The 144,179-nt window shown below is 42.2% G+C and overlaps 2 protein-coding genes across 4 annotated transcripts; one reads left to right on the top strand and one right to left on the bottom strand.

Annotated features, from left to right (window-relative positions):
• Window positions 1-71,401: 71,401 nt before the first annotated feature.
• pcgf3 (polycomb group ring finger 3) lies at window positions 71,402-126,800 on the bottom strand. Of its 2 annotated transcripts, none has more exons than XM_086158313.1 (10): window positions 126,750-126,800; window positions 102,559-102,663; window positions 100,540-100,657; window positions 92,632-92,728; window positions 89,409-89,464; window positions 89,191-89,298; window positions 85,144-85,232; window positions 80,651-80,788; window positions 78,767-78,847; window positions 71,402-78,460 (listed from the first exon to the last, which is right to left on the bottom strand). In XM_086158313.1, the coding sequence occupies exons 2-10, from the start codon at window positions 102,571-102,573 to the stop codon at window positions 78,413-78,415; spliced, it is 750 nt and encodes a 249-aa protein (XP_086014439.1). In that variant the 5' UTR covers window positions 102,574-102,663; window positions 126,750-126,800; the 3' UTR covers window positions 71,402-78,412. The 2 variants fall into 2 exon arrangements, with proteins under 2 accessions (XP_086014439.1, XP_086014438.1); XM_086158312.1 differs by lacking the exon at window positions 126,750-126,800 and adding an exon at window positions 123,695-123,839.
• slc49a3 (solute carrier family 49 member 3) lies at window positions 126,758-143,594 on the top strand. Of its 2 annotated transcripts, XM_086158309.1 has the most exons (11): window positions 127,029-127,168; window positions 129,206-129,376; window positions 129,480-129,638; window positions 130,587-130,803; window positions 131,592-131,665; window positions 135,508-135,645; window positions 136,736-136,852; window positions 139,104-139,256; window positions 139,820-139,977; window positions 140,659-140,762; window positions 141,423-143,594. In XM_086158309.1, the coding sequence occupies exons 2-11, from the start codon at window positions 129,374-129,376 to the stop codon at window positions 141,593-141,595; spliced, it is 1,296 nt and encodes a 431-aa protein (XP_086014435.1). In that variant the 5' UTR covers window positions 127,029-127,168; window positions 129,206-129,373; the 3' UTR covers window positions 141,596-143,594. The 2 variants fall into 2 exon arrangements, with proteins under 2 accessions (XP_086014433.1, XP_086014435.1); XM_086158307.1 differs by lacking the exon at window positions 129,206-129,376 and having other exon boundaries at window positions 126,758-127,168.
• The last annotated feature ends 585 nt before the right edge of the window (window positions 143,595-144,179 follow it).

The following is a 144,179-nucleotide window of genomic DNA, read 5'->3' as shown; positions in this document are numbered from 1 at the left end:
CACACACCCCTCCCGAATTGTTTTAGTTCTTTTGACACGATACACCTGACGCAGTATCTTGGAAACTGAGACCAATTAACACTCAGAACCTCATTTTCCTGCATTAGAGACCTTGTTTGGGTTAACTGTGTTGGATTTGCCTTGTAGACCTGAAATATCAGGTCATCAGGTCATGATGCGTTGTAGCTGAACGATAAATCATGACACTATGTTGTATTAGTATCTTTACCAACATGTTGACAATAAAATGCCGCTGTGTTGATGGATTATTATGAAGTGCAAGTTTCTTCTTGTGCATGTTTGTTTTCTCAATGATTTTCTGCCTCATCATTTTTCATATCAAATCCTTAAAGGCAAGAATGTCCTTCTGCTCCACTTCTGGTTTGTGAGTCATGGTATGACTGCATTCTAGGGACAATCTTATCACTTGTCCAGTGGTTGCATAAAAAAATTAAAAAAAACAGAAAACATACAAAAGTAAAACTTTTTGTTTTAAAGAATTATTTTTTAAGAAATTATTACAAAACAAGGTTTTCTGATGTTGGCTTGTAATGCCCCAATTTCATCAAAAACCAGAAATTCCATCAAGACATCAGTGGCACAGATATTCAACTTGTTCCATCACCCTGCCAGCAAAGCCAGTTTCACGTCTTTAACATCACTTTTTTCTGATAAACTGGACATTCTTATCTCTTCTCATCTTTGGCTGGAATCAAAGCAGAAGAGATAAGAATGTTGACATGCTTTTATGTGCTATGGCTGACAAAGTAAGAGTCAGGGATACGAAGTTGTCAAGTAACTTTGACCCAGGCCATTATCTGAGACTAAACTGGGGACACTGGTCTTAGAGGTTGTTGGTGAAGCCCCACACACACACACACAACTGTTTCAATGTTGTCTCGATCACAGAGATGGTCTTGCACGAACTGATAAATGTGTTTTCTCTCTCTCTCTCTCTCTCTCTCTCTCTCTCTCTCTCTCTCTCTCTCTCTCTCTCTCTCTCTCTCTCTCTCTCTCTCTCGCTCGCTCTCTCGCTCGCTCTCTCTCTCTCTCTCTCTCTCTCGCTCTCTCTCTCTCTCTCTTAACCTCTCTCTCTCAGTTCAACAAGGGGTCTGTTCTCTGGTGGAACAGTCCATCAGAGTCAGTGTTTTGTTTTCCAGGTCTGTACAAAAGCTTGACTAGAAAAAGTAGAAAAGGCTGCAAACCGTTTATAACTTGTTGTATTACGTTTAACAGTGGTCAAGATATTTGTCAGCGGGGAACTGTCAGTTACCTGCATCCATGTTGTCTGGGTCAGAGAGATGGCAAAGAGTGAACTGACACATCGTTTTTTCTCTCTCGCTCAATTCACCATGGGGCATGTGGGTCCATTGGTGTCAGTATTTTGGTTTCCAGGTCTCTATAAAGCTTGAATAAAAAGTCGACAAGGCTGCAAGTCGTCTCTTACTTGCAACAAGTTACAGACAACTTGCAGCCTGCACAGTGGACAAGATATATGTCAGCAGGTAATTGTCTGTAACCACTGGAGTTTACCAAAAAGGGTATGATGTAGAACATGAGACTATGTAAAAAGATTTTTTTTAAAAAAAGCACAAAATTAAACAGGCACCATAATCTACCTGGACAGCATTCGGCCAATGTAAATGTCTCTCAATATGTGTATCTCTCAGGGTTAGGAAAAGGATAAGGTTAAGGATAAAAATACTTTATTGATCTCCATAGGGGAAATTTGTTAGTCAGAGCAGTGCAGCAATAAATATAAATATAAATATAAATATAAATATAAATATAAATATAAATATAAATATAAATATAAATATAAATATGCAAAAGACAATAAAAAGTACAAAGACAACAAGACTGATTAAAATAGATAACAGAATTACGACACAATTACGGCTGGAACATCTAGCAGAGTCCCCTGTCAGAAGGAGTTTCAACTCCCAACTCCGGCAGAACAACAACCACATCCCGAGGGAGGCGGAGGACATTGAGTCCGAATGGGCCATGTTCCGTGCTTCCAATGTCGAGGCAGCAGACTGGAACTGCAGCCGTAAGGCAGTCGGTGCCTGTCGGGGCAGCAACCCCTAAACCCGCGGGTGGACTCCAGCGGTGAGGGATGCCGCCAAACAAAAGACGTAGTCCTGTCGGGCCTTTCTGGCCTGTGGGGCCAAGCTGCATTGCAGCTTCGGTAATTGCCAAGGTAAAAACCCAGGTGTGGGAGGAGTTCAGGGAGACCGTGGAGAACAACTTCTGGTGGGTGTCGAGGGGATTGTGATCTACTATCTGACGGCTCAGGAGGGGGAAGCAGTGCTCCGTCAACACTGTGTACAGTGAAGAGGCTGACATCAACTCGAGTTGTTGTAGATCAGTGGCAGGAATACTTCTGAGACCTCCTCAACCCTGTTGAAATGCCTTCTAACAAGGACGCAGAACCAGGGGACTCTAGAGGGGACACGCCTATTTCCGAGGCTGAAGTAGCTGAACCAGTCTAAAAGGTCTTCAGAAGTGGGGACCTTTGGGTGGATGAGGGCTGCCCTGGGTTCCTCAAGGCTCTGGATGCTGCAGGGGTCTCCTGGTTGACACACCACTGCCGCATTGCGTGGATGTCAGGAACAGTGCCACTGAACTGGCAGACCGAGGTCGTGCTCTCCCTTTTGATCCAGGAGGAGCTGTGTGGTTTTTTGTCCTGGTCGTGGAACTGTGAAAGCTCTATACCCTTGGCAGGGTCCTCGAGGGGGCATAGGAATTTGCCCATCCAGTCTACATGTGTTGTGGACCTGGAAAAGGCATTTGACCGTGTCCTACGAGGAATCCTGTGGAGGGTGCTTCGGGAGTATACATACAGCCTCATACAGGCTGTATGAGGCTATAAATTGCTGGTTGTAAGTCGGACCCATTTCCGGTGAGAGTTAGACTCCACCAGGGCTGCCCTTTGTCACTGATTCTGATCCTAACTTTTATGGACCAAATTTCTAGACGTAGCTAGGGCATCGAGGGGATCCGGTTTGGCGGCCGCAGGATCGAGTCTCTGCTTTTTGCAGATGATGTGGTTCTCTTGGCTTCATCAAGCCATGATCTCCAGCTCTCACTGGAGCACTTCACAGCCAAGTGTGAAGAGGCCGGCATTAGGATCAGCACCTCTAAATCCGAGACCACTGTGCTCAATCTGAAACGGAAAGGAAATGCCCACTCCGGGCCAGGGAAGAGGTCCTGCCCTAAGTAGAGGAGTTCAAGTATCTCTTGTTCACAAGTGAGGGAAGGATGAAGTGGGAGATTGACCTGTGGATCCATGAAATGTCTGCAGCGATGCGGACTCTGTGCCGGTCTGTCATGGTGAAGAGGGAGCTGGGCCAAAAGCTCTCAATTTACCTGTCGATCTACGTTCCCACCCTTACATATGGTCACGAGCAGTGGGTGGTGACCGAAAGGACGAGATTGCGAATACAAGTGGCCGAAATGAGTTTGCTCCGCAGGGTGGCTGGACTCTCCCTTAGAGATAGGGCTCAGTCATCCAGAAGGAGTTCGGAATAGAGCCGCAGCTCCTCCGCACATGAAGGAGTCAGATGAGGTGGCTCGGGCATCTGGTCAGGATGCCTCCTGGACACCTCCTGGGGGAAGTATTTCGGCGTGTCCATCTGGGAGGAGACCACGGGGAAGACCCAGGACATGCTGGAGAGACTATGTCTCCAGGCTGGCCCAGGAACGCCTTGGGGTCCCCCCAGAGAAGCTGGACCATGTGGCGGGGGAGAGGAAGGTGTGGGGCTCACTGTTCCGGCTGCTGCCCCCATGACCCAACTCCGGATTAGTGGGGGAAAATGGATGGATGGATGAGAATGGAATGACAATAAGGACAACAATAGATAACAGAAGGAGGACATGACATGTGAATGAGTGGGGTAGTACAGATGCACCTCAGGGGTGTCCAGTCAGGGTTGTATGCTGTCCAGACCGCTCTTTTACAGTCTAATGGGCGTGGGCACAAAGGAGCGTCTGGGGTTCGGTTCTGCACCAAGGTGGGATAAGCCTTTGGCTAAATGAGCTGCTCATCAGCCACAGCTCATCGTGCAAGGGGTGGGAAGGATTGTCAAAGAAAGCTTCCTGTTTGTCCTTCACCCTCCCCTCTCCCATTGAGTCAAGATTGTACAAGTTTACTGAAAGAGTACCTTTGAGTTAATTAGGATTGGTGTTAATTCTCCGAGATGAAGAAGCGTCAATAACAAATGGCCCTCAATTTAAACAGTCCATACTTTGGACCTTCTTCACTCTGGCCAGATGTCCAAGCTAAGTAAGTAAACTCCAAACAGATATAGGTGACAAGTTTGTTAACTCAGACCATTTGCGGTACTTACCACTTTAGGGCCAAAAGTTACACTTTGTGGGTTAGGAAGCAACATTCACTCTGAGATAGCCCTGCTTGCAATGGCTATTATGCATAACTGGTCTGTTCCAGACAAAAAACAAAGTCTTGCCTATGAGCGTTGTGTGAAGTATATAAGGCTTTTGAAAATCGACGAATCCCAATACAGGGGCAGTGGTAAGTGCTTCAATGACCTGCCCGAAAGCCTGCTGACAAGCAGATATCCACCAATCTCCACAGGGTTCCTTTTGGATGTGATAAATAAGCCCAGCCTTTCCTTATAAGTTGGATCTCTTATGAGGAGGTTTGTACCCAGAAGTAAGGCTTCTGGGCCTCATAATGTTGGAGTATCCTTTCATAAACCTCCTGTAGTTCCAGGCAAACCCCAAAAATTAGCCGCCATTGTTTTAGTAGGGCATCACATGCTAGGTTGATGATGTATAGCCTTAGCTTTCACTCAATACGGTACATTATTACGGTAATAACCCCAAATTGTGCTGCTTTTGAGTGCAATGTCCAGTCCAAAGGAAATAAAGGGGCCAATGCTACCCAGCTGAGAAGAAAGGAGTGGGAAATTACTTGTGGATGCACACAACTTCCTATGGCTCCATGGCTGTGTCCTATACATTTCTCTCTAGATACGTTTGACTCATTTAGCCAACGTAAGCTGCTGAGTGAGCTTACAGGTTCTGCTAGTTTTAAATGGACATTAAAGCCAAAAACCTTGCCTATAGTTTTCTTTCACACGCATACAAAAGGTCCGCGAGAAACAAGCGAAGTCACTCAAAGAAACGCCACAGTCAGGAAACGCTGAATGTTCTGCAGGGATGTTAACAACCCGGTTCTGCAGAAATGGCTTCTAATGATGAACGGCAGAGGCACGTAAGTCTACAATGAACAGTCGGTGAAAAAAAAAAAGTGGAGCTACTTACAACGGAAGCGATCTTTCCTTAGCATAGCAAGGCAGTTGCAGCACACCCACCAGCAACTTTTGACAACTCTTGCCTCTTTGCATCTTTATTTGTCTTCATTTTGAAACGCATTTGGAGTTCTGTCTTCAGCGTTATCCTCCTCAGTCATGTCAGGTTCAAATGAGAGGGTTGCACAAATGACATGCTTTTGATTTTTGGCTTGAAATGAATGGAGGCCAACCTTATGGCATCACTACCCATACAGCACTTAGATGTATTAGGGGTATTATGTGATAGAAGACTATCAGCCAGAATGAAAGGAAAGGTGTACAAGACAGTGGTGAGACCAGTGATGCTGTATGGACTAGAAACAGTTACAATGACCAAAAGACAGGAGGCAGCGCAGGAGGTCCCAGAGATGAAGATGACAACTAGCCCTCGTTGCCAATGGGAGACAAGTTCCGTTCCTATCTCTGAGTGATGTAAATCAACCAGAGGTTCAGAAAGCCGTAGTTGAACAAATTGTTAGGAGGGAAGACACAACTTCCTTTTCGTCGTCTCCTGTCTGACTTTGCTCCTTTTCCGAGAAAAATCTCAGGCCTGACAATGAGGCAGATTATGACACTTTGCACTCACACATTGAACTGCTCCTGAACAATCCCAGCACTTCTCCCCTTTAAATGTCCTGATGGATCCTGGAGAGCTTACTTTCACCTGCAGCAGATATGGTTAAGGGGCTATGCCCCAATTCACTGCCATTTGCCTAGATTTGGCCTTTGGTGCAGTTGAGAATGGAGAAGAGCTCTTTGCTCATTCATTTATTCTCTCCAGGATCCAGGCTAGACACCATCTACTTACCTTCAGTGGTGACAGCTTGTGCTCAGGCTTTTAGGGGAGTGTGGTCGTACCAGGTGAAGTGGGTAAACTGTTTTTCTGAGCCACCAGTGAACCCAGAGACCAATACCATTGATAATGGTAATCTTAAGAAGCAAATGGTTAGCCTCCAGAATCCTCCAGAAAAACCACCAGAGGTTCGTTAAGGCGCAGCGTTGCTCACCCCCGGTGCTCATTCTGGGGCGTAGGAAAACAGCAGACTCGGTACTCAGTAGCAGCCATGGACGCTGGCAGACACACCAAGCTGCTGTTCATCACAGCCTCGAGGTATGGACTGAAATTTCTTGTGGACTCTGGCTCACAGAAGAGATTTCTCCCCCCAATGAGGGCAGACATTCAAGCCAGAGGCAGCAGCCCGCTACTGAGAGCTCCGAACGGGGCTTCTATAGCGACCTTCGGTTTGCGATCAGTGTCTGTTTGTTTCACCGTCCGCCATTTCCAGTGAGATTTCGTGATTGCCTCCTTCATGGCCCCCATCAATGTTTTCTGTCACGGCTACTGGGCACGGTGTGGAACACTTCATCCCCACATAGGGACCATCCATTTTAACGCAAGTACAAACGCAAGCCTTGATACAACCAAGTTGGCCACTGCCAAGGAGGAGTTCACCACCCATTCCAACAGCGGTCCAACAGCCAGTGAACCTCCCCACACCACATGGTACCCAAGGGCCACAGGTCGCAAGCGCCTCTGTGGCGACTTTCGCTGTTTGAATACCATTATGGCAAATTACCGCTATCCCATCCCCCACATCCAAGACTTTTCAATGCAGCTGTCAGGCGCCACCTTTTTTTCCAAGGTGGACCTGGTGCGTGGTTATCACCAGCAGCCCATCCATGCTAAGGATGTGCCCAAGACCTCGGTGGTCATCCCATTTGGACTTTTCCTGCACATGCTTTTCGGTTCAAAGGTTGTCACTTAGACCTTTCAGAGACTCATAGAGTCTATGCTACGTGACTTTGCTTTTGTGTTTCGTCCATCTTGACACTATACTGGTGGCCAGCTGAAGAGCACCTGGAACACTTGACACAGGTTTTCCATCTTCTGGACAAAAAGCCTTATAGTCAACCCAGCCAAGTATCTGATTGACTTCCTGGGTCATTGCATTTCAATGCATGTCACAGTTCCGTTGCCTGTGAAGGTGCAGGCAGAGACTGAATTTCCCTGCCCAGCCTTGATCAGGGCATTGCCAAAGTGCTTGGGCATGGTGAATTTCTACAACCGTTTCCTCCCTCACACTGCTCATCTCCTTCAGATGCTTTACAGGGCTTTGCAGTCCAGGCAGGGGGGCAACACAGTCAGGGCAACAGGACTCATGAACAGGTTCAGGCTTTTCACGTGGCTAAGCGTGTCCTGTCTGACGCAGCCCTTCTTGCCCATCCGGCACCCTGGGCTCCCATAGCATTGACAACCAATGTGTCTGACATTGCTTTTGGGGCCGTGGTTGAACAGCAGGTGGCAGAACCGTGGCTACCCCTTGTGTTCTTTAGCCGCAAACTCCTGGATAGCAAACACAAGTATGGCGTTTTGACAGGGAGTTGTTGACCCTGCATCTGGCAACCAGCATTTCCGTTTTCTTCTGGGAGACCACTCATTCATGCCGTACGTGGATCACAAGCTAAACTTTAAGAGCTTTGTGCTGGACCTGGGCAGGCGTAGAGAGCAGGTATTGCTCAATCGGCTGAAGCCAGCTTACAGGGTGGCTGGCAAAGTTCTGTTTCCTCCCCAGGTTGGACTCATTCGCGACTCCGAGACTCCGTCATCAATTCCTCACCGAGCACCGAGGGAAGTGATCTGCTGCATCTTCAGGCGCATTAATACGTTTGCATTGGGTGTTGCTATGTTTTTAACTGATTTTATGTTCTGAAGAGCTTAATGAGTCACCTAGTATTTATCAGCATCTTTTTCAATCTTGGTCTCTGCTAGAATGGCGCAGACCGAATAGATTTGTTTCTTTGCACTGGCTGCTGATGAAGCCATTGGTGTGCAATGTCAGGCACACAGTAGGGCTCAGTGTGACCCCACAGATGCTTTCCCTGACCCTCATATCTTCCTTATGTCTCTTCAGCCCCCACAATGCCTGAGGACAGTGTTTGAAGCCATTTCCTCACCCGCATTTGCAAAGAGGAAGGCACAACAAGAGGCAGAGAGATAATAGAGGTAGACGATGAGGACGAGGGTGAGGAAGTGTGTGAGGGGTGTGCTGTTGTCATTTGAAATGTGAGGATACACATAAAAGAGATGAATCAGGGGCGCAGGCATTCAGTATATGTCGGGGATAGAAATGAAAAATATCCCAGCAAAGAAGTGGGAGAGGAAAATGAGAAGAGGCTGGAGGTGCCCAGACTAAGACTTTGAGGTTGACAGGGACCCTACATCCATCACAGGTCTTCAGCACCTGACCCCGCTCATCTCCATCAATGAACAACCACCAACTTTTGCTCTCAAACGAGATCCAGATTTTCCTTCAAAAAATTGAAGTGTTTCTTCTCACGAGTATTATCATCATTTTGATCATAAATAGATGCTCAGTAAAAATGTTATTGCACTTGTGAGAACAACTCCTAGTTCTTTGTCGCTGTGATTAGACAACATTAACCCACTTTCAGTCGTAGATTGATACCACCAAGGAGCTCCACTGAACGCAACAGGAGGTCTTCCCTACCTGAGGCTGTTAGACTTTTTAATTCCTCTTCCCTCAGCCGCAGGGAATCTTCAAATCTTCGTACTTAAGACCTTAAAACACTTGATAGCCTTAACCTTGACAATTTATATCTTATTGTATTTCTTATTCTCCCTCCTTCCTACTATTATCTATTATTGTCGTGTTTTTGCTTGAAACTCTGGCACAACAATTTCCTTCGGGATGAATAAAGTTGTTCTCTTCTCATCTCATTATGTTACATTAAATAGGAAATGATGTTTTACTGTTGGGAGACATTAATTGGGGAGGATCATGTGACCAGATCAGAGAGTAGAATATACACAGAGAATCCCAGTGCCCTTCAAGAGCATGTTGGCTGTCTTTGTGGTCTCATTCTTCTTTTAATATTTCACCTTGGAATTCATAGAAAATACTCTGTTTAAATCAAAAGTCTTTTTTTTATTCTATCGTCAGTAGAAATGCCAGATACGTCACTTTTTTGAGACCTCAGCCCTCAAACCCCACTTCCATCTCTGAGGCAAAATATCAAAGGGAAAAAGCCTGGCCTTCCTTTTGGCTATCCAGAACCAAATAGTCTCCTCAATGATTTCAAGGGCCAATTGAGAACAAGGAGATTAAAGGGACTGGGGAGAGAAGTGTGTAGCTTTGAAGAACACTGTTGAACTTTTAACTCCCTGATTAGGGTTGAAGGCCCCCCTCTCTCCAAAAGCCTTGAATCATGAGAACTTTCCTTAATTTAATGTTAGTTAGTTAGTCCTCTTGCACGAGATGCGTAGAGCCAACCGTGGCTACCAGGTTTCTCCATTGGGGTCTGACGTTGGCAAGTTGCCGTGCCTGTGCCAGGCTCACACCGCAGGCCCTGAGGTCTTGGGCCACAACATCAAGCCAGCGGGTGCGGGGGGCACCTCTGGGTCTTCTCCATCCGGCTAGCTGGGGATTAAAGGCCAAGATGGAGCTTGTGGGGTGTTCGGCAGGCAAGCGGATGATGTGGCCATACCGACGAACTCGCCGCATTGCTGCGAGGCGAGATGCTGGGGGCTGCTGGGTTCGATCCCTTAGGGTCTTGTTGGTGACATGCTGGGTCCAGCTGATGCCTTCTAATGTCCTCAGGGCCCTGGAATCAAATCCATCAAGCCTTGCTGCCAGCGTGTTGTTCAGCGGCCAGGTTTCGGAGCCATAGAGAAGGACAGAGATGACTGAGGCATTGTAGACCCGGAGCTTTGTCACCCGGGATATGTGCCGGTGTCGCCACAATGGTCTCCACAGGGACTGCATGACTGACGCCGCAAGGGCACGGCGCCGGTCAATCTCAACTTTGAGATCTCCGGTATTTGATAGGGTTGAGCCGAGGTACTTGAAGGAAGCGACAAAGTGGACAGGGGTTCCGTCGAAGAGGAGTGGTGGTGGATCAGGTCCCTCTCCTATATGCATAAGCTTGGTTTTTGGCCAGCTTATCTTCAGGCCGAGTTTCCTGGACTCCTCATCAAAAACATGGAGGGCTTCACAAAGCTGGTCAGCGGTCTCGCTGAACAGCGTGGTGTCATCTGCGTACTCGAGATCCCTGAGGGTGTAGCTGCCTATGGGGACCCCAGGGATCCGCTCAGAGACTTTTGTCATCAGATGGTCGATGACACAATTAAAAAGTTCTGGCGCAGCGACGCAGCCCTGCCTCACCCCGCTGTTGATGGGGAACCACTCAGAGTCCCAGCCATTCACACGCACACAGCTTTCGGCTCCTTGGTAGAGCTGCTTAAACGTTAATGGCTTTGGTTGAAATACCTTCACTGAAGCAATGTCGTTGAATGTCTTTGCAGCTGAAGCATCTGACACAAGGTTCTGACAAGGTTCCTGAAAAATGACATGATCTCTGACAACATCTAGTCATGGCCATATTCCAATGACGTTTCAAAACCCTTTAGGAGCCGTGAGATTTCATGATCTTGTCACCACTTATATAGGCAAGTGACAAAGAAGATTTCAGTAGCGGCTATATGCAACCACCTGCAACATTGGAACCACAAATCCAAAAATCAATCTTGACACCTTGACATCCCATGGCCTATTTGTATCCCTTGTTGAACATTTTCAGAAAGAATTGGAGGCCCCGCCTCCAATGTTGTGTACCGATTGTGACTGTGATAGTGAAACATTCATGATTAAAACTTGGAGGAAAAGTCGGTAATAGATGGACATTTTTTGTTTTTTTGTTTTTTCTGTAAACTCATCCAAAGACTCAATTGCCAGACCTTTCAAACAAAAGTGGTTTCAGCGAATATTTTAATGTGCTAGGTGCAAACAAGAGGTTTCAAAAACAGGAACAGCATTGCCGCGTTTCAATAATGAGAATACATTACATGGGTCATTAGAGAACATTGGTAATAAAATGGAGCAATGTTCCCAATAAGTGTATGGTCCAGCAGGACGGTCTCTCTGACAGCTGCTGTACATAACTGATTGCTGCAAACAGCGTGCAAGGTTGTGTAATTCCATATTATCTTGTGAGTGCCCAGTTCTTCAAAGTGTAATTAGCTCTTTCAAGTGGCTTCCAGTGGAACGTTGGCTCCATTAGCAGGGAGCGGGGGGGACGAGCCTCATGGTGAAAAGCTCTTGTACTTTATGGACCACTGAGATTTATAGAGGACTAAGGCGCAAGCTGCTACTCACACCAGATATTTAAATCTCATCTATTTGAAATTCTTTCATCGCTACCACTTGTTTTTTATCAGATATTCTAATTCTTCAATCCATCTGCAGCCAACAGGGCAGTTAACCATTTCAGGTTCCATTAGCAAAAGTACATCTGAGAAACAGCTAAGAAATCTGAAACAGCAACAGAAGTCAATACTTTTGTTGGAGGCAACAAGGTGGTGTGTGAGTCATCGCTGTCACCTCACAGCAAATGGTTCTATGTGTAGGTTGTTAGTTGTCTTAGTTGTCCCTCAGTGTAACACATCAGTGCCCCCCCTCCCCAGCCCTCAACTAGGTTCTCCCCCAAGTTCGTTGTCTTCTTCCCAAAGTCAAAAACAGCCAGTAGGTTAACTGAAGACTAAATTCTATGAAGATGTGAAAGAGAGAGTGAATGGTTAGATATCTTTATCGGTGGCGCCTTTTATTGACATGTGACGGATCTATGTGAAACCCCACCTCTCTGCCTAATATCAGCATGGACTGTGTCCAGCCCATTGCAGCCCTGCGGGATAAGTGGTGTTGACAATGAATGAATAACACTTTAACATGTGGTTAAATGTTCCCACTGTGCTTTTATAGCCCATAGTGGCTGGTCGTCATAGCGATGCTACAAGAAACTACAGATAAACCAGCCTTAAGACTTTAGAGTTGCCTGAGTTATTGAATGTTTTGAGGAAAGAGAACAATTCAGGCTTTTTTGAAAGTCTAAGTCAAGTTTCAGAGGGAAAACATAGAATCTCACCAGGTAAAGATTCTTAGACAGTGTCAAATTTATGTAGCACAACTTTACTTGAGGAAACAAGTGATTTTACTGTAAGTGGGTCTGACGGCATGTCCGCTCACTTGCGGTAAGATCCACAAAAAGACAGGGGGTGGAGTTCAGGGCCTTGTAGTACTCCTGTGCCATTCATTCTAATGCAGAGTCCTCCATCCATCCCAATATGACTTTCAAACCTTTATTTATACTAAGACCACTGAGGTCTCCCTCATTTTCAGGGTCGACAAGTTTACAAGCAAAGCAGAGCACAGCACAACAATAAAATGAGATCAAGTTAAAAAACAGGAGGTAAACTAAAAACAGGTAAAAATGAGATTAAATTAAAGACAATACGGAAGCAGTAGATAAAACTCGAAACAAGTAAAAAATGAGATCAAATTAAAAAGTACAAGGGGGTGGATATAACTAAAAAACAAGTACAATTGGCAGTACAAATTAAAAAAACAGTAGATAAACTAAAAACAGGTGCAAATGTGATTAAATTAAAGACAGTATGGAAGCAGTAGATAAAACTCGAAACAAGTAAGAATGAGATCAAATTAAAAACTACAAGTGGGGTAGATAAAACTAAAAACAGGTACAATCGGCAGTACAAATTAAAAAAAACAGTAGATTAACTAAAAACAGGTGCAAATGTGATTAAATTAAAGACAGTACGGAAGCAGTAGATAAAACTCGAAACAAGTAAAAATGAGATCAGATTAAAAAGTACAAGGGTAGTGGATAAAACTAAAAACAAGTGCAATTGGCAGTACATAGATTTTTAACCAAGTGTTTAAAAACAGCGGCAGAGGGGAGGGCATCTAATTTTAGGGTTTGTTGCAGAGTGTTCCATGTGTTGGGGGCATCAATACAAAAGGCTGTTTTACCCAGATCCGTGCGCGCAAGCGGAGCTGTAAGAGTAAGCCAACAGCTGGATCTGGTCTCGTAAGTACCAATAGCCCAGTTGAGTAGGGAAGAGATGTAGGAGGGAAGTTTGCCACTGACGGCTTTGAAGATGAACAAGTACCAGTGATAATCACGCCTCAGTGAAAGAGAGGGCCAGCCAACCTTGTCATAAAGAATGCAGTGGTGAGTGTCGTAGCTATCACCGGTGATAAATCTAAGAGCAGAATGATAAACAGAGTCTAGCTGCATCAATGTAGATGAAGATCCATGCCTATAGATCACATCACCATAGTCTAGGACTGACATGAATACAGCCTCCACAACTCTCTTTCTACTAATCATTGGAAAGCTAGATCGGTTTCGATACAGAAAGCCGACCTTCTGCCGAAGCTTGGAGGCGAGGTTGTCAATGTGAGCTTTGAACGAGAGCTTCTCATCCAGCCAAAGCCCTAGATATTTGTATGCGATAACTCTTTCAATAACAGAGCCATCAGTAGTAGATATGAGGAGTGTTGAGGAATCAACAACTCTAGCTCTGGTGAACAACATAAATTTTGTTTTTACTGGGTTGAGGACTAGCTTAAGTTGAGAGAGGGAGTCTTGCAGTGAATTGAAAGCAAGCTGCAATTTGACGGTAGCAGCCTGGGGGGAATTAGCAATACAGTAGAGGATAGTATCATCAGCGTAAAGATAGGCGTGGCAATCGGTAAGTGAAGAGACAAGTCCATTAATATAAATGGTAAAGAGTACAGGACCCAGTACTGAGCCCTGCGGGACACCTTTATCTACTGTCATAAAATCTGAATTTCCACGCAAAGATTTAATGCACTGTCGCCTGGAGGATAGGTAATCATGGAACCATGCGCAGGCACGCACATCCAAACCAATTTCAGACAGCTTTCTCAAAAGCAAGTGGTGGTCTACAGTGTCAAACGCTTTTGAGAGGTCGATAAAGAGAGACGCGCAGTGCTTCCTCTCATCTAGCGCTGAGACGATATCATTAGTTACTAGTGTGATGGCAGTGATAGTGCTGTGGTTAGGTCTAAATCCGGATTGATGAGGGCTAAGAATGGAGTAGCTTGAAAGAAAGCACTTCAGTTGAGAATTCACTAATGTCTCGAGTACTTTGGCCAGGCATGGAAGGGTGGAAATTGGACGATAGTCATCCAAATTATCCCTATCACCCCCCTTATGACGTGGGACGACTCGTGCAGACTTCCAGGCCATTGGAAATATACCAGAGGAAAGTGAAAGATTAAAAATGTGAGTCAGTGGCACACTAATGATTGGCGCAGCCAAGTGTAAAAAAAATTAATCTAAATTATCTTCTCCGGTAGATGATTTGGGGTCTATAGATTTTAAAACTTTGAGGACCTCCGATGATGTAAGTGGTCGGAGGGAGAAAAGGGGGGCACGGTCCAGGGGAGGATCATTACCAGAGAGCATCAAGGAAGGGTGAGATGGGAATAGCCTATCGAATAGATGACCAGCTTCAGAAAAGTGCTTATCAAAAGCAAGGAGAATGTCATTAGGATCAGAGATCACACAGTCATTAACCTTAATACTAAGGGGGAGAGCACTGGAAGGCCGACTTTTTGTCAGATTAACTGCATTCCAGAACTTTGCAGGATCGGAGTAGGACGTGGTCACCAGATTCAGAAAGTATTCCGATTTGGCCTTCTTTACAGCAGAAGTGCACCTATTTCTAAGCTGTCTGAAGGATAGCCAGTGTTGGGGGTCATCTGTGCGTCTGGCGCGGTACCAAGCACTGTTTCTATCATTAAGAAGGGTAGATAGTTCATGGGTAACCCAAGGGACTACTCTATCTTTAATCCTAGTGGTTTTAAATGGGGCGTGCCGATCTACAAAGTGATTGAATGTATATATAAAGGAGTGGAGAGCGACCTCGACGTCATGAAGTGAAACTACGGAACCCCAGTCGCAGCCAGCCAGATCCTCTAGGAACCGCTCTGCAACAAACTTCTAAAATTCCTCTTGGAGATCACCTGGGAAACAGTCTTCCTCGCCCTTAAGTCCCTTATACAGGCAACAGGGCAGTGATCACTGGCACCCATGGGAAATACACCGCTAGTGAATATGTCCATTTGTTAGATAAGATTAAATCAATAAGTGTGGATTTGGCGGGGACTTTGTTTGGTCTAGTAGGATGCTCAATTAATTGTGTTAGGTTTAGGTTGGTAGCGTGATCTTTGAGTGGCGAAGAAACATCACTCAGCCAATTTAAATTAAAGTCTCGTAGAACAAGTAGTTTGTTGTGATTGTATTTTGAGAACAGATTAACCAGGGTGTCTAAAGTATTTAACTTAACTGGGGGAGGGCAGTAGACTCCGATGACAGTCAGTGGGTCCGGACCGTGATGGATTTTTAGTGCAAGAAATTCAAAACAATCGGGAACAGAAACTGCATGTGAGGTTGATACTGAGATGTGTGTTTTGACATAAATACCAACTCCACCCGCCCTCCTCGAACGATCAATTCTATATAGATTGTAATTAGCAAGAGCCACTTCAGCATCAACAATCTTCTTATTTAGCCAGGTTTCACCCAAGACAAGAATATCAGGCCTAGTCTGCACAACTGAGGCGGTAACATGGTCCAGATTCTTGCGTAGACTTCTCACATTCCAATGGGTAATACCAAGTCCCTTACACATTCTGAAATGTGAAGGGGTGAAGGGGGGGATAGATGGGATACAAGTAGCTGGGCCAAGAGTGGCAGTTGACTGAAGAGATATTGAGATTAGGTTCGCAATATTGCGACCACAGGGATTACAAAAAGGTGTTTTCTGGTCTGGGCTAGGTGTACGGGCAGGGGAAAGATTTTCAGCTTGTCAAGATTTATCTGTACGTGGACGGAGACCAAGCTTAGTGCTTGAAGGGGGGGGGGGGGGGGGGGGCATGTTTAGGTGGGGGGGGGGCGCTTAAACTTGGCGCGGCCAGGTGACGTGTCTTCAAAGGTGACCACCTTGGTGGGGGAGAACCATTTAGAGCTAGCAATGGTTTGGAGGCTATTCATGATCCGCTTGTTATGGGAGTCAGAGAAAGGGAGGAGAGTGGGGGAGAACGAGGAGAAGTTGGGAAGGTCATCTTCGGAGCTAGAGCAGCACTGCTTGTTCCGGGGAAGTTTCCCAGGAGGAGAGGAGGGGATTGCTGAGTTTACTCTGACTTTACTCTTGACTGCTGCAGGGATAGGGAGAGAAGAGGCCTGCTTGGGGGCTAGAGGGGCCGTCTGGGGAGAGCTATCTTGAGAGAGGGTGCACTGAGGGAGCGAGGAGGCATGTTTGGGGGAGAGAGGGGCCGACGGGGGAGGACTATCCTTAGGGAGGGTGTTCTGAGGGGTTTGGGGCTGGACAAGGGCAGGGGCAGAAGGAGTATCTTGAGGGGGGGTATTTTGAGCGGATGGGGGTTGGGAGACAGACGGGCATGAGGGTTGGGAAGCAGTGGCTGGGGGGGAGAGGAGGGAGCCAGGTGAACATGGAGTGAGAGCAGGGGGTTGGGAGGGGAGAGCGATATGGTAGGGGGTTTGGGGGAGTGTGGGCGAGATCCGTCTCGTGGCAGCCTGCATAGAGGCTTGCGAGTTTGGGGGTTGGGGGATACCTGGGGGGGATTTGGGAGCTAGGAGTGGGGGTTCGGTGACAGAAGGGTACGGGGGGGGGCACATGTGGAGGTTGGGGGGCTGGGAGAGATGGAGTGGGCTGGAGGGTCGAGTTTGGGGTTTGGGGGATAGCCGGGGGGACTGGGGGTGGGGGTGTCCAGGTGACCAGGCAGGAGTTTTGGAGGGCTGGGGGTTTCCAGGTGGGGAGGCGGGGAGGCAGAGGGTAAGAGCTCCAAGGCGGCCAGGCTGCTGGCGAGGAGAGCGTCTTCAATGATCTGGAGCTGTCGCTGGTCCTCGTGTGTTTCATCATCCTGGTCGCTGTCAGCTGTGGGCGGGGTGACCTGGTTGCAAGCTGTGGTGCAGGACAACTGGGTGGTTTGATCACTGGGTGTGAGGTCCGGCAGCGAAGTGATCTGGATGTTGCTTGTCTCACCCAGTGGCAATGTGGTTTGGGTGCTGGGAGTCTGGGTCTTGTTCTTGTACCCATACCCCTGCTGGATTGTAGCAGCTAAATTGTTTATCAGCAGTTCCTGGCCGAATTTGTTCAGCGTGCCAGTGCTGCCGTAGACACCAGGTCGAAGCCAAAACAGGTTGAAGTTGTCAACAAAGCTCAGCTTATGAATTCTACACTCGCTATCAAGCCATGAGTTGAGTCCGAGCAGTATGGTGAACCATTCAGTCTTCGGTCGGGTGGGAGGCAGAGGGACGCTAATGTAAGCAGGCACTTTTAGGGTGTTTAGTGACTGGAGAAGGTTGGAAAGGTCACTCTTCAATAACTCCGACTCCCTCCATCTATTAGAGTCACCTGCTCCAATGTGTACAATAATCTTGTTAACACTTTTGTAGTTAGCCAAAATCTTTGGTATCTCCGCTGATATGTTTGAGACTGGGTCAAATGGGATACAGCATGTCTCAGCGTTTTTGCCGAGCTCCAACTGCTTCATAGTCGGATTGCAGATGAAGAGTGTTTTTATTTGACGTAGATGGGGCTCAGGCCTGCCGCTGGCTTTGATGACGTAGTCAGGTCGCGTCTTCACTGCTCATCCAGAGATGGCACAGCGTCCGACGGACCCTGAGTGCAGGGTTACCATGCCCATCTCTGCTGTTTGATGGCCGGAGGAAGTAGTGACTGGGATCCTGGAGTGACGGGGGTGGGAGCCCCAGCCCACGGCGGCGCAGGAACCCGCAGGCTAGCTGAGATTTACGGGGCGACTAAAGTAGACGACACAGTGGTAAAGTGTAGGCTAAGTTAGCGGGCTAAGCTAGCTTAGCGGACTAGCGACAGGACAAGGAGCGCGGAGCACGGAGGTCCCGGAGAAAAAGATCTGCGATCTTCTTTAACTGCTCCTTAGTTCACCACCATATCAAGAAAGATTCTAAACTGTGAGGAATATCACTGTAATAAGAGCATGTAGTTGCAAGTTTCTTTCAGGTAATAAAATATGAGTTGACTTACTGCTGCGTTGACTTACTGCTGCGAATTGCCAGTATGACTTCATTATACTGGCTAATTTACTCACCCTGAGATCCAGACCCTTTGCCACCCTCATCGTCGATATTAAGAATCAAGAATAGAGATTTTTAATCGTCATTGAGCAGGCACGTTGAAATTTTGGTATGAGACCCGTGGCTGAACAGGTAGGGGTTCAGGTGTAAGTGTGAGGGGATGGGGTGTGGCCCAGGGGGAGGGATCTGCTGCAATGTTCTTGGCCTTCTTCTGCATCAGGGCATCATAGATAGAGCCCAGATATGGGAAAAGACAGCCCACAATGCGCTATGCTCTTTTCAACACCTGGGCCAGCCCCTTTCTGTATCGTGCCATGCAGCCATCAAACCATACTGCAGCGTTAAGACAGAGGATGCTTTCTATTGTCGATCTGTAGAAGTTGATAAGCAGCTAAGAGGAGAGCCCAGCTCGTTTCAGCTTCCTGAGGAAGAAAATTTGTTGCTTGGCTTTACCATGTGTGAGGTGTTAGAGGCCCAAGTCAAGCCGGATGAGATGTGGATGCCCAGGATGAGGCTGTGAATGCGCTCCACTGTATCCCCATTTATGTAGAGGGGAGTGTGTGCCATTCTCCTGGACCTCCGGTAATCCACAATCATCTTGCTAGTCTTGCTTGTGTTTAGGTTGAGGTTATCTGTAGTGGGTGTCATCGTTATGATATGAGACAAACCGCAGTGGTGTCATCTGAAAACTTAATGATGCTGTTGTAGGGTTGTAGGGTGAATGGCAAGACAGTCATGTGTACTAATATGCAGCCCTGTGCCAGTGTTTAGGATCCGAAGGAAAGATATGGAGTTCCCCTACCTCGCCCCCTGAGGCTGGTTGGTGAGGAAATCATAGATCCAAAAACACAGGGAGACAGGCAGACCTAGGTTGCAGAGTTTTAGGGCCAACTTGTCCATGAGGAGAGTGTTGAAGGCCGAGCTGAAGTCCACAAATAGCATCCCGATGTAGGTGTTGGGGCGTTGAAGGTGGGACAGGGCTGTGTGAAGTGCTAGCAAGATAGCGTCTTCCATGGACCGGTTCTCCCTGTGGGCAAATTGTAGGCTGTCCAGCCCAGCAGGGAAAGCGTCCTTGATGTGTCTGAGGAGGATCCTCTCAAAGAGCTTCATGACTACTGGTGTTAGGATGGTGGAACAGTACTCATTGAGGCAGGTGACAGTTGATCGGCTGATCACAGGCACCATGGACAGTTATAGGGACAGATTGAAGATATCCAGAAGACCCCTGCCAATTGTTCTGTGCATGGGTCTGGACTGACACTCTATCTGGTCCTGCGGCCCTGTTGGTGTTTATCGTCCTCAGGGTAGACCTCACTTGGTGCAGATTCGAACAAGAGGCTAGTGCTGCACTTCTTGCTAAGGAAGATGTGTAGCCTCCCTGCAGCTTGACGAGTTGAAGCAAGCAAAGAAGCTGCTCAGGCAGGGTGGGATCTTGGCTGACCTGCACTGTCTTTGTAGTCAGTGGCCCTGATGCCTCTCCACATGTGGCGTGGGACATTGTTGTTGAAGTGGTCCCCAATGCGTTGTCTGTGTCTGTTTTTTGCCAGCTGTATGCCCTCTCTCAGATCCCTGTGGGCCATGCTTTAGGCCAGCCTGTTGCCTGCTCTGTAGGCGGCATCCCAAGCTTTGAGCAAGGGCCTCACTGTGCTATCCATCCACAGATTTTGGTTGGGAAATACACTGATTTTCCTTGTGTGTAGGACAGCATCAGGGCAGAAATGAACAAAGGACAAGACAGCCTATGTGCATTCCTCAAGTTCAGCGCCCTCTTTAAATACCCCCCAGTCTGTGTGTTCAAAGCAGTGTTGTAGGGCGAGGAGGCTTCCTCAGTCCAGACCTGGATTGTTCCGATGATGACTCTAGACCTGCAGATGACAGGTTTATTGGCATGGATCAATTCTACGAGAATATGATCTGACATTCCAAGGTGGGGGGCTTGTATGCACCTGGAATGTTGCAGTATACCTGGTCCTAGTATATTATTATCCCTTGTTGGAAACTTTATGTATTTATGAAATTTGGGGAGCACAGCCTTTAACTCCGCTCAATTGAAGTCACTCACTACAATCACTGCAGCCTCTGGATTCACATCCATCTGGCCGCTGATCAGACAGTAGAGCTCCTCCAGTGCTAACTCTGCGTTACCTCACGGCAGTATACAGGTTGCTACAATATTAATGGAGCTGAGGTCTCCGACCATTTTAAAAGATCTGTATTTCACTGCAAGGTACTTCAATTCAGGGGAGCAGGATGTTCCAATAATTTTTTGTAGCTTTGCACCACAAGTTGTGAATGTGCAGTGCCAAACCTCCTCCCTTGGACTTTGAGCTGCAGTCCTGTTGACACGGAACAGACGGTGCCCCGCTAGTTCCATCATGGTATCGGGGGTGTTGTTGTCCAGCCAGGTCTTGGTGAAGATCACCACAGACCACCACTGCAGTCAAATATCATCCATTTTGTTGGTGAGCGACCTGGCGTTCACGAGGAGGAGACTGGGCTAAGTCGGTCTCTGTGGGTTAGCATGTAGCCTTGCCTGCAGCCTGCTCCGCTTGCCCCATTTTTGTTTACAGTGTCTCCTTTGTCTCCAACGCCACAGTGGGGGGATGGTGGGGGCTTCAGTTGTACTGCAGCTCTGGTAGGATGACATCCGGTTTTGGAAATGAGTGGAGTCTAGGGTTAGTTCCTAACTCCAACAGTTTGGTTCTCCCGTACTGGATTTATGCATCCACGACAGAAATTGAACTGAGAGGACGCAAATGGCCTAATAAACAGGGTTATAAATATTGGTAGCCTAGAGCCTCAAGCTCTAGGGTGTCCCCGCCACCATCTTGGATGTACAAAGGGATGGATGGATGTACAAAATGTAACAATAAGAATAATAAACATCAGGAAACCGATTTTCCATTGAAACCAATGTGAAATTTTTTTAACAGCCAAAGACTCCGTTGTTTTAATTTGATACAAAATAAAATTATCATAGCTGTCATTGTAACATAAAGAGTGATCAATAATTGATCAAGAAATAATAATAATACCTAAATAATTATAAAAGAGACACTCCGAAATGTGGTGATGAAATGTGTCTCCAATTCCATTATTAGACATGATGATGAAGACCCAGTCATATGTCAATCACCCATTTCTCTAACTCAATCAAAAACATCTGTAAATCCTTTGTTTTGGTCGCAACGTGTGATCTTTACTGTCTCAGGCAGGGCCCCACTGCAGCATATGTAGCGGGTATCGAAGATCCTCTCACAAAAAATGTCATTTGTTGTGCTGCAGAAAGGCAGATGGCCTTTTACACACAGACAGAGGCACTGTAAACCATCAAGACCAGAAAAAATTGATAAAAGTCATTGTTTGCAGAGCGATAGAACATTTAAATCAAGTTAATTTTTATCATTTGAACCATATCACCCCAGAGTCTCTGTTTCTGATCACCATTTCCATCCAATAGCAGGCGAGGGAGGCGGGGGGGTTGTTGACCATTATGAAATAGTGACTCTAATCACTGGGTTGAACTTAACTTAAAGCCTCAGGGGTGTCATAATACAGTCAGAATCAAAAAAGGCAAAACAGAAAATGAAAAAAAGACCAGGCTTGAAAATTGCACTTTCAAATTGTTTTTTTTTTTTAAAGCTTTATGTTGAACTGAACTCATTCATCATACTTTATCATTCACCCTAAAGACGTTAACAAGGAGCTGAAGGAAAATTAAAAAGCATGTGGAAACAAGGGTCTGCGACAGCATCCTGGACAATGCTGTCAAGGTTGACCAACTAACATGCTACCGCTCGGACAGAGCTCCCGTCAAAGGAGGAAAGACCCATAGTAACAGGCTTGGTATTTACATCAGTGTCGCCTGGTGCTGTGATGTATACAATGTGATCTGCAAACAATGCTCACTGCTGTTGGAGTTTATAGCTATAAAGTGCCAGCCATTCTATCTGGGGATTCACTGCCATACATGTGTGGCTGTTTACATTCCCACAAGTCCCAGCAACAACATCAGGGTTGAGGCACTGAATAAACTGCACTAGCACATCAGTGAGCAGCAGAGAGTCCATCCAGATGCTTTTCTCATTTTGGCTGAGGCCTTAAACCATTCAGATCCAAAGAATGTGTTCCCCAACATATTCCAGCATATCAAAGAACACTGGACCACATCTTCTCCACCCAGAGAGGGTGGTCTCCCTCTCTTCTCCATCTGGGTCATCTACAACACCCGCCTCACCCACAGAGGTGGCAATCCCTTCTGCCCATCTCACAGCCTCTTCAGTCTACTGCCATTAGGTAGGAGACTGCTGAGTCTCCAGGCCAGGGCTAGCAGACTCATGGAAAGCTTCATCAACAATGCTGTCAGGATAATCTGGCCATTATTTGTACAATATTTGAAACAAAAGTACATCAGTTAATTTTTCTTCCACTCAAAATGAAAAGTAAATCAGAGCGGCCGTTGGGACAAGGTTCTGGATTTTACCTGTGACAAGTCACATATCAATCACAGGGCCACTTGTCAACCATTGGCCACATGTAGAAAAATCCAACTATTCACTCTCTCATTCACATCGGTGGAAAATATAACACCTTCACTGAACCTGCTGACTGCTTTTGGGCAGTGGGAGGAAGAATCTGGAGAGGTCTCAGGTAGGAGAACATGGAGAATATGAGGACTCCACAGAGAGGAATCCCAGTGGACTGCTGAGTCAGAACCACGACCTTCTCCTGATAGTTCCGACAGCTGCTCCAACATTCTGGCCTCAGAGAGGGTCCATAGTCTCCCTCTATCAGATAAATTTAAAAGATGTGCATTTAATGACCCAACAATGATGAAGCTGCTTTGTAATCCACTCCAACTCCCTACATCCCACTCCAACATTCACCTTCCCCTCCACATGGGTCAGTTTATTTACAGACTGCATGTGGGTTACTTGTAGCAGCTGTGGGGCTGATATCAAAAACTATACTTTAAACTGTGTTTTTTGAGTCCTGTTTTTTTAAGTTTAATGAAAGCACAAATGATTTTTCAGCTTCTAGACTACTTTCAGAGAAAAAAAAATAAAATTAGCTTTACTTCACTCATGGCAGCTGTTGCCTGCATCTGCAAGCCTCTTTCAAAACAACAGATTAGTCCTTATTATATTTAAGTAGAACAGGCAAAGTGCCAATTTTCTTTTCCGCTTTCTTTTGCCAGATAATCTCACAAAGAGTCGGAGAGTGAGGCACCCCTCATCCCTCCCCCACTTGCTGCAGCAGAAGACCACATTAGCTCACACACAGAGTATCCATGGGTTGTTTCATTAATTTTTATAAGCTTTTTTGTTGTTTTTTTTTTATTTTTTATTTTTTGCACGTTCTCCTGCATTGTTGAAATCACATGGAGAGTGGACTTTGATAAACCTCTGGGCTTGAGTCCCAGTGTATTCGAGGCCATCAGGCTGCAGACCAAAATCATTGTATTTTGTATTCTACAAATTATCTGACAAATGAACACACATGGGCTATCTGGTGCAGATTGATTTGAGGCTGATATTGACTCTGAAAAGCAAACGCACACTCACATTCTCACACACCCATCAGATACTACAGTTATTTTCTGGCCTATTTAGAATGAGAAACATTAATTTCAGTTAGTCAAGCAACTTGGTCTTTTCGCTTAGTGACTGAGAACAAAATGCAGTAAATAAGTTAAGGTCCTTGAGGTGGAGTCTCCATGTTCTCCCTGTTCCCGTCTGGGTTCTCTTGAGCTTCTCCATCTTTCCCTCGCTGTCCAAAGCAGTCAGTAGGTTCAATGAATGCTCTACATTGTCCAAAGGTGTGAATGGCAGGTGACTTGTCTGGATGAAACTCCACCCCTCTATCCGCAATATCAGCTGGGATTGGCTTACCCCTACTTAACACTCACTCAAACATATGTGCAGGATAAAAGGTACAAAGGATGAATGAATAAATGATTCTTTTTAGGTCTTGCTTTTAGATGAGGACAGTTTTATCACTGCCTCACTGACCACTGCCTCACTAAAAATCCTTTTAGGTTGTTTTCACATACAAATTTGAATCTTCTCATTTCAGCTTTTCTCCTCAGGGGTCGCCACAGCGAATCAACTTTCTCCATCTTACCCTATTCCCTGTATCCTCCTCTATCATACCAACTACCTTCATACCCTCTCTCATGACATCCATAAATGTTCTCTTTGGTCTTCCTGGCCTCCTCTGTACATCTCTGTTAGCATTCTCAAAGCGAATACTGTATCTGTAGTACTCTTTCTAGGCATGAAGCCATACTGCTGTTTACAAATGTTGACTTCTGCTCTCAGTCCAGTTTCCACTACTCTTTCCCATGACTTCATCGAATGGCTCATCAACTTTATCCCTGTACTGTTGCCGCAATTCTTCACATCCCCTTTATTCTTAAAAATGGGCACCATCACACTTTTTCATTCTTCAGGCATCTTCTCACTCTATGATCCTGTTGAATGATCTAGTCAGAAACTCTACCACTGCCTCTCCTGGACACTTCCCTACCTCCATACCTACCTCCTTGGTGACATTTTTGTAGGGTATTTTTGTTTCACCTCAATGTTAAAATAACTTCATTTTCATACTGATGACTGGAAAGATATCAGCCCATACCAACACAAAGGGAAAAATGACATGTGAAGCTCATGATTGAAATTTTATGCCTTAATTTTAGCATTGTAGTTAATTAACATTTGAAATTGTATCCTGCTGGACATTTCCTGCCACTAAGCGACACCCACCACGAGTATTTTCTGTCTGTGCACACCTGCCAAGTCCATTGTTGCCACTGTTGCCAGCTTTCGTCAGGGCCAAGTGGCTTCAAATGAACAGTTGTCCAAATGGGTACTTAACTGTCTTTTACTTGGCAACCGCCTCTGTCCTCTTCCCGCCTCCTGCTGCTTGGAAAAAAGAAAGCATCTGAGCGGGAAGACAGAGCAGCAAGAGTCACGACAGCAGATTGATTTATGTCGAGCAACATGCACTAATAGTAAGAACAATGGCTGAGGCAGGACAGCAAGTGAGGCATTTGATGGGCTACATCCTGCCAAAAATGTTTAAAGCAGAATAAGGAAGACAATAAGTAGAGCCTGAAATGAATTTGAGTTGCTGGATAATTATAGCAAATAAACAGTATTATAGTGAAATGTTTTTTCCTGACTCACACCGCGACTAAATCTCTGCCCCAGATTCCAAAGCAGGGGTGAGCAAACTGCGGCCCGCTGGCCACATCTGGCCCGTTGGTCTTTTTAGACCGGCTGACCAAAGATTGGTACAGAATTCATACTTAATGGGAACGATTGAATGATTGCATTAATTTGACTTTGACTTGTAATGACAGGCATTTCACAACCAGGTGAAATTTTAAGTCAATTTGGCCCCTGAGCCAAAAAGTTTGGCCACCCCTGTTCTAAAGTCTGACACTACCGTTATTAGGATGATAAGAACTCAGAGTACTCTCTTTTCACCTGTTTTTTAAAGGGGTTACCTTAAGGCCAATGACACACTATAACTTTTTTTTGACTGATTTTCCCCTGGATTCATAGTCACACACAGTCAAACACAAGTTGCCAACAGCCAATGAAACAAGGAAGTAGGACATAGGAAATAGGGTCAGATTATGAAGACAACTTGAATCAGTATGTATATCAAAACAGCAAAGGTGAACAGCAAAGGAGATTGCCGACATAGCCAAACTGGACTATACAAATGAAAGAAAGACCAAATCAGAATCAGAATCAGTATACTTTACTGAGTGCCCGAGGGGAAATTGCTTTTCATAGAAAGCAGCACCTGCTACAAAGTCAAAAGAATCAAAATAGAACTCTATATAAAAAAAGAATCAACATAGCTAATGATAAAGATAAAATAAAAAGAACAGTAGAAATCAAAATAAATAAATACAAATAATTAAAGTTATGTGAAAATATATGTAATTATATAGTGTGTATTTTCACAAGTACATTTATATGATAAAATGTGGTAATTTTTGTGTATAAGTAGGGGTTGTTGTACAGTAAAACAATTATTGCACAGAAGACAATGGATCTTTTGCACATATGGAGAATTTTTGCAAATGATGACTCCACTGAAAGCAAACTGATGCCGAGTATCTGACACTCAGAGTGAGGAGTTATACAGCCTAGTGGCTGCCAGCAGGAATGATGGCGCTCAGTGATGCATGATGGTGGGATAAAGCTGGAGCTGAAAGAACTCCTGTACCTGACCGGCATGTTGTAAAGTAGGCTGTTCACAGTGTCCAGGCTGGCCCTTACCTTGTGAAGCATTCTCCAATCTGACTCCGGCGTCAGAGAGTCCGGCTTCACTCCCACAGCATCACTGGCCTTGTGTACCAGCCTGTTCAGTCTAATGGCATCCTCGATTCTCAGCCTAATGCCCCAGCACACCACAGCATAGAAGATAGCACTGGCTGCCACAGACTCATAGAACATTTTAAGCATGGTCCTGCAGTTGTTAAAGGTCCTCAGTCGCCTCAGCAGATAAAGGCGGCTCTGGCCCTTCTTGCACAGGGCGTCAGTGTTCTTTCCCCAGTCCAGTTTGTTATTAGGGACTACCCCCAGATACTTGTAGTCAGTTACAATGTCCACACTGACCCTCTTGATTAAGACAGGGGTCACTGGCTCCTTGGTCCTCCTGGGGTCCACCACAAGTTCCTTTGTCTTTGCCACATTGAGCTGTAGATGGTTCAGCTCACACCATGTGACGAAGTCGTCCACAGCAGTTCTGTACTCAACCTCATCACCCTGGCTGATACACTCGACCACTGCCGAGTCATCAGAAAAACCTATGGAGATGACAAGACTCTTTGCAGTATCTGCCGTCTGTGGGGTAGAAGGTGAAGAGAAGGGAGAGAGAATGGTCCCCTGTGGGACCCCAGTGTTGCTGACAACTCTGTCTGACACACAGTGCAGCAAGCACACATTCTGCTGTCTGCCAGTCAGGTAGCCAGTAATCCAGGACTCAAGAGGGGAGTCCACCTTCATCGTTGTCGTGTTCTCACACAGTAGAACCAGACATCCGGTGTTGAAAGCACAAGAGAAGTCAAAAAACAGGACTCTCACAGTGCACCTCGTCTTGTCCATATAGGTGTAGACACATTTCAGCAGGTAGATGATGGCATCCTCAACTCCAAGTCGGGGCTGGTAGGCGAAGTGAAGTGGGTACAAGTGAGGTTGAACCAAGGGCTGGAGCTGCTCCAGGATGAGTCTCTACAGGGTCTTCATAATGTGAAGTAATCCCAAGAGACGCCGGGACGCAGTCTCTGGCACAGGAACGAGGCTGGATGTCTTCCACATTACAGGGACCCTCTGTTGACCCATGTTGAAGCTGTACTGAAGAGCACCACAGAGCTGGTTGGGGGGGTGTTAGTCACCGTCAGAGGAAGATGGGAGGCTGGAGGGTGGAGTATGTGATGGCTGTTGGAAGGGAGCAGAGGTGATGGTGGGGATATCTTCAGAGGGTGTGGGGGCCGTGAAATCAAATCTATTAAAGAAAAAAATTTGTTGGCCCATTCCTTGCTGTTTTCAATTCTTCTTTTTACCCCCAACCTAAGAATTTATGGTCCTCTTGATGGTCCTCATGCAACCCCAGACCTCTGGTATTATTCTGCCGGAGTTTCCACTCCAGTTTCCTCCTGTATTCCTCCTTGGCCTCTCTTATCTTCAGCTTTAGATGTTGCTAGATGGTTCTCACTTCCTCTCTGTTTCCAGCCCTGTAAGCTCTCTTCTTGTTGTTCAGGACGGCTTTAATGTCCTTTGTTACCCAAGGCTTATAGAACTCCGGTGACAAATAATAAGGATGGAGACCAATAGCTAGCGGTCAATATCCGGGCCACAGATACGCTTTGATCATTATATGAGCAGGATACCACCATCTGTTGTTCAACAGAAGCAAGCTCCCCACCTTTCTACATACCGCTCCCAGTGCTGTCTCTGTCGGCCCAGACTGTCTGGAAGCAATCGATGGAAACATTGTCATCGGAAATGTCCTGGTGCAGCCATATCTCCGTGAAGCACATTAAACTGCACCTCTGGTACTTAGTCTGACTCCTGGCTAATGCTGTTAGCTCATCCATCTTATTTACCAGTGATCTCAAGTTGCCCATGGTGACAGAGGGGAGACATGCCCCCCCATCAGCCTCGCTTTCCATCTCCTAGTTTCCCTCCTCTGCTGGTTTTGCTTTCGCCTGCAACCTTATGTGTTCTTCTCCAGATCTCATCAGGGAATGTCAGACGATCTGGTCATTATGCCGGCCAGCTTCAGAGTGATCAGCTGATCCCTTGCGTAAACAAGGCGGCCATGTGGTTGCAGAGCCCGGCAGAGTAAGAAAAAGTAAATTCCCGACAAATGCATGGACCAGAACTCTCCCCACCAGCATTGTTGGAGAGGTAAACAGCTTTAAAAAGTTACTGAACAAAATAAATTAAAAGAAAGTTAAGTTAGTAGATAAAAATAGGTAAATGTAAGTAAACAAGGAGGAGCGACGGCAACAGACTGCATGAGCCACCATGCATTTGCAAATAGCTGCGAAAACAACAGTGACAGCCAGCTGTTTATCCCCCGTGTTTGTTTACTCTCCAAACTGTGGCTCCCATAGACATGGTCACCCTGGCCAGTTCAATTCATTCAGTTGGATTTGGTTGATTTGACCAATCATGTGATCTGTAATCCCTCATCAGATGCAGTCGTTAAACATCCCCAAAGACACCAAAGACCCCAAAGAAAATAAAGGTGGGAGTAAGGGAGAAATGAGGGAAAATATAGGAAACTAAAAGGGAGAGAATGACAGAAAATCACAAAGAAATAAATCAGCAAGAACTTGGTGAAAGATACAAGAAATTACTAATAATGTCAATATTAAATTTATCTTTGAAAATATGTGAAGCACTTATTATGCTGAAGAGATATTTATTTGTTTTTTTGCATCTGCAATTATTTCAAAGCAGCTTTACCTGCAAGCCACATCTGAGCCGGTTATATCAATATCCTATCAATATGAATCTCAGTTTTTCCCAAATCCCAAATTTGGGATCAATAAGTCTTGCAGACTGCTTTCTAAATGAATTGATCCCCTACTTCATACAAGAGTGTCACACATTTGTTGTGAAAGTAGTGAATCTATCGGCTCAACACATTACAATACACTGTGACCTTGTGGATCGGATATTTTTACCAATAATGACAATAATAAAGGTATGGCCTTAGATATACAAGGTTTCCACCCAACAGCAAATTACTTTCTGACCCAAGGATTATGCATTGCACACAAACAAAGAGGTGACAGCGGAATCGATTTTCATTACTCCACCTAAACACTCTAACTTTGGCAATTGTAATCCGACTGCCAAAGTGCAATGAAAATACACATTTCCAAAATATGAGCAGTATTTATTTTTAAATCAGACATCATACAATTTATGATCCTGCAGCGAGTGCTAGGGATATATGAGATGACTATGCCTTGTCGTTATTTGGAAGGGGACAAGACCTTGAGAGTTCTGGTCTCTGGGATCTGCTTGAGGAAAAAAAATGAGATACAATTGCTCTATCTGTGCATATACCTCCTGTATAGGGTTTATAGATGAAGACAGAACAATCAAATGTATGTACATTCATCCATCCATCTTCCCCTGCTTATCTGGAGTCAGATCTGTGACGGGTGAGAGCATCTCACCCATCACATGGTCCAGCTCCTCTGGAGGGACCCCAAGGCATTCCCAGGCCAGCCTGGACACATAGTCACTCCAGTGTGTCCTTGGTCTTCCCCCATTATCTCCTCCCAGATACCTCCCCCCAGGATCCTGACCAGATGCCTGAGCCACTTCATCTGACTCCTCTCTAATGCCAAGGAGCAGTGGCTCGACTCCGAGCTCCTCCCAGATGACCAAACTTCTCACCCTACCTCTTAGGGAGACTCCAGCCACCCTGCAGAGGCTATCGAGCTGCTCCACTCTTCCACAGCCATGATGAAAACCACACTGCTCCACCTGGATCCAAGGTTCAACAACCCGGTTTTACCCTCTTCTCCAGCACCACCGAATAGAGGGTTGCTTAGGAGTGTGATCGCTCTGTTGTTTGAGTAAACCCTCCGCTCCCCCTTTTTAAAAAGGGTGATCACCACCCCGGTCTGTCAGTCCAGCGGTACTGTCCCCAACATCCATGCAATGCGTCAGCCAGGAAAACCCTCCAGCATCCAGAGCCTTGAGGAACCCAGGGGGGACCTCATCCACCCCTGGGCCCCCTCCCCCATCTCTGCTTCCATTTTTTGAAGGCATTTCAACGGTATTTAAGACGTCTCAGGAGTATTCCTGCCACCGATCTACAATGTCTCGAGTTGAGGTCAGCAGCACCCTGCTCCCATTGTACAGTGTTGACGGAGCACTGCTTCCCCCTCCTTAGCAGCTGGATGGTTGACCAGAATCTCCTCGACACCCACCGGAAGTTTTTCTCCACGGTCTCTCCAAACTCCCCCCACGGCCAAGGTTTTGCCGCAGCAGCCACTGAGGTCGCATGCCACTTGGCCTGCCGGTACCTGTCAGCTGCCTCCGGAGCCCCGCGAGCCAAATAGGCCAAATAGGACTCTTTCAGTTTGACAGCATCCCTCATCCATCAGCAGGTTTTAGAGTTTCCGCCCCATCAGGGGCTGATCACCTTCGGCCACAGGTCCAGTCTGCCAGTCCAGGCATGGCTGAGCAAAGATAGGCTGCACCTGCATTGTTTTTGGTTTTAATTTACAGATAGCACACACAATTAGCAGAAATGTGACCACCATTACTGTATGGACTAGAAACAGTTACAATTATGAAAAGACAGGAGGCAGAGCTAGAGGTCACAAAGATGAAGATGCTGAGGTTCTCTTTGGGAGTGACCAGGATGGATAGGATCAGAAATGAGTCTATCAGAGGAACAGAACATGTTTTGGAGAGAAGGTCAGAGAAGCCAGACTGAGATGGTTCGGTCATGTACAGAAGAGGGATAGTGAATATATTGGCAAGCGGGTGCTGGAATTAGAGCTGCCAGGCAGGAGGTCTGGAGGAAGACCAAGGAGAACATTTATGGACATAGTGAGAGAAGATATGAAGGTAGTTGCGGTGAGAGAGGAGGATACAGAGAATAGGGTTAAATGGAGAAAGTTGATTTGCTGTGGCAATCCCTGAAGGGGAAAGCCGAAAGAAGAAGGAGAAAAATTGTTTCAAACAGATGGATAATGAGGTTAAGTTTGGTGTTATTACAGTCATTCACACAAATGCAATTCCAATTGAATGGTCTCTTGATTGTATTAATCAGTGAAAAAAACGCACGCATTTATTTAAAAAATGCTATGTTCCTGTAAGAATTTACTTAAAATATAAACATCCTACAATGAACAATGGTAAATGTTAATAATATACAATATATGCATATCACACACTCACATGCATACACATGCAAATGTAACTACCCCACATGCAGATCGAATGGTTGAACAGACGTTAATGTCTGGAATATTCTTCGAGCCCCGGGGGACAGTTTTCTCTATTAAAGCAAGTTATGATTAATGTCCCCGCATGCAGATGAGTTTCCTTCTTTTACCTGATGAACGATCTGCCAGAACTGAAACACACAGACATAAACACACAATGTCTGTGGATCCCAGGATTGGCGCTCTGAATTGTTGCTGTATAGGATTATAGCCGCTGATTATTCTCTGCACGTGACATACACATATAACCAACAGCCTCATGCTCCCCGGAGAAGGCAGACTAACCAGTGCTAACATGTCTAGCTTACATGCACAGGCGCTGCTTCATATGTACATAGAACCAAACCAGTAACATAAATATCTTCAGAAAAAAAAGTTCTGCTTTGCTTTGTTTGTACATAGTATATTGTATGAAATATGATTATATTCTTTCAGTTCCATTGTTATCTTATCATATTTATTATTACTTGTTGTAACAAAAAACGTGAAAAATGGTCCAGAAAACCAGCAAAAGAATTACGGTCGTGTCATGATTTATTGGACAGTGTGCCTGACCAAAACCGCAAGGACACTCAGGAGGAAAGGCGTCCTAAGGGGTTAATTTGACAAGGGAGATAGGTGGAGAGCTGTCCTAGGTCCAGGTTGTTTCTGGGATTGCATCACAGAGGTTTCAAGAACAAGGAGCTTGCAAGGAGAGATGCCAAGCCTCAGGAACTAGGGACTGGTGAGGAGAGACATAGAACACGGGGATAAGGAACTGGCAAGGAACAACCAACAATCTAGCACTGAAGGGCTGGCAGCAGGTTCCTCTCATCCTCCGCCTGATGAAACCGGAAGGGGAATCTAGGGGCCAATATTCAGGAAGTGGATTTAAAGGGGATGTCGTGAGATGAAAGCCAGACCCTCTGCCCAGGCGAATAGACAGGAGCAGGAGTCCACCTCCGGTCAGCAAAGTGGCAGCTTTGCTCAGAGGTGTGCTGCAGCATGGCGAGATGCACCTGCAGCAACAGATGTGATGAACAGAAGAGACGGCAATCTCTCTCATCTGCGGGCAAGAGTGGTGGCTGGTAGTCCAGGGAGACCTTAAAAGGGAACAGACCAGTGGCAGCAGAGATATGCGAATTGTGAACATACTCAACCCAGCGGAGGAACTGGCTCCATTCAGAAGGGTTAGCGGACGTGAGGCATCTGAGGGTAGCCTCAAGTTCTTGATTCATCTGCTCCATGAGCTGCTCTAAAACCAGAGGTGAAAGAGACCCTGGTGTCAAATGTGAGGCAGAACTGGCTGACTGAATTTTCTAAGGGACGCCATGGAGATGGAAAACATTTTGACCGGCAGTTGAACTGCTTGAAAAGCGGAGGGGAGCTTTCTAGGGGGAACGAGGTGACATTCCTTGGAGAACCCGTCTACAGTAGTGAGGATGATGGTTAATGCTGGTTTATGCTCTCTTGTTGTAGACTGAGGGATCTAAGAACAGTGTCATGATAGCGGACAAGATAACTTGGTTCAGAAAGGGCCCTCTGAAGAGCATCCGCTGGGTCAGAACGCCCAGATTTTTCTGTCATGATTTTTAGAGGGTGTGCCTTATCCAGATGCAAGGTCACTCAGGAGGTAAGGCATCCTAATGGGTGTATTTGACAAGGGAGACGGGTGGAGAGACATCGACCCTCAGGAACTAGGGAGGGTGGACTTCTGAGACTAGGAACCGGTGAGGAATGGCCAAACACAGACCTCTGGGATCAGGGACTAGCAAGGAACAACCAACAATCTAGCACCAATGGGCTGGCAGCAGGCTCCTTTTATCCTCCGCCTGACAAGGCCTGATGAGCCGCAAGTGTGTACTGTCCCCAGCTGACATCCAAATCAGTTTCACTGGAGAAGCACAGCATTAAAGGGAAATGCACATAGCACCCTAGCCCCAGATCCAGACATGAAATTGATATTCACTCCATTTGTCCATGTTGTGTCTCAACTCTGATCATCCAAACCTGATTGAAGGTTTTGATATGGATCAACACACCATAAGAGGTTCTGATTGGCTACATTATTCAATATTTTCAGATTCCCTGGAATACTGTACACTGAAATACTTTGCATTAATATTTAAGATATATAAAGCAAAAAAACGCTAAATTTCATAAAGATTTGATTATATCACATGAAACTGACCTAGAAGTTAACTGCAAACTAATTTATCATTCGATAATAATCAAGAAAGAAATAACTGGTTGATTGATGAAAAAAGAAAATGTTTTCATTTGCCACACAATAATTCTGAAAATGTTATTATAATAAAGTAAGGACCATATTGACAGTGAGAGGCAAATATTATGTTTTGTCCTCGAAATTCATCCCTGGAAATGCGTGGAATATCAGATGGCGATGCCACATACAATCATTTGCATTCTGACAGATGCCAGATTCACAAACACCTGGGCTTATTTACATGGATGCCAAATGCAGATGATCTCCGTCCACATCCACAGATGCCTCACCCAATGAAATGCCAGAGAAATGCTGAGCAGAGACTACACCCTGCATTCAAGTGGTTGGCAGTTTTTTTTACTTCTTCCGCTGTCGCAGTGTGTGCATGTGCGTGTGTGTGTGTGTGTGTGTGTGTGTGTGTGTGTGTGTGTGTGTGTGTGTGTGTGTGTGTGTGTGTGTGTGTGTGTGTGTGTGTGTGTGTGTGTGTGTGTGTGTGTGTGTGTGTGTGTGCATGCACACGCATGCATGTGCGGGAGTGTGTGTGTTTCTGTTTGTTTTTGTGAGTGAATGTGAATGTGACAGTGAATAAGCATGTGTGTCTATGTGTGAGTGCATGCGTGCATGCTCACTTGACAGCAGGGATGTGCAATCAGCTGCCTGTCTTCAGTCTTAAGATGCAGAAAAGAATCAGATCAGGAAAAAACTATTTGTCCCCGAGGGGCAATTGAGGGGCTCATGGAGTAGTCGCATCAAATTGTAAACACCCGTAATATATGGTTGACTATATATATCTTATATGAAAATATATGGGTGAATATATATATGTGTGTATATATATATATATATGTGTGTGTATATATATATATATAAATATATATATATATATATATATGCATTAGTTACGTTGGCCGTGTTAGCTCGGGCGTCTGACGCAGTCTTTATTTTGGTTAGCCTATTGGGGGTTATTGGGGTTAGCCCATCGCAGAAGAATATGCACTGCAGCAAGAGGTGAGGTGAAAGGGGAGATGCCGAGATGGGAAGAAGATGAGGAAAGTGTAAAGGTGTAAAGGAAAGTATATTTCAAGAAAAAACAAGAATAATTAAGATAAAACATACAAAACAAAAAAGAATTTGAAAATGCTACTCTATGCGTTGGCCAGTCACCAGAAGAGCGGTGACCCAAATTTCCAGAAAAAAATGTGAAAAGGCCTGAGGTCTGAGGTCTGAAACTTTAATAGCAACTACTTAAAAGTGTCTAATAAACTTGCAGGAGATTGATAGAGTGTCTAATAAACATGCAGGAGATTGATAGAGTGTCTAATAAACATGCAGGAGGTTGATAGAAAGAATATTTTGGAATCACCTTCTAGTTTGCCTGAGGTTATTTGAAGACTATTCTGAAATTATCTTTTAGACAAATTTGTTTAAAAAAACACTTCAAATGTACCTTTAAATGAGTGAAAAATTGTGTGAAAAACAAAAATAATGCCTTAAAATAAATAGAAAATGTCCTGAATACTTTGAAAAAAATCCTCAATATTTGCAAGAAATTTGATCTAGATTATCTTAATATAAATAGGATTACATACAAAAACCAATAGTACTTAGTTATCATGAACATGAACACAGCATCAAGAAATAATTGAAGATCAATGCAAGACTTAACTGAAATGTTTGGAGAAAAAAAAAGTTAAAGTTGAACCTAAAAATTAAACTTTGAAGTTTTAAAATCACTGAAATATGCATATATCTCACAGGAAATTAGTGGGATAATAGATGAAAACAAATCATTAATATAAGTAAAAAACTAAGATAAGGCACATGTATTTTAGAGTATCCAGCTCTATGTTTCAGAGAATAAATCCACTTGTCTCGCTTAATTTTTTTCAGTATTGTAGGTTTTTCTTTGATTTTCCCCTAATGTTGGTAAACAGTGCAGGGCAAGTTGTTTTAGAATATCAGAAGTTTCAAGGTCATTATGTTATGACTGATTACTTTGATTCATTACAAACAATTTACCCAAAGGCCCGCAGGCTTGATGAGACAGCCCTTCACCTCAACTGTCACCATGTAAACATATGACTGCTGGGTTGTGAGCTCAGCCCTCAAAGATTTCACCTTCGGTCAGAAAAGCAGCAGTTGTGCTCGGAGGGGCACTGCAGCATGACCGAAGTGATGGCGATCTCTCTCTCATCCATGTGGAAGAGTGGCGGCTGGTAGCCCAGGGAGTCCTAGAAAGGGGACAGACCAGCGGTAGTGGAGATGTGCGAATTGTGAGCATACTCAACCCAGGGGAGGAACTGGCTCCATTCAGAGTGGTTGGCAGACATGAGGCATCTGAGGGTGGCCTCAAGGTCTTGATTCATCTGCTCCATTTGACCATTGGACTGGGGTTGAAAACCAGAGTTGAGGGAGAGCCTGCTGTTGAGTGCGAGGCAAAACTGCCTCCACAACTGGATGATGAACTGAGGTCCTCAGTTGGACAGAATTTCTTGGGGGATGCCGTGGATACAGAAAACAATTTTAACCAGCCTTTGAGCTGCACGAAGAACGGAAGGGAGCTTTCTGAAGGGAATGAGGTGACACGCTTTGGAAAACCAGATTTCGTGATCTGTCCAGACTAGCACCGGATGCTCAGCACCCTCCAAAAAATGTTGCCAATCGTAGTTTCTCTCGGCTGGGAACAACCTGCAGGGTGCACAAAGGTGACTTTTTCATCAGAGTCTGAGCGTTGTGAAAGGACCGCATCAACCCCTGTTTCAGAGGCATCAACTTCAAGAACAAATTGCTTGTGGGGATTGGGCTGGACAGGTGTTTGGGAGAACCTCCTCTTCAAGTCCAGGACGCTTCAGAAGACCATGAGAAGTTAGTCCAGGTGGATGTGAGGGCGATCAGTGGGGAAGCTGTTTACTGTTATTCCATAAGAAGCAGCAGTAGAAGTCAGCAAAACCTAGGAGCCCTACGTGGTGCTGGAGCCATTTGAGGCAAAGGATGATAGGTGAGTGCAACATGGGAAAGTCATAGAAGGATATTTGTTCACAGGTGAATTTATCAACTGTAACAGCTTGGTTTTGTGGATGATCTGGGCTAAGGCTCTAACATTCAGTGGTGTGGCCATAAGTATGGTTTCTAGCCTTGACTTCAGGGCCAGAGCGGTCAGTCAGGCTCTGATCACAACCAAAGTCGACGATAACGGTGAGGTAGAGAAAGTCAGCATTTAAAGACAGAGTCGCAGGGAGCGTTAGTTGATGGTCAGTATCCGTTCTGGGATGGGCCACCAGACCCCTTCATCCTCTCTCCTTGGCCGAATGCGACAGGAGGCTACGAAGTGGCCGGCGGATACGCATTAGAGGCACTGGTTGGATTGGAAATGCTCCTGACATTCCTCCGGAGACAGGTGGGCTCGACCGACCTGCAATGATTTGGGACCCTGAGTGGCAAACCTGATTCTTGGATGGGGGAAAGAGCTAGGAGAAGGTGAATGGTTAGTTTTGTGCCTGACCTGCTGTTTACCTCTTTCCTTGTTCCTCTCCCTCAGACGATTATGGAGGCAGGTAGCCAAGGATTTCAGTCAATCCAGTCCTAATTCATCTTTCAGGGTCTCATTGAGGGCGTGAAAAGGGCGCTCTTCAGCGCAGGAGAATTCCACCCAGACTCAGCAGCAAATGTTCTAAATTCAATGGCAAAGTCCGAAACAGTTCTGACCTTGTTTAAGCATCCTTAGATCCTGGGATTGGGCGGTGTGGTTGGGATCCTAGCAAAAGGTCAGCTTGAATTTCCAAAGAAAGAAAAAAAACAAGTGAATAGTTCATGTGATCGTTTGAGTTTTAATTTATTGAAATTAAAATACTATAATAATATAAAGTAAGGATAAATTAGTAACAATATAGCAATAACAATAATTGTTCAATATGCATTTGTCAACTTTAAAAGTATCACTGGTTAGTAAGATGTTATTGACCTGTCAATATTTGTACCAGCCACATTAAAAACGATAATAAAATCTCTCATATCTTATCTTAGTTTGTACAGAACTGTAAAAAAATTATTTCACTTGTAGGTCGCCATTGTTTTTTACATCGCAATGCTGTCTGGGTAGTGATGTCACAAGTTTTTTCTGGACCCAGTCCTGCTCAGTTTACCATAAAGTGCAAAAATATTTTCATCTGTGCAACCCTTCCCATTTGAACCCGAGAAAGACATTGGCAAGAAGGATAACACTGACGACAAAAGTCAAAATTAGCTTCAAAATGAGGACGAAAAAAGACACAAAGAGGCAAGAGTCAGCAAACATCTTTGGTGTGTGTGCGGCAGTTACATTGCTATGCCAACAGAGAAAGAGTGTCTGTTGTAAGTATTTTCACTTTTTGTCATCGGCTGTTCACTGTAGACTTACAGACCACTGTGCTGACTGACCGGGTGACTTGTCATCAGCTTCTTCCATGATCATGCTGGTGCCTGGTCTTTTGTCGTCAGATGCTACTTCTCCCATCGCAGGTTATTGACATCGTCACAGGAGAACATCCAGTGAGTCCTGCCTCTGCCATTTCTTCAAGCGGGCTTCATTCATTTCCCAAGGACCTTTTGTATGCTTGTAAAAGAAAACTAGTGGCACGGCATTCGGCTTTAGTTTCCATTTAAAAGTAACAGCACCTATTAGCTCTTTCAGCAGCTTAGCTCAGCTAAATGAATCAAAAGCGCCCGGAGAGAAGCAGCGGGAACACTGTTGCAGATCCTTGGGAAGTTTTGTAAGTCCACAAGCGCTTTTCCACTCTTTTCTTCTTTTACCTATGAAGGCTGTGTCGACTTGCATTTGTCCCTTTGTTTCACTTGGACTAGTACTTGCATCCAAAAGCAGCAAAATGTGGCAATATTGCCACATACACCATATCAAGCAAAAGTTAAGTTTTAAAGAAAAAAACAAGCCTTCATGCTTTTTTTTAACAACACATTCTAGTAGACAGCATTAAAGCAAATTAATGCCTTTCACTCCTCCCATGGGAGTAAATATTTAAACTGGTCTTATTCATAATATCAATCTAGATTCATCCTCAACTCAACCTGCCTAACAGTGTTACAGTAGTTTTATTTAGAATAAGTTACGTCACAATGATAATCCTGTCGTCTAGTTTTGGGCACGACCACTAAGGGAAGCAGTGTGCAGAGTGATTCTCCTCATCTCAAAGCTGATGACATACATGAGATTTTTCAAAAAAGGATTTTAGCATTCTCCCAGGATGAATGATGAATGAAAGAGTGGGGTTTGGCTTCAGTCCCACAATAAAGCAATAAAATAAGAATAATAATTATTTTGAAATCAAAAGGAGCATAACATGTTTATTCCATTGAACTTCAAGGTCCAACCCGAACAATTTGGATTGATTCGTAGTCATGCTTCCCAGGAGGAATATGAGAGACTGGAGGAGTAGGAAGAGGAAGAGGGTGATAAAAAAGGGCAAAATATGTAAGTATTTACTGTGTATAGTTGTGCATTTAACTTTCATTTTGTGTAATTTATTCAAAATCAAATGTGTGCAGCTGACAGAAACCCCCTTTCTCATGCTAAAGCAAATGTTTTTAAATGAATGACAGCAAAACTGTTGCAACCAATAAGCTACAAAAACTTAATAAATCAAAAGTCTGAAATAAAACAACTTGACAGGAAATTAACTTAAATATTAAAATTATAAAGTTAAAATTAGTAAATTCAGTAAAAAGGTAGAAAAGAATACCATGAAAACCTCTGAAACTGTTGAGCTGTTTTGATTTAAAATTAATTTGATTAATTCATTCATCAATTTTCGAAAATTTTTGGAAAATGAAATCAATCAGAAAAGGCAAAGGGTAGAAAGAAATTGTCAATATGTGAGTTCTTCACATTCAATCTAATAATTCTATATTTTGAGAAAAACACCATCAGCATAGTTATCACGTTAATGGGTAAATGTGCTGGCAAGAAATAAGAGTCTGTTACCATTTAATGAGTTTGAGTAAGTTTAATTCACATAAACTACAGATCAAACACACATACACACACACACACACACACACACACACACACACACACACACACACACACACACATATACACACACACATATACACACACACACATATACACACACACACACACACACACACACGAGCACACGTTCAAAGATCTAATTGTTATATCTCAAAATCGGAGTCAGTCACGACTCATTTATAAATAATCTAGTTCCTTCTCAACAAATCCGGTCGACTCTGTCTTGTGAGCGTAGCCATGGTTACAAAACAGCAGGCGTGCAATTCCTTTCAGATTTGGGGGGTTTCATTTTCCAGGCAAGATAAACCATTTTCTACCTGAGAAACATCACATTGTGGAAACGGCAAAAACTATCCAGATTCACTTTTATTTTTGTTTTAATTGTGAAGCAGAGAAGCCTGTAACAGATGTCCCAGTGTATGATGTGGATTTTAAACACAAAGAATTCTGAAATATTATATCATATTTAATTCTGTTTATTAGCATTTATTTCAAATCAATCCCAGAATGTTAATATATTACCTGCTTATCTATTTCTATCCATTTTGTTCACCGGCAATAAATCTCAGACATTTTCTTGCCTATTTTGATGGGAAACGTCCTTCGAATTTCCACATCTTTTTTTAAATCTTAAAAATTAAAGGGAATTTTCTGCTGATTGTTTCAGTTGTTTATTTTCATATATTCAAGAATTTGTTGCTCACTTTCAGGCAATACTTCAACACGTCTGTCATGTGTCTAAACAATAGGACTACATGCACTGTGATTCATTCGTCAAGCTGCTGCTTTTTTAGTGTATTCCTCTCTATAAACATTCCTAACAAAACTTATAAAAAATGTGTGTGTGTGTGTGTGTGTGTGTGTGCGTGTACACATTTGCATTAGTTCATGTATGCAGATGAGTGTGAGTTCATACCTGTGAGTCCACATGTTTTCCTGCTTCCTGTAAATTTAGCCCTGCAGAGTAATCTGTTTCTCCTGGAGAACATTCTCCAAGGTTCTCCACCCCTGTTGCAGCTGCAGAACCAAGAGGGTGAACGAACATTAGTGAGTGTCACAGCCAATTACCCCTAGCATTGCCGCCTCTAATTAGAAATCTGCCCAGCAACAAAATGTATCTGCCACATGTCAGGCTGATGTCGTGATAAACACTCCTCCGCTGCAAGCGGATATCTGCAATTATGGCTGGTTATAATAGGATGGATGATCGCAGGCTGGCCGTAACAATGAAATGTTTTGAGACTCTTAAAGAATCCAAATTCATGCAGGGAATTTGAGTTTTCAAAATACAATCTGATAATTTGCCAAGGAAAAGAGTTCGGCTAAATTGTTTTTTTTTTCCTTTTTTGGAGATTTTCAGGTAAGTTATTTGTTCCTTCCAGTGCCCCCTTCAGTGGCTGCCTAAGCAAATCAAGAGCCTCCTATCCTCCTCAACCTCTCCTCTCATACCAACTAAATTCATGTCCGCTGTCACTCCATCCATGAATCTCCTCTTCAGTCTTCCTATCGGCCTCCTGCCTGGTAGCTCCACTTTTAGTGTCCTACTACCAATATGTTTACTATTTCTCCTATGTATATATCAATACCAACTAACATGTGTTTTCAATCTGATGGACTCGTTCCTAATCCTATCCATACTTGTCACTCCCAAAGAGAACCTCAACATCTTCATTGCTGCTAACTCCAGCTCTACCTCCTGTCTTGTTCTCAGTGTCTCTAAACCAGACAGCATCACTTTTCACACCACTGTATCTACACATTTCCTTTCATTCTGGCTTATACTCTTATCATGCATTACCCTTCGACCACACGTCAACCCATTCTTGACGTATTCAAACCTGCTTGAATGCGCACATGTCTCCACTTCTTTTCAAGACTCTCCATCACCCTGGACTGTTGACCCTTAGAATTTAAAATCCTCCATATTCAATATCTCCACTCCCTGTAGCCTCACAGTTCCACTTGTGTCCTTCCCATTCAAACATATATATTCTGTCTAACCTTCATCCTTCTCCTTTACAGGGCAGACCTCCACCTGTCTAGATTGCCCTACACCTGTACCTTGCTCTGACTACAGATCACATTGTCATCTTCAAACATCTTGCATCATCTTGCAAACATCTTACTTGCCATTCATGAGTAAATGCTTGATGTTGTCAGAATCAGCTTTAATGGCCAAGTACATTCACATACATGTTCAGTGTTTGAGTTACACTTTGCACTGAGATGGAATGACGACGACAACTGAGCCAGAGAATGTTAACACAAAAATAGATAATTACTACAATACAATGTACAAATACAGCCAACATTTATATAAATGAAGTGGTCAGTGGAGTAGAGCAATGAAGTAAATAAAGAATTTAGATTCACACACACACACACACACACACACACATGCTCAAAATCATACATACGTATATATATTCAGAAAAGGAATTTGTCTAACACGCTGTTCAACCTGGTGACATGAACGTATTTAATTGTAATAAGTCTGTGTTTTGATTACAATGTTATCAGTAAAGAGGAAGTGTATACCTCTTTATAGAGGGGTCTCCAGCGAGGCATTGACAGAAAAGCCAATTTGCTGCCAATGGCACAAGTCCATGATCTCTTGGAGAAGTCGATAAGCATTTGCCGCAATTGGGGCTTGGTGACTTCACAGAAAGGGTACCATTGTCACTTTGCACATGGACACAAAAGATGAAAGTCATGGCCGCAGAGAACGAAGCATATGATCTGCCTGAGAAAACACAGTCACCAACACACATCATACATGTGGTTCTCACATGTATGATGTGTGTCTACTTCGCTGTAAACAAAGGAAACACAGCACAGCATACAAATCCGTCTCATAATGCGACATGACACATGCAAATGCCATCCACTAGCTAACTTGAGTTGCGTTAACAGGTCTGAAGGGGGATGTCCACCAGAGTACAGTGGCTAGCTTTGTGAGAAAAAAAAACAAGAGAAACAGCAGATCATGGATTTGTTTGTTAACTTCTTGGTTAAAGACATGAGACCTTTAGCTCTGGTGAAGGCCGAAGGCTTTGATGAAATTAAGGGCAGTGTGGCGCAGGGGGTAGGGCAAATGTCCTTGGAACTGAACATTCCTGATTCCCGCCTCCTGATTCTGATTCCCGCCTCCCCCTAGCGTGTCAAAGTGTTGTTGAGGAAGACACGGAACCCCTAACTGCTCCATTGGTGCAGCTAGACGGCATACCTACTGCTCAGGGTTGCTCAATGCAGAGAATTAATTTCCCGCAAGGGATTCATAAAGTATTATATATTTAAAAAAAATGCTTTTTCAATTTTCCATTCTGCAGCCAAAATGGGCTTTTTTTTTGTCAACCATATTGTGGTGTGGACCTGCTTGTTATGTGTCTTGGCTGATTGTCAGTTAAGATTTATTTACTGTATATAGTGCCAAATCACAACGAAGTTGACTCATGCCACTTTATACCAATTAATCAATTTAAAGTAGGTCTGAACCACACTCTTTAAACTGGTGATATGTTGGGATGAACAGGCACAAACAATCTCATAACGGTAACAACAGCAGTGCTAACAGCTACAGGGTTCTGTTAACAAAATGGAGTAATGGTTTCTATACTGGTGATTAAATAATGAAATAATGATGGGCATAAGGCAGGAGTGCTGCAGTAGAATAAGATTTTGCTAAATTAGAGTGCCCAGGAACTTGAGAAAAGACATGAGGTTACAACCATGCATTGAGGAAGTGATATCAGTGCAGGCAGGACTGCATACTTTATTTTAAGAACCAAACTTCATATGAACTCTGAGTATTAAAACAGGAATTCAGATTATGGGCCAGGAGCATGGTAAATTAGGACGAGTAGGATCAACTGTTGTTCTTACCAGGCTGGATGTGTGAGACTGAGGAAGAGGGGTTTCAAATCAGCCATACTGAAGTTGAGTTTTGGTCTTGGACTGATCAATAAACCTGAATGGAGGACAGCAACACCACTTTCTCAAACAGAATTTCAGGGAAATGTGTGTATTGTTATTGGGGATTGGACTCATTTTTGTTCATGTCTTTGCATAGCTAGATTTAGGTGTGGCATACACAATGTATGATATAATGTGTGTGTCTCTCTCTCTGTATATATAAATAAATATATATATATATATATATATATATATATATATATATATATATATATACTGTATCTCTCTGTCTCTCTTTCTCTCTCTATCTATCTCTCACTCTCTCTCTCTCTCTGTCTGTCTCTCTCTCTCTCTCCCTCTCTCTCTCTCTCTCTCTCTCTCTCTCTCTCTCTCTCTATATATATATATATATATATATATATATATATATATATATATAATTCAGATAGTTTGATATTGAATCATTTACTATTTCAGCTTTACATCATAGCAATGATCTTTTGAAAGCCACAATAAATTTTTGTTACTTCTGTTTCAAAATGCTGCAGCAGAGGTGTTCATTTTTATCTAGCACACAGTCTTATTAGCTGGGTGGCTGCTCTGGAATCACAGAGGAGCTTGCAGGGCTGCAGCTCTGTGTCCTGGTCCAGTTTGTGGATTGTCAGGGTTTTGGTTCCTAGACAAAACTGGTCAGATTTCTAGATATGACAGCTTATCCACCTAAAGTAGGATGAATGTCATCTCTCCTGACCAGCCCAGATCTGCCCGAAAAGTATGCCAATTGTTTACAAACTCAACTTATTAGCGAGGCACCACCTCAACATCCACTGCTTTAAGACTCCATCTGACAAGACTTCACAATCATGGACTACCCTCTGAGCAATCAGCTGTACTTGACTGTTTACATTGAAACTTTCAATATTTTGAATTTACACACTCAGTACTGTACTTGACTGGTTTTCTTTAAATTTGTATGTCTGATTTGCACACTCATTGCTGCCATTGGACAATAGCCTTCAAACTAGACCAAAAACCATGGACTACCTGTACTGGAATATTCAGATATTGCCTGCACACTCAGGGATAATACCCAGTACCCACTTTTTTTTGGTACCTGTCCAAGCAAACTGAGCCCTTAGTAAATCATCATATCAGCAGGAAACCTGTGATTTGCAAGAGAATGTCATAACTGATCATGTAAAACGACATCATGGTAGTTTGGCATTGCCATGCTATAATGACCAAATCCACATTGAGGTGGTACTATGAAGTATCAGACAACCACCTAAAAATCCTGTTCTGGAAGATTCCTTGCAAGTCAGATGCAGAAGCTCTTTTCTTTGCTTTTTTCTCTGACTTTGGGACAGTGATGATGGTTCTGTTATACGCATAATTGCTCCAGGGATCCCAGTAATTCATAGGAATTCTGCTAATCACAGACTTGAGATGGGAAAGGGTGAAATAATACATTTTAATGGGGAGAAATCTTAATGACTTCAATAAGTCCTTGTGTGTTATGGTGATAAGCTGTGGCTTCTGAGTTTGTTACTGCTCCATCACAAAATGCAAAGCAGGGGTCAAGTATGAGAGGTTCAAATAATTTTGATTCACCTCCGTCAATTCTGGAAATGTCAGAGATCATAGGTACAAAATCTAGACCCTAAAAAAGTGGGAGTTCTTTTTTCAAGCATGCATATTAGTAGTGAGACATTATTTTTATAATTATCTATCTAATTAGAGACTTTAAAATTTATCAATCTTGGTTAATCTGTTATATATATATACATATATATATATATATAAATGTATATATATAATATATATATATGTATGTTGAATGTCCATCACCAAGCAATTCAAGATTGTAAAACAAGGTAACAATGCTTTGAAATACTTTTTCAAATTTTCTAATTCCCAAAATGAGCCAGCAATTGTTTGATGAAATAAATAAAAACAATCATAATCATACAATAACAGCAAGAACGACATTTAACGTCCCAAAAATGTGCAAAATGCAGTACAACCCAAGTTTGTAACTCCTGCAACTACCCACCTAGTTTATTTATACTCATACTTCTTTATGATCTAACAGCACAGCTTCTTGTTAGCATTCGTTTTCAATAAAGAGGCTGATGGGTAGAGATGTAGAGCAACACACATGCATTGGATTTTGGATTTTGGCCTGTAGAAAATTAAAGAAAATTGGTCTTTGACAGTGTCTCTCTTCTGCAAAGCACGGGTAAGTCGTGAAATGGTGAGCCATGAAACAGAGCCAGAGACTGTTTTGTGTGTGTGTTGGGGGGGCGGCTTCAATGGCAGGAGCTGGCAGGTTCTTGGTGCTCCCAGGATGGAAACAAAGACTTCAGGTCCCATCCATCTGTCTCTGAATGGGGTCGCCCTCAAAAGAAAGGGAAAATCAGAGATACAGGAGGTAGGCAAGTAAATGGGAGAAGAAATGGGAGGGAATTGGCTTGGTGAGTTTCACCAAGCTCCAACCATCACAGGGGTGGATCACATTGTTTCTATGTGCAGGTTGAATGATGAGGATAATCCGGGCAATCACATCTGTACAGGCCAAAACATGGGAGGGGGAGAACTAATGTTGGATGTTCACGTGGCATCAGGAGTCACATCAGCATATCAAATATAGATTCAATAAAAATTGCATGAGCACTGCTTTTCCAAGGGTTCCATTGATGAACCCACACGGCCCACACAAGCACATACTCCTGATGAACACTGAGTTGAACATGGCAGAAGGGGATTGAGTTGTTGATGGCAGGAGGACCTTTGGTAAATCCCACAGCAACTATTTTGGTGATGCTGCGTTGCTGAGGATTTTCAGCCCTGCCTGACAGCAAATTACTGAGGGATACGAGAGGAGATTGACAGAACACTGGTGAAGAGGCACAGCTTGCATCAGAAATTCTTGCTCAGATGTTGTGGAAGTTTTTGAGATATATGGTGATGACTTAAAATGAGCTGGTGAAGCTCTGGTAGTTTTTAATTTCATTCAGGCAACCAGGCATTAATTAGGGGTGTGTATCATCAACACCCTCACAATTCAATTAATTATGGTTCACCACTCAAAGATTTGATTGGATTTGATTATGCAGTACATCTCGATGCATCTTGAGCATCACTTTTCACCAACAAAAAATATCAGCGATAACATCTATAAGATAAGGTAAGATAAGATAAGATAATACTTTATTGATCTCCATAAGGGAAATTCATTTGTTACAGCAGCACAACAATAACAATAACAATAATTATGAATATAAATATAAATAATGCAGCCTCAGGGCGGCACTGGCCCGTGTCTCTCCAAGCCTGCCTTGGGGGGGCACAGAGCAGCGTAGTGAGAGCAGACAACAGGTAGAGGAAAATCTCGAGAGGTGGAGGTATACTCTGGAAAGGAGGAATGAAAGTTAGTCGCAGCAAGACAGAGAATATGTGTGTAAATGAGAGGAACACGGGTGGAGCGGTGAGGCTACAGGGAGTGGAGATCAAGAAGCTGGAGGATTTCAGGTACTTAGGGTCAACAGTCCAGAGCAACGGAGAGTATGGAAAAGAGGTGAAGAGACTGGTCCAAGCAGGTTGGAATGGGTGGAGAAAAGGGTCAGGGGTACTATATGATAGGAGACTTTCAGCCAGAATTAAAGGAAAGGTACACAGGACAGTGGTGAGACCAGCGATGATGTATGGACTAGAAACTGCTACAATGACCAATAGACAGCAGGCAGAACTAGAGGTTGCAGAGATGAAGATGTTGAGGTTTTCTTTGGGAGTGACCAGGATGGATAGGATCAGGAATGAGTCTATCAGAGGAACAGAACATGTTTTGGAGAGAAGGTCAGAGAAGCCAGACTGAGATGGTTCGGTCATGTACAGGGATAGAGAATATATTGGTAGATGGATGCTGGAATTGGAGCTGCCAGGCAAGAGGTCTAGAGGAAGACCAAAGAGAAGATTTATGGACATAGTGAGAGAGGATATGAAGGTAGTTGGTGAGAGAGAGGAGGATAGAGAGAATAGTGTTAGATGGAGAAAGTTGACTCGCTGTGGCGACCCCTGAAGGGAAAAGCCGAAAGAAGAAGAAGAAGATGAATATAAATATAAATAGAAGAGACAATTAAAAGGACAAAGACAACTGTTACGTCCACTAGGAATGTTTGGGAACGAACGAACTCAGTTCGTTCCCAAGTCCTCCAGTGGGCCCAATCGTCTAGGATGACATGTCATCCTGGCACCTCCCGGACACTAGAGGTACTCACAAAGAAGTTTTGGTGGCCAACTATTGAAAAAGCTACTCGTGAGTTTGTTGCTGCTTGTACTGTTTGTTCTGCTAATAAAACTTCTACTCAGCCCAGCACGGGTCTCCTACACCCTTTACCAGTGCCTTGTCGACCTTGGTCACATATTGCAGTCGGCTTTGTCACTGGGTTGCCTACCTCTCAAGGAAATACGACCAAATTGACCATTGTTGATCGTTTCTCTAAGTCTGCCCATTTTGTTGCCCTGCCTAAGCTCCCCTCCTCTAAAGAAACGGCTGACCTTTTGGTTTTACATGTGTTTCGCCTCCATGGGATTCCCGTGGACATAGTTTCGGACCGGGGTCCCCAGTTTACCTCGCAGGTGTGGAGAGCCTTTTGTTTGGCCTTGGGAGCAACGGCCAGTCTGACGTCTGGGTTTCATCCCCAGTCCAACGGTCAGACTGAACGAACTAAACAGTCCTTAGAGACATTTCTTAGATGCATGACTTCAGAGAACCCCTCTGCATGGAGTTCTCTACTTCCCTGGATTGAATATGCACATAACTCTTCCTCTGGACTTTCACCCTTCCAATGTTCTTTAGAATACCAGCCCCCTATGTTTCCTTCTCAGGAGCAAGAGATCAACGTTCCTTCCGTCCAGGGATATATTAGGAAGTGCGAAAGGACCTGGAGACGGGCCAGAGCTTCCTTATTGAAGGCCTCACAAAGGATGCAGAAGCAGGCAAATCGACATCGTACTCCAGCTCCTAAATACTCGGTTGGTCAGAGGGTTTGGCTCCGGGCAAAGGACCTTCCACTCCGTGTGGAATCCCAGAAGCTGGCTCCCAGGTTTGTGGGGCCTTTTCCCATTGACCGCATTTTTAACCATAGTGCGGTTTAAAATTGCCTGCAACTATGCGGATCCACCCCACGTTTCACGTCTCCCAGGTAAAGCCGGTTATGGAGAGCCCACTGGCCCCTCCCGTCCGTACCCCTCCTCCACCCAGGATCATTGACAATGCTCCTGCTTATACTGTTCGACGACTGCTGGACGTTCGGAAACGGGGACGTGGATTACAGTATCTGGTGGATTGGGAGGGTTATGGACCTGAAGAGAGGAGCTGGATTCCTCGTCGCCTTATCCTCGACCATATGCTCATTAGGGACTTCCATAAGAGGAGGCCTGATCGAGCAGTTCACGCACCTCCAGGTGCACGTGGGGGGGGGGGGGTACTGTTACGTCCACTAGGAATGTTTGCTAGAAGCAAAGTCTTGTGTTTTCCCTGTTCCTCTCTCCCTCCCTTCTCTGATTCCAGGTGGGCGTGTGACGTTGTGTGGCGGTGAGGCAGACAGGTGGAAGCAACTGACAATCAGCAAACAAGGCGCAGCTGATTGGCCACACCCTTCTTGGGCAGCTTAAAAGCCGCACACACCGGATGTCTAAATGCCAGAATGTTATGGTCCACAGCTATGACCACTGGGTCACACATGCAACCACCTGGACTGCTCACCTACTAGATTTGTTAGTTCCCCCTCGCCAGCTCAGCTTTTGTCCGTCAGAACCCCTGGATCATTCCACCGGTCTGCTACACTGTCATCCAACTCCACCGCCACACACCGTGCTCTGCCTGCCTGGAACCCCCTGCTTGACTCACTGCTTTCCCACCAGCTGAGTACCGTAGGTTCTGTTAGATTAGGAATCCTTGCCTTACTGAATTTGCTAGTTTGTTCGTTCGCCTGTTTGTTCGTAGCCCGTTCGATAATTGATAACGTTTGTTTGTATCGCCACTTAGGTCTGTTCACTAGCATTAAAGCTAGTTGCCTTCAGTTTGTTAGTGTGTTCACTAGATTTTCTAGTCTCCTTTAGTTGACCTGTTCACTAGTGTTGCTAGTTGTCCTTTGTCCCTTATTCAGTTCTTGTTTGGCTCAGTTTCTGTTTGTATTTTGGCTATCATTAAATATTTATTACTAAATTCTGAATCCTGCTTGTGTCTTGTTGCTCCGCACCTGAGTCTTTGAATCACCCCTAACAACAGCAATGGTAAAAATAGATAACAGAATGTCCAGGTTCAGTCCCACCACTGAGCAGGCTTTCATCACCAGCTTGTAACGTCTATTGACCTCGCCAGGCTTGGCACCAGCACACCATAGCAAAAAAGAGCACACTGGCTACCATAGACTGGTGGAAGGTTTTGAGAAGCCTGTGACAGACACAAAACAATCTGCAGCCTGCTCTAACCCTTCCTGTAGGGTTGCATCACAACCCGTCAGTGTTGTGTGACCAGTCAAGTTTATTAATGTGGACCCCAAGGTACTTGTGGGAGTCCACTATCTCCTCACCTTGGATAGTGATTGGTATGTATCTCCTCTGATTCTTCCTCCTTGGTTTTGGAGATGTTGAGTAGAAGGTGGTTCTGGTTGCTCCACTCAACAAAACTCAGTATCAGACCTCTGTGCTCCTCATTGTTAATACATCCAACGATGATGACTCTCACAGTGCTTACTTTCAAGATGGCGGTGCATGCATATGCTGTAGCTTCTCTCTAGACTGGGATATGTTTAAGTGGGCTACTACTTCCAACAGACCTCCAGGATTATGAGTGTCACAGCATACATCACAAAGTTTATTGAGGATTGCCCACTGCCTAGCAGCAACAGAGACACTTGCAGCCTATGGAGAGGGTTACAGAACCTCATGGACTACAAGCCCACACCATGGACCTGCAACAGCCACACCTCTCTGCTTAATGAGCTGAAGGAGTTGTTCAACTGCCTTGAGGCACAAAACAGCACACCTGCACAGAAGACAACGCCCCCTCCCAGCAACCAAGTACTGACGCTGTCCCTGGACAGCGTGTGGAGATCCCCTTGCAGGATTGATACATGCAAAGCCCCACGTCTTAACAACATACCTGACACTGTATGGAGGAACTCGCATATGTCCCCACGGACATATTCAACACATAGCTGAGCCAGGCTTTTGTTTCCTTGTACCTCAAAGCTACAACCATTGTCCCAGTCCCAAAGAAGTCTTCTCATCGTGGAGCACATCAAGTCGTCCCCTTCCTCCGTGGATCCCTACCAATCCTCATATCGGTCAAACCGCTCAACCGATGACGCCATCTCCATTGCCCTCCATTCAGCCCTCACACACCAGGATACTAAGAGTGTGTACATTAGAATGTGGTTGTTGTGACTCAAATACAGACTGCAACGGAAACTTATTTCTGTTAACACAACTTATCTTGTTGAGCAAGACACTGAACCCCTAACTGCTCCCCTAGCACTGTTCCTCAAATAATAATTGATCCTTTATTAATCCCCATGGGGAAATTCATTCTCTGCAATTAACCCATCATGGATGAACCATGAGCAGTTGGCATGCTGTCCACCAGCACCAGGGGAGCAGTATGGGATTCAGTGTCTTGCTCAACATCTCAACAAACTAGGAGGAGCTGGGAATCTAATCAGGGATGGCAGGTTCCAAAGATGGTTGCTCTAGCTCCTAATCCACACTGTGGATCAGAAATGCCTTCTGTTCATGGTTAATCCATGCAGTGATGCAGATGCAGTGGTCAAAATTTCACTGATGTGCTCTACGTATAGCTATATTTGACAAAAACGGCATTTCTTTCTTTCTTCTTCTTAGACATTATTAACCTAAAGTGCCCCTCTTCCCTCGCCTCACCTGCAAGGCTCCCTGTCTTAGCACTTCTTCAGTCTGCTGCCATCAGGAAGGAGACCGTGGAGTCTCCAGGCCAGGAACAGCAGACTAAAGGATAGTTTCATCCACCCCCCCACACACACGCATTCCAAGCTGGACCGTCATCATCAGACTGTCATTAAGAACCAACCGTAACAACTTTTTCATGGACTTGCTTACACATTCACTTAAATGCAAAAAATACACTGTAAAAAACTATTGATGCAACTGCACTTTCATACTGCTATCACTTTTCTTTTTTTCTTTGTAACAACAAGTTAGTACTACTGTCACTTTAAAAACAAATCAAAAGAAAATTGCCTTAACCACAACTACCTCAGCATAACTCAGTTGTTTTCTGTGATGTTCTTTAGAATTTTTTGTACTTTTGCACTGTGGGTTTTTTCATTGCTCTCTATGTGTGAACTTTGACTTGTCTTGACTATGACTTCCTGCACCCTAAAGATGAGATAGGGCCCTGTGTGTGAGGAATATACCGGTAATTGCATCCTTCACACCAATGTGCTGCCTGTATGCAAACTGCAGAGTGCCCAAAAAAGCAGGTAACCATTCCTACAGGTGCAGAACTACAAGCCTCATGATCTAGAAGCAAAAAAGTTGTAATCACTAAAATAATAGAAAAGTAGAATTGTAGGGGGAAAAAATGATAAAATATAAGGGTAAATGTACTTTTAATCACAAAAAAAGAATCAGACCAATATACTGTATACAGGACAAAATAGCATTTGAAAAATGTATCTTGTAAAATGAAAGAGACAAAATATTGATGATGACAAAATATTCTTCCTTGACAACTAGGCTAGAGAATTTTTCTCTGCCAGCGAGGATTTAACAGATCACAGTGCCACTTGCACCATAAAAGGATTGCTCCATGAAACTTTTATGGTATTGAAATGTTCTTTTTTTTTTTCTTCTGGTGTTTATTATGCTCCCAGTCAGAGTATGAATATTAAGAGGATTTAAGGATCATGTTTCCTGTGTTCAGTGGCAGCAGTCATGATATGTTCCCCCATGACAAGTCAGGGAGCGGTAGTCAGGGATATACATCTTTTTTCTGGTTTATAATTGCCTGGTAAAGAAGGATATGCAGCATGTGCCAACCTCTGTCTCAGTAAAAACACCATTAATTGAGCAACTTGCTCCCGGAGGACTTTGTGGTAGGAGGTAGACAAATGAGCTGATCACCATGTTCCTGTCAGTTACGTCCCTACGATGTAGAGTTGTGGGGCTGCAATTTATATTTCCGTTCATTTTAATAGCTTTCAATTATACTTTTTGCCATTTGCGTTGTCATAAATTCTAACCAGGACCCACTTTGTGAAGCATAATGTATGACTAGAGAATTTATTCATATAAATAAATGTGTGTGTGTGTGTGTGAGAGACCCCCTGCACCAGGCATACCCCGGGTCTGCCCTGCCTCTCTCCCCAATGAACAGATGCAAATATATTCGGGAAGAGACTACTAGTGAATAGGGATGACCGACTGAAAGACTGATACCAGCTTAAGTTGATATTTATATGGCTAATTGTAGTCTACAGCTGCTGGGTGATGGCTAATACCGGTAAAATATCATCAACAGGTTGAAACCAACGGCGAAAAAGTGCTGAAATTCACTATATATGATCAGATTGTAATAGACCGCAAACAACGAACAATAAAACCTGGATAAATTGGCTAATACATGCCTACAAATAAGCATAAAAAATGATTTAGGTTTGGTTGATGGCCGTAGATCTCATGAACAACATGCTATTGCTGCTAGGATCGGACAAAGGGAGTTCCCTTTCCCACGTGTTTTGCTGCATTAGCTCCTGCCTCCAGCAGATGTGACTTTGGCTAACTCCTGTTGTCTGGCAGCCTGTGACTGCAAAGGTCTGGCAGAGGAGGCCGATCAGGTCCTGCTGGCTACCAACCAGTTTGGCCTCCGGGGTGTGGAGTTGGAGCCCCTGCAGACAGTGCCGGGAGACACGGATCTGGCCATGGTGGCTGGAGTGGCTCTAGCCAAAGTGGAGATAATGCAGGACGTGCCTCTTCTTTTTCTACCAGCGGCTCGGCAGGAAGACTTGATGCGGTGCCCCCCCGGTGCTCGTTTGAAGCGCCAGGAAGCTCCAAGACCAGTGTTCAAGTAGCAGCTTTGGACGCCTGCGGACACAGCAAGCTACTCTTCATCAAGGACTTAAGGTCAGGAAGGCTTGCAAAAGAGCCTGCGCCCTCTGACTAGAGCGGACATATGGGCTGAATGCGGCGGCTTGCAACTGAGCACAGCTCACCGTTCATTGTGACATTTGGCACAAAGTTGTTGTCCGATTGTTTCCTTGACCGCCATTTCAAGTCTGACAAGCTCCCATCACTTTTCCTGTTATCAGCGTGGACTGTCCCTGCATTTCTGGTTCCTGCTGGAAGGTCGCTCTTTCACAGGACCACAAACCTCTGACTTCTGCCATGTCCAAGGTAACTGAGCCATGGTCTGCACAACAGCAGTGCCACCTGAAGCCCATCTCTGACATTCAGCATGTGGCAACCCCGTTGCTGACTGTCTGTGTGGTGCACCTCGGGTTGGATTCACCTGGCTATGGCCACCGACAAGCCCAGCTACCCAGATATCCCCACTCTTAGATCAATGTGCATTGACCTCAAGCTAGAGGATGCTGTGGTGCAGGAAAGTAGTCCAGCTCTCTTCTGTGACATCTCCACTGGTTGTCCTTGTCTTGTGGGTCCAGTGGCCTGATGCTGTTGAGTCTTTAACTCAGCTCATTCCCTTTCGCACCCTAGAGATTCGGGCATCAGTGAAGCTGGTTGGTTTCAAGTTGGTCTGGTATGGCCTTTTTCAAGAACTTCAAGGGGTAGGTGGCTGCATGTGTGGTGTGCCAGTGTGCAAAGGTTCACCAACACACTAGGTGGCCGCTTGAACCGTTTCTAATTATGGCCAGGTGTTTTGACCATGTCTATATCGACCTGGTGGGCCCTCAACCTCCTTTGCAGGGTTTTAAGCACCTGCGCACAATAATGGATCGGACCAACAGGTTGCCAGAGGTTGTCCCGCTGTCCTCCCCGACATCCTCCACGACATCCTCAGACATTGCACGGGCATGTCTTTCCTCCTGAGTCGGACATTTTAGCACCCCGTTTTTCATCTAATGGGGTAATTGTCATCCAACTGGGTGGACCTTAGGTTATGATTATGTTGAATTTGGCTCATAAGGAGCCCTTGATACATCACCCACTGGGCTGGTTCTTGGTCAGCCGCTAAATATTCCGGGGCCTGAGAGCTCTGCTCTCCCTATCCAATCCGGTTGTTGCTCAACAGCGCTTGGGTTCCCTGCCCCATTCAAGACTGTTTTCTGTGGTCTTTCATGCCTGCAGAGCTCATGTTGGCTCATGATGCTCACTTCTCCAACCCCCATATGATGGCCCATTTCAAATTCTTGAGACAGACCCTAAGGGATTTGTGCTGTATATGGTTGGGCGTGGGGAGCATATCATGCTGGATAGACTTAAACCAGTGCATAGGGTGATGTAGGAGCAGCGCCCCTCACCCTACAGGACAGGTAGCTGGGGGCATGGTTCACATCACGCGGGGTTGTTGTACAGGGAGTTTCTTTAACAATTTGGTCAGGGAGTTGAGGAATAAGTTTGAATTTGGCTTTGTCTCTGTTGTCTTTCCTCATCCTGCCACAATATCAACATAATATATAATATATAATATATATATTACATATATTATAAGAAATATAATATATATTTTAACAAATATGACAACATTTTTTTAGCTGCCAGAAAATTTTTGTTATGGCTGATTATGGCCGTCCATCCCATCTATCTATCCATCCGTATATAGTGGAGCCTATGTTGGCCAGCATCTAATCCTTAGGATCACAGCCAACCCCCTTAGACTAAACTTGGTATTATGCTCTCCATTACTGAAGTCTGTTTGAAGAGAGCTCACAGTCCCATGGGAGGGCTTAACAGAAGAGGCATACGAGGGCAAGAAACTGCGCTCCGCAGAACTTGCACCAGACACTCAACAATGGGAATGGATTGCAAAAATCTGTCTGTTTAAGTGGAATGCAGAGGTTTTGTAGCTTCTCTCACCATCAGGCTGCTATAAGACCTTAGCGTCCATGGACAGGCTCTGCAACAGACAATTGTATCAGTCTCTGAAGCAGCCGAGAGAAGCAGCCAGTGGATATTGATCAAGTGGAAGGACCATTGCGAAGCTAAAGGAGCCTCAACATGACCCGCTCACCGATCCCCCCTACCCAATTCCCCATATGTGGTTCACCCCAAGGGTGAACCGTAAATGTAGTCAGCTCAGGCTTGACTCAAGGAAGAGGATGTCCCCTGTCTTGCATAGTCCTGTGGGCTGCACCATTTAAACAACCAGACAATTCTCATGATAGGGCATGGGATACAAGTTCAGGTTTGTTCACCCAGTAGCTGCCCGCCTTTGATGAGCGTATCTAGTGTTGAAAGGCCAAAATGCCCCCATGATTCAATGGTACAATTCTACGATGTTACTGATGATTTGACCCAAACTGACATCTTTCCTACACCTGAGATACAACTCACAGCCCACTCTCAACATCAATGCAAACCTCATACACATACCATCTACTGGTACAATGGACAGTTTACCATCACATCCCATGTTAATGATTTTTGATATTTGATGGAGTCAACAAATCAACATGCCAGAGTTCAAATCCAAGCACTTTGCACATCCTGTTTCTTCTGTCCCACTGTCTCTCCCAACAAAGTTCAGTTCGTTTATTTTCCATTTGCCACAGTCAGTCAGTGGCCTGTGTGTGTGTGTATTTTTACATAGGCTTATATAAGGGAGTGTGTGGGAGTGCACAGGCTGAGGATTGTTTAGCAGCATGGAGGTGAGCTGACCTTCTGCAGGATAGTCTTTGGGAGATAATGAGCTATGGGAAACGCATGAGAAGCTCACAGCTGCCGAGTACCAACAAGGAGGTGCGAAAGTCCAAACAATAAATGGAGCGAAGGTCATTGTGGGGTCCAGGCGTAACTGATATCCCCCTGTGGGAGTTCGGCTTCTCAGATTCCAGCAACTTTATTCAACTATGCATGTGCGTATGTTGGTGGGAGGGTCCTCCTGAATGTCAAACAAGGGGGCAGGCAACTCTAGTGTTAATGACAATAACAATCATAATTATTATCATTATTATTGTGATAAATGATTGTTAATAAAACACAGAAATGCAAAGGTTGCTCAGATACACATGTACACGCACAAGGGGACCTGGTGATATAGCCAGTGAGGATCCTTGTATCAGCAGCTCTATTTATAAACCTGCTATCAGCTGCCACCAGGGGCCCCCGACACCGCCTGGTTATTTACAAGCGGCTAATCAGCCCGAAGCACAACACAGGAAGAAAAAAACCCACATGTTCACAGGTGGGTCACATGACCCTAGCCTTCAATAGAGAGGGAGCAGGGTAAGTGTTCCCCTTGATCGGGCCGTCCTGGTAATGTTGACCACAATCAAAGGCAGACAATAGGAAAACAAAGGGAGGTGGTGAGGAGCTGGATGGGGCCACCATCTGTCCTTTTCGCCACTCCTCTGTGGGGAAGAGATCCTTGAAACACTGCTGATCCTGCAGGATTCAAAGACCCCAGGAAGTGATTCTTTATGGGTTTTTTTTTTCAGATAGTCTCAATCTTCGAGTCTTCAGAAGGCCGCCACCATTCCAAACCTCTCCAATTGGGCAGGAGCACCCAGAATAGAGTGACCATCAGCTGGACATCATTCCTGGCACCAGAAACGGGGCTTCATTAGAAACCTGTGCAGAGAGACAAACATTTGTGGGCTGTGCCATTCAAACAAAGTTCAAGGCTTAAAACACATTGGTAAAAACTAGGCAATCTACATCATCTCAAGTTGAGGTCAGCAGCTCCCTGCTCCCACTGTACACAGTGTTGACAGAGCATTGCTTCCCCCTCCACCAAATGGCGGTCCAGAATCTCCTCGACAAAACATCTCCTCGATATTTAATTACAAGATGTGTTCTCTGTTTCCCCAGCTGAGTATAACGCATGCATGCACGTACACACAAGCACGCTCTCACCACTGAGAAGACGATACAGGCCAGAGCCAAGCACATGTTTATCTTTGTGGCCTAGGTCAGCTTCTTGGTTTCCCCAACAATAACTCCCAGAATCGCAGCACCAACAAATCCTGCGAGGATGAGTGTGATGCCACAGGTGAAGTCCTGGAGACACAACAAGTTTACAGTTTACCAGTGAAACACATTACTGGGTCATTGGACCTTTACTGTAGTAATACTACTAATATTTCATCACTTTGCCAGTAAACATAGAGATTCTGTGTGATATGACAAGGAAGAGGCCTTGAGGTTACAAAAACCATCACAGTACTTCTTCTCCTTTCGGCTTTTCCCTTCAGGGTTCGCCACAGCGAATCAACCATCTAATCCAGGTGTGCCCTATACGTTGATCGTGATCTAGCGGTCAATCGCGAAGGTAGTGTGTGTAGATCGCATGGCATTAAAACGTAGATGTCTGCTTATCCTCCTCGCTATGAAATTTGTCACTTGACTGACAGTCGGTCTGTCCAATCTGACCTTTGCTGATACAGGCGACTTGGCGCATGTGCACATATAGGCGCGTTCTAGCAAGCTAGCAAGTGAGCATCCCATTTATGTCTTCTAAACTTATGGGCATAAAAATGAGAGAGGGAGCTGGACAAAGTAAAGAGACTAAAACGTATCACTTCCATACAGAAGGAGGTGAACTTTTTTTTTTACTATGTCATTTTCAAAGTGCATTTGCCTCATCTGCCAGTCTGCAATTGCTATACCGAAAAAAGGGAAATGTGGAGCGGCATTTTCAGACCGTTCATAGAAGCTACAGCACTGACTTCCCTCCGCAAAGTGAGCTGAGAAAGAGAAAGGTGAAGGAACTGAAATCCCAGCTGTAGGGACAGCGGTCATTTTTCTCACAGCTAACTTGAACTATGCTGCTGACTCCATTCAAGTCATCAGAATAAGGTATTTACCAAAAAAGTACTCTTGTAGTGTGCCATAAGGGTTCATGCAGTTATGCAAGATCCACAAACATTTATTGTGTTAAGTATACTCAGTAGATATATAAATGAATATATATTCAGCATTTTTAGTGGAGGTAGATCATTTTCACATGGTCATTTGAAAAGTAGCTCACATGGCAAAAAAGTGTGGGCACCCCTGATCTAATACTATTCTCTGTACCCTCCTCTCTCACACCAACTACCTTCATATCCTCTCTCACTACATCCATAAATCTTCTCTTTTGTCTTCCTCGAGACCTCCTGCCTGGCAGCTCCAATTATAGCATCCCTCTACCAGTACATTCACTATCCCTCCTCTGTACATGACCGAACCATCTCAGTCTGGCTTCTCTGACCTTCTCTCCAAAACACCTAACATCTGCTGTTTCTCTGATAGACTCATTCCTGATCATATCCATCCTGGTCACTCCAAAACAGAACCATAGCATCTTCATCTCTGCGACTTCTAGCTCTGCCTCCTGTGTTTTCATCATTGACAGTTTCTAGTCCATACATCATCACTGGTCTCACCACTGTCTTGTACACCTTTCCTTTCATTCTGGCTGATAATCTTCTATCGCACAGTACCCCTGACACTTTTCTCCACCCATTCCAACCTGCTTGAACCCATCTCTTCACTTCTTTTCCATACTCTCCGCTGCTCTGGACTGTTGACCTCAAATGCCTGAAATCCTCCGACTTCTTAATCTCCACTCCCTTTAGCCTCACTGTTACAACCGGGTTCCTCTCATTCATACACATACTCTGTCTTGCTGCAACCAACCTTCATTCCTCTTCATTTACAGAGCATACCTCCTCCTCTCTGGATTTTCCTCAAACCGTTCTCTGCTCTCACCACAGATCACAATGTCATCCGCAAACATCATGGTCCATGGAGATTTCTGTCTAACCTCCTCTGTCAGCCTGTCCATCACCACTGCAAACAAGAAGGGGCTCAGAGCAGACCCCTGATGAAGTCCCACCTCCACCTTGAACTTCTCTGTTACCCGTACAGCACACCTCGCTACTGTCTCACAGCTAGCATACATGACCTGCACCAGTCTAACGTGCTTCTATACTACTCCAGATTTCCTCATACAATACCAGAGCTCCTTTCTTGGCACCCTATTATGTGCTTTTTCTCAGCCTACAAAAACGCCCTCTCTGTACTTCTCTATTAGCATTTCCAAAGCAAATACTGCATCTGTAGTACTCTTTCTGGGCACAAAACCATACTGCTGTTCACAAATGCTGACTTCTGCTGTCAGTCTAGTTTCCACGATGCTTTCCCATACCTCATTGTATGGCTCATCAACTTTATCCCTCCATAGCTGCCGCCATTCTGCACATCCTCCTTATTCTTAAAAATGGGCACCATCACACTTCTCCCCCATTCTTCAGGCATCTTCTCACACTCTAAGATCCTGTTGAATAATCAAGCAAGAAACTCTACCGCTGCCTCTCCTAGACTTCTCCACAGGTATATCATCAGGAGCAACTGCCTTTCCACCCTTTATCTTCTTCAATGTCTTCCTCCCTCCTTCCTCACTACACTTTCACTAATCTCTGCTACTTTGTGGTCAATAATAGTCACCTCTTCTACCCTTGGCTCTCTTTCATCATTCATCAGCTCTTTAAAGTACTCTTTCCATCTTCCCATCACTCTTCTAGTATCTGTCAATACATTTCCCTCTCATTCCTTAATCACCTGGACCTGCTGTACATCCGTTCCACTTTTATCTCTCTGTTTCGGCCACCTGTATAGATTATCCTCTCCCTCCTTACTGTCCAACCGAGCATACAGGTCATCATACGCCCTTTGTTTTGCCTTTGCTACCTCTATCTTTACCTTACGCTCTATCTCCCTGTACTCCTGTCTGTTCTCTTCAGTCTCCTCAGTGTGCCACTTCTTCTTTGCGAACCGTTTTCTCTGTATAAACTCCTGCACTTTCTCATTCCACCACCACGTCTCGCTCATCTACTTTCCTTCCAGATGATACACAAAGTACTCTCCTACCTGTCTCCCTGATCACATTAGCTGTAGTGTCCAATCATCTGGAAGTTCTCCCAGACCACCCAGAGCCTTTCTCAACTCCTCCCTGAACAATCCTCCTCTTTCAGCTTCCACCACTTTATCTGCTGTGCTGCCTTTGTCCTCTTAGTCTTACTTGTCACCAGAGTTTTCCTACAAACCACCATCCTATGTTGTCTGGCTTCACTCTTACCACAATTATGAATCTGTTTCAGGTTACCTCTTTTATACAAGATGTACATGCTCCTACCCCTGCTCTTATAGATTACTCTATGTTCCTGTCTTTTCTGGAAAAAGTGTCCACCACAGCCATTTCCATCCTTTTTGCAAAGTCTCCCACCATCTCTTCCTCTGCGTTCCTATCCTATATACCATATCTGTCCATCACTTGATCATCCCCTCCATTGCCTGCACCAATATGCCCATTGAAGTCTGTACTAATTATCATTTTCTCATGAGGATATTCTGTATCACTTCATCTAACTAATTCAAGAACTTCTCCTTCTCCTCTAACTCACATCCCACCTGCGGGGCATAGCCACTAATGACATTGAGCATCACACATTCAGTTTCTAGTTTGAGACCCATAAGTCCATCTGACATTCTTTTCTTCTACTTTTTTTTCCCTCTTCAGTCACCGCTTTGAATGTGAGTTAATGAGCTCCCTGCTCTTGAATTGAAAAAAAGATAGAGTACACTTTAAAAATGATTGTTTTCCATCTAGTTTGTCTTTTAAGTTACCTTTATACCTGAAACACAGGTTGATGAAAGAAAGCAAGACTGTGACGTTGAGTTTTATCATATTGAGAACTCCTGTGAGTTGAGCACTTTTTTGAAATCAGCCCTTGCTAGCCATGCTGGGAGATTAATATTTAGCTTACTTACTATTGTGTGATGTATGTAATATATTTTCTTTACACTGGGGAGTAAGTTTTGTAAGTAATGCAAATGCTTTTATCATAACATTATGGATTAATGAGTCCATGAGTTGATGAGTCCATCTTGTTGTTAAAAAAAATGTGTTTCTTAGTTACTGGTTATGCAAATGTATGAAAATATAATCAGAATGGAATCACTCATGAGTCTGCACTTTGTGTAGATTGGTTTTATGGGTCTCACACCTGGGTTCAATTCGTAATCGGCGCCGGCTGCAGCAGCGGCCGCTAATCAAGATCCCTATGAAGGGCAGTGGCACGCTCTGCCTCGCGCCAGAGGATTGTGGTTGTCCAACAACCCTGACCACTATGGACCCCCCCATGACCGGACCCCTATCCTGTGAGAGCCCCCTCTGGACCTTTGGACCCCGACCCCGTGAGACCCCCTGGTGGACCACTGGATCCTGAGTGTAGACCGGGACCCCCTGGTGGACCACCGGACCCCGACCCTGTGGGAGCCCCCTTTGGACCCTGACCTCATGGGACCCCCTGGTGGACAACCAGGCCCCGAGTGTAGACCGGGACCCCCTGGTGGACCACCAGACCCCGACCCTGCGAGAGCCCCCTCTGGACCACCTGACCCTGTCCGAGATCCTGCCTTCACCCTGCCTGGGGCACGTCCTGGTGAGACCCAGCCTTGTGCGACTCTGTCTCGGGGCCAGCGACACCCTACCTGCCTGTTTACCTAAATAAAGCGCTTCAACCCTGATTTCAGCCTCGAAGGTGTGGTTCCCTGCCCGAGCCCGCGCCCCATGACAAACTGTCAAGAAAATGGTGTGGCCAACCTTGTGACTTCCTCAGGGGAACCTGATATTGGATCACTTCGTGACCAGATAAGACATAAAATAGAGTACTCCCGCTGACTCAACTTGGTCATTGGATAAAACTCACATTTTTGGGGTAATGTTTGTAATTTATTTTTGGACCAAGGACTAAATTAATTTTGTTATTGCTTTGAACTTTTTTTGTTTTTCCCCTCCTGATTCATTTAATAAATTGTCAACTGTTCAACTAATTTTTACCAGTCTCTTGCTTTTGTCAGACACCTAAGCCATACCTCTCTCCCCAGCCTAAGCAGATGCTTAGTGGTTGCAGGTCCAAATCTATGAGTGCTACATGTACGAAGTGGATTTTCAGTTGGCATAACCCATGAATCTATCAGTTGGAATTTTGAAAGAATGTTGTGTCAGAACGTTCTAATAAATGTTTACGTTAAGCATTTTGTGTTCTGCTAAGGCTTTTACCTGGTTAGTTGTGTCAAAGTGAAAATAGCAGCTAATTGTCATTGTCAAATACATTGTCATCTTGGTTGCTGGCTGAGTCAGCCACAATACGCGTGCAGACGTCCCATTAGTTGAAATGCACACTCCACCTGAAAGTAAGCCTGGTCCACCTTTTCTGCACATGGCATCGTTCATTCGTGTAGCAGATTTTACAGATCCATGGCCGATCTAGTTCCTACAGACAAATCCATTTCCTCAATGCTGCACAGAGACCCATCAGCTACCAAATTTATGCAGTGCTTCCTCTGCATTAGTCATGGCATCTGAAGGTGCCAACTGGCCAGACAACACCTGGTTGGCATAACAAAGAAAAACAAAAACCCTGAAAATAAACCCAACGCTTTGAAAAAATATCACTAACCAGGAACAATACTACATCATATGACACAGTGAGACAAAAGATAGAACATTTTTCACACGATATTTACCCAAGATGAGGTTCATTCCCTCTTCCACTCTCAGATGAAGAAGTAGATGAGAAGATGAAGAATGAAAGCATCAAAAATGACAAAATGGATTTATTTATTTTTACAATCTGACATGCATGTTAAGAGCACTCTGGTTTCCGTGGGAACAGAGTGAACGTTCCACCATCGCCGACTTGGAAGAACAACCTTCGGGACATTGGATGTAAATGTGAATGTGAAATATTCAGCACTTTCTGGGTCTATTTTATCTCTAGGCTTCGACAGAAACATCAAAAAACACGCCATGTGTGAGGAGGCAGAGGTTTACTGGGCACGCGCAAGCGTGCGTGTGTGTGTGTGTGTGTGCATGTGGGCGCATGTGGGGGGCAACTTCAAAGGCTTAGCATGGATCTCTGCTCTGCAATCCTATATCTTATGCAAATCAACATGCAGGTTTTTTTTTTGAGAGAGAAAACAGATGAGAGGAGGGGGAGAGACATGACAGACAGAATCATAAGACAAAAAAAACCTCCAAATCATGTAAGGGAGGATGGGGAGGGATGAAGGTGACCTAAATAAATTCTGGCAGCAACAGTTTCCATTCAATGACTTCATCTGGAAAATGAAGGTTTGTCTAAAATCTGCCATAAAGATCCAGGAAAAAAACCTTTGTAAAAATATAAAGAAAATTCTCTTTTTGAAGAAATTCAAAGGTTCTTTAAAAAAATGCTTAAAATTTAACAAGGGGTGGGGCGAGAGGTGGGGTACAGCCTGGACCGGTCGCCCCTGTGATTACAGGTCTGTGATTACAGGGCTATATATAGAGACAAACAACCATTCACTCTCGTAGTCACACATTTTTCCGATTTTGGGGCAATTTTATGATTTTATTTTTCAGATACACCTTCTGTATTTCTTTGGGACTGTGGGAAGAAACCTGGAGGAAACATTTAAACAGCTCTTAAATGGAATGGAAACACATCAGAGGCCGTTCGTGCCGTGAGGTGGAAGCTCTAACCACTGTGTCTTGTGCCACCTTACTAAGAAATATATAAAACAAAAAAAATGAAATAAATCAAAACAAAAAAAAAGATGAAAACCGCTCCTTAGTTGCCGCCTTACTGCGGTGGCGGGGTTTGCATGTCAGAGTAATCCTGGGAACTATGTTGTCGGGAGATTTATGCCCTTGGAAGGGTCACCCAAGGCAAACAGGTTCCAGGTGAGGGACCCGACGAACCGTTGCTCAGAAGACCCTCGTGAAGAATACAAATTATGGATCCAGTTTTTCCTTGTCTGGAAGCGGGGCTGGGCAGTGTGGCAGTATGAGCTGAGCAGTAGCCGGAGCGGGACACCTTGGCCGTCCGATTCTCAGCTGCAGAAGCTGGCTCTTGGGACATGGAATGTCACCTCTCTGGAGGGGAAGGAGCCCAAGCTGGTGCACGAGGCTGAGAGAGTCGCAGAGTGAGGAAATAGATGATGGGGCGGATATGGTGAGGATGGAGGACGAGCGCTACAAGGTCATGGCTGTGTCACAAGGGCAAAAGGGAGCTGGACAACTGAGGAGGGAGTTGTTAATTGGAGCATCAGTTGGTCAGACTTATGAAAGATGCCATAGACCATGCTTAGCGTCCTCATTCATGCAACCTATGACACACTTCCCTGCCCCCGTAACCTCCAACAGTGGTTCGTGAGCAAGGAATGCTGTTACCTCTAAAACACCCGAAACACAAGCATCCGGCACATCCTGTCAGGCTGTAAGATTGCGCTTTCTCAGGGGTGCTACGGACACCAGGCGCCAGGTCCTGACCAGGTCCTGAGAAGCTAGCCTTATATGCAAAACAACAAAAACTCACAACTGGCAAGCAACATCAAATTTGTCACAGAAGGCAGGGAGTTAAGATACACCAGGCTAAGAGAAATGGCTCAACACCTTTCCCCTAACCAGGAGTGGGAAATGAGCGTTGACCTCAACAGAAAACTTTAGTTCCCCACAGAGGAAGAGATTGAGGCTGCTTTTGGGGACAAGAAAACCAAATACATTGAGCTGGTTGCCAAGTGTCAGAAGGCTGGTTGGAAGTCCATCGCTTACCTGCTGGGGAGGGATACCCAGGATTTGTGGGTCTGTCAACCATGCGCCTCTATAGGGATGTAGGCGTGACCAGAGGGAAGCTGAAGAAGGCGGCTGATGAGCTGGCAGAGGAGGCAGAGAAAGGTAGCTTTTGGCTCTGGCTTGTGAGGAAGAACAGGTGCTGGGGAAAGAACACCAAATCCAAACAGCGGCTGCAGGGGGCAACACCCATCAGCTGAAGGGAGGGAAAGGGACAGCTTCCTGTCACTGCCCCTCCAGCAGGAAATGCTTCAGGATTAAAGGGGTGAAGCACTGATGAAGAGTGGTCTCAGACTGATGACCCTGCAGCTGTACACCTTGCAGCTGACCCATAGGTACTGGAGAATATTTAGGCTATTGAAAACAAAACAAAAAAATATGCTAAAAATCCTGGAAAATTTTAGAGATAAAATAATATATCATATAAATCTTTCAATCAATAGCCTACAAAAAGACTGAAAAACTTAATTCAAATTCCACATTAAGTAGTCTGAAAACACAGGGAGAAATAATATGAAATGAATATGCAGGAAATGGACAATAGAATTATTTCACAGTTCAGGAAATCTTCTTCGCCTCTTCCCTTCAGGGGTCGCTTGGCGAATCGACCTTCTCAATGCAACCCTGTTCTCGGTATCCTCCTCTCTCACACCAACTACCTTCATATCCCCTCACTACGTCCATTAATCCATAAACATTCTCTTTGGTTTTCCTCTAGACCAGGCAGCTCAAATTACAGCATCCATCTATCAATATATTCACTATCCCTCCTCTGTACATGACCAAACCATCTCAGTCTGGCTTCATTAACCTTCCCTCCAAAACATCTAACATGTGCTGTCCCTCTGATGGACTCATTCCTGATCCTATCCATCCTTGTCGCTCCCAAAGAGAACCTCAACATCTTCATCTCTGTGACCTCCAGCTCTGCCTCCTGTCTTCTCATCAATATCAGTTCACGAAATCAACACATTAAATCAATATTCTCAAGATATTACATAAAAAATAAAATCTTTCATTTAATCAGCCTTAAAAATCTGCATGAAATTATCTTTAGACAAATTCTCAAGTTAATATATGAATATATAAAGAAAATTTTCCCAGCTGTCATTGTGCGGGCAGTGAAGTTCACTGACTGTATGTTTTTTATTGTGGGAGGACACTGAAGAAGTTATGCATGTTGGATGCAAGCGCTCTCAACCCCACACCGACTTCATCCCTCTCAATGCTGAACTTTCAACCCCTACCAAGTGAAGTTGCTCTAATGTACCCCCGTTTGGTGCAGAGTTTTATATTTGTGCATGGGTCCTACAACAGAAAGTAACACATAACACTTAAGACAATACACTGTAACAACCCACCAAGAAGAGGAAAAAATATAAATAGACAAACAACAGCAGCAACATGAAGAATAGTAGCACGGCAAAAGACTTAAATCCCTGGTCACATTCTATGAAAGTGCACAGTGCAGGTCTGTATGTGTCTGTAGGGGGTAAGAGGTTCTGCTACAGGCAGATTGATTTCAAAGCTCTGGGGAAGAAGCTGTCTGAGTCTGGTGGTCCTTGACTTAATGTTTCTGTGCATCCAGAACGGAGGAGGTGCAAACAACCCTTTTCCCGGGTGGGTGGATTCATCAGCAAAACACCGAGCCTTCTTTTGGACACAGTCAGTGAATAGTGTGAATAGAGGGCTTCCAACAATACTCAGAACTGTCCTCATCAACCCGGCCAAATTCTTCCAGTCCAGTGTTGTGCAGCTCTCATATCTCATTGCGTACTGAAATAGAGGATGCTCTCTGTTGTGGCTCTACTTCAGTACGCAATGAGCATAGTGAGAGGAGAGTCCAACCCGTTTGAGCTTGGTGAGGAGAAGCCTCTGTTTGTCCTTCTTCACCGGGTGGGATGTGTTCAGAGATCAGGTTCAGGTCTGATGTGGGCTGGATGCCCAGTTTTATGTTGTTTACTTACTCCACTGCCTCCCCCTTTATGAGTAGAGGTGCATCTGTCCTCCTGGACCTCCTATAATCCACAATGAGGTAAAGGTAGAACATTTGAGCTGTTCCTTCCACCACAATTCTGTGAGATTTCCAGACATCATAGGGGGAAAAAAACAAGCCTCTAGGGAGGACCCAACTTTAAATTGGCTCTTGGTAGGGAGGAGGAGAAGGGGATCACATAGAAGAAGTAGACGATGTGGGGTGAATAGGAGAAACAGGGAGCAGTACAAGGGGTCAGGATTTAGAGGACTTAGCTGAGGAAATTGCTGTTTTTTTTCCGGCAAAGGGAAATAAAAAGTGTCTGTTCTCCCAAGAAACTAGAGGAAGAAGGTTCCAGGTTCCACTGCTTTCTCTCTCTTTTGAATCTACATATGTTCTCCTGCCTGGATTATAATGGGGCAAAAAAGTATTTAGTTAGCCACCAAGTGTGCAAGTTCTCCCAAAAGATGAGAAAGGCCTGTAATTTTCATCATGGCTATGCTACCAACTATGAGAGAGAGAATTAGAAAAAAAAATCCAGAAAATCCCATTTTCTGATTTTTAAAGTATTTATTTGCAAATTATGGTGGAAAATAAGTATTTTGTCAATAACAAAAGTTCATCTCATTTCTTTGTTATAAACCCTTTTTGGCAATGACAGAGATCAAATGTTTTCTGTAAGTCTTCACAAGGTTTTCACACATTGTTACTGGTATTTTGGCCCACTCCTCAATGCAGATCTCCTCCAGAGCGGTGATGTTTTGAGGCTGTCACCAGCACATGGAATTTCAACTCCCTTCAAATTTTTTTTTTTTGTAGGGTTGAGATCTGGAGACTGGCAAGGCCACTCCAGGACCTTGAAATGCTTCTTACAAAGCCACTCTTTGGGAGTGTTTGGGATCATTGTCATGCTGAAAGACCCAGCCACATTTCATCCTAAGTTCCCTTGCTGATGGAAGGAGGTTTTCACTCAAAATCTCACAATACACGGCCCCATTCATTCTTTCCTTTACACGGATCAGTCTTCCTGGTCCCTTTGCAGGAAAATAGCCCCAAAGTATGATGTTTCCACCCCCATGCTTCACAGTACGTATAGTGTTATTGGGATGCAACTCGGCATTCTCTCTCCTCCAAACACAAGTCGAGTTTTTAAAAAGTTCTATTTTGGTTTCATCTGACCATAGGACATTCTCCCTGTCCTTCTCGGGACCATCCAAATGCTCTCTAGCAAATTTTAGATGGGCCTGGACACCTGGCACTGCAGGATTTGAGTCCCTGGCAGCGAAGTGTGTTACTGATGGTAGCCTTTGTTACTTATGTCCCAGCTCTCTGCAGGTCATTCATTACGTCCCTCCGTGTGGCTCTGGGGTTTTTGCTCACCGTTCTTGTGATAATTTTGACCCTACGGGGTGAGCTCTCACAGTTGATTTCTTCACACCAAGCTGCTTAGCTATTGCAGATTCAGTCTTCCAAGCCTGGTGCAGGTCTACAATTTTGTTTCTGGTGTGCTTTGACAGCTCTTTGGTCTTAGCTATAGTGGAGTTTGGAGTGTGACTGAGGTTGTGGACAGGTGTCTTATATACTAATAACCATTTCAAACAGGTGCCATTAATACAGGCAGTGTGTGGAGGACTAAGGCGCCTCTTAAAGAAGTTACAAGTCTATGAGACCTTGCTTGTTTGTAAGTGACCAAATACATAATTTCCACCATAATTTGCAAATAAATTCTTTAAAAAACAGGCAATGTGATTTTCTGGATTTTTTTTCATTCCGTCTCATAGTTGAAGTGTACCTAGGATGAAAAATTACAGACCTCTCTCATCTTTTTCAGTGGGAGAATTTGCACAATTGGTGGCTGACTAAATACTTTTTTGCCCCACTGTAGCTCCTGGTTCTCCATCTTCCTCCCATGGTCGGAAAACAATCAGCAGGTTAACTGAGGACTGTAAATTGTCCATAGGTGTGAATGAGAGTGACTGATTGGATGTCTCTACATGTGGCCCTGTGATTAACGGTCAGTATTAGACTGACGGGTGAATTGTCCAGGTTAAACCCACCCCTCATCCAAACAGCATCCGGGATTTGAGGCCTGCAATCCTACTTCATTCTGATGACCTGTGACTCCCCCAGGAAGTACTGAAAGTATTGAAGTTTCAGACATAGTAATACTATCCTCAGGTTGCTTTTATGTTCCTAATTAGCTGTTTGGGTTTGAGATAAGACAATGAGGGCTCATTCAAACGAAGAACAAAGCCTAATAGAACAGTAACAGTAGAAAAGAACAGGATAATGTAAAATTAATCAAAAGTGCAACAGCCTGACTTCCGTGCTGTGACCTTCACATGCACATGTGGGAATGTGTGACAGTGTGTGTGAGCGTCACAGCGTGGAGGGGGTCAGCCAGTGTCGCTATAGGGACGGTTCTGCACCACGGCTCTGGGAGATACTCCTTTGAGACTCATTACTCCAAGTTCAAGAGCAATGACACCATCTGTAGACACACACACACAAACTAAGCACACAATCGCACGCATGCGCGCAATTATGTTTCCATTAAAAATCTCCCACAGTTTGTCTTCCTGTAGTTTGCCCTTGTCTCGGGAGAAACAGCCTAACAATGAAAACACATCGGTGATGATTGGTTTGGTTCCGAAATCCAAAAGGCTGATAGAAACTGGGAGGGAAAAGAAATGTCCTTAGATGAGGAAACTGGGATTATTATTCTGTTGCTGGTTGTCTTCAATTAAATTTCAATTTCAATTAACTTTAGCTAAAAAAAAAAAAAAATTAATTTAGATATTTATATAATTTGGAATTATTTATTTTTAAAAAGAGGTAGCAATTGGTTTCATTTACTTCCTCATGTTTTTTTTTCTCCTATTGAATTTCAGAGGTTTTCCCAGGGCAGCCAAGAGACAGAGCATTTCATGGGTCTTCCCCGAGAACTCCTCCAAGTGGGACAGGCCCGGAAGACCTCACTACGGAGGCGTCCAGGAGGCATCCTAACCAGATGCCAAGCCATCCCATCTGGATCATTTCAATGCAGAGCAGAGGCTCTACTCTTAACCTCCTGCCAGATGACCAAGGTTCTCAGCCTATCTGTAAGGGAGATCCCAGACACCCTGTGACGAAAACAAATTTCTTTTGCTTGTATCCATGATGTTGTTTCTTTGGTCACTGCCCATAGCTCATGACTGTAGGAGAGGCTGAGGACGTAGATCAGCCTAAAAATTGAGAGTTTTGCCTTTCGGGTCAACTTCCGTACCATGACAAACTGATGCAGAATCAGCACTACTGCTGACACTTCACCGCTCCAATTTTACCTTCACCTGTGAATAATACGCTAAGTTACTTGAACTCCTCTTGGGGTAAGCTCTTGAGATGAGCTTTATTGATCCCAGAATTGGGAAATTGTGTAATTATGTCCAACCCGGAGAGAGCACTCCATCTTTTTCGAGCTGAGGCCTTGGATATGGTGTTGAATGCATATCGAAACTGAAAAATTTTAAAGTACGTTCATTTATTTTTCAGATTTGCCCTCAGTGTTTTGGGGGTAAATTTGCTGAACTAGTTTTTTGGACTGTGATGTCATTTTGTGGTATTAAAAAACAAAAATCAATTGGGAAAAATATAGAAATAAGAATGGAAGCCCACATCTTCTCTTTTAAAGGCATTTATTGATGAAATACACAGTCGGGTTTTTTTCGTTTTTTGTTTTTATGACAAAAAGCTTCGGTAGTTTTTGTAAGAAATTCAAGCCCCGTCTTTCCATCGCAAACTCTGGGAATCAAAAGGTTGGTTACATGTGCAATAAATAACAACAGTTACAAAATAAAAGCAGGCCAGGGAAAAACACCTGATTCAACCAAATAAAAAAAGAAGGGGGATGAAAACAGGAAAAAAAAACAGAAAAATAAAAGTCCAGTCTTTTTGTTTTCTTTTGTACTTCTGGTGCATCATTTAGTCTGAATTCTGAGATTCTCTGGTCATCAGGGACCAGGAAGCATTGAGTGACCTGAGGATCTGACTGGAGGAAATAACACTTCAAAATAAAGAAAAATTCAGTTTATTTCTGTCTTTTTTTAATGCTAAAACCTGGAGCCGTCTGAGAAGCGTATATTGCACATCATCCTTGCAAATACAACACACACATTGCCAGATTCACACTATCTACCTATTTTTCCCCCGCTTTTCCATAAGCTTGACCTTAGTATAAAAACAGGTGTGCAGTGATGCCCACAAAAATCACTAAATTGATCATCTCAGCTATTTTATGCATCAATCTGGTTTTTGCACATTATAAAAAATAGAGCAGAAAAAAAGAAAGACGGATACAAAGCTTGGAGTCAGTAAAATAAATAACAAAAGAAAATGGACAGATTTATGGCTATAGTTGCCAAGAAGCTTTTTTTTGTCCAATTGCTTTTTTTGAGCGGCTGAAAAGTTTCTATTGAACTTATAAGTAGGTACTCATTTGCAGCAAAAAAAAATAAAAATACAAGTCTGGCCTGTTTTACAATCTCTGAGAGCACCGATTCTGAAAATGTTAGGGATTCAAACCATCCTTCGCCTCAAACTAGTGTGTGACCCACGGCGGTTGAACGCAACACTTTAACACACAGAACACACACCTCCAACCGCCCAGGTTTTGTTTTAGAGCGAAGTGAAATGCTGAGGAGAGAAAGAAAGAGAGAGAGAGAGAGAGAGAGAGAGAGAGAGATGCTGCTGTTCATCACTGCTGCTTCCTTCAGAGCCAGGGATTGCTAAAGTAAGAGCATTGCTTGGCTGTCTTTGAAGATAAGAACATTTTCTTCTTGATCTTAGGAAACAACTTATTTTTGTCAGTGATTGTAAATTTAATAAAATTCTGGGTAATGTTTTTCCAAATCTCCAAATATCTGGGCTAGTTTTATAGAAATAAATTTCAATCTTTTTCATTTTGTTTTGGGACATTTCTTATAGGCACTTGAATTTAAGTAATCCGCAAACGTACTTTGTCTGAAAATTTTTAGGAAAGTCCAAACAACTTTTGTTCAATCTTAAATCTTGGGTCATGCACAACGATCTCTGATCGGATTTTCAAGTAATCTCACAGCCCTAATTTTGGAGCCGAGCTCTGACTGTCTCCACAATACAGAATGACTGACAGGAGATAAAGGTCAATCCAGACCTTCCTCACAACTACAGATATCACACACATACAAGCATAATCCCCCTTCTTTCATTCTGCCAGCACAGCAGCCGTGATGTTGCATCGTCAGTAAAAAGCAAGAAAATCTACAGCTGCGCAAAAGAAGTATGTGTGTGTGTGGGCATGATACACTTGAGGCATTAAGGTCAGTTCTCTAAAATGCTCAGGGCAAATTTGGGACAACTAGACAGGACCTACAGGATGCAGCTTGCACACATGCACATTCACACGTACATCTCCAAGTAGCACCTGCTGTGTCACATTCTGAATCTTTGTGTTTTTCAGGGCGAGAGATTCGATGAGGAACTGAGTTGGCTGCCGCCATTAAGTCTTAGTTTCAATTGCAGTTTGTTTAGCACCAGAAGGGGGCGACAGCACCAAGTAGACAACCACGATAGCTAACACCACTCAATTAAGACCCCCTGCACCCACTGATCCCCTTTCCTGTCATTCAGAATGCACTCTGCCAATTTGAGATCTGAGGGTCTTTGCTGGACAAAAACCTAACTCACTGAAATCATTATTCTTGTAGTTGATTCTTTCCCTATTCATTTCTTGTTTTTTTTTCATCTATACTTTTCCCCTTTTCTAACGCATTTGTCTCATCATCATCTGCAATTTTTAAGTTTCCTTTTCTTCAATGACACAAGTTTTCTAAAATGTTTCTTTTTTGTGCAAGTGTCTCTCTCGTCAATATATGCCAATCTCTGCACACACACCCATTAGCGGTCACTAGGAGGTGGAAGAGAGCGTCAAGTTCAACCCTTGAGCCTGTGTAAACTGCCCCTGTGACTGGAAATAAATGCGGCGGAGCGAAAGAAAGCCTTTTGTTTTTGAAATGTATTCTAAATAATGATTTAAACTGATATCAGCTGATGAAGAAAAGACATTATTAAAAAAGCACTTGATTTTTGGGGGGAGACGTGGTCAGATTAGCAGCAATAATTTGATATTGATGCAGTTTCTTGCTGCAGGAACTAAGATTTCTCGATACAGAAGCACCTGGCTGGATGACTCCAAGGTCTGCATTTCAAAACAAATAAAGAAATAAAATAACTGAAAAAAATCAGGAAGTATAAAGTCTTCCAGGTGATGCTCAGTTTTTGGTTTTCATTGGGTTTGAAGGATACTTTTATTTCAGAGATTGAAATTTTTTTTCCAACGATTTATCAGGAAAAACAGAACAAATACAATGCCGAGGACGAGCTGGAAATATCATATTTAAGAAGTGTCTTTGTGTATTAGTCTAAATCAGATTTTATCTGCTGCAGGAGTGCATGTAGAAATATCAACACCTTTAGATTTACTGTCAAATTATACAAAACCTGTAAAAAAAATTTCAAATGAGGCAATTAAAATTTCAAAAGTTCAAGGTAATGTTGTTCAATGTAGTCTCATTTTTCCTACAATCTAACTTAATGGCTTGAAATAACAAAATAAAAATAGGACCTGAAAGTTGCCATGAAATACATGATGCTGCCTGAAAAAGATATCACTTGAAAATCGAGAAGCAAAAATACACAATAAATATGTAGAAAATCACACAGAATTGACTTGACTACTTGCGAGGAAAAAACCCAACCTGGAAATTAATGGGAAATTATTTGAGAATTTGGATGGCAAAAAGGGGGGAAAGTGGCTTGAATAACAGAGAAATTCTTTAAAAATGCCCTGCAGAATAACAATAAATAAACATCAAAAAGGCATAAGAATTAGTCACTATTTTATAAACTGTGTTGTTTGAAGTAATTATGTAGTAACAATCATGGCGGCAGGTTAGCACATTAGCTGGAATACACTGTTAGAGGACTTTTTCAGGTTAAAAACCAAAAGCAGCAAAGCTCCTCATTGAAAGGACAGAGGGGTAAGAACAGCAATGGCAAATCCAAACTGGGAGCACTGCACTGTTCTGAACACAACAGCTGTTGTCTGCTAATGAATTCAAAAACTGCCAACGATCTCAAAGCAGGGAGGCTCAGACAGGTCCATCTAAACTATATAGGATTTTAATATTTCGATTCCTCAAATCGGAAAGAATATCCAGTTTTCGGGTAACCTTTTTCTGAGCTGAAGGTCAAGGGTGTGACATCACCATCTTGTGAGGGCATAGTAGAAGTGCAAGTTTGTTTATCTATGTTGTGATACTGGAAAAGGTCCCTATGGTACCTTAGTGCTCCATTGCTTACAAGAGAGAAAAACAAAAAAGAGCTAACAGCTAACACAGCGTCACGTAGGATCACCACTGAATCCTCACAATATGGCTGCCGGGCTGTAATGGGATACCTCATGCCCTCAATGGCTCAGACTGAATTGTTATTTTTTGAAGAGAGTGACAAACAGCAGTTAAATATTTTATATAGCATTAGTAAAAAAAAAAAAAAAATGTTTTAAACAGATGTTGGGGGTGGCCACGTGTGTTTGGTACCGGATTACTGGAACCTTCTCTAACACATAGAAAATGGTGAAAACTGAGGTGCTCAGGATCAATCAGCTGCAGACAGACAAGTGGATGAGGTATAATAAAAACTAATGGAGATCCTGTTAGAGGGACGCAATTTTTTTGTGTAACATCAGCATATGCTCATGGAAATGACCTTCCCCAGAATCAAATGTTTTAAAAAAAAAATGCGCCAAAACAAAATGGCCTTTACAGTCATTTCACTTCACAATTTCAATATCAAAACTCTTTCAAGATAACTGAGGAGAAAAACTCCTGAATCTGTGAGATATTTCTCAGAGGGGTTTGATCAACATTAAGAACTGATCCGTTCAGAAAAGGAGGCTTGTACTTTCTTTTATTATATTTTACTTGAATTCCTACCCGTGACATAATTTCCTGTCGCAGGGTAGTCTTATTTGGACAAAGAAGGCTAGAGTGTGGGCTCACTGAAGTGTCGCTTATTCAATAATGCAGTTGGAATGAACGGGAAATTAACAGAATAAATAAGAGATAGAAATTAGAAATTAATACTAGCTCTTCAAAACCCACTGATAATAAATGGTAAACCAGCTATTACCGGTTGATTAACTGTGTAATGATGAAACAATTGACTAATTATTGGTAATGCCATCAATTCTATTAGTTATTTTTAATTGTAAAATATTTATTTTGCATGTGTAAAATATTTTTTATTTAAATGTATCTAAAAATATATAAATTTCAGAGCTTTAAAGAGAAAATTGTTTTTATCATAGCTGATAAGAGAATATTTAAATTCTTATTCTGTAAAGGTTCACCAAGCCTATAAAATTGTAAAAAAAAAAAAAAAAGGTGTTGACTTTCTTCTACTGTAAAGAAGTAGGTTGTAAACCGTTTATAAAGACTGTTTATATAGCATGATAAGGTAAAATTGACAACAGGAGCTTATCAAACTGCTACTACTTTATAAAACATTTATAAACACTGAACTTAATACTAGTGTCGATGGCTGATAATTTCTACATCTTTTCAGCTATGACTCATTATGATTTATTTATAATTTAAGACTAAATAATCTCATATTGTAATTCACTATTAAACAAAAATATATTGATGTATTTATTTATTCTGATGATAAATATGTAAACAAACTTTGTTAACAGGTTACCTTTTATTTGTGTGTGAAGCACCTTTGTTGTTAGTTCCTTTCAAAAGCACTTTATAAATATTTATACTTCTAATCTTTACAATCAATATGCTGACTGATAATAAGGTCACCCATAAGTAGCCAATGAAATTAGCATTACATTTTTTTCTCTGGTAGAAATAACAAATCTGCTGAACTGAATTGTACTGTGATGACTCAAGATGAGTGAGTCACGGCTTTGGAAATTTGGGACTTCAAGTCTTTAGCGAGTCTTTAGTGCTATCAGTGTCTCGGTTTTTGTGTCTCTTTTGCTTTCTCCTCTGAAGCTTTCTTTCAAAAGGTGAACAAGTGTTTTAAAAGGTCCAGCCTGTCTGCTCGCACCCGAAGCTGTGCATGGTTGACCATTGGATTCAACGCGTCTGCTTTTTTTTCCCAAAGCAACTGATTTACCATTTATTAACAAGCTGATACAAGGTTTCAGTTTCAAGGTAAATGCCAGGGTGAGGGCAAACAAAGAAAATTAACAAGGTTTAAAGATGGAGGACGGATATTAAGGCCAGGATGGATAATTTTAAAATACAAATCATAAACAAAAATACCTTCTCTGCCCAAATAACACTTGAGAACACGACAAATATGTTTGTTTATGCTGACATGAAATTTAAAAAAAAAAGGGGGGGGGGGTGAGGAGGAGGAAAAAGGAAAAATGATTCAGTCAAATTTTTGAAGCTAATTTGCCCAAATCCTATGTGACACTGGTTGTCGATATAGTCTCCGGTTTCATCAATGTAAAAATGTATCATATATTTCTCAATCATATATTTCATTATGATAGAGAGTCTTTTCAAAACAAAAAGGAAAAAGGAAAAAAAGGTAATTTATCACCAAGTGGCCCAGCATGTAGATACTGAAGCCCTTCCTGGTTCCTTTCTTAACAGTCTAAAGTCTCTCTTCAATCACTCTCTGTTGACATTTTATGTACAATATCGGTATATAGAACATAAATTACTACACAAAAAAAAACAAATGAAACAAAATTCCTTTAAGCCTATTCACAATTGACAATCATCGAGAATGGAATAGTAAATCAGACAAAGCCGACGAAATGCAAAAAAAAAAAAAAAAAGGAAAGACATTAAACATCTCAATTGCTGCCTTATAGAGAGGAGAAAAGAATTCCTCTGCCTGCTTCCTGCGCTTCAGAGATGTGTAAAGTAAACTGTGGGGGAAACACACACACCCGACAAAAAGCACCTTTTATGTTTTTTTCATTTGTTTTTTTCTTTTTATATATCTATATATAAAAACCTCCCCAATGCTTGTTGGCGATGTTGTTGCAGGAGGGAGGGGGCAGGGGGTGGAGGGGGTGGGTGGCCGAGGTTTTAAAAAAAGAGACGGTCGTGCGATTTCCCGACATCTTGTTTGCATGTAAACAGAGCACCAGTAGTGTCTTGATTCCACGTGTCTCTTGAACTGTACAAAAGTATAAATATATGCTTTCTCTCTGTAAGGTATATTTTTTTCTCCTTTTTCTGTTTTTGTTGTTTTTGTTGTTTTTTTTTATTATTATTATTTGTTCACATATCTAGGATGTAGCGGACAACAACGACCAAAGAGAAAAAAAAAGGTTGATTTAGTTCTTTAAAAAGGAAAAGAATACAAAACACCAGTGTTGCAGTACCTGTGCTGGAATGGCCAGTCTGTTCCCCTCCCCCGCTGTCCTGATATTTATTTATTTTTCTTCAAGTTAAATCCCAACTTGCTGGCTTGGTGTGACATGTTGCCGGGGTGTTTTGCTTGGTGTTGGTTTTTGATCGTCTTTGCATAAATAAAAAAAAATCGGCAGTCTGCAAAAATAAAAAAAAAATAATAAAATGAAATAAAACTAAACAACCATTGTGTCCGTTTTAGCTACAGAAGATCCATCTTCGGTCTGTAATGGAGCAGGAGGGGGGATTTCTGAAAGGAGAGAAAGTTGGAAAACACAGGGTGACAAGAAGGCCTCAAACTGGAAACAAAGTTAAAAAAATAAAGAAGCAAATAAATTAACCAGACTTTGGTTCTATCTGGAATCCTGCAGGGGAAAAATGGTCAGAAGATCAAAGATTAAAATGCAAGGAATGCTGGAAAAATGGGAATTAGAAGCTTTACGTGGCAAAGTATCCATGGACATTATGGTCCAGTCGAACAGTGATGAAACATGTGTAACACTGACATTACACACTTATTTTACGATGGCTGAGTAACAAAACACACATCAGTTACCTTAAATCTCCATCTTGTCACAACGACAAATTTCAAAGTGTGGTCTTTGCCCAGGATTTCCTCGTTGCATAAAATGTCCAGCTGTTGGGTGGGATCGGGTGGGAGATGCAGAGAGGCAGAGATACGAATTAATGAAGAAACTTCAATAGAGGATAATCAATGAAGGACTTGAAAACTAAAGATTTTCCAAGACTTTTCCTGGGATATTCTGGGCATGGTGAGTTCCTCTGCAATCGACAATTTTAGGATGAGTTCTTATCTGATTTGCCCCCCAATCAATCATCAGATAATCAGCAAGTTCCTGGTGGATTTCAGGCAACATTGGAATTTATTTCCTTGAAATTTCTCATTTTGTCCAGTTTTTCCATTCAAACCATTTTCCAGGGCAACACTGTTTTTAAGCACTTCAGCGTTTGCTTTCCCTCTACCCTTTCTTCACTCTGTGACAGAAACCTTGGGAAAGGCTCCAGCACAGTGTGAATGAGCTGCCAAAAGAAAAATGAAATAAGAAAAAAAAAAATGTTATTCCTACAGCTTCAGTCGAGGCTTCTCATGGCTCTGTTAGAACAGTCCTTTCAGAAGGAGAGTGTGTGTGTATGTGTCTATGTGTGGTCCCCCCATCCTCCCCTAGCAGCAGCAGAGTTTAAAGAGGAGGCACTGAAAAGACCCTTCTCTAGGAACCGGCACTGATACTATGTCCAGCAGTGTCAATTAGAGCTGATGTGGCCGCAGCGCCTCTCACTGGCCCTCAGTGGAATGACTGACTGTTACGTGCACGCACGCACACACACACACACACGCACGCACGAACGCGCGCGCGCACACACACACACACACACACACAATGATACCGCATAGGAATGGAATAATGGAATACTTCCTCGACAAATTGGTTTATAAACAAAATCTGAATGAAAAATGTCTTATTAAACAAACCAAATTTTGGTTGGGAAACAAGTTAGCTGCTAACTGTCTAGCTGAGAAAGATCAGTCACTCTGCTGCATCCATAGTGTAAAAACTCAAGCTCCTCATTGCTTCTCAGTGCTTTGTTTTTCATTCTACTTGTTTTTTAAATTAAAGAGCATCAACAGAGTTAGAGAAAGAAGATGTAGCTAAGCATTATCGAGTCCTTGTGTTTTAGACCTTGCTCTGCAGGATGGTTCAGCAGGACCATTGTCTGAAGAACAATGAGATAAAGGGAGCTGACGTTTTGCTTGGCAAGGAAATGATGACACGGACTTGGAGTCACTGACGAGTTCAACTTTTATCAATGAGCCTCAACAACAACTGGAAACAGTAGACTTCTGGGTGCGAATATCTCCCCGGCTTAAACCAAGCTCCCCAGCCCCTAGTCCAATGGGGTGAGAGACCACGCCCTTTAGTGTCTGCCAAAACGTTCATGAATACAAAGATCCTTGATTTAAATAAAATAATAATAAAAATATGGTAACATCCGGATTAAAAACTCAAATCTTATTTGTCCCAAGAGAAAAAAACAATTGCAGTAAAATTTTACAATATGTGTGTAACCAAAAATAGAAAAAACAAAATGGATAATGTAAATAAAAGTCCACAGCAGGCCTCTGTGAATCATCACTAGTCGCATATATTTAAAGGTTTAAAGTTTAAGAAAGAAGTTAAAAAAAACTGCTACTGTTAATCCTGATAATAGCCAAGTGAGTTAATTTAGTTGTCTTTGGGGATTGCGTGCAGACTTTAAAGGACCCCATTTTTGTTCATTAATGTTGTAACTTCTCATGCAAGAGACCAGAAAGGAATAGATGTAGAAAAACCTTTATGATGCCATTTGACAAAAATGACGGTAATAGCTCGACTGTATTTGCAGTGGGATAAAACTCACAGCAGCGGTGATGGAAGTTTACCTCGTTAAAAGATGTCAGGTTGAGCTTCTTGGCAATGAACTTCTTGAGGTGTAGGACAGTGGCCTGCGCAGAGCATCGGATCCACTTCCGCTTCAGGCCGCGGAGTTTGCTGCTGTTACACTCCAGGCAGATGCTGACCTAGGAGGGACATACACATATTCAAAATAAATACTTTTTCAACAATTTACACTAAAATCAATTAAAAATCAAAATAATTGTATTTTCTGTATTAAGATTAGTAAAAAGCTCAAATGCAAGATAATGCATTTAAAACTCACAAAGACAATTAACAACAAAAAAAGAAATACTAAATTAAAGTAACAGAGATAATTTCTACATGAAATTATTGCACTCAGTAAGAAAACTAGAGAATTATCACCAAAAGCACATCTGAAATAACACTAATCCCCCAATATCCCAGAATCTGAATTAAATGAAATATGTGGCAGTTGAAATTTGAAACCAGTCTCAGCAAAACAATGAGTCTTAGGAGTCTGGTGCGCGGTAGCTGAGGTTCAGGGGAGTCAGGATAGCTGAGCGTCCATTTTGGAGCTGAGCTGCCCCTCCCAACCCCCATCCCGATCTAGAAGCAGTAGCAGAAGCGTAATGGATCTGCTCTTTGGCGCCAGAAGCTGATGATGGGAAATAAAAGCCTCTAAATTCATCTGGACTGCTCGCCGTCCGGAAGCCGCCTCTCTAGTTAGGACAACGAAACTGGAGTTTCTGTCAAAGTTGCCTGCCTGTAGGAAAGACATCTGGGCTGCCAAAGACTTCTATATATCTACTAAAATAATATTAAAGTCATAGATATACCATGCTGCAAATTCTGCATTAAATTACCTTCCAAGCACACAAAAAACAGAATAAAAACTTCTGATTGTAAGTAAAAAAAACTTTAAAGAAAATAATTTAAAAAAAAAAGAACCTGCTAAGAAAGTATCTCAAAATAATCTGGAAATTGGCAAACAAGCTGCAGAAACCCCATGACAAAAATGACGGTAATGCCACGGGCATTAATTACCCAAAATGTCTTAACCAAAGATTTCGAAGCTGCTGAAAAATAAAACACCTTTCATTGAAGTCTGCCAAGAATATTCGCCAAAAATGACCACAAATTAAAAAAAAAAAAAAAAACTTTTGATAAAGTACTTAAACACTTAAATATTAGAAATCACCCCAGCACAAATTGCATCATCTACAAAGCAACACAAACAAGCGAAAAAATCTGTGCTGAGGACTAACATCATTTGTACTTTTTGCACAAAGAAAAAGTGCAGGTTTAAATTTGGGCTGCTAATAAATCAAGGCTTGATCAATAATTGATTACGCAGCTCCTATTTCTCTCTCTTTAAGACCAAAATAGCACTGGCTCATTAAATTTACACCCCCTCCTTTTCTTCCTCCTCCTCCATCTCTTGTCTTCCTCGTCTGCAGGGCTCCTGTCAATCTGGGGAGGCCAGCTTGTTTGATAATAGTGTGTTTCACACCTCCGGAAACTAAATTATGTCTGCCAGGTCAGTTCTACTGCTGTGTTCTCTCTTAGCACCATTAGTTTGATCCCAGCCCGGGGTGGGGCTGTGAGGCATCGTCAAGACGATGGCAGAGTGGAGCTTAGGGAGAGAGCTCTAACTCAAAGGAGTTATAATGATACCTCATTGAATGATAAGTCCATATGAGTCTAACAAGTATTCCTGTTACATTTCATTCTTTGAAGTAGTTAGACAGGTTACCCTGCCCGAGACTCTGTCAGGTTTTAAGAATACTGTTATTCAATGAGAACACTGTGGTTCTGTGAGATTGTTGTGGTTTTGTGAAAACGCTGTGGTTTTCATAACACACCATTGTTCTCAGAACAGCTCAGCAGCTGACAGACTTCTGATTTCTTAATCCAAACAGAGCCAGGAGGTGGAACCCTGAGGGGGGTATTTTAACCATTCATCCCAAGTCACCCCCCTTTGCCTCCCAGTGACATCTAGCGACGATTCAAACGGCCACATTAGCTATTCCAAACACATCTACCTGCGCCAACTAATATCATAGATGGCCAAGAGCCTCACCTCCATGGGCAGGGCTGCTCGCCCCATGGGGGCAGTGAAGAGCAGTTTGGCTGCAAGTGGCTGACTTTATTTATGAAAATAAAATCTGTCTATTGTTGTCCTCTGCCTGGGTTTCAGGATTATAAATGCCACTGCTTCAAAGTGAGCAACAACACCAAAGAACCTGGCATTTTTTCCTCTGTGAGTTTTGTTCCTTACCACCTAATTCTTCTGTCTTGGCAAGAAGACAAACCTAACCATAAAGTGACTCTTAGTGTAGCAAATAATTAACCATTAAAAAAAAAACTAACTAACCCTTTGCTGTTGTAATACCTATTTTGGCCAAGAGATGTTTAATTTATTTTTCGCCTTTGCATGCAAAACAGAAAATCTCACATGCGTCTGGTGTTTTTTCAATTAATTATTATTGTTATGTCTTTGGTTTAATTTATATTTAACACGTTTTTTCTGTTACAATGACACTTGTTAAAAATCAGCTCTGAAAAGGAAAATGTAACTCTGAGCCTTCTCTTTTCAGCTGCCCATCAGACATTTCCACTGCATCAGAAGAGCACTCCAGTGGGTTTACCAAAAATGCTAAACTAAACAACATGTCAGCTAAGGAAAAAAAAAACTTTGACTTTCTTTGTGGGTTTTTTATTCTGAAGGTATCGATGGAACACCTGGTTTAATTCTCCTTCATCAAATTATCAAACAACTAAATAAATGTTACAACATTAAGATCCTAATCTGTAACTGGTTGCAATGATTTTTGTACATTACTCTCTAATTAAATTTAAAAATTATAGTGCATTTAAACAAAAAGCTGTCTTCTTTTGCTTTAGAAATAAATGAAACATTTACTGTTTTATTAACACAAATTTCATGAACTATCAACTTTCAAGAAAGATACCCAATTCAGATAATTTTCTAATTTTTATTCATGACGATGCCCTGCTTTGGACCTGAAAGATCAGAGCGACTTCCATACCTTGTATTGCATTTTTTATTATATTAGGGGCATGAAGATGAGAAACAGGAGAAATTGAGAAAATCAACTGGTTAATTTCCTTAAAATAATGACTGTCTTTCATTTCCTGGAAATTCACAACTATTTTTCTTGTCTCGTCTTTGAGTTCTGTGGCTGGCACATCTTCAATCTCCCTCAACATCCACATCAACAGCCTCCTCCTCATCCTCAGCTTCACTGCCACTATCGTAGCCTAAGTGCCACAAGCATCATCCTTGCTCCACCTGGGCAGTGATTTCGCCGCTATCCTGCATGCCTGTCAAACTGAGCCTAGGCTGTGCAAGATGTACAGACAGGATCTGTTACTCGCAAAAAAGGCCAGGTAAAAATCAGGCCATCTGATTTTTCCTGGTTTCATAACCAATAACGTCCCAATGACGCTCATGGGGGGTATGACATATTTAGCTGACAGATGATAAACAGTAATTTTCTCCTTAAATTTAGTAAGTTTCAGAGATTCTACTGCTTCTGTGGAACTTCTTATTTACAGCATATTTCAATTGAGTACATTTTAACCCCCAAAGGTAACAACAGGGAGACAAGATATTCATGAGCGGCTTGGAGTTTGGGGATAAACATTTTAGTACTTTCAGCTGTTAGCCAGTGGCTGCATGTGGGATAATATAAGGACTCAGTGGATTCATTATTAGGTTGCTTCTGGTGATCATGTGTAGCAAAAGACTACTAGGACAGGATATTTAGACAACACATGTACAGCAAAAGAACTGCTTGGCTTATTATTGAAGATAAACCTACCTGGCTAGGTGTTAGAACTACTTGGGTAGGTGCTACAACTACTTCACTAGGCACTAGAACTACTTGACTAGGCCCTATAGTGACTTGGTTGGGCATTAGAGCTATTGGCTAGGTGTTGAAAACAAACATTGTTTAATATTTGTGTCCAAGAACTGTAAGAATAATCCACTTCAGCAGCACAACCACAAATTTTTTTGCAAGCAGCTCCTGAATGTGAACCAGGAGATGTTAACGGGCAGGTCTCACCCCTTCATCTAGAAGCGAGAACACAAGGATACGCTTGACAGCCGCCAGACTTCGTAACAAAAAGGAGCGCACCTCCCAAGACCATATATTTGAGGTGCCCTGAATTCAAAGACAGCAAAATCTAGTTGACAGGATGACCATAAAATGGATTTCTGTTGCCAAAACACTGAAGTCATGAGATGTTTGTCCCGGGACTGCCGTCCATAAACAGTTTCCACCTGCCAGTAACTGCCATAGCCCTTTTCAAACTATACCATCAAATTCCTGAAGGAAATAGCTTTTCAATAAAATATAAATTATCAGGTTTTGTCCAATCACAGTTGATAGTCACGAACAGATGAATGGAGAGCAGTTGGAGAATATAAACTTCAGAAAGCTAAACAAAAGAACAGGCTATAGAGTGACAGAATGAGGCAGCGGTTTACCTGCTCGTCGCTACGGTGATAGTCATTGTCCTCCTCTGGCTTGTCTTCTCCTTGCTCCTTATTAGCCGTATCCTCTGATTTTGCATCACCTGTTAAAGGAGTACAGCAAGAAGGGGCATTAGTGATGAGTTGGCAAAATGTCTTCTTTTGAAAATATTCAGCTCATTTGAACATTTAAGACCCTGCTGGGCTGCCCCGCCTATCGTCTAACCACCAACAGGGTTTCTCTTATCAACCTCATGTCAAGTAACTATAACTCTACTATCGTCCACTGAAGTCTTTTGGAAAGCCAGACTTCAGATTTTGGGACATGTAGCATATTAATTACATTTCACAAAAGTTAAGGTAGCAAAACAACACAGGTGGGTTTCGGGACACCCAAAAGAACAAACAAACTGCGTTTTGGTTTCTATTACTGTTACGTTTTTACTTGAAACTCTGGCACAACAATTTCCTTCGGGATAAATAAAGTTGTTCTCATCTCATCTCATCATCTCATACCAGAATTTCTTTCTTTCTTGCCCTGTATTTCGAGGAAGGGGGACAGCTAATGTGTGAAATGCATATATGCATTTATCATTTTTGAGAATGATTGGAATCTTTTTCTTACTGTCAATGTGAAACTGTAAAATACAAAATGTGGTGTTTAGATGCAATTGCAGAACAAAAGGGTATGGTTTTTCAACAAAAATCTCACAACAAAGACGCTTTGTATGTTTGCTCTACATTCAGAGGGTGCAATATCATACTGTGGGTGTGTGTGTGTGTGTGTGTGTGTGTGTGTGTGTGTGTGTGTGTGTGTGTGTGTGTGTGTGTGTGTGTGTGTGGACAGTTCTCCTCTCTCAGACCGAAGATAGGATTGCATTCCTGGCCGCAAAGACAATTTTCTGTTTGGGCGAACTGTCACCAATGTATTACCAGAAGAGGCACAGGCGTGCTCAGACATCTCCACAGCGACCGCCTCCAGAGCCCAGCTCCCTGATTGCTTATCGCGACGCGCTCACTGTTATTGTAGAGCATCACCTTCAAACAACCCCTGAGTGTCTCAGTGGCTCTAAACAGACAAGCAAGCGCAGTTTGTGTTTGAGGTTCCACAGTTGGGTAATAGGGTGATTGCCCATGCCTGTCTTGTGAAGGGTTTGTTTTTTCTTCCCATTTTTTTCCTCTTTACCCCAGTTTAACAATCAGGAAGATTCATTATGTCTCATAGCACACAATCAAATTGCAGCGGCCCGCAACATGACACTATCAAGTGATAACACGCTGGGAATAAGATGGAGGAAGGAATGAGCTTGGTTTGTGTAAAGCCTGAGAGTTTATAGTTATGAAACAGAGCAGTACACTCAGCAGACTCATCCTGCCTCGGGTCCTTCCACTTTCTTGCATCAAGAGCTCTGGAAAACAGCCAGTGAGAATTTAAGTGTCTGCTGGTGGAAACAAATGACTTTATTTAAGCAATGTCATTTTGCATCTTGCGGGGAGCCAGTTCAGTTTACATTTCAGACCCACCGCCCAGCCCTGCAACAGTTTAGTTGGCATATGCAAGGTCTCCTTCTGACTGTTAGCCCAAATCAGACATTTCCTTTATCAGCACAGATTCATTTACAAATGTCTGGACAACATAAAAACATAGGTTAAATGAGATTTTTTCATTTTTGTGCTATTCTTATCATCTCAACCACATTAAAAGGGATTTTTGTAATTAAATTGTGATGTAGGAACATATCTCAGGGCACAATGTCCGCAGTTTGCAAAAGGACTCCTGTGTGTTTTTTGTGATGTTAGCTATGAGATGATGCATGAGGGTGCAGCTAAGCTAAGTAAGCAAGGCAACAGAGTGCCGCCAAGGGTATTAGAGGCAATCAGGACACCTTGCAGTTGCACAGCTGCGTCATTCTCAATGTTAGTCAACAGGGGGGAAAACCCCTCTGTGTGCCCACTGTGGTCATTGCACTCTTTGAACGCATAGAAATTTTGGTACAATGACCAGCACTTCTTGTTTTCAGATTTCCACGAATCATACATAGAGCACATCAGTGAAATTTGACCACTGTATTTAACCCATCATGGATGAACCATGAGCAGAAGGCAGCTAAGGAACAGCACCAGGTAGTGTGTGTTAGGGGTAGTAGTTAGTTAGGGGTTCAGTCTCTTGCTCAACAACGCTTCAACTGAGATTAACCAGGAATCGAACCAGGAATGTTCGCTATCAAGGACAACTGTTGTAGCCCCCTGCCCCTAAACTTCTTAAGAAGAAACTCATTCTTATCACCTATTCGTCTAGCCTGGTAGGCCTTCATTACTGCTTTTACTGTGTTTCCAGTGATTCTGTTTCCCTTTTAAAGTTACTTTTGTTAAATGTGTACAATGTTCACAAAGAGCTTTTCTCCTGAAACCTGAACTGAGATCCATCAATTGATGATCAATATCAATCGCTTTGAGACGTATCCTCTTTTGTTTGCAGAATCAAACAGAAACCCGAGAAAGGCTGCTATTTCTACTAAATTCTGGATAATGGGCAACTGATTAAGTGGAACATGATTCTGTCAGGTTAGCAGGAGCCGCACTAAACGACATCCTGCTGTCACTGGTGGTTAGCATGGTGTCTTCTCTGCTTTGCCAAGTGTTAAGTTTTTGCTGCTCTCCTCAAATAAGAGTTAATGAGAGGCTTGAATTGACTCTGCAGGAAAGGGAAATAAAAAAAAAGGGCTGGAAGTAAAAACCAAAATGTGGGGAACAAGAAAAACTTGCCCAGGGTTACCTAGCAGGACAAACTAGAGGACTTTATCTATTATCAATCACCGGTGAAATTGGAGGCCAGATCCGTGTTTTGGACAACCACAGCGGAAATGTACGCAGGAGCCCCGAGCTGCTCATCACGCAGTAGGAGTCCAGGCTCTAGTTAAACTGCAAACACTTAAACCAGGACCAGGGAGACAGGGATGCAGGGATGCAGTTTCTTCTACCTGAGCCTTAATTACCAAAATCAGAGAGGGAGGCGGCGTTGTTGGAGTGATGAGGCTTGGAAGCATGACATCCCTCAAGGCTAATGTTCAGACCAGCCCTCAGAGAGCCAGTAGGGGCCCAGGTCTGGCTCTGTTTGTCTGTTAACTGTCACTCATCAGACTGCCATGGTGCCACAATAGTCCTCCCACAATAAGCATTCAAATGCGGCGTCTGATTGACAAAGTGTGGATCCTTCGGGGTACAGTACCTTCATCTAACCACAAAAAATCTCATCTTTAGTGTTAACATCTTTTTGCTGTTTATCTCCCTCTGACTGCTTAACAACTGCTTGATCACCTGTAATGCCTGAAATTCATTAAAAAAAACATTAATATGAATCAAAAAATTAATCTAATTACTAGAAATTACCTTAAAAAAAATCAAAGGGAATCAGGAAACAAAACATTTTTTAAGACTAGAAACAAAACTATGAATTTTGAATGTTGAAATGATGAATTTTTAAATAGTAAAACAGTGATGCAGACACAATATATTTGATTGTTTGAAGTTTTCAAGTAACATAATTAGATGCTACACATCAGCTCATACATTTTTTTAAATCTCAAAGCTAAATTTACCAGGGTGCAGGAAATCTCCTGCTTTTCCGAGAAACAAAGAAAATTATCCTAAAAAATGCACTGGACAGAGAAGCATTCGGGCACGGGGTCAGTTTATGTTCCCACACACGGTGCAGATAACTTACAGAAGTACTGAAACGGACCACTGTGACTGTTGCCTCTTAGGTAACCAAGTGTATCAAAGGATGAATTGGTGCAGTTCGGGCAGGGCTGGAAACTCAAATAGCACCTTAAATCCATTCCATGTTCATTGGAGCCTGCGACTACAGCCGGATGTGTTTTGCAGTTTAAACTGTTTAGGATTGATAAAAGTTTCATCAAGTTTTAATCACCCTGTGCTGCCAACCTTAGCACTCCCGCTGGGCGAAGGCAGCGGAGACACTGCCGGGGGACCAACCATGTGACCCCACACTCCCTCCAACCAAAGCCTTTCTATTGATCAGTCTTGCGAGGCAGATCCTACCATTGCGATGATCTAGGTGTGTCTTCATGTTGCAGAGTTCTCCTTTAATGTCCCCAGGAACCTCCATGCCAAGTTTCTGGTAGAACTCCCGCTGCTTTTTTATCTCCGCTGCGTCAGGAAGACAGGAAACCTTAACTCAGTTTTCGCAAGGGTTCCAGCACAGCGCCCTTGAGCACAGACGCTGTGCCTTTGAAGCCAACTGATGCAGCAGCTCTCACCCTCTTGAAGTCCGGGTACCAGCTTGTAGACGATGTCTTGCATTGTTCTGTCATGACTGCAGACAAACGGGCATAAACTAGTTAGTCACTGAATCCCAGAGTGACTGACAAGATTTTCTTTTTTAATATTTTTCACTAAGTTCTAGCTTGGATTTCGTGCAGTTTTATGTAAATAGCACCACCATGGCTGGGTTTGGCAAGATACATATATGTATTTTCAGTGCTGTATTCAGGGTTTGGATCATTAAGCTGATAGATGTTAAAATGATTTTACAACACTCCACTGGACGGGGTTTGTAAAACCGAGTGACAACGACGTGAAGTTTTAACTGCTTGCAGATTTTCCCAACAGTATAAGGCATTGCTTTAAGATTCTGAGATTCTGAAAAGAAATAAACTCCAAACCAGTGAGATATTTATGAATAAATCAAAAAAATGAGCAAGAGAGGACCTGGAAACCAGAATGAGTGACTGACCAAAGTAACTAGATTAAAATTCCATTATTGCAAAATATTATTTACATTCCCTCTCTCTTCTTGTAGTAAACTGTTGGAGAGGGTTTGTTCTGAATTAACTTTTTGCTGTGGGTAAATGAAAAATTGTGCATGACATAAAGTCGCAGAACCTCGAGATGTTGTTTACGGATGGAATGCCAAATGCATTCTTATGGATAGAGAAACGGGGGTGGGGAGGATGCAGAGCATGTGTGTCGGATGTCAACAGCCTTCTTTCCATTAAGCGAGCACAGGTGATGCCAGCGCACAGCAGGCACTCAAGCCAGTCATCAGTGTGACAGTGCATTGTGACACTGAGCCATAACAGCCAGTTAATGGAGGCAGGGCAAATGGAGGTGAATCTCATGGATTCATGGCTTAAGGGTCGGCTTTGGTTTCCCTGCAGCCACAGGAAGTTAACACTTAAGGGGGCTGGATTCTGGGGGTGCCTGGTGAAAGACGGATTGTGTCCCCTGGTGGACAGATGTGAAACCATCACATTTCCTGTCCCTCTCCTTCCATCACTTGCTTCAAATTTGTTGTCTTTCTGATTCTCTTTTTAACTTCTTGATTATCTGAAATTCTTTTAAAAAAATCATGCAATTCCTTCAATTATTACCAGATAACACATCTCTCATTTGTGTGCCTTTCCTTTTCTCAAAGGGAACCCCAACTGAAAGGACTAACTGGCATAAATATGCTTTAATGTTTGTCTTATACTATGTTATTGAAAAAAGCATGAAGAATTGTTATTTCTTTAAAAATCACAATTTATAGAACATATGAGAGCAGCTCATAGGTATACTAGCGCAGTGCGTGCTGGGGGGATGAAGTAAATTGCTTGCATTGTATTAACTTTGTGTAATATGCCAGATTGTCCAAGGGAAACAAAGGAAGTGTGGAGAAGTGTGGAAGTGTGAAGCTGACGACAAGTCACCCGGTCAGTCAACCAACCGTCCATAAGTCTACAGTGAACAGCTGATGATAAAAAGTGGAGTTCCTGACAAAAGACACCCTTTCTCTGTTGGCATAGCAACACAGTAGCTGCATGCACACTAGCGATTTTGGCCAACTCTTACCTCTAGCATCTTTGTTCATCTTCATTTTGAAGCTCATTTTGACTTTTGTCTTCAGTGTTATCCTCCTTGCTCATGTCTCTCTTGGGTTCAAAATTTTAAGGGTTGTACAGATGACATGGTTGTGCACTGTAAACTAAAATTAATGGGACTGAGCCCAGTGCAACCATATAGCGTCACTACCCAGACAGCATCGCGATGTAAACAACGATGGTCGGGTGAAAAGTTTTTTCCCCGATTTTATACCAACTAAGTTTGCATAAAAACTAACTTTTTTATGTAGCTGGTACAAAAATTATCAAATAGGACAATAACGTCTTGGTGACCTGGGATCCTTTTGATGATCATATATTATGAAGCTAATTTCAGCAAATTCCTCAATAACATTTTTTGGAATTGTTTTGCTAACTTTTGGGGTTTTTTTTTAATATCAGTGTTTGCAAGTTTTTCTTGGATTCTATTCATATTTCAAGTAATTCAAATTTAATCTGTAAAATACTTTTGATAATCTCCTCTTCCCTGGCACATAGAATCTTAATAGGCTATTGGTAGTTTTTATATATAGTCTCTTATCACTTCTTCAAATTTGTTTTCAAATAATTGCCTGGCCATTTAGAGCAAATCTGCTGAATTTTGTAGGTGATTTATTATCCAGGTAAGCTGTCCAGACTTCCTGCAATGTTTCCAATTAAATACCATTCGGGAATTTTAGTAGACGCCGATCAACTTGGTACCACAGTACGCTTTCAGCGCCATGATGCAAAATCTCAAGTGTCTGTATTTTGTAAATATTAAGGAGATAAAATCTCTGGTTATCACATGTGAATTATTTCCTGAATATTCCAAGCCCACCCACCCCCACCTCCACACAGAGGGTCTGTTCTGTGAACAAGACTTTGCGATGAATTTATTGTCATAAACACAGTAATTCAAGTTTGTCTGCCATACAAAGGATTAACCTCATCCTTTAAATCCACACTTGACAGAATAAGTCGCAGGATTATTTCCACCAAGCTAATTCGCCACAGGGAAAATGCAGTGGCACGATTTTCATTGCCTAATCTTCACACATCAACTCCGATACATCGTCTTGACGAACAGATGCTCTTTATCTGACGCCTGTTCCCTGGCTGCCTCCGAATCACTCGCAATGTTTCCCATCAAATCCAATTTCCCCCGAACAATGAGGCAAGGAACAGCTGCGTGAGTGGCTAATGTGTCTGAAATGGAGCATTTCCTGCAAAACAATGAGTGTGGAAAGCCGACACAGGTCGAACGGTGGTGCCTGCATGGCTGGGACACATTGGGTTTGGCCATCCCATTAATGAGGCATTAATGCAAGGGATGGTGTGTTTCTTTATCAAACTAAAAATTGGATTTGTTAAATTAAACTTTAATCATAAATTCATTTGACAGAAGTCGTTCTGATCTTTTTCCTTTTGATTTCATGTTGTTGCATGAAAATCTGATTTTCATTTAGTATTTACAAAGTCAAACATGCTTGCAATGCCATCCTTATTGAAGAAAGTCACAGAAGTTGTTGTTCAATAATCGTTCAACCGTTGTATTTTACAAAGTATTCAATACCCTAATGATGTGTAGGAATCTAGAGGTCCACTTTAGGTAACTGTGTGTATGTATTCACTCACTCACCCGATGTACTGCAATGGATGGCTCTGATGAATAACAATCCTACACGTAGGACACGTGTTGTTTTCCTCCAGATACTTCACGAGGCAGCTTCTACAGACTGGGGACAACACACACACACACACACACACACACACACACACACACACACACACACACACACACACACACACACACACACACACACACACACACACACACACACACACACACACACACACACACACACACACACACACACACACACACAAAATAGTTAAGTGCTGCTATTAGAATACACATATTTGTGCAGGATATTGGATAGATAAACTGGAAGGTCTTGAAAGGTGATATACAGCATGAAGTCAGTGCAGCTTAGCCATGGTATTGATCTGCCAATAACAACTGTTTCCCACAGAAAATCTGTCCAAGAGCCATATAAATAATTAAAATGTAGATATTATAGGACATTATTCCTCTTCCCACAGATTTGTAATTTTTCTCTGATCAAGTTCAGGTGCTAGTATACCAGAAAATTATTCTTTACTGACTCCACCACTCTACCAAAATTATTTACGTTATTAGACTGCAAGAAATCTATCAAATACAAATATATTATTAGTGACAATTGATCCCACCCTTAAAATAGAAATATATATAAAAAGGCTGCCATTTTTTCTCAATATATTTCCAACTTGTATTGACATTCTAACTGTAAGGTCCGGGTGCTAATGCCTGTTTTAAAAAATTAATACACACACACACCTGTCTGTGGTCACTATCAGTTTTATATCTATTCCAAGAAAAACATTATACATACACACATTATATATGAACAGTATATGTATACATATATACATTTATGTATACATACTCACATAGATATATATACAAACACACACAGTAGGGCAAAAAAATATTTAGTCAGCCACCACTTGTGCAAGTTCTCCCACTTAAAAAGATGAGGGAGGCCTATAATTTTCAACATAGGTACACTTCAACTACATGAGACAGAATGCGAAAAAGAATCCAGAAAGTCACATTGTCTGATTTTTCAAGAATTTATTTGCAAATTATGGTGGAAAATCAGAAATGCTTCTTACGAAGCTAATCCTTTGTTGCCATGGCAAAGTTAATTTATAAACACACACACGCACACACATGTATATATATATATATATATATATATATATATATATATATATATATATATATATACATATATATATATACATACAAATATATACATACATACTCATATAATTATAAACACACACAAACACACACATATACATATATATATATATATAAACACGTATAAATATACACACACACACATATATACACATATATATGTAAACACACAAATATATATATATACACATGCATGTATACATATTTGTATTCATATCATATATATATATATTAATGTATGTGTGTATATGCATTCTAATTGACCTCTGGCAACAAGAAGTAACCATGGTAACAGAACTCTCAAGTCAAAACCTTTTCAAAATGTGACACTGTGGGCTGCTTGGCGTTCATCTGTACATTAAGTTAAATTAAAATAAAGCAGCCGATGTGCCTCTTGTTCAGGAATTTGGATGGATACACAAAGGTAGCCTATTTAAACAAACCCCATAATCTAAATTAAAAAAAAAAATACTAAGAGTAAATGGGGAAAACAGTCATCAAACCCAGGATTTTTGCTGTTTTTTATCCTTCCCATCTTGCTGTGCCAACAAGATACCTGCTTCCCTTATCAATAAAGTTCACTGAATTGGCCTTGACTGACTGACTCCTCCATGAGTACACGTGTGTGTGTGTGTGTGTGTGTGTGTGTGTGTGTGTGTGTGTGTGTGTGTGTGTGTGCGCCCACGCAAGAGAAGGAATGACATACGACAGACAACAGGTATGAATAACAAATCTTGACATCACACACGCATCAATGTGGCAAACTCAATTAACGGACCTCTGACTCCTGAAGCAATTCTGGCCATTCATGTGTTTCGCCTACCAGCACCCTCATTTTTTCAGGGTTCTGTATCCGTCTTTTTCAGGCCTTTGTCTCATTGCAGTGGAAGTAGGAGTGAGAAGCTGCAATGGCGACGTGATACGAATGTCTTTGTCTCACATTGCTGATGCTGGGGCGGGGGAATACTCTCCTGACTGATGCGCTAAGCTGCCATTTGTGGTGTGATGGCTTCCTCTACTGGACAATCCTAGTATTACAAGCTTTTGATGCCAACAAAATGATGACTCTCCTGTTGCACACTAATTACCACTGACAGTGTTTATAGATTAATGTTTCTCAATGTCAGGTCCTTAGAACCCCAGGGCTCTTTCAGGGCCAACCTGGTGTTCTCTAATTGCCACAGTTGCACCCTGACCCTGATTAAATCAATACATGGAGATGCTTGCGTTCATGAAATAATTTGTTGTAAAACTGAAATTGAATTTAGTTTCTTGGACATGTCTTACTATCATTTTTGAAATTTAGATTAAGAAACATTTCAGCATAACCAAAGTGACCTGTTGTTCATTTATTGTTTATCATGCAGTGATATTGCAGTCCATGGGAAACAAATGTCAAAACTTGATATTTTTGACCATTATATTGATCTTTAGCATTCCTTGTCATTATTTATTTGGTTTAATCACTTTTTTGATTTATTTAGTTTAGTTTAAAAAAAGGATGCAATCACCCTCAAAAAAAAAAAAAAAAAAAAAAAAAAAAAAAATCACACTGGATTGACCTGCAGACATTCACTTGTCCCCATTCACTTGAGTTAAAGGTTGCTTAAAGGTCCAAGAGGACCAGCCACTAATCAAGGTCAGGTTGCCTCCTTTTCTGCATTAGGATTTGGTCATGTGACACTTCAGGAGCACTGAGGTGGCAGGATGTGACATCACACAGGAAGTATCCTCTAAAATCATGACAATCAAGAGATTGAAAAAGGTGAAGACTGTCTTGTTTCAATAGTGATTAGTTATAAGAAAAGTCAGCCCAACCAAAGCCAAATCCTCCGACTATTACTGTCTTACCACTATTACGACTACTACTACTACTACTACCACAACAGCAACAACTCCACCATGTTCTATCAACATTAGGACTCCAGCTACTATGCCTACCCGAAGAAATCGTCATCCCCCAGATTACTCCTAAAACCATATTTTCACCACCTACTTTCATACCTAGTCTTCCTACTTTATTATGCTAACTTCAGCTACTACTCACACTTATTAATCACCTGTCTTAAAAAATACTAATCCCATTACCTTCTATTACTATTCCTATAAATCCTTTTCCACCTTTTAGGACAAGTTTTTACAACACTTATAGGACAATATGTACTTATACCACAACCACAGCTATTTATTACTAATACCACGACAGCTACTTCCCTTTTACTACTATTATAGTTCATCCAGTAAACACCCCAAAACTGCTTCTTCTTTACCCAAAACTACAACTACTACAAGGAAATCAAGTCAAGTTGTTTCAAGAGTTTGTAAAGAATTAACGATGGCCCAGATGACTTAAAACCGCTGCAGACAACTGCGAAAACAATAATCACCACTCCAACTGCTAATACAGCAGCTTAACTTTAACTGAACTAAAATTACTGTTGGTTGCATTCCCTCTGCAACCAACGCCATTCCTATGACCAATACTAGTACCCTTGGTACTACCTAAACGATACTCTGACTACACCTATTACTACTGCCCTATCCTGCTCTACTGCACATTGCTTCTCCTCCCCATTCTCAAGGTTGGATGGTAAGTAGGGAGATGTATTGACACGATCCAGATGAAAGATGAAGAGTACTTTGAAGATCTGATGAATGAGGAAAATTAAAGGGAAAGAAAGGTAGAATACATGATTTTTAGGGCTATTAAGGCGAAGAGGTTAATAAAAGTGAAGTAAGGAGGGCACTGAAGAAAATGAAGAGTTGAGACACAGTTGGTCCTGATGATATATCTATAAGCAATTGCAATCTGTAGGAGAAGCAGCAGAAGGATTCCTAGTTAGATTATTCAACTGGGTCTTAGAAAGTGAGAAGATGCCTGAGGAATGGAGAAGAACTGCCATGGTGCCAATGTTCAAGAGTAAGGCAGATTTGGTATACAAGGTAGGAATGCAGAGGTACAGATGGTGGTAGATTTTGTAAAAAGGATGGAAATGGCTGTGGTGAACACTTTTTTTTCTGAGAAAAGACAGGAACGTAGGGTGACTAATAAGAGCGGAGGTAGGAGCATGCAGGTACACTACATCTTGTATAGAAGAGGTAACCTGAAAGAGATCAGTGACTGCAAAGTAGTTGTAGGTGAGAGCATAGCCAGACAGCATAAGAAGGTGGTTTGTAGAATGACTCTGGTAACAAGGAAGCGCATAGGACAAAGTGGTAGAAGCTGAAAAGGGAGGAGTGTTGTATAGTTCTCAGGGAGGAGTTGAGAAAGGCTCTGAGTGGTCAGGAAGGAAAGTAGATAAGAGACTTGGTGGTGGAATGAGGAAGTGCAGGAGTATATACCAAGAAAGCAGTGAGCAAAGAAGAAGTGGGGCACTGAGTGGAATGAAGAGAATAGACAGGAGTACAGGGAGATACAACGTAAGGTAAAGATAGAGGTAGCAAAGGCAAAACAAAGGGCGTACAATGACTTGCATGTTCGGTCGGAGAGTAAAGAGGGAGCGAATGATCTATACAGGTTGGCGAAAGTTGATGAGCCATACAATGAAGTTATGGGAAAGAGTAGTGGAAACTAGACTGAGAGCCGAAGTCAGCGTTTGTGAACAGCAGTTTGGCTTCACGCCTGGAAAGAGTACTACAGCTGCAGTATTTGCTTTGAGAATGCTAATAAAGAAGTACAGAGGGAGCTGCATTGTGTTTTTGTAGACCTAGAAAAAGCATATGACAGGTTGCCAAGAGAGGAACTATGGTATAGTGTGAGGAAATCTGGAGTGGCAGAAGAGTATGTTAGACTGGTGCAGGACATGTATGCTAGCTGTGAGACAGTGGTGCTGCGTGCTGTAGGGGTAACAGACAAGTTCAAGGTGGAGGTGGGACTCCATCAGGGATCAGCTTTGAGCCCCTTTTTGTTTGCAGTGGTGATGGACACGCTGACAGAGGAGGTTAGACAGGAATCTCCAAAGACCATGATGGCATTGTGATCTGTAGTGAGAGCAGGGAACAGATTGAGGAAAATCTAGAGAGGCAGAGGTATGCGCTGGAAACGAGAGGAATGAAAGCTAGTCTTAGCAATACAGAATATATGTGTGAATGAGAGGCACCCGGGTGGAACTGTGAGGCTACAGGGAGTTGAGATCAAGAAGATGGAGGATTTCAGGTACTTTGGGTCAACAGTCCAAAGCAACAGAGAGTGTTTTCCACACTCCCTGAGATGACAAGACTGGTTCAAGCAGGTTGGAATGGGTGGAGAAAAGTGTCAGGGGTACCATGCAATAGAAGACCATCAGCCAGAATGAAAGGGATGCAGATGACATTGTGATCTGTAGTGAAACCGAGGAAAAAGGGGGAGGAAAATCTAGAGAGGTGGAGGTATACTCAAGAAAGAAGATGAATCTTAGCCACAGGAAGATAGAATATACTGTATATGTGAATGAAAGGGGTCAAAGTGGAACAATGAAGCTACAGGGATGGGAGATAAAGATGGTGGGGGATTTTAAGTACTCAGGTCAACAGTCCAGAGAAATGAACAGTTAGGAAAAGAAGTGAAGAAATGGGTTCAAGCAGGTTGGGATTGGCGGAGAAAAGTGTCAGGGAGTACTAGGCAAAAGGTGTACAAGACAACAGGAAGAAGAGCTTCAGTTTGCAGAGTTGAAGATGTTGAGGCTCTCTTTGGGACTGACAAGGATGGATAGGATCACAACTGTTTGAGATAAAGTAAGAGAAGCCAGACTGAGATGGTTCAGGTCATGTACAGGGGAGGGATTGTGAATATATTGGTAGAAGAAAGAAGAAGGAAGAAGAAGGAAGAAGAGCCAATCCCAGCTGACATTAGCACAAGTGGTGGGGTCTAACTGGCAGTGATCACCTGTCACTGGTGCCCTCTCATTCACACCAACTGACAATCTTCACTGAGCCTACTGACATTTTTTGGATTGTGGGAGGAAGACCAGAAACTTGTAGAGAATCCAGCCGGTTGATCGTGGAGGATCTAAATAGAACCCAGGCGGGAGAACAATGAGAACCCACATAGGTGTCAGAATCTTCAGCATTCTTAGTGTGAATTGTAAACTCTAACTACTGAACAACCATGATGCTTCATCAGGCACAATAGATCAAAAAGAATCCAGACATATCATGTGCGTGTTTGAGTGTGTGTGTGTGTGTGTGTGTGTGTGTGTGTGTGTGTGTGTGTGCGCGCGCAGGTGTTTGTTTATCGTCTTGACAAACAACAAACACGGTGATGGATAAACGATGTTCAGTAGCCAGACTTTCCTGAAGTGAAATGTTGAATATAAACCTGAAGATGAATCTATATCCTGTCAGGATATATTACATCCTTTAAAAAAATGTTTTGAATAAACTCTTTTCATCTTTAAGCCTCTGCTCCATTATTTTACCATTACCATTATTATTACACAATACTTGATTTCATTATACTCTATTTGCTTTTATCATCTGTATTAATACAATTATTACTACAATTAGTAGTATCACATTAGATAATATGAAGGGTAGTTCACTTACGATATAATAACAATAAGTTGGGTTTTTATTTTTGGAAGATTATCCAGGTTGAATTGGCACGTAAGCATAAAAAGATAAATTACACTCAACAAATCACAAAGCAGCTTTCTTTTGGACAGGAAAGGAGCTTGAAAAAGCATGTAAGTCCCACCAAGGATGTTTTCGCAGAAATCATATTCTATTAATCTAATCGGGAGTCGAGACACGAAGCACGCGGCGGGAAATGTAAACAGCGCCTCAGTGATGTGGACAAATCAGGGGATTCATGTGATTCAAGATGGCAGAAAACATCCAGCATCTCTCTCATGGGTCTTCCAGCCGGACGGCAAATATTGACTTGGTTGAGTAACATCCCACTGCTAACGTAGAAGGCATCTCTTGCCACACTCACAGGGATGACAAAATAATAAAATCCTAATTTTCTCCCCTCCTGTGTGTGTGTGTGTGTGTGTGTGTGTGTGTGTGTGTGTGTGGGTGTGTTCGTGTGTGTGTCTGTCGGGTTGTTGGGGTTTAAATAGTGAAACAGAAATGAACACAAAATATTGAAAGATAGGGGAGCTTTGAGTTTTTAAATGGTAAATCACAATAGCTTGAAGAAACTGCTTTTCACCAAATATGTCATCTCCCCCCCCCAAAAAAAAAACAACACAGGTGGATCTTTGCCCTTTTTGTTTGTATTTTATTGCTTGTTGTTTTTCTTAATATAATTTAGAGGGTTTTTTCCTCTCTCCTCTAAATCTCTAATCTTTTCTCAAAATCTGTCCATCTGCTGGTAGTTGTAAGGTTTATCTGCTAGCTGAACCAGCTGATAAACCTTGACTTATTTAAGGGCTGAGAGTAAAAATCAATAAATCCTGTTAGTGACCCATTGAAGGAGCTAGCTGAGACGCCTTTGGGGAATTAATCCTGGATGGTTGTCCTTCTGAGACCCAGAGACCACAAACAGCCTGGGGGTTTGACATCTGGAGGAGTGAAGACATGAGGATTGGACACAAGGGAGGAAACGAGGACACAAGCACTGGAGGACAGAAGGGGACAAGGGCAGAAGAAAGGGGGAGCAGGAGGACACAAGGATGGGAGGACAGAAATAGGGAGACAGCTGAGGAGCAGAGATGCAGGGACATGCAGCAGGAGGAGTGTGTGTGTGTGTGTGTGTGTGTGTGTGTGTGTGTGACACTGTATGAGCCTGTGTTGGTGTGTGCGTGCGTAACCTACAGGTGTGTAAGCACTCGGTGACGGTGGTGGCGTCGATCAGGTAGCCCTCACACAGGCGACATGTGATGTGGGCGTTGATGTGACACAGCTTGATCTTCCTCGTCAGCATGTCGGGGTTCTGGGTGATAAGAGGAGACAATTCAAATTTTATTCACACTGAACTGGGAAAACACTCCACGAGGCCAAATTTATTTGGCACAGAGAGCCTAATCATGTGATAGTATGCTATCAAAGGCAGAGGTTCCTCTCAAGTATTATTTGGCATGACTGCCTCCCCTCATATGATATCATAGCTTCACGCTATTGACATAATGCCTTCTATATGGCATCATGCCTATTATTCTGTGACATCACAGCTCCACCTAATAATCAGCACTTCCACTGACAGTGCATAAGTGGTCATAGCTGTTGATTATAACAGCCCCCTTTTCCCCCACCCTGCTAATGTGCAGGGATGACAGTGTAGACCACTGCCACACACACACACACACACACACACACACACAATAAAATGCAACTTTCCTATTAGATATATCAGTTGATAAATTTATTGTATATATGTCTTTTTTAAAATACCTTTAAGTTTTTTTTTAAATACCTACTGCAAACTACATTACTTGTAATCATACACTACTTATAATCATTATTTGTAAAAATAAATGATTAAATCATGTTGCAGTTATTTCAAAAAGTGAATATCGATGTAATATAAGCCCAGTCTTCTCATAGCAAAAGCACCTCCGGTCCAGGCTGATCCCTTGTCTAGGATGGAACATTCTATCCTGATTTACGCCGCTGAGAATCACAAACTTCACCTGCAGCATCAGGAGACTGGAACCTCCAAGCATCTTGAAAATGCCCTCTCAAAAGATTCACAGCAAAACAAGCTGAACCTGTGGTCTAGTCTGCAACAGCCTATCATTTCCATGGCGACAACATTTCCATCTGATAGGTTTATATTGTTGCTGGTGGCAACAAAACAAGCTTCGGTGGGGGCATCCCCCACTCTCACCACCTGTGTGGTATTTACTTTCTGATCATGTGCTATAAATAAATCAAATCAACCTCTCTACGTTGATTCAAATTAGAACTTGTAAATTTGCTTTTAATTATACTTATTTTTTGATCCATATCGCTTAGATAATACAATGCATGTGTGTGAGCGTGTTCATCATTTGAGGCTATGGAGTGTTTGTGTTGCAAATATTTCAAAACAAAAAATACAATCTGTACTTGTCAGGCAAACATGTGAGAGGGCTGATTTCTGGTATTGTGCTTCTTGAAATTAGATAAATTGGAGGGAAACAGGTGCAACAGATTAAAAACACGGCTATGGTTCAATAGAACAAGTACATGTATTTTTATTTTATTCAACTTAACTGGAACCCTGGAGGCACAGTCTTTTTCAAGCAATCAAGATCGAAATTACTTTTTTCCCTCTTACAATCATCTGAAAATAAAATTGATTCCAGGCTTAAAATCTTTTGGAAAGAAAAGTTTTTTCCTCAATCAATCAAAGTGTTGAAATTGGGTCAAAGTGACCAATCAGATTCAGGCCTGAAGAAAAGCAGGGGTGTCACTTACTGTACCCTCCTCTGGGGGAATCCTGTCTATCTCTGCAGAGCCCAAGTGCCACAACCTCCTTCTGCTTATCTTCTGCTTTCCTGCCTCCCCCCTGCCAAAATCTCACAAATCTTGGAAAAAATTATCGAAAACCAGAGGCGCCGCTCCTAACCAGGACTTGACTGTACTCATAACTGACAGGATGGTTTGTCACTCTAGGGTCAAGATTGGCGGGAAGCATTTGCCTTGTTGCAGACACACATGTAAGTGGTGGCCATTGTATTTGGCCTGATTTTCATTCCATCAACAGCATTCCAACATCCCCATATATTTCGACTGCTTCAGATCAGAAGCCCCAGGGATTGGTGTTATAGCTGCTGTTCAGTATCAGCCACTCCAACATCTTCCTCCTTCCTTATAAGGTTTCATTTCATATATGTGGTGGTCTGTTCTCACCCCTAAAACCGCCATGCGTCGACTGTAGATGGTGCAGCAGCCACGTCTCTTCCTGCTGTTGTACAGCCAGTTAACTCCTCATCATGGAGAGCCACTCATTGGGGCCTGGAGGAGAGAGAAGGACAGGCGTCAGAGGAATTCTGTTGGTTTCTTTTTCTTTCTCTTCTTATAAAACCTGTAGCTTAGCAGCAGAGGTTTGACAATCGATCGATCAATTTACTGTAATAATGAGTCTTAGAGGCATGGGGTGACTCAGCCAAAGGTCTTGCATCAGAGACAGATATATCAATTTTTCTCCACCTGGGATATTGAGCAAAATGAGCCCGAATATCAGCAAGACCTGACCTATTAGTGACAATAAACAAATAAATAAATAAATAAATAAATAAACTTACAAACACTCATTTGCATATGACAGCTAGATAATGCTAAAAATCTGAGACACATGTTCAACAAATGGCATAAGAAATGACTTGCCAATACCTAAAAAACAAATAAATTAAAAACTAGTAACAAGCAAATTACCTAAATAATTTGGAAACAAAAGCTGAACAATTTTGAGATATTATCCAACATGATAAAAACCTTGATTTTACAAAAAAACAAGTGTTGATGCTTTTTAAAATTCGGACTTGCATGAGGTTTAGAGTTAAACAGATGATGGATTACATTTTCTTCCCAAGCAGCTTCTGAAAAATTGCCTTTTGGGTATATAGGTTCATATTCCCTTAGTCTTCTCCTTTAATCAAAGCAGGTTTTTAAGGTTTGACACTCTGGAAAAGAAAATACACACAGAACCAGGATGCATGATAACGTCATGATAAGGGCTAGGCATCTGATTGGCCCGGCAAACTCTGGTTCTCTTGGCGAAAACTGAAGGACTGCAAAAAAAAAAAAAAAAAAAAAAACGGTCTTGAAACACACAAACTTCCAGAGAGAATATCTCAAACACACACTTTGAAAAGAGGAGTGTGTTTTGACGGTCTGGAGCCGGCTGGACCGCCTCTGCCTGCTCGGAACACCGTGAAATTAGCCGAGTTTAGTCAGCAGAGATGAAATGTGATGGGGGGGGGGGGGGCTTCTGAGGACACACACTGTCTAATATAGGGCCGACATGCACCGGCGAGCTTTGTTGTGGTCACATGACAGCAAATGGTCCCCATGATGTAATATTTTCTTTGTGTCTTGGGCGGAGGGACTGAAGGTGTAGAAAAATGAAAAGGGGGCCTCATTTGTGAGAGGCACTTTAATGGCAGAGAGCACCAGTGGCGGAATACACATGCAGAATTATGATAATGTTCGCAGTTTCATAATCAAGAACAAGGTCATATTCTGTGTGATTTGAATCTGTTTCATTTTTCCCCCGTATAACTATGGTGATTCACTTTTTTTTTGTTATTGCGCCCCCCCCCCCACCCCCACCCCCACCCCCCCCCACACACACACACAACTCCCATGTCATTCTCTAAATGATTTGTGTAAACATTCATCCACCTTATTCCAGATAATAGCCTCCACCCTGTCTGTGCTGCAACAGAGCCGCAGTCTGACAGAGCAGGGGACGAGTTTTAATTCCTGTTCTTAACAGCAGCTGAGAAGGGGGCTGGCAGCAGGCTGGGGGGCTGTCCTCGAAGCCATTGGGGAAGACTCAAAAGAATAAACCCAGAGGCTTTACAGGACAGGTTAATCAGCAGAATTCAGGCGAGTTTGGTGCTGAAGCGTGGCGACTACAGGCAGGTCATCTCAGGCGAGTTGACGCCCCCACCACTTCGTCAACAACATCACACCGACAGAGCTGTTGTGTCTGGCGTCGGCTGGGAAGCAGCACAGTAGCAGAGCAGGTCATCAGGCAATGTGACACGTTCCAAATCTGGTTCCTGACTCCTCCTGAGGAGGCAGACGACACCTTTAGTGTATAAATGTGGAATAGGCTGTTTAAAGTTAAATAAATCACAGTTAATTAATGCATCAAATTCAGTCAATCGAGTGATTTATCTATGAATCATCATCAAATTTAATATTTAACTTCAAATATCATTAACAAATGGTTTTAAGGTAATTTTCCTACAAAATGGACCAAGGGCCTCCTATGGGGAGTTCCATGGGGGATGAGGGGTGTGTTGGACTGAACAAGGAAGAGAAATCCCTTCTGCCATCTTATTCAAGGGGGGAACATACAGTTTTTTAACCTTAAGGCAATGCTGTTAGACTGTGCCATCAAAAGCCAATGTTGTCATTCTCCAGCTAAATATTGTGAATCACTTTCTTTCCCGATTCCCATGATGCACTGCATTTTGCTCCACTTCCACTCTTTGAGTCCATTTGATCGCCCACATCCCCCCAACTGTACAAGACTATTCGAGAAACTACGAGGGTTAGTTTCATGCCCACCAAGCAGCACTCGTGTGAAAATAAATGAACTCGAAGTGATGAAAATACAGCAAAGATGGCGAGAAGCAGTGTGAAAGTATTTCTTTAAAAACTCAAAGGATGGCCTACAAATCACTGAAAGGTGAAACAAAAGATGATAGAATGACATAGTGAAGAATAAAAAAAATCTGCATGAACGAAATAGCTAAATGACCGAGAATTGAAAAAAGGGAAAATCCCAACACACATGCCAACATGAGGACGTGGGTTCATCAAGTCCCACATTTCTTACAGCTCAGATCTATTAACACACAAGCAAGTACACACAAATACCACCCCAAAAAATAAGAATTGACCAAAACGAAATCCATAAATACTTCATAAAAACTGCTGAACAAAGGGGCACACAAAATCAGGGCACATTTTTCCTCAAAATTAATTAAAGAAGTTAGCAGACAACTTGCAAAAAAAAAAAACAGAGAAAGAAAAATTGTTATAATTCTAGAAAAAAATTACCAAAAGAACCCAGTGTCTAATTAAAAACCCACTACTGGCGCTGATGATATTGATATTTTAGCTCAGAGAGGAGACAGAGAAAGAGAATTTGTGGAGGTGGAGTCTGCTTCCATGATTCACCTTCTCTTTCTCCCTGTTGAAACCAGCCCAGGTGTCCACAGGGTCCCAATCAACAACTAGTTCAAACAGGATTTCACCAAGAGTGGAATTGTGATGGCAATGACAGCACCAGTCTCCAAGCTGGATGCAAAGGCTAAGGAGCCTAAGTGTTATTTAATTAGTGTACACACACACACACACACACACACACACACACACACACACACACAAACAAACAAACAGGAAACATCCAAGAAGAGCAGAAAGGAGTATATAAAAAAGGATGAAACTCCCTAAAATGAAAAGTGAAATAACAGACAAAAAAAACAGAATGAACCAAATTTCTTGTATAATAATCAAACTTGATTTGATATGAAATTCTCTAAAAATCATTATAAGATGAGATGAGAACAACTTTATTTATCCCGAAGGAAATTGTTGTGCCAGAGTTTCAAGTAAAAACATAACAGTAATAGATAATAGTAGAAAGGAGGAAGAATAAGAAATACAATGCACATTAACATGAAAATTAGGACATTTGTTGAAATTTAGGAGAAAATGATCACCAAGTATAAACAAGGATGAAATCAAATTCAAAGAAAAAGTATTCAGGAGGCTTCTATGCTAATTGTTGGTGAGCTAATCAATGGGATACTTTTTTAAGGACACCAAACTAATCAAGTGCTGGACAGCATGATCACAGGAGGTGAAAAATAGCCAAAACCACACATACAATCACTCATACACACACATATATAAGCACACACTCCAGAGAAAACACACACTCTGGAATCACAAAGAGCCCCTGTTGGTGTGCCGCTGGGCATTGGAGTGTTTTGGCCTCGGTAAAAATTGGCTGCCAGCTGGAGTGACGGACACTGAAGGCCTGCGTCGCTCTCTGGAGCCAGGAGGAGGAAGAGGAAGAACAAGAGAAGGAGGGGGAGAGGGTTCTTCTTTGGCTTTGCTTCAGAAAGTTCACTTGCACTACTCAGGCAGCACGCGTGCACACACAATACACAAAACTACGAGTTTTACCTTTCAGACAGCACCTTTCACACTGTGTGTATGCTTCTGTGTGTGTGTCCATACACAGTAAATCCAGCATGTCACACACACAACTATTGTCTGGTCTTAATTCTGTTTGATGGTTCTCTGTTCTGCAGCTAAAACTTGATGGCCAGGATAAGGGTCCGTTGTGTGTGTGTGTGTGTGCGTGTGTGTGTGTGTGTGTGTGTGTGTGTGTGTGTGTGATTGGTGATTGTGGATGGGGTGGATGCCAGCATACATCCACATGAGAATAACTGAGCTAGGCGAGGTGTGTGTGTGTGTGTGTGTGTGTGTGTGTGTGTGTGTGTGTGTGTGTGTGTGTGTGTGTGTGTGTCAGTCAGGATAAGGGTGGGACAAAAGCCTTCACTGTTTACTTCACTGACTGAGGCATATTGACGAGAGAACCTGAAGACCAGCAACAAGAACATGAATTTCAACAGAAAGATGTCAAGAGGTTTGATAGATACTTCCCATATAGTTCCAAGCATTTACATGAAACTTTTTAATAATTTCCCTAAAAAAATGATAGTTAGCTAAAACTGAAAAACTATCCAAAAAAAGAAAGAAATCAACCAAAAATGTTGCTCAGAAATTATACAAAAAAAAGATAAAAAAGACATCAAGTACTGATTTTCAGCAAGATAAAAACAAAGCCAGAAAATTGCAGGTTAGTTGTATTATATCATCACCTCACAGCAACAATTGGGAGATAATCCTTTCCTAACATGGACTTCATTCTTCAATCACATCTGGGACTCCTGCTTCACCTGATATTAAGCTTCAAGGCTAAGTCATCGCGGGAAGCACCCATCCCACTGTTATTGATCAGGAGGCCCGACGTCCCTGAATGAGGACATAATCACTGCATCGAATGAAGAGGTGCTGCTTCAGGGGTGTTGGTTCATGGTGCGAGCGATTCAGCCACAGACAGAAAGAAAATTGAGATTGGATTTAAAAATGCAACAGAAACTTTTCAATGCATTCCCAAATAGTCCTTGGTTCTGAATCTTTCAAGGAGATCATGTTCCAGGACTTTTAAAGAAATAATTCCGTGGTAGAGGTGGTCTTCTCTTCATCCTATTATGTTCCCTTTTTCACTTTTAAAGAAAGTCGTGGCTTAATTCGATGTAAATTCTTCTTCAATTTTTCTTTTAACTGATTTTTTTCAACCTGTGAGGAATACTTTTCTCCTGAATTCCCCCTGAATTTAAAGATACCGTATTTTCCGAATTACACCTAAAAGCCTTTAATTTTCTCAAAACCGACAGTGCGCCTTATAATCCAATGCGCCTTATATACGGATCAATATTGGTTAATTATGGCTACTGTAGTCAGGGGGCATCGCCAAAGTAGCAACAGTCAAAACAGTCCCACACCACTTGTGTCTGTGAAAAGACCCCAAAATGGCACCTTTCAAAAGACACGCTTACAACACAGAGTTCAAACTCAAGACAGTCAATCACGCAGTACAACATGGGAATAGAGCAGCAGCGAGAGAATTCGAAAATGAATCAATGGTACAATTTTGGAAGAGGCAACAAGATGACCTGCGCCAAGTAAAGAAGACTAAACAGAGTTTCCGAGGAAACAAAGCAAGATGGCCACAGTTGGAGGACAAACTAGAACAGTGGGTTGTTGAACAGACAGAAGCAAGTAGAAGCGTCTCTACAGTCACTTGTCGAATGAAGGCAACAGCACTAGCTAACGACATGAACATCAATAAATTTAGAGGCGCACATTCTTGGCACTTTTGTTTTATGAAAACCTTTGAACTGTGACAAATGGAGTTGGAAAGACATTGTTCACAAGGAGGGCAGCGCAAATACCGACAAAGGCTACCGGTACGTATGGTACCGTATTGCGAATGCAATAACTTGTTTTGGGAGTGAACGGAGTTGTCAGAACGTTGATTGTATTCTATTAATGTAGTTTGACTGACTGACTTATCTGACTGTTTGTTGACTTTTCCTTTAGCGCAGCTTCATCTAGTGGATGCATAACGCAACCCCGGACACTACAGCAGTTTCTATTCTATGCGCCATATAATGCAATGCGCCATATATATGACAACAGTTTTTAAAACTGGCCATTCATTGAAGGTGCGCCTTATAACCCGATACGCCTTATAGTGCGGAAAATACGGTATATTACGGCAATGAGAGAACAATGTCTTCCAGATTTTAACCACCATTATCTCATCTCTTAGAATTTCCAAATTGTTTTGTTTGCTTTTAGTTAATTGTTCACTCTTGAAAGTAATGTCTTCATGATTTTTTCAATTTAATTTTTTTTCAACACACTACAAACATAATTGCAGATTAATACTTGTTTATTGTCAAGTAAATTACTTTCCTTTTTACAATATCTAATATTTGTGATATCTTGCAAACAATAATATTTCTTCAAATTATTGGAATTTTTGGCAGGTTCCCCTGCTCTTGTCTAGTTTTGGGGTCAATTATTAGTTTAAAATAACACATTTAGATAGCATACCCTCCCAAAAAAATGGAGGAAACCCTGTTTGTTAAGATTTCTGTTGATTTTTTTTTATTTATTTGAAACAACTTCAATTTGGGGAGAGAAAACCAGGACCACTCAGGTGTATTAAGGTGTGTGTATAAGGAGTGACTAAGCTGATGTAAACTCATCTAAAGACATGCAAGAGTACATGTTTCTGTCCATACTGTGCTACTGTGCCAACCACCCGTGAGACCAGTACCACTGTCTACTCAAACGACAACGGAGGGAAAAATACATTTTCAGTCATCCTCAGGCCAACAAGATAAGATAAATTGATCCTGGGAGGCAAAATGTGGGTTAGTAGTTCCTGTGGGGGTGTACAGGGGAGGGAGGGTATTCTGGCAGAGGCTCTCGGCATAGACAGAGCCCAACGGCATTGGAGCATTTGGATAAATGTTTCCGGAGAAACTAGCGCTGCCTGATGGCCCTGTGATTCAGCTCTGCCAGCTGATTAGCGCAGAGGTCCGACTGTCAGGGGTTGACAAAGACACAACTTACAGGAATCAGAGGAGGTCAGGGAGTCCTATTGCCCCCTACACACATGGCCACAGCCAAAACAGCAGTGAGGCTGGTGAGATGAGCCTCAAATGAGGACAGACAAGCTTTTAAATAGGAAGAAAATAGCTCTTGACGTGCAATACAGCTACAGTCATAGGGAGTTCAACCTAACCTGTATAGTACCCCATATCATCAATACACAACACCATTTCATATCATATAACACTGTGACTGTGTACAAAGCCTAAGGACGCAATGATTTTATGATGAAATAGAAATCAAAATTGCCTTTGAGGACAAAAGAGACAAAACATACTCAAACAGGACGATGAGAAGCTTACAGTGAGACTACAAACCAAGTAAAAATAAAGAGCTATTACAAGTCCGGCTGAAAAGTGAAATGTACCGAAGAGGGAAAGCTGACCAGCGTGGCTTTCCATTAAGTCTGTGTAGCCTTTGTCTTCTTCTAGCAATAAAGCTTCATGCATTTATACATAAATTACTAACAAAAAAGAAAAAAATTCAGATGAACCTGCTATTGCCTTCATTTTATTACATCACCATGGCAACACATTGTTTCGGGGGCTGTTTGCTTGGGGTTTTCTTCCCCACGTTGTCCAGATGGTGATGTCTGCATACTCGGGGCGCCTTGACACACTGATCCAATTCAATATATCAATTATACGGTAAACTGCAACATTTTGAAAATGCCAAACGTTAACCTTTATCACCAAATTTGCGTTTATTTCAAAATAGAGTTGTACTTTCACATGGGAGCTTTTCTAGGAGTATGCTGTACTGACTCCCGCAATACGGGCAGTACGTTTCCTGTAAAACACGGGCGAGAGCCTGCATCATTTTACAGGCATTAAGTCAGATTTGTTTCCGGTGAGACTTGGACTCCGCCAGGGCTGATGTTTACCACAGATCCTTGTCATTACCTTTATGGACAAAATTTCTAGGCATAGCCAGGGTGTTGTGGGGATCAGGTTTGGTGAACTCAAGACTGAATCTGTGCTATTTAGAGACAATGTGGTCTTTTTGACTTCATCAGACAATGATCCTAAGCTCTCAGCACAGTAGTTTGCAGCCTAATGTGAAGCAGCTGGGATGAAAATCAGCACCTCCTATCTGAGGCCAAGGTCGTCAGCAGGAAAAGTGCCCCCCCCAGGTCAGTGATGTAGCCTACCCCAGTTGGAGGAGTTCAAGTATCTTGGGGGTCTTGTTCATGAGTTAGGGACGAATGGAGTGGAAAATCGACATGCTGATTGTTGCAGTGTCAGAAGTCATGCAGACTCTCGGTCCATCGTGGGGAAGGAGCTGAGCCAGAAGGCAAAGCTCTCGATTTACTGGTTGATCTACGTTCCTACCCTCACTTGCGGTCAGGAGCTATGAGTATTGACCGAAAGAACCAGATAACAGATACAAGCAGCAGATTTGAGTTTTCCTTCGCAGGGTATCTGGGCTCTCTCTTTGAGCTAGGTTGAGGTGCTGAGTTAGGAGGGGCTCAGAATGAGTTGCTGCTCCTCCGCAGTGACAGAAGCCAGATGAGGTGGCTCAGGCATCTGGTCAGGATGCCACTGAGGTGAGGTGTTTCAGGCCAGTAGGAGGCCCCAGGGAAGATACAGGACACAATGGGGGGACTATGTCTCCCTGCTGGCCTGGGAATGTCTCAGGATTACCCCTGATGAGCTGAACAGTGTGGACAGGGAAACCGAAGTCTGGACCTCTCTGGCTTCAATTGCTGCCCCTGCGACCCAACTCCAGATAAGCAGTGGTAAATGGATAGATTAATGTTTGAACACAAGAAGAGGACTATGCGATTTTGTATAATTTTTCCAATAAAATCATGTATAATACATTAACCAAAACACGTACTTTAGTAGAGTTTACTTAATTGCAATACCTGTAACCACCCTTTCTCTGAAAGCCGGGCGTTTGCGCAATCGCACACTGCTCCAGTGTTCTCCACGCACAACAGAGCTGAACTAGAAATAAATTAAACACATTTATTTTATTTACAGTTCAACTCAGATTTTATTTTGTGGACAGAGAACGCTGGAGCATTGCGCGATAGCACAAACGCGCAGCTTAGAGGGAACAGTGCCTGTAACTGAACAACATGACAATCTACATAACATTTATCATGCTCACAAGATCTTGGAGTGGCTCAAGACAATCTCAGCAGACAATAAAAGAGGCTGGACCTGAACCGGTCAATCATCAGGCCACATATAAGGATGCACATTAACTCTCATTCACACCACTGACGATTATAATTTAACAATAACAGCGTCTTTAGTTGATCTACTATCTGGTCTAAGAGGTGGGGGGAGGGCGCAGGTGACAGGCGTGGCCACAAGCAGAGTGGAAAACACAGCATCAATCAGTTGTAATGAGAGGCTGCTAGTGGAACTCCAGTAGATGGCGCTGCTGCTGTCACCTCACAAATCGGCAAGGCAATCAACTGCTTGTTCACAGGTCCGGCTGCCATGGAGCCTCATTATCGTATGTTTGAAGTTGTGTTTTCTGTCCTGTATTGACTGTGTTTAATCGCTACTCTCCATCTCCTCTCCTCAGGGAAATATCCTTCCTCTAAATGTTGCATGTATTCAGTCTGGTGTTGGACAGGGCTTCACCCTTGTTTTATCGTTACAATTTGAACCCCTTGGTTTGACCCTGAGGGAAAATCCGCCAAGATGTTACAGCAGGTTTCAAAATGGCACAGCTATTGAAAAAATGTCCAAATAAAGCATATGGCAAATACATTGTTATTATGTTCGTGTTAAGATAATCACTGAGGGACCTGTAGGGGTCTACCAGATGAATGATTTTGAAGCAGAGTTCAAGAATCCTGGATTATATCGATGAAGTCAAACGCGTGGTTGACCTTCAGACAGCAGCAGATCCTTTAAAAGCCCATCAGGAGACAGAATGTGCCAGTTTCCACCAAGCAGGACAGGACAAAAAGTCAAACACTGCTTCCTTTTCAGACACAAAGGTGACCAACACAATGTGTTGCAGCACTTGTTCAGCTCAGAAATTCATCCCCAGGCCTGCCAGCTGACCACCAAAAGATGTCTGGTTTAAGCTGTGGCCAATGCAGAAGGTGACCTGGTTTTGCCTTGAGGGGCCAACAGGAAAAAAAGGAACATTGACGAGCCAGAGATTTCAGGGTTCCACCACCTTTTCATGGTAACCAATACTTTTGACACTCAACCTAGTTCAGTCAATAAAGGGATTGAGCTGATAAAAACAAATTACTCAGTCTAATTGATGACTCAGACTTTGCATTTTAGATTGATATTGCTGTCAAATTTCTACCTTAATACTATTTTTGCAGCATGAGCAAACAGGAAGTCGCTCCCCAACGCCAAACCCATATGTGACACATCCATGAAATCTGACTGAACTCTAAATTTCAGGTACGACTCGGTCACCAGTTACCATTGATCAGACCTCAGTGTTTATCTTTGTCTTTATTTTCATGTTTTAAAATGGCTTTCGTTGCCATCGGTGCCAGTGCCCCAAGGCACAATGATCCAGCGCCCACTCAAACCTAACCCCACAATTGTGCTCTAAATAATCTGTGTAAAAGCATGATTAGGACAGAATTGAGCATTCTGTTTGATGGAGGGGAGAGAAAACGGGATTAGTTTGGATCGGATGTAGGTGTGTCTAGATCCTGGACAAATAACTCAAGGCTTCAGGTTTCATAAGCCCACTAGAACTTCAAGCATATAGAGTTCTGGAGCCTCTGATTACAGAGTGAAATTACAAAACTGATTTGAATGTATCCATCTGCAAGTTATTTTTTAAACTGTCAAGTCTACCTCAACTTGCTGATTAATGCTGAGTTTATACCATATACCGATCATTAAAAACTGAAAGTTAGAAGGAAATTTTAGGAGTTTTACTGGAGTTGCTGCATGTTCCTGTCATATAGATTGTTTGGTATAAGGTGGTATCTGAGCTGTCTTAAATTAGTCTACTCTGGGCATATGACAATATTGGTGCTTGATATTATCGCAAGTCTTTCAGTCTTTACAGTGATGTAACACAATCAAAAACCAATAGATGAGCTCTAACAAAACACAAAACAGGGTCAACAAACAGTCACCAGAGCGATACTGACAGCAGAGACTGTATTTGTTGGCAGTATGGACAAACAGGAATGGCGAAGGATGTCCCGATCAATATGGACCGTCCAGAAAGAGGAGCGGATAGTGGAGCAGTGGGCATAACAGCCCAGCTTGTGCGAAGTCAGCTCCCCAAAATATCACGACCAAGTAGAGAGGAAAAGCAATGGATTGAAATATCAGACGCTCTGAAAATACCAGATTAAAACGCTGCACGGGAGGGAAAAAATGGAGAAAGAATGTAGTTCTTTTGTTAGTGGTTTTGTAAATTGTGACCCTGTTAGATTCAGTCTTTGTAAAATCTCAGTCTGCGACTAAACACTCATAAAACTTGTATTGTTAGTGGGTGTGAGATTATAATTTTTCCACAAGTCTTCCAAATCTTTTCAAAGTCTTATGATGTATGGGTAGCGCAAGTTGGCAAATTCCCTCAGCTGATGCATGAGCTGAATCCCACGTATCATGGAAACGATTTAAACATTCCAAAAAAGGTTGTCGGAGCCACGGAACCACAGGAGCTTCGCTACATCCAACACGCTGACTAAGCTAACAAAAATCTACAATCCGGTGCAACCGGCACCTTTAAGTGTTGTTTATACTTATGGGCTGAATGATGAGGAAGGTGTGCTCTGGAATAATGTGGCAAAACATGCAACACAAACAGACCTAAGCTAAAGGATAAAGTCAGTTAAGTTTCTTTCCTTATGGAAAATTGTTTTGATTTTTTTTTAATCATTTCTTACTAATTTCTACATTTTTAAAGCCATTGCATTTTTCATTTTATGTCAATTTCTTGATTATTTCCAGGTATTTCTCAATCAGTTTTTTAAAAAAATAATTTCATACTCATTTTAAGGTGATTTCTTTGTGGATCTTGACGGTTTTCTGACTATTCATTTTTTTTTAATTATAAAAATTGAAGGTAATTTGGTAAACTAATTACTTAATGAGCATGAGTTCTCAGACTTGACAGTTGGTAATCTGTCTGGAGTGTGTGTGGAACGTACGTTGCTTGTTGCACTGAGGATGTTGCTGTCTTTTTGTTCTGCATGTGTTGCAGTGTTGACTCACCACAGTGAGGCTCGGTAGTGATGGAACCCAGAGATAAGTAGGTAAGCCAGGCCACACTCAGACCAGCAGTGGGAGATCAGCCCTGGGGTGTTGGGTTGTGTTAGGAGGTCGGGGTGACCGAGGGCCAAATGGACAATTTGAGGAATGGTTGCCCCCCTTTATCCAGGACTATCTACCCACACAACTGCAGACCGATCAGAGGGCACGTGCAAATACAGAGAAATTAGCAGGCTGAAACTTTCAATTTGAATTCAGAGGATACTCATGCTTTGTTCAAAGAAGATTATGATGTCACCTGACATCATGATCGAAAAGCAACCGCTCTGTTTCAAACGGATGCTGTTGACGTTGTGCTTGATGTACAGTACAGTAGACGAATCAGGGCCAAACAGCTCTGAGGGGTCCAGGTCTGAGGCCAACACCTTCGTACAACAAGCATTCGAATATCTGGTTTTGTTTGTATTTTGTCATCAAGCTGGTTTAATGAAACGCCTGGGATTTAGGTTGGGGAGTCCTAACCTAGGGTGCAGCTGTTTGGTGCCAACTCAAGGTAGAGAGTTCCACTGCAACAACATTTACTTGCCATGAGTGGCTGAAATTATTGTTAGTGCTTTTGAGTGGATTTCTTGCAAGTGTTTCACATAGCACAGCTTGTAAAGAATGTTATGGTGCAACTCTTTGTACGACTGGATCAATAGGAGAAGAAAAAAAATAACAATCAATAAGGATTTATCATAGAAGAAAGAGCTGCACTGGCCTCTCAAACATGTGCAGCTTCATTTTCAGATCAGGAAAATTACAACCACAAGATAGTCTGTGTGTGTGTTTTTAAAGGCTTTCTAGAATCATTAAGTCAGAGCGTTGAACAACAGCAGCAGGTCGTCTTTCCTCAAACTCTAATCGGAAGTCAAACTCCCAGCTGGTGTTTGGTGTCTTTGATACCAGGAGGACACCCCCACCTGGCACATGCCACCATATTTCTCCACTCCCCTGTTTGTGGTTGTGAAGAGTCCCCTGGTGCCAGAGAGTGGGTACAACTCTAGCTCAGTGAATACATATGCAGACATGCACATACACACTAAGGCTGGGAGGAACTGGGAGTTGGGCAGAGGTAGGTCTCCAGAGGGGCTTTGAAACGCGGCACTAACGGCCAATGGGAGCTGGAAGCTAATTTACGGCAGCTTCATTTTAACCCTTCCGAAAAGTGAATCACTACAAGGTTAGAATTTCTACTCATTAGGTATTGCATTTTCACCACAACATTGGTTGGTGTTACATTAAAATACATAGTCTGCTACAATGATGAAGTCTGATACGTTTAATATAAATCTTTCATTTTACCTGTTTTATCCCAAGTCATAATATCTCATTCAAAGATTTTTCATTTAGAAGTATCTCTTCAGTCCCTTTTCAATTATTAAGCCAAACTTTTTTTAAAGACGGAATCCTGCTGTTACTTTCTAAAATGAGTGCACGTCTACTGTAACCTGCTTGAAAAAATCTCTAATCCCTCTAATCATATAGATCAAAACACTTCTTCACTAAATTCATAGTGAAACTGAATATTGGTTGAGCTGCAGTACTGTCGGAGCTGGAGGGTCCATTCTGAAGGGTTTGGCTTAGGTGCTCTGCATTTTGTCTGCCTGCGGATAATGTGGTTTGTGTGGTTTTCAGTTGTTTTTGGTGTTTGGGTTTGCATTCCAGCAGAATATCTCCCCTTTTTTTCAAGGCAAACACAAGGGTTGTGAAAGGATCCTCACCGACTCTCATCGAGCCCAGCCAAGTTTGCCGTCTGGAAGAGCAAACACGTCTTAAATTATAAACAAATATGAAGATATAGTTTCCCTGGAATCACTGAATCTTCATTAAACTATTCTTCATCAATGGAGGTCATTGCATGACTTTGAACTGTTTGTGATTTATGGAATCTTGCTTAGGACAAATACCAATATGTGCCCTACTGACAGAGTGAATCCTGTAAATCAAAACACCCTTTTCAACCTGTGCTGCTGGTTCAGAATGAGACACAACCATAAGTGGGCAATGGATCAGAAAATTAAGCAATAACCAAGCATCACATGCGAGGATGGTACTAAGGCAATAAGAACCCAGTCACAATCAAACCAGTAACATTGCGAAGAGCCTCACACCTTTTGTTTTTTGGTTTGTGCTTGGGTTTCCTACGGAGTCTCCGGTTTCCTCCCACTGTCCAAAACCACACAGCAAGTTAACTGGAGAAAAATGGGAAAAATTGCCCGAGTGAGTGAATGGTTTGTCTGTCTACATATGTCGCCCTGCAATTGACTGGTAACCAGGTATACCGTGCCTCTCGCTTGATGACAGCTGGGATAGCGACCCTGAGTGCAAGATAAGCAGCAGAAGATGGGTGGATGTTTGATTCAGATAGTTTACAAGGGTGTCCAACAAGACATTGAAAAAAATCACTTCCGTGATTACTCATCAATTGGAAAGCTTCGGAACCGGAAAGAGGGAAAGTTGGCTCAATGAAACTGACTGATGTTTTAATAGAGATTAACTTTCAGAGGCTGGTTCTTACACCTGTCATTGATCTTGCTAACCTCCAAGGTAATGATACCAGGTTAATGAGGACCCAGGTTGGTCAACTGCACATGGTGCAGGAAGCTCGCCCCGGCAGGGTCATCGGGGGTTATTATACTTAAATTGCTCACAGGAGGGGAACGGGTCAACACTGATGGCCAGAACCAATCTGTGGCCGACAAACAATACGAATCTCATTCATCACTGAGTAATCTGATTATAATAGTTGAAATTTTTTCTATGAATGGTTTCAAACAAATAAAAAAGTGAAAATGTACAACACAAGTCCGTGTCATGAAACAGCATCTACTGGTCAAGCATGTGAGTAGAAAGGTGACCAAAAGCTGATACTTCCAGAATAACCTCCGCTAACTTCACTTTTACTTCAGATTCCTGAACAAAACGAAAAGTTGCATTTTCAACCACATAACTCTCAAGTTGGCAACGAGTTCAATCTGTATCTAGTAATGATTCTCTCTCCATTCCACTTCGAAGGCTGCTTCAAATGCCCAATTGTGTCTGCAGTAGTAGTAAACCAAAATCTTTCCTTTGAAAAAAAAAAAAAAAAAAACACTCCCCCACCATATACACATACATTTACACTCACTGAACAAACAATAATAGGGCTCCCATTTCAATTTCTCTCAGCAAAAAATAAAATATTTGGATGCCCCATTTAGTCTGTGGTGAGGCAAAGGTCCGCTACTACGAGGAGGCAATGAGCCATTACGTGGCTTTGTTGGTTAACAAGCTCACAGCAGCATGTTCCTTTCTTGCTTTTCCAGTTTCAACCGCAGTTTGTGGGCTCAGGGCCACAGGCGGCAACAGCAAAAGGCGCACACAGACCCCAGGATGACAGTTATTACCCCTTTACTGTCATCTGCTGTACCAGCCAGCCCATGGAACAAGCAAAGCAAGTAATTTGGTCTGTTTAGCTCGCTTATGTTAATTTACCAAGGCTTCTTCGGCCTCCAAAGAAGCCGTAGGTACTATATATTCCGCTGCAATTTCAGGAGACGAAGATAGACTCTTGATGACCTGTGACTGCGGCACATCAGCCTGCTGACGGGTCAGTAAAATAAACACTGACCTGTTATTTTGCCCTATTCTTTAAAGAGGAGAATTTGCCCAGAGCACTGCAGTTTGCGGCCTCACAAAATCTGCTCATATTTTGGCTATTTACATCCACTGGTCACATGGTATTTTTAGGGAGTAAACAAAAACAAAAAGGACAAATGGTTGTTCACTTTGTTTCAGTTTCATGGTGATGTCCCCTGGTTTCTTCTACTTTCCTCATCCAGGGAAAAAACACAACAAGCTGAGCTAACCCACGAGAACTGCCATAAACGAAAGCAAACATCTCTGAATAGATCATAGAGGCTGATAACCACTTTGTGATCAAGTTCAAGGTCAGGTTGATGGGGTCTTTAGGTTTTCTATTTATTTTATTTTCTGGCAGAGGGACTTAAAGGGACAACTGGTTTAGACAATGATCGGGAAAATAAATCGCCAGTGGTAATGAGCAAACTTTAAATTATTGCAGAATTTCATTACTGTGATATGCCTCAGAGTCCCCACATCTTTGGGTCTTTAAATAGGAGGTCAAAATAATTAGTTCACACAAAAATTCAGTGACAGATTATTTCTTCTTGTCTGTGTAGCTATTTTTCCGTCTCGCTAGTCGTCGTATTTGTTTGTAATATTTCCACAAGTAACTGGTTATGGTGACTAGGCAGTGTCCTTCTGCATAGTCACACAACTCCTGAAAATATGGCAGAATGCCTTCCTACATCGCTCTTGGACCAACGAGGCAATATTTTGATTTCTACTTCTTCCATCGTCACAGTCCTGGATCCTGGAGGCAGCAATTATTGCCAATTCCTGGCTACGCAAGAGTTGCCGGAGATGTGACAGTTGGAACATTTTATGGAAACATGAATAGTGGAATTTCAGTTTATAGACGGGTGCAAAAAAAATCTATGTATGTGAAAAATAATACAATTTTCCCTTCCACACATAATCTGGTGACTGATTATCAGACACCATATCAGACTTGAGTGAGGGTGTAATTTCTCATGGCCGAGCCACATCCCCAACTAAAAGGAACTATTTGTGTAGGACTGCAAATTACATCGATAATGCATTATATTGCAGTTCTTTTTGACAATATTGTAGATTTTCATTCTCCCTTGTGAGGTATTGTATTGTGTTTCTGGGTAGCAACTTTGTATTTCAAAGTTTTAAAGTATTGGTAATAACAAAAAGACTAAGTGATGATTTAGATAAAGCAGACACAACGTTTGCAATCTACATAATTTCACTCATCAATATTTTCGGAAAATGGGACCGGCTTATAGAGATGAAGAATGGGAACTTTTTAAATAAATCACAAGCAGTATTTCAATTTATCATGAGAAGTACTGCTCTGCAACAGTTCACTATGTCCTGACCCAGATATCAAGTGTTTCATGAGATCCTGGTCAATAAACTAGGCCTAGGACACAATTCTCTCTGTGTTTTAATTTGAAGTCAATTTTAATTTCACTTCCCGCCAGCCCTGATGTAATGGCATGGTTAAGAGACAGAGGGTTCAGTTAGTAACATATATCTTTTGACCGCAGTTTGAAATTTGCATTTTCAAGATATTACTATGTCAACCTATGATGGCTTGACAAGAAGCTCCAAGATATCTACCAATTTCTCTAATCACTAAAATTGTTATGTATTTCTTGAAATGTGGCAAAACAATAACACACTGGGTGTACTGTTAATACTGTTTAACACAATATGACTTTACAAACTATCAAATTAGATAGAGTTCGATTTACATGAGAAGATTTTATGATCTTCATCCACAAAGTAAAATGTAATAATGAATCTCCACTTTAAATGATGTATCTGGCACTGGCAGACAAACTGATTTTTTATCTGCAGCTGATAGACACTGCTGGGGGGGAGGGCTGTCTCCTCCCACACTACAACTTGATTCGCCGGCCGGAGATTGTCGACAGCAGCTTTAGGAAGCTGCCAAAGATCATTTCCTGTCCCAGAAAAAAGGGAAATGCATCTCCTGGCCGATTAAGACTCTATCGAGTGTTTTCATTATCAAATGAGGCATCGACCCTTAAAGATGCCGGCTCCTGCTTAACCGTCATGACACCACTGCCTTGGCACATCCCCCCCATGGGACCATTAACACTGTTAGAGCGGAGAGGTGCGGGTTTCCTCAGGTAAATGGGTGAAAATGACACGTTTTGATCACTCTGCCTCATTATCAGCTAATAAACATGCCAGAATTTTCCCGCCACACTACCCAATAATGAGTTCAAGAGGTTAGAATGCTCAGGGAAGAAAAAAAAAGGTGCAGCAATTTGGGTTCTCCCCAAGACATCAACGCAACATGCTCGATGGCAGACAATGCCAGGCAGGTAAGTGTTGTCTTATGAAACAAGGTAATTTGTGTGTGGGTGTGGGTGTGGGTGTGTATGCGTGCTTTTACAGGACAAGGAGGGGGTTCCACTCAGGCCAGTTGCTTGTTTAGAGGCAACTAATCGCCCTGCATCATAGGGTACTAAAAGTGCTTTACTATGACCAAGAGGAGGTGAGCATCATCCTCTTTCCTCTCAAGTTCAGATTTATTGATGTAAATTTGGGTCACAGTCTGTGGTTTCTAAAGGGAGAGGAGAGGGAAAAAAAAAGAAAAAAAAAATCGAAGTTGATAGTGTGTGAAAAACCAAATGCAGACACATAAACCCTGATCTTTTTGCCTTTTTTCCATGATCACAGAACAACAGCGCTGTGAAACGCACAGCATGCTGGGTACATTTTATCAGCTATGTCTTGGTTTTAAAACAAAAGCTGTGGAAAACTTACGGATTAGGGTTTTTAAAAGTCCTTCCATTCTTTCTCATCTTGGACAAATGAGTTCAAACACATTACCTGTCAATTGATCAATTCATCAAATGATATGAAGCCAACTAAACCACAAAAACAGATCTGCAGAATGAGGTTCAGTTTGAGGACACGGAAGGGAAAGACATCAAAGAAGCTCTACAAGTCAGGTGACAAACCAATGTGACCTGAAGGTTGTGGAAAAAGAGTCAACACACAGCCGTCAATGTTGAATCAAGACAAACTCAGCTGTCAGTCTAATTTGCCACCAAAAATGTAGTCACATAAATATTTCATCCAATGTGGCTATATATCGGGGGTTGGGCCAACTTTGGTACAGACAAAGGATTAACGTTAAATTTACAGGCACACCACCATCTTGGTTCTGAATTAACATCAACGAGTGGAGTGGTCTCTCCAATGATTGGTAAGCCAGGAAATAAGGCTGTAGTTCTCTTTGTGTTTGTATGTAAGAACTGTGTTCTTGTCAGCACTTACAAAATCAAGTCATTAGGGTTTTAATTTGTTGCTAGGTAACACGGTTCACTGCATGTTAATTGAAATGATTGAGGCAGGTGTAACTTGCTATGGTATCAAGTGCCTTTTTTGACATTGACATGAACAGGAGTTTAGGGTGGGGGCATTACAGTTATCAGCGCCCTGTTGGAGCTCCTGGAAGACAACAAGCATTTCAACCAAGCAACTGCGGCCTCAGTGGCACAACAGAATTTCATGACTTGAGTGAGCAGTCAACTCGGCCCAGCGTTGGATCAAACGACGCCTGAAAGTTGGCACTGAGATTAATCAGCTGGGAATAGCGTCCCCCTTGTTTTGTTGCAAGGCAGATTTTCAGAAATGAATCGCTTTGGCCGGTGAGTCCATGAACAACGGATCATGAGGTGCAACTTTCCATTTGTGGTGGTACTGTTCATGTTTTTCCCAGGAGACATTATTGTGTCTCTCAGAGGGGGGTTCTTGGGCGAGAGCGCGGGCAATCAGAACACTGAACAAAGACACAGAAAGCCAATTAGTGGCAGTTGAAGTTAGATAGATTGCAGTAATGAAGTAAAAAATTGCCAAACTGACTAATTACAGTTTCCAAATATGAAGGCCCTTCTTGTGGTTTATGTCATATGTATTTGTATTTCAGTAAAAAAAATACAAGCTTGAGCACAACAGTGTATGTCATCAATAGAGACAACACTTTTTCTGTTTACTTATTGGTCATTTAACCTGGAAGTCCTATGGAGATTAAAAACAGTAGGAGGAAGAAGGGGGCCAAAACCAACTGAAAGGCTCAATAAACCTACAGACAACCAATCAGCAGCAGTTCAAGACACAGAAATCAATGGCAATAATGGAGCAAAAAAGACCAAACTGACTGATTCCAGCTTCACGTGGCTGAAGAGGACTTCAACTTAAGAGAGAGAGGAAGCATGGCGTCAGACTAATCCAAGGAACAAACAAGCGGGAAAGTTCTACTGGTTGATTTCTTTATTTCTCTCCCTCAGTTAAGAAATGCAACAACCAATCAGACAAGCAGCAGAGCAGAAAATTGTTGGCAGGGTGAGAAGAGGAGAATGAGAAAAGTTGAGAGAACCCTTGGAAAGCCAAGATGATCCAGAAGAGCTATTGGGATGTAGAACCCTTGTTTGTATTTTAAAAAAAAACTGCACGAACTTGTTGGCTGTTCCACCACCAACACCACCATGTCACCCAGAGCTCTCTGCAGTAGCAGTCAGCCTTGGGGGGCGGGGGCATCCACCCTGCTGGAAAAGAAAAATGCAACTTTCCGGCTTGATTTTTAATCCGAACCTCATGTAGATACGCTCCCTCGCATCACACACACACGGACGCGCACACACATACGTCGAACTTTGGACGGTGAGCATGGTTTGGGGGCACGAGACGCCCTCCAACCCAACAACAACATGAATGTTCGAAGCCGGCGACGGGAGGAGGAAAAGGAGAAGAGTGAGAGGAAGAAGAATCGGTTTGTCTGACCACGACGGAACAACAGCCTGTGAAAACATGACGGGGACAGGCGGCTGCCCTCCGCTGCCGCCTGGCCGCGTTGCATCCCGGCCGGCTTTTAAAATAACCCCTGCCTTCACCTCCCCCGCCCCCATCCCGCGGCCACTCCACCCATACCCCAAGCTGCCCCCCCCCCCATCCCCGGTGCGCCGCCGTACACCAACACACGGACTACAACACGTACAGCCTCGTAGCACCAGGCAGGAAAGAGACATGCGAAAAAATGAGGGAGGGGGGGGGGGGGGCAAACGCACGCACACACACACACACACAAACACACACTCGCGCGCACACACACACACAAACGAGAACCGGGACCGTGAAACCGGCGACAGATAACGCGGTCGGGGATGGATCCACGCGGAAAGCGAGTCCACCCCGGAGGAACTGACCTGTCGTGGAGCGGCGTGGTCCGCGGGATGTGGGCTCGAGTCCGAGTTAAAATCCACTATCAGTAAAACAAAGAGGCGAAAATGACCGAGCGGCCGCGGAACAGGCCGAAAACAGCAACTCCTGGAGCAGCGCGGCGCATGCGCAGGCCGGAGCCGGAGGTAGGAGCCGAGGTGAGGGGAAGAGGGGGCGGGGAAGAGGAGAGGAAAAGAGGAGGGATGAGAGAGGGCGACTCGTTTTCAACAATCGATCCTAGTGTCTTTCATTATTAATTCGGAGGAAATTCAAAAGACGAAGTCTGAATGGTAGCAGTTGTTCGGTGTAAAGTAAACTTACTAAAGATGGGAACATAAGTTGATTTAAATACCCATCGACTGAGGAAAAAAAAACTAATACCGATACAATAATAGAAAAAAACCTCCAGAGAAGTCATTCAACAAAGGTATCGCAAAAGTAATTATAGCTATTTCGAATAATGTTCTTTTAATGTATTTTAAATCCTTAATGTGTCATGACATATATTTGTTATTTTTTTCCTATTTCATTCATCCATAACTTTATTTCATCTTGCTCCTGTATTGGGTGGAATGGATCGAAAGTCAAATCTCGCTACCATTGGAGAAGGCGGCGTTTACCATGGACAGTCATGGGGTAAGCTGTCAGTCACAAGGCCGCAGACCATTCAGGCTATAATTCACAGAACTAGACAATTTAGTCCTCAAAGAACCTGCTGGCCCTGCTTACAGTTTTTGGACTGTGGTAGGAAGACGGAGAACATGAAGGGAACCCTGACAGGAAAACCTGAAAACTTCACTCAGAGAAAACCCAGTCGATTACTTTGCTAAGAACCAGCCCAAAATCAGTCAGTAGGTTCACTGGAGACTCCCTATTTCATTGTCCGTAGGTCAAAATGACTGGTTGGAGGTTTGTATAGGTGGCCCTGTGATTTTCAGCTGACCTGTCCAGGTTAAACCCTGCCTCCTGGCAGATGCAGCCCTCCACAAATAAGCAGGAGAGGAGCAGTGAGCACATTAACTCGCAAAAGAATATCCACAGGACTGTACTGCGGTTTAATTCTCATGTTCCTGTTCCATCAAGTCCCATTGTGTCTCCCAACTTCATATCTACAAAAAAAAAAAAAAGGTAATTTCTGAGCAGTTTTTACAGTAAATACAGCAATTGTATAGAGATTTCTTGCTAATCGAGGAGGAATGTCTTGATTATTCCTAATTTTATACAGATTCGTAGTTAAATTCATATATTTTTGCAGTAATATCTTGCTGATTTTAAGAATTACTGAAAATATAATATTGATTCACAAAAAAAATCTAAGCACAACAGTGGATCCAAAAAAGGACTTCTATTGTGGTTTATCAGATTCAGGTAATTTCTTGCTAATTTTAAAGACAGTTTTCTTTTAGTGCCTTATGAGGCAATTGCTTGCAGATTCAGTACATGAACAGCAGAGAAAATAACAGAGTATTGATCCAGTTTTAATAAAAGGAAATCCAATTGCAACAGCAGGTCCCAGAAGGATTGCCAAAACACCAACAACCTGATTTAGGTCAATTCCTGGCAATTTTAAAGGCAATTTATTTCTTATTCTGTTGGTTAGAATCTCAAAATCACAAAGAAAATTATAGAAAATCATTTTTTTGGCAAGTAGAAATAACAAAGCATTCTCAAAACAAGATGTACAATGTAAAAATAACAATATAATATCACAACTCTTGACTTTCGGTTCCTCCTGAAGTGAAACCAAATGTGCCTGGCAGCAAGAGACTGAGACTGGCGGCAGGAGGAGCATGTCCTCCAAGAGGTTGAAGAGAAGAGGAGCTCTCTCTCCTCCAAAGTGTGTTACAATGAATTTAAGAAAAGAAAAGAAAAAAGAAGGAGAGCTGGAACAATTACAACAATCTGTACTTCCAAAGACTTTTTTTTCTCAGTCGTTTCCACAGTGAGCAAACTGGCAACAGTGAACAAGAAAGTAAAACAAGGGAGCCAACAGATGGAGGCAAAGCACATCAGGAAGATGAGGGACAACACACACACACACACACACACACACACACACACACACACACACACACACACACACAGTGCACACTAAAGCTATTATCTCCTTGAACTCAGATCTAATACACTGAGGATGTGTCCAGGTGCATTAGTAGATGTATTTACACAGTAATACAAATATCCATTACAAGTAAACTCAGCAGAGAGTTTGATGCACCAGAACTGAAAAGCCAGATGTCACAAGGTGGACTAATTGTTGGAGGAATATGTGCAAAAAATTCTTGTTGTTTTTCTAGTTGTCTCACAGTGGAATAAGTCCAATGAAGGTGAAGAATACGAATGATCCAAAAAGTCATTTTATAATACGATTTAATACGATGTATTTACTGAATTACATTTCTGATATGACAACGAATGATTGTCCTTGGTATGATATTTTGATTTATTCATATTTTTCACGCCTGATTATATTTTAAAAAATGAGATATGATCATATTTCAAGAGAATTAAGGGTTCCCTTGTCTCCATTATTCTATTTTACGGGGAAATGTGCAGTAATTTAATTAAATCAAATATATATAAGATCCCCTTAAAATTGCTAAAAATGAATAATCATTCTAACTGCAATAAATAAAATGACAAAAAAATGGAGAAAAACACGTTTACTACTTACAATAAAAGCTGACCTAATATTTTGTGTTTTTCTTTCAAAACATCCCCTAACTCTCCCACTATTTTCTCATTTTAAATTAAATATTTAATCACTTTTTGGACGGCCCCCTTCTGTAGTTACCTCTATTGATGGTACCAGGATTGTTACAACTTTCCTTAAAATATTTATTTTCTTTAATCATCAAGGCTCGCCTTCGCTTCCTGTAAGCTACATTTCAAGATGAAGCTGAATGAAAACAAAATAAAAAGAAATCACAGTCAAAGGCGTACTTTTATCAGTCAGCGAGCGGTGCTTCTTGCTGTTAGAAGATCTCTGATAAAGGCCAGCGAATGGCGGATACCCCGGAAGCGTGGCAAACTCGACAGTACCTGAGTCAGCGGGCGATGTTCGATTTTTGTCCTGCCTGTGTTCCACGTATTTATTTCCTGCCTGGGATAAACGTCAAGTCAATATTTGGTCCCTGACCACAACGATATTAACCCACAGGAGTGTTCTTTAACGGGAAGTCGCTATATGGACACGGGAACGCACTTAAAGAAGACGGGACGTTAACTATGTCGGACTATCGTTAGCTAGCGTTACCTCCGTTGGCGAGGAGTTGTTAGTTCGAGATATGGAGGACCAAGAACCGTCAAGCGAAGAGCAGGATGACGTTTCCCCCGCCGAGCAACCCGAGGCGCCGGCAGAACCGAACTTGGAGCTGAAGAAACTGCTTAATTTTAAAACTTACCGTCGTAGGTGGTTCGTCTTGTCAGTGCTATGTTGTCTGAACTTCTCCAACGGAGGGGTGAGTTCGACGGTTCAAGGCGGTTTTACCTGAATAGAGCGTCTTCGCGTTTTTCCTCACTGATTTTCAGGTCACTCTGTCTGAGGCATTGGGAAAAATATGAGTAAACATCGTCGAAATATATCAAACTATTAGTTGTGCAAAAAACATAGCTAGTTTTTTTTTTTAACGTAATCATACATAATCATTACAGCCCAATTACATTTATATCATTATTATTATTATTATCATCATCATCAGCACAGTACTTTTAAGTGATTCTCAATTTACTTTGTGATTTTCAAAAATGTCTTTCTTATTTCAGGATCATTAGTTATTGCTGTTTTTGCTGTTGTTGTTAGACAGCAAATTAACTTTATGACTTGACACTAATTTCAATGTCGTTTCTAGACTGTTTGGTGATTTTGTGCTGATGGAAAGGGGACTTCTCTACGTAGTTGTTGTCAGTGCTATTGTGATCTTTATTATTGCAATCGATTTCAATGTTGTTTATTGGTTTGATTTTCAGCTTATGCAAAAGGGATTTCTTGGCTACAGATTTGTTTTCAATTGCAATTTTTAAAGATAATTTCAAAATTATTTCAAATTGGTTTTGGGTTCTACAGCTGATGTAGAGGGAATGTCTCATATTTTACTATTAGCATCATTATTACTATTGTCATCATCATTATCATGATCATCATCTTCATTTATAGTACTTATGATTTGAAATACGGAAGTATTATCATTAACATTATCACTAACTTCACATGCTTTATTATTCAACATTTTATTTATTTCACTTACCGGAATGAATGTTAAACTGTAATTTAAACTTAAAATGAAAATCAAGAAAGACACATTTTTCAAAGGCTTCTTCTTCTTCTTTCGGCTTTTCCCATCAGGGTTCGCCACAGCGAGTCAACTTTCTCCATCTAACCCTATTCTCTGTATCTTCCTCTCACACCAACTACCTTCATATGCGAGTTTCAAAGGCTAATTGTTTTTATTTCTTCAACCTTTATTTGAAAGTGATAGATAGATTAAAATGCGAGCCAAAGGTGAGGAAATAAAAGCAGCTGCTAAAATTTTTTAAATAAGGTTCTCATGTACAAGGACAAACTGACCAGAGCTTTGTGCACCTCAGAAACAGTCAAAATGGAAAAATTAAAGTTCAAAATGATCAGAGGCGACCAGTAGGCGATGCATTAGCAGAACCTATTTGAAATATATTGGTTGAATTAAATATAAGCAGCCAGAGGCAATTAAGCCGTCATATTTCTCCCTAAAAGAAGACCCAAATGAGGAAAAAGTTTCTCTAAAAATGCATAAAAAGTTTCTCAGTTGGAAAGAAATCTTAAAAGTAAACCCTTAGCACATAAATGAAAGAACATGTTATTAGAACATTGTCTGACTGACAGTTTCTCCACAGCCTTTGCCCCAGATGAACGTCTTCAATATCTGTATCTGTTGCAGCTGATGAGTGTGTCAGTGTCCTGTTATTCTCTCTCTCTCTCTCTCTCTCTCTCCCTCTCTCTCTCTCTCTCTCATGCGCGTGTGTGTGTGTGTTTGGGGGGGGCTTTGGGAAGGCCTGGATGAGTCACCCAAATAATTTTTGGTTCATGTGAGCTGAGCACGTCTTTCTTGTTTCCTCCTTTGTGATCCAGTGGTGACTGTGGGTCACATGACTACTAGATGCCTGAGGGCACTCAGACAAGAGGAAACACTTTTACCTTGGCAGTGGAACCAAAAACCAATGATCCTAAAAACGAATATAATCTTAACGGTCCTCCATTTAAAATCAAAAGGTGTTTACATTAAATGAATATTACATGTTTATATTTCAAAAGGGCTATTTTTTGTTTATTACATTCCTCAGGATAAGTCAGGCCTTGACAGGTTGTCTCTAACAACTATTTCAATAGATGCAGTAATTATTTGAGCTGTTGTTTTACACTTCTCAAATATGATGTAGCTCTAATGAGACATTTTAAAGCCTCGCCTTTGATTTAGAGAAATTAATTCCCCACCGTTTCACTCTCCCTTGACATTTTGTAGAGAAAGGAAGTGAACTAATTGCAATGAAAATAATGGTAAAGAGGACAGAGGAGGACATTTGATTTTTCTCCAGCGACTTGACATTTGAGAGAGTCTGTTTGAGGTTCAACTCCCATCACAACGTTCGTGATATATAAAGGTCACCAAGACTTTAATGGCATCGGCAGCATGGTACTCTTCATTGTCACTTGACTTATTTAAATAAAGTTTTGCGACATGGAATTGGCAGCCAAGTTTCTAACCCAAACCCGGCATTTTCTTCTTCCCCCCCCAGCTGTGGCTGACCTTTGCCCCAGTGGCCGATCAGTCTGCCCAGTACCTGTCGGCGTCTTTACAGCAAATCAACTGGCTATCCATAGTCTTCATGGTGGTGGCCATTCCTCTCACCTTCGGCACCACCTGGATGCTGGACACTCTTGGCCTGCGTATAACGGTACCAACCATCTGAAACACTGTGTGTGTGTGTGTGGGGGGGGGGGGGGGGGGGTATGAGCACAGCACATCTATTAAAAAAAAAAGTTAAATTATATTTTAAACAGTGTGGTCCAGACCTACTCTGCCTGTAAGTCATGACACTGATTTGGCATTGTATAAATGAATAAACTTTACTTCATATATATATATATATACACACACACACACAAACATACGTGTGTAATAGTCATATCTGTTGATCTGAGAATGTTGAGATCTGTCAGAAAAAAGTATGAGCAGCATCTCAAAAGTACCGCACAAGTGATTGTGGAGAGTAATGTCCAGGTTAAAGGCTTTTCAACGATCAGTTTTACGTATTACATTGTTGATATTTGAACATTTCCCAACAGTATCAGAAGGTATTCACTTCAGGCCTGCTAATGTTTGCATTTTGGAATAATGTCGTTTAACGTCAGGAAAACATCAGCTGAAAGTACATTCACATCAGAAACACATCAGACTATTGTCCAAAAACGGAACTTCAATCAATAATAAGTCATTATCGGAAAAAATAAAGAATCAGTATCAGGAAAATCTTGGTCTGACCTGAAACAAACAAAAGCACAAGACCGACACTAAATGTTGCACTGTGGTGAAAAACCTGTCTGATGTTAAAATACAATATTCAGGTTGAAATCAGCCAAATATTAATGTTGTGTTTTTTTTTCTTTGCCTTTGTCAGACATTGTGTTTTGGTTGACTGACAACTGACCCAGTGTCAGCCTCAGGTGTTGTTAGGATTCGGCCCACAGGGTTAATGTAAAACAGCACAACTGACTTCCAAGACGTATGAATCACGTCTCTAAAACGTAGATGCAAAGAAACAATTATCAAATATCAATACACTTCTAAAAAAAAAAGTACCCGGAGGCTAAGTTGTCTGTCTCCATGTGTCCAAACTCTGCAGCTGATTCTGGGTTCCTGGCTGAACATGATGGGAGCTGTCATCCGGTTTGTCGGATGCATTGATAGGTTGGACGAAACATCCAGATACCCGGTGGTGATGTTCGGCCAGATATTGGCGGCCCTGGCTCAGCCCCTCATCATCTTCGCCCCCACCAAACTGGCAGCCCTATGGTTCCCCGACCACCAGAGGGCGAAAGCCAACACAATGGCCTCCATGGGTCAGCTATTTATTTTTCAAGTCTTATTTTGATAATTTTATGAAAAGGTTCCTAGAAATCCCAACATTTTATGAATCCAACTGCTTTTTTTCAGCTGTTTTATAATGCCTTTATTTTAAATACCATTTAATAGTCCCTTCCTTGATTTATTTTCTAATACTGTTACTTGACTTTTGTTTTTTTATTTCTAAGTATCTCTTGAGATATTTTTTGCCGATACATTATGTTTTCCCCTGATTTTAACTTGGCTTTCAAATTATTTCCTGGTTGGACGCTTCTTTTGCAGACTTCTATTTTTTCAAATTTTGATACAATTTGGCAGATTTTTGAAGAGCTTTTTTCCCCTACCTCCAGGGCATTTTTTTATAGACATAATAGAAGATGTCTATTTACTGGTATTTTATACATCAAATTTCATGTTATTTCAAAGATTTTAAGAATGTCTTTTTTCAAAATGCCTTTTTTTTTTCTCTGAGATAAAGGATATTTTTGCAGGTTTTCAGATTTCAGCGACTTAAAAAAACAAGAAATGGGGAAACAAGTTAATGGAATAAAACTTATTGATAAAGGTTTAATGAAGCAAAATAATAAAAACTAGATAAACAGATATTATTTAAAACATCAAAACTCCAAACAAACATGAACTGCCTCTTGGAGGTGAAAGGGATAGAAGTGGAGTAAAGTCCTCAAAAAGACTAAACAACTAAAAGAGGGAACACAAAGGGAAGTGAAACTTAATTTAATCCCATCGAGCCGCACTGACATCAGACTTTTTCCTCCCTCTTCAGCCAATCCTTTGGGCATCCTGTTTGCCAATGTCCTCTCACCTGGAGTTGTCACTGCAAACCAAATCCCACAACTGGTGAGTTGGAAACACTACTCATCACAACAATAATCCAGCATCACATCAGGCTAATAATCCATGTGATATAATTATCCGTGTGTGTGTGTGCTCGTGCATGGGTGCGTGTTTGCGGTACTTGCCATATTGGGCAAGAAACAGCTAGATTTGACAGTTGCTGGATATGGAAAGTCTGTTCATTTTTATTGTTAAAATGCAGGAGTCATGAAAATTGAGGACAAATTCAGAAATTTAGGTTTAAGAAATAATTCAGGTGGTGTTTTTAATAAAAAAAAAACTTGTCATTTTCCAAAACTCCGAAAACCAGAAGAAGAATCACTAAGAATCACTCAAAAAAATGGAAAAATTTAGATTTTCTTTTATATTTTTGATTTGCGAATAGCAATTATTTCCGTGAAATAAGTCATTAAATGTTAGATTTTTCTCCTTAAAATAAAGAAAACTCTAAAAAAAATCTTCAGTAAAGATTATGCACCGGGTTTATTATATCCAATGTTAATATTTATCACATGTCAATAAAAGTTGTACCAGGTTATTTAATATTCTTTATTTTTTTATGACATACAGTGCCTATCATAAGTAGTCACCCCCTCGGATGTTTTACCCTTTTAGTACTCTCATAAATCGATCATTGTCAATAAAATTTGGCTTTTTAAACACAAAAATTTATTGGAAAAAAAAACTCTTTATTGTCTAAGTGAAAACACATTTCTACAAAGTAATGTCAATGAAATAAAAATATATAAAGAAATATAATTGTTTGCATAGTTAATCACTCCCTTCCAGCCAGTATTTTGTAGATACACCTTTGGATGCAATCACAGCAGTGAGTCTGTGTGGATAAGTCTGGATAAGTCTTGTACATCTGCCCACAGCAATTTTGCTCCATTCTTCCTTGCAAAACTGTTCAAGCTTCGTCAGGTTGCATGGGTATCGGGCATGAACAGCCCTTTTTAAGTCCAGCCACAAATTCTCTATAGGACTGAGGTCTAGGCTTTTACTCGGCCACTCCAGAACATTTACCTGGTTCTTTTTTAACCATTCCTGTGTAGCTTTTGCAGTATGCTTCGGATCATTGTCTTGCTGTAAAATAAATCGTCTCCCAAGCCGTAGTTCTCTTGCAGACTGAATAAGATTGTCCCCCAGGATTTCAGTGTATTTTGCAGCATTCATTCTGCCCTCTATCTTTACAAGCCTTCCAGGTCTGGCCGCTGAGAAATATCCGCACTGCATGATGCTACCACCACCATGCTCAACAGTGGGGATGGTGTGTTTTTGGTGATGTGCAGTGTTTCGTTTCTGCCAAACATGACGTCTTGTCTGACCATGATTGATTTATGAAAGCACTAAAAGGGTAAAACATCCAAGGGGGTGAATACTTATGATAGGCACTGTATTTAGTTAAAAAAAGACACCTTCAGATTAGATGTCTATTAAAGTTAAACAAAAATAGAGGGGAAAAAAATTACCCACCAACTACCAAAAATTACCTGAAAATCCTCTTGAAGAATTTAAGAAACAAGCAAAATACCACATAAGGCTCACATAAAACTGTGACTACGGTAATCAGAAAGCTCTCCTCTGACAATGGCGTCTGTTGTGCATTGTTCTACTCTAGCCTCACACAGGTCGCCATTTGTTGTGCGTTGAATGGAGCCAGAATTAGTTATTGATAATAACTAATAACATCAATGGTGATTATTAGTTATTGAAATTACATTAATTCAGTAATTAGGGCACCACCAGCAAAGCTTGACAATAATAACTAAATAGTGGAATACAGTTGGAAAAAAATGTATTCATATAAAATTTCAGTCTTTAACAATAATGATATTTTAGATGAATAAGGTCTGCATTTGAGTACTGACCCCATCACACAGTCTTGTCACTATATACACACACAAAATAACTCTCCTTTAAAGCATAACAAAGTTTATTTGACAGTCCGAAATCGACTAAAATCAAGTGGGAGGTAAAACCTCCCAAATTCTACAGCGGGGGGGGGGGTAAAGGACTGCAAAAATGGCGGCGGCGGTTGTAGTCCAAAGACTACCACCTGGTTCGACCACCTGATCGTGGCCGGAAGGCTTAAAGAAATGAATGGGGTGCAATAAGATTATGTCCTGTGCATACGTACGTGGAGGTGCATTTGTGTTAGTAAAAGAACAATAGCGATGCCACCTTGAGCGATCACTGTATTTAAATACAGTGATCGCCCAAGGCACGATAGGAAAACATCAATAACAACACTCACATAATACTGATCAATGGCACATGCTTGCCCAGATACTAATACTAGACTCTTACAATGAGTTGATCAGTGACGCGACGGAAGGTCCGGTTTCGATGATGGTCGAATCGGCAGGCTTATTAGCGCCTCTGGCTCACAAGAACAGACAATGGATTCGCGGTTGCAGGCTGATGTGAGTTGTCCTGTGGATGAAGCACCGGGGTCGAGAGACGGCTGGCGATCTGGACGCATGGTTGTCTCTCGAAGATTTGCGGGACGTTGAGCTCGGAGCCACGGTCCGGATCGACGGGGGGAAAATTAGTTTTGCGTTTATATACGGACACCACTTGTGCTGCACAGAGTAGCTATCAGATCACCGTTTCAGCTCAAAGCGCACCCTTGTACCCTGGTAGCTGGCGTCATAGTGTGTAACTCGGTGTAGCCCAGTGCTTATTTTCTGTTACGCCCCCCGACAGGAAGAAGAAAACACTTCGCGCCCATCCACTCTCCACCGAAACTATAAATAGTATAATTTGTCCATAAAAGTGTTGTATGTACACCTTTGCATAACATTCGATCCTTATTGACATTAAAGAAAAGAAAAAGAAATAAAATATAGATCAACTTGCAACAAAGAATAACTTTATTATCATTGTTTTTTAGTCTGTAACAGAAAATATTTGAAGTGCATCTATTTGCCTGAAAATATAAATAATAAATATTTTTTGGCAGACTGAACCATTTCATACTGAAAAATAAAATAAAATCATTAAATAATAGTAATTCAATTGATGAGCAACATTAACTCAGGAACACAATATACAAACACTTTAACCTTCAAAACAACAATGAATAAAACTATTTGTGCTGTTTTATTTTATTTTATCCAAATTAGGAAGTCAGTATTAATGTTTAATGACTACAATGAGCAAATTTTGTAGTACACAACTTTTCGAAGCAGGGTTTGAAGCATGATACTACAACTCTCAGCTCACAGTAAACACACCGGCTTTTCTTTGTCTCCCACTGTAGACACAGTGAAGCCAAGCACTCCATACGCTTTGTCATATTTCCTCGTCTTAGCTTTCAGGAGACTTTCAGTACAGCAAAAACAAGCATGTTCCCCAGGGTCAGCCTCCCCCTGGCATCGCGCTGCGCGCCCCACTATTTAAGAGCAATGGTGTAGTCCAGTGGGTGAGGAGGCCTGAACGAGTAGACAGCCTCTCCTCTCATCAATCACGTCTGGAATGTGTACCAGAGTTAGGGGGAGGTGAGGATGAGTTTATTGCTGCGTGCTGAGTGGGGCTCGCTCCTTAGAACAGAGGTTTTGGTCCCCTGTGTGTTCAACACATGGTGGTCGAGTAATAGAAATATGTTATAGGTCTATACTTAAGGCACAATAGTGTCTGTTGCTCTTATTTTGGGGATTGATGCACAAGGCATTTAGTAAGCACAGTGTGGGATTCCAGTGCCAAATATCCTGCAGAGGTATGTCAATTTTGAGATTGCTGACCTGGAATCAAATGATTGTGTGCGTGGAGTCTACAGCGGGTGAAATCTGCTTAACATGCCTGTCAATCATTACCCTACCTGTGTTTCTCCTCTCCTCTAGCTACTATTTCACACACTATTGTCCTGCATCTTCTGTTTCCTGGCAACGGTGGGGATAAGGAGCAGCATCCCACCTACACCGCCATCGGCCAGCGCAGAGTTTTCCAATTCTGAGCCTTTTACACATGGATTCAAACTGGTAGGGAGACAGATGAGAAAAAAAAAGACTGAGGTCCTTAGCTTCAATGATTAACTACTAGATAAACAATGTGGCCTCAATTAGAATCAATTTAAACCTTATATTAGCAAGACTACCTGAGAAAGAGCAACAAGCTGATAGATTTCAAAAGGTTTTGTTTAAAACAGCATTTCCAAAAATAAGCATGAAACTGCAAAACAGTGGGAGAATTTTTTTTTTTTTAAATCAGGAAGAAATTCGTTTTAGAACTTGAGGGAATTTACACATGTGATTACACATCAACAAAATGTAAATCTTGGGATACACAGGCAGTTTTCAATAACCAGCCCTAAAAATTGAGCAGACCTTATTTAAAGAAATGTTTATTAAGTCCCTTAAAAATTGAAACAATTGAAACATATGAGCACAAATGATCAATGAGGAAAAACAAAAATTCCAAAGACATACCCTGTCTAATAGCATCATTACAAATCCAAAGTTGCATTTTCATTTAGACCTCTGTTTTGTGGATAAAACGTTTCACTGTAACAGGAAAACTTTGACTCTTCCTGAAGGAACCAGTAGCATCATTCACATCATCAACAGCCTCAAATCATATGAATACCAAGAACAAATGCCTTGGATGTAAAGAAAAGTTCCCAAAGTTTACAGCCCAAGCTTGATATGACAAACTTCAGAAAGACTGTTACACATTATCTAAAAATAGCAAGAATCAATGAAATAATCCAAAAGTCAGCAAGGAATGACTCTGGAAAAATTAAACAATCGATAAAACTAATTGAATATATATTAATCCCATGAATATTGGCTTGATGAAAATCTGTTCACATTTTCTTTTCCCAAAAGTTCTTGACTTAGTAAGGACATTAAAAGTACCAAAGGTAAATATTGATATTGAACCTTAAATACTGTAATTTCTCATTGTCAAACTTTGTCATCTGTTTAAATGTTGTGCTAGAATTATGAACAGAAATGTTTTAAAAAAAACTGCACAGCTCAATTTACAGTTACTTTGAAAACCCCCAGCAACAAGCAAGCTCCACTGTCTCATGTTTTCAACTTTTCACACTGAATATCTTTTCGCCAATAGCTTTTGAAGAACAAGCCGTTCCTGATTCTAATGGTTTGCTTTGGCTCGGGCATTGGTGTCTTCACCTCATTCTCCAGCCTGCTGCAGCAGTTCCTGTGCGTGCAAGGATACCCCCATGTAAGTCCACCGGTTTCCATGACAACTGCAACGCCGACTTCAGCCCTCAAATGAGAATAGAAGAATGACACTGGCAAATGAATGTAGTTCTGTATCTGTTCTGCAGACAGCTGCTGATACTCGGGCAAATACAGCCAAAACTAAAAAGCATTAGTGAATGTATGAGCTCTACACGCCTCCAAATAGTCCATAAGAAGCAAGAACATAGTTCTCGCTACAAAGGCTGCATGAACAAAATTAAGCTGCTGTGTTTTAGCAGCCCTGGTTTGGGAGTTCTCAAAGCTTGTTCTCAAAGTCTGGGACTGAGAGTGGAGACTTTGAATATTGAAACGATGATAGAAAAAGGCAGAGAGTTAGCCGACATGATGCAGACAAATAAAGTGGACATACTGTGTGTCCAGAAAATCAGTTCGAAAGGTAGTGAGGCTAGAAGCCTAGGAGCAGGCTTCAAGTTGTACTATCATGGTACTAACAAGAAAAGAAATGGAGTAGGAGTTATGTCGAAGAAGGAGTTTGTAGGGAATGTTCTGGAGGTGAAAAGAATGTCAGATAGACTTTTGATTCTGAAACTGGAAATTGAAGGTGTGATGCTCAATGTGAGTGGCTATGCCCCGCAAGTTAGATGGGAGTTTGAGGAGAAGGAGAAGTCCTGGAATGAGCAAGATGAAATGATGCGTAATATCCCCAGAGATGCAAGAGTAGTAATTGGTGCAAACTTCAATGGCCATGTTGATGCAGGCAATAGAGGGGATGAAGAAGTAATGGGCAGATTTGGTATACAGGATAGGAACGCAGAGGGATAGATGTTGGCAGATTTGGCAAAAAGGATGGAAATGGCTGTAGTGAATACTTTTTCCAGAAAAGACAGGTGCATAGGGTAACTTATATGAGTGGAGGTAGGAGCACGCAGGTAGACCATGCAATGTAAAGTAAAGATAGAGGTAGCAAAGGCATAACAAAGGGCATACAATGACTTGTATGCTCGTTTGGACAGTCAGGAAGGAGAGAATGATCTATACAGGTTGCTGAAACAGAGATAAAGATGGAAAGGATGTACAACGGGTCCAGGTGATGAAGGATAGAGAGGAAAATGTATTGACAGAAGCTAGAAAAGTGACAGGAAGATGGAAAGAGTACTTTGAAGAGTTGAATTTGTAAAATGAAAGCGAGGCAAAGGTAGAAGAGTTGACTATTGCAGACCACAACTTAGCAGACATGAGTAAAAGTGAAGCAAGGAAGGCATTGAAGAGGATGAAGGGTGGAGTTGGCACTGATGATATACCTGTGAAGGTGTGGAAGTATCAAGGAGAGGCAGCGGTAGAGTTTCTGACTTGATTATTCCACAGGATCTTGGAGAGTAAGAAGATGCCTGAAGAAGGGCCCAATTTTATGAATAAGGGGGATGTGCACAATTGCGGCATCTATAGAGGGATAAAGTTGATGAGCCATTAAATGAAGTTATGGGAAAGAGTAGTGGAAACTAGACTGAGAGCAGAAGTCAGCATTTGTGAACAACAGTATGGCTTCATGACTAGAAAGAATGCAACAGATGCAGTATTTTCTTTGAGAATACTAGAGAAGGCCAGGGGTACTCTGTGATAGAAGACTGTCAGCCAGAATGAGAGGAAAGGCATATAAGACAGTGGTGAGACCAGTGATGCTGTATGGGCTAGAAACCGTTACAATGACGAAAAGACAGGAGGCAGAGCTAAAGGTCGCAGGGATGAGGATGGTAAGGCTCTCTTTTGGAGTGACCAGGATGGATAGGATCAGGAATGTGTCTTGGAACAGTACATGTTAGATGTTTTGGAGAGAAGCCAGACTGAGATGGTTCGGTCATGTACAGAGGAGGTATAGTGAATATACTGGTAGATGGATGCTGGGATTGAGGAAGGAATTGGGGAATCAAATTGAGGAATTGAGGAATACCAAAGAGAAGATGTATGGACGTAGTGAGAGAGGATATGAAGGTATTTGGTGTGAGAGAGGAGGATGCAGAGAATAGGATTAGATGGAGAAGGTTGATTGGCTGTGGTGAACCCTGAAGGGAAATACCGAAAGGAGGAGAAGTACTGTGAGGGTTTTTGTCACCTCAAGGCCCTTGCATCCTGCCCTCTCCCATCATACCACACAGAATCTCTATGTTTACTCACAAAGTGATGAAATATTTGTTTGTAGTATTCTACAGTAAAGTTCCAGTAACCCAGTAATGTGTTTCACTGGTAAACTGTAAAACCTGTTGTGTCTCCAGGACTTCCCCGCCACCTGTGGCGTCACATTCATCTTCGCAGGACTTGTTGGTGCTGCGATACTGGGAGCCATCGTTGACGAAACCAAGAAGCTGACAGAGGCCACAAAGATAAACATGTGCTTGGCGGCTCTGGCCTGTATTGTCTTCTCAGTGGTGCGTGTGTCCGTGCGTGTGTCCGTGCGTGTGTCCGTGCGTGCGTGCGTGTGCATGTTTGCCTTATACTCAGCCGGTCAAACAGAAAAGACATCTTGTCATTAAAGTATCATCAATATTTGTGACGATACTGTTATCCTATAAATACACTCGAATAGATATCAAGATATCAGATACATTTATTTATACCTTTTAAAATATTTAGTTAGGGCCCAATTTTATGTAAATATATCAATTTAAGAATTGCTGAATTAGCCCACTCTTCCATTGTCACCTTTTAGAACTGTGAATTTTATATTACTTTTATGACCAAACAAGCTGAGTTATATTTAATATTATAGACATTTTATATTATCAGTATAAAACCATTATTTTGTAAATTTGATGAACTTTCAGGCCAAATTAATTTTTTTTTCAATTTTCAGTCTGATTATGAATAGAAAATATAAATTTAAAACATGGAGAGTATTTAATGTAATTTTTAGTATCTGGTTCTATGTGTATAGACTGACTTTTATCAGTTGTTGCAAATGGACTCCTTTTTTGCTCCACAATCTTTTCAGGTGGCTCAAATGCGGCAGCAGAATCTTGCTGTCGCGATAGCCTGCGCTCTCCTCGGTTTCTTTGGCTTCTCCATTTACCCGGTTGCCATGGAGCTGGGAGTGGAGTGTTCGTATCCGGTTGGAGAGGCAACATCAGCCGGACTGCTCTTCGTATCAGGGTGTTTATTGATTATCTTATTACTTCACCTGAGGTTTTTATCAAATGACGTGTGATGAATTGGCAATGCCACAATATTAATATAGTAAACACAATGAAAAAAAGTATTTTCTCCAAATGTAAGAAATTTCAATAAAAATTTAAATCTCACAAAACCATGAGAACCAGTATTGGAAAAATGCTAAAATACTATTGGAAAAATGATACATGAACAATATTACATAAAGAACAACTTTATTGCTGATTGTCACCAAATTATAACACATTTTATGTGACTAGACTGGTTGTAGTTAATTGTCTAAATACCTGCAAGAAATTAATGTCAAACACGATTGTGCTTGCACCCCTGAACACATCACTGAAGAGGAGACGACAGACAATTTGGTTGGCCTTTTAAATAGTACATAAGGCACTCAAACACACTGTGTGTCTCCCATCAGTGAAATTAAACCTGGTCATTTGTGAGCTGATTGGTTAAAGAACGTGTGTATGTCTTTGACATTTTAACAACATTTGAATGCTTTCAAAATGTTGTGTAGATTTTTAAAAATATATATATGTGGTTTAAGCGAACTCTCCATGTATTTTTGGCCATTTTATTGCAGAATCTGTTGGTTTCTTGTTTTATTTATTTTTTCGTTGATTGTATTAATTCATTTTTTATCTTTGTGTTGTTTTTCAGGCAGGTCCAGTCTGCTCTATACACAATCCTCTTCCAGGCTCTGACGAAACGCATCACTGACTCCCCACTGTCCTCATGCAAGAACGTCATTCTCAGCTGGAGGGGTGGGTCCTTTTGCCGGGTACTCACCGGCTGGCTCGCCTTTCTGCTCAGCATCTTGAGAATTCCAATGTCCACCTGATGGCCAGAGACTGTAACCGCAACCAGATGCAGCCGTAGACATGAATTGTTTTTGAGTTTTAGTCCCTCATCAAATGTAATGAGGTTTAAGGAAAATATTAACTAAGTAACTTTGTCATTGTATCAGTTCCAAAAATGCATTTTAATTTATTTCCTGCTTTTCTGGTCATTTATTATTTGTTTTTAGGTATTTTCTTGAATATTTTTCACGTTTTTTTTTAATTTTTTTAATATATATATATATATTAAAAAAATTATATATATATATAGGACAAGATTGTGCAGGGGTTCGCACTTCCACACCACTGGAGGGATGCTTTCCCTTTGAAATTCGCATTTATGTTCTCCCCATTTCTGCATTGGTTTCCTCCAGTGTCATTGCCCATTAATAGCTGGGATAGGCTCGCGTGTGTGCGCGCGCACTCATGCGTGTGTGCGTGCGTTATTGCAAATTTTTTTAATTTAGAAAATTAATGTTGACTTAAGACCTTTTTTTGATTTTAAATACATTGTTAATTAATCCTTATATAGGTACTTCTGTCAAACTTGCACGTTTTAAAAACAGGTGAATATTCTTGTTTCAGTCCCACTGATGGTGATGGCCGGCCTCTTCAGCTTCATGACCTGCTCCTTCGTCATATTCTTCCAGACGAAATACAAGCGCCTAGAGGCGGAGGTGGAAGCAGAAGCAAAAGCCAATCCTGTGAACAGCCAGAACTATGGATCCAGCGAGTACATTCACCCAGTGGATACATGATCTCTGATCCAGGGGGTTCTTCTAGTTTGGGAGGAACACCTTTCAAAATATTGTTACTGATTTTACTGTCAAATAACTATTTTACTAATAACTAGTCAGTGGTAAATTTCAAGGATTAAGCCACTGCTGGAATAATCAGATTATTTGGTTGCTGAATGGAAAACAGAGATTATGTGGAAATTACCCACAAAAAAATTGCTTTGAATCTTAAAGGTTGGCTGACAGTATGTTTCTGAAAAAAACATCAAACTAAAACACTCCTTTAGTTCATTGTCTAAGGCCAAACTTTTTTGGTCTTATTTTTTTCTAATAGCGTTACGATCCCGTATGTCCTCAAATGTTGCCACATTTGTGTGAAATCTTGCGAATTTCTTCCCATCAATTGTCATGACAAGTTACAACTAGAAACAAAGAGACCTTTCTGCAATTTTGCCCTTGACAGACAGCAATATTGCTTCCTCAACCACAAACCAGGTGGTGATTAATTTTGCAACATTTGTTTTTTTTTCCTTTCCAATGTTGCAATTAGATTTTAAAAACATAATTCATGTTTTCTCTTCTATGGGGCATTATACTTGGAAATTCTAAGCTTGTGGGCTCAAGTGTCCTGGTCAGTGGGGGGTTTAGAACTTCACTGTCAAGTTTATATTCTCAATTTCGACATTAGACTAGACAACTTCAAAAAACTTGCCAACAGAGGCTGCCCCAACCTCCTGGACTTGAGACTGTTACTTAATATCTCATTTCTTAATTTTTAATTTCTTCTTTACTCTTTGGGCGAGGTCGAGTTCATACCGGACTGGGTGCCAGTCAATCACAGGACCACATATCAAGACATAGAACCATTCACTCTCATTCACAAGTCTTGGCAATTTAGGGTCTACAATGAACCTCCTGTATGTTTTTGGATTGTGGGAGGAAACCGGGGAATCTGGAGGAAACCCATAAAGACATGTTGAGAACCTGCAAACCCCATACAGAAAGGCCCTCTGTCAGGACCCCTCAAGAATGAAAGACTTGCTAGGAGTGGTTAGCGCTAACCAAAGGACCATTGTGACACCCAATGTTGTTGAATGTATGAAATATTAAATGAGCCTAGTTTAAAACTTTTTCTTCCGGCCAAAAGTGTCCTAACGCTGAAAGACAAAACTTGATTGAGTGTCTGGGGTCCAATTGGGAACAGTTTGGCTGTAGGACTCGTCCATGAAAGGCCTGGCAGTTGCCCTGGACTTCTACAAATAAGGCTTGAGTTGACCAAAGTTAAAACATGACATTATGAAATACTTAACCTTTTTGCCCCACAGTCCATTAAACCCTTTAGAGATGAAAGATGCATTTAAGGTTATGACTGTGGGTCCTTCTGGAAAAACATGAATTGTATTTATTTGGCAAAAAGAAAAGGTTTATTTCAGAACAAAGTGGAGTGAAGCGATTCCTTAAAGTGACTTGGTGGCCACACTTAGCTCAGAATTCTCTGAGGTCATCCTAAAAGTGTCAAACCTCAAAGTGTCTTGGTTAATTTCCTCTTGACGGCCCTCTGGGTCACAAGGTGCCAAACCTCAACCAAAATGCTTTTATGTGCTAAAATATTGATGCTGCCATCAGTGGTAATTGATCAACCTCTAATCAATACAGATCAAGAAGCCAACACCACTGAAAGCATTGTTAATTTAAATCCATCTCAACAGTACATGTGAGTGACTGTAATCTGTCCAGATAATCTCCTCAAATAAATAATTTTACTGTAAGAACCCATTGACTTTAAAGCTTCAGTAAACTTATTTATTTGAGGAGATTATCTGGACAGATTACAGACACTCATGTACTGTTGAGATGGATTAAATTACAGAGCTTTCAGTAAAGTCAACGGGTTCATTTGGTTCAAAATTATTAGAAAAGCATTTCATGAGAACAGTAAACCAAGATGCACTGATCTGAATAAATATATTGTATGCAATATTGTCATTTTACTTTTTTTGAATAAATGCATTATTGAAAGATTTTTTTGATATAAAGCCACTGTATCAGTTTTTCTGTTTTGTGGCTCTATGTGTCTGTATTTACTCAAACAGCTCCCAGATCCATTTTAACAGACCCAACATCACATATTAAATTCTTGAGGGGTCTTTTTTCCTAAATGTTACAAAACAAAACCCGAGGAAGGAATTGAGTGATGGAACACATGACCTTTCACTTTGGTATCTTGCCTCAGACTTCACTATCGATAACAATTAGCGTAAATTCCGGACGATAAGTCGCGACTTTCACACGCTTCGAACACAACAGCTTAAACCACGATGCGGCACTTTTTTTTCGGGAGGGGGGGGGCTGACGGGCTTCACGCCTCGTCACATCGGACCGATGACCGGGAAGTTCTGAAGCCGTTCAACTCACGACACCGAAGAAGACGACTTAAGAGTTTTAATGCGCAAGAGGAAGCCCAGGATAGCAATCAACTAGCCGGTGCGGCTTATATCGAGTTGCGCTCAATAGTCCGGAAATTACGGTATTCTCTTGGTTTTATTTCTTCTTGTCTGGGTTCTGACTTTTTATTAATTTCTTAAAGTAAATTCCTACAACTCTT

This window comes from Fistularia commersonii, chromosome 13, assembly GCF_037954325.1.
Source record: "Fistularia commersonii isolate RoL2024-O1a breed Wild chromosome 13, RoL_Fcom_v1.0, whole genome shotgun sequence".
NCBI classification, from domain to species: Eukaryota; Metazoa; Chordata; class Actinopteri; order Syngnathiformes; family Fistulariidae; genus Fistularia; species Fistularia commersonii.
Note: the sequence above shows the minus strand (reverse complement) of the source record. Positions and strands in the feature narration are given on the sequence as shown.

What these genes read in the sequence shown, in the direction of transcription:
- pcgf3 (XM_086158313.1), bottom strand. An exon ending in ACACCTAGATCATCGCAATG is followed by an intron (nt 85,233 to 89,190) that starts GTAGGATCTGCC and finishes CTCCTTTAACAG; the next exon opens with GTGATGCAAAATCAGAGGAT. An exon ending in ACCTGACATCTTTTAACGAG is followed by an intron (nt 78,848 to 80,650) that starts GTAAACTTCCAT and finishes CCCACCCAACAG; the next exon opens with CTGGACATTTTATGCAACGA.
- slc49a3 (XM_086158307.1), top strand. Translation starts at nt 126,995, where the DNA reads ATGGAGGACCAAGAACCGTCAAGCGAAGAGCAGGATGACGTTTCCCCC. An exon ending in CAACACAATGGCCTCCATGG is followed by an intron (nt 130,804 to 131,591) that starts GTCAGCTATTTA and finishes CTCCCTCTTCAG; the next exon opens with CCAATCCTTTGGGCATCCTG. An exon ending in GGACTGCTCTTCGTATCAGG is followed by an intron (nt 139,978 to 140,658) that starts GTGTTTATTGAT and finishes GTTGTTTTTCAG; the next exon opens with GCAGGTCCAGTCTGCTCTAT.